The sequence below is a fragment of the Seriola dumerili genome, unplaced genomic scaffold, assembly GCF_002260705.1.
Source record: "Seriola dumerili isolate Sdu_G_001 unplaced genomic scaffold, Sdu_1.0 BDQW01000086.1, whole genome shotgun sequence".
Taxonomy (NCBI): Eukaryota; Metazoa; Chordata; class Actinopteri; order Carangiformes; family Carangidae; genus Seriola; species Seriola dumerili.
In genome coordinates this window covers 115,278-223,103 of record NW_019174341.1, presented here as the reverse complement: position 1 = coordinate 223,103, position 107,826 = coordinate 115,278, and the positions used below count along the sequence as shown (strand labels likewise).

General features: G+C 41.8%; 1 pseudogene; it reads right to left on the bottom strand.

Annotated features, from left to right (window-relative positions):
• Positions 1–23,687: 23,687 nt before the first annotated feature.
• Positions 23,688–84,594, bottom strand: LOC111221331 (annotated as a pseudogene).
• Positions 84,595–107,826: the final 23,232 nt, after the last annotated feature.

Below are 107,826 nucleotides of genomic sequence, written 5' to 3'. Positions count from 1 at the left end.
GGCACGGGCAGACCTCTGTTGGAGTAATTCAAGGCTGCTGGCCCAAAAAAACCTCCTGAACCACCTCGGACATCACTAAACCGGGGAGAAACAACTCCCATCTGATCCCAACTATTTTCATGACACTCACCCACACACTGTCTGTTTGTGAGTTTAGCAGTTTTTTTGTGTAAAGGACATTTCATAATAACTAATTTTACACTCCTGAGACTCGGCCAGACTTGAGAGGTCGTCTTTACACGTGCCATTAACGGTTCCTCGGATGTCTGCCGAGACGCGGCGTCTCTGAGGCTTGAAGTGAACCGCAGAAACCACTCTGCTGCTCTCTTGATTTCCACAGCGACTCAAACGAAATGCAATAACTGCCGCTGACGCGCCAGGGTGGGTTGCCTCTGCTCAAGTGCACTTCGAGCAGGACACGCACGGCAAACTGAATCACGGTTACATTAAATGACTGTCTCGCCGCCGCGCCGCCGAGTCCCTTTAGTCACTAAACATTCTGACAGCGTTCGTGGCTAACAGGAGCAACACTGATGCCTGAGCGAGTCCATCTTAAAATTCATCGCCAGGACTACCACAGACTAAATTTCAATATTTGCAGAGCTAAAAAACAGGCAAAGCACAGCTTGTGCTGCGAGCTGCCTCTGTATATTCTGTTTAAACCACTTATAGTTCTGTCGGAAAGAAAAAGCCTCTGAGTGTGCGCACGGATCGTATAAAAACAGCTGTCAGCGCTGCTCATGAGAAAACACTCTACTTGCTACCTTATCATGAGCATTATCTCTCCCTCACCCGCGAGGATCCCATCCACCGCACGCTCTACAAAAATGCACTGTTGTCTCTACGCACGACGTTGCCATTAAAAGATGCCATCCTCGAACAACAAGCATCTTCACATCTGTCTATGTGTGTGTATATTGGATGTTCCCCCACGCGAGCACACAGTTTGACTCTCTAATCCCGTCACAGTTTTCTCTCCCTTTCCGCAGGACCTGGATTCCAAGGCCCATTACTGGAGCAGCTGAAGGACAGGCACGGGGCAAAATTGCCAATTGCAAGTTTTTTGCAGGAAAGCTCATTTCGGTTGTAAATCGCCAGTGACTGACTTCATTAGAGCCCCGGCGCAGTCATTGTAAAGGGACGTTGACCGCCCGCGTCGCGCTGCAGAACGCCTCTTTTCAAGCCAAATTGAATGAGATGCCAGCTGCCGCGTGCAGCAGCGCACCAAATGGTCCAAGACCGATCTCCATTTCAACTTGGCGTACAGCTTCGCGCTAATGAACAGAAAAAACCAATTTCCACCAAACTTAAAAATTCACTTTGCACTGAGCTAAGTTGCATCTGGCGCGGCTACATTCCCCCCACTGCCGCCCCCGCACCACAGCCCACCCGGCCTCATGCGGGCGCCGTTCACGCCTCCGCCACCACCCTGCACCTTGCCCCGTCCTCTCATCCCACGCCACCACGCCTCGCCGAAGGGCTTGGACCCGCCGGCCGCAGCCCTCCGTACCACTCTGATCACCGCTCTCTCCCCCACACGAGCCCACTCACCACGACCCAAGCCGCCGCCACTTCCTCTCCCGAAGAAACGGCCGATCGGCTCCCGGCCGACTACCTACTGGCGAGAACACTCCCACCACGCGCAGTTCTCCCGCGTCCGCGAGGCCCCCCGCTCGCCCCGCATACGCCGCGACACCACGCGGCGGCGCCTCGCACGCGGCCACCCCCTCCGGCACAAGCACTGTCTGGTCGCACCTGCCCGGCGCACGTCACCCCGTCATAAAAACTCAGGACAGCCGGCTTCAGCCGGCAGCACTTGAGGCCGCTTACTGTGAATTGTCAATAACCATGAATGTAAAAATTTGATTGAAAGCAGCTCAATTTCACAGTGAAGAAAAAATTACTCTGACCAAAGTTCAGACATGAGGGTTTCCCTCTATTTGCGGACAGGACTAAGACTGGCGAGCTGACGGCCCGCGAGCCAGCCCACTCACGCTCAGCGGAATAATGTAGAGCAGGCTCGTCCACTCTTCATTGTTCCTTTTAGTATGACAGAGTCGTATGCTACTGAGGCATAGGACCACAGTTTGCTGAAGGTCTACCGTGTGTGCTGTTGGTGGTTGTGTGGTGTCTGTGAGTGTGAGTATCGGCTGTGTGTTCTTTGATGTGTGCTTGATTTACTGTCCATGCCATGAAAATTGCTCTATGAAGGGCATGTAATGACAACTGTCACTTGCCCTGCGATGCGCAAACAGAACGCTAAGCTACAGCGTCGGATGTTGCGGACCAGTTAGAATGAAGGTCTGAGGACTGAACGCACAAACAGCGCGACCCCCCAGGGGAGCGCGCGCGGGGCGGGCGGCGTCGCCCGCCTCACAAGAGCCCGCCGCGCGCCACTCTAACTCCCAATGGCGCCTCCACCATGTGTCGCCGGTTAATGACCTTCGCGCTCAGGCTCGCTGGGCAAACTTATAAAAATTATGAGCCCACTTCTGCCATGTTTGCTGAGCTTTTACAGGCCTCCTTTCAGCATCGTCGCCCTTATTACTTTAAATACATTTACCAATAAGGCGATAAGTCTCACGATCGCTCCTAACTCAGCTTACACCAACCCCTTGCCTGCGAACCAAACGCCACACTGAAAAGTTGTAACGGTAACCCCGAGAAGAAACGCTGGTGCTTTAGCAGCTCACAAGCAGCCAGTCCTACATTCCCTCACGCCCTGGTTACACATAGCGGCAGTTTTGGCCTGATCTTTAACCCCCGACGATCGGAGGAGGAATACTGCACCCGTTCTTCCAACACGTCCTCCGACCTCGAACAAACCATACAGCGTCAGCTTTCTTTCAACCCTCTGATTCGACCCGACGGAGGTCAGGCACCTCATCGGCGGCAGGCTGTAACCTACCTTGCTGTCTGCCAGTCAGGTTACCTTATCTAATAAACGTACCAGTTCTGGCCTGGTTAAGTTTAGGGAAAAGACCGCTCGATTTTGGGTTTAAATAAATACTCTTCCTCAAACATTACACCGATCTTTGTTGTCAAGGTTACCAATAGTAACAACAGTTGACTTAACTTCCTGCTCAACACGGTCATGGATAACAGAAACAACATGACACTGCCTACTTTCATGTGGAATCCAAACACACCGCCTCTCCCTGTGTCGACACTTCATCCACACCTCGCTCCTGCCTTGCACTCCGTCGGACCTTTGTCTCTTCTTTATACTACGTCACCGCACTCTTTCCCTCTTGCTCCTAGTCATCATTACTACGCGCCACCTAGGATGTCCGGCTCTAGCAACAAAACCGTAATCATTGCGCTCACAATACATCTGCAGCAAAAGACAAACTATGGGCTCACTTTTCTTAAATCAGGGTCGTGTGTGCAGACTGCAAGACGAGTGGGTAACTCTGAGTTGCTCAACACAAATCATATAGACACGCAACCCGAGTGTACGCTGGAAAACTTACACTTCATCAGGCTCTCGTACAAGTCCTCAGCAAACACGACTCCAAATGAATAGCTAAGCTTTCTCTCGCTGTGTCTCTGTTCATTGCAGCTTGCAATTTCAACAGCTCCAGCCAGCATCACAGATCTCCTCAGTTTTGTCAAGAAGACGTCAAGCATGAGAGCCAACACTCTTTACTCTCATTTAAAACTTCATCCGTAAGGTCTGCATGAAATTTAAATGAAAAATTAACGCTCTCTTTTTTATTATTATTACTGCGTTTTAGGAGAACAACGGCACCGAGCCAATTAGGATTCAGAGTAATTTATCCAATTTTTTATCCATACACCGAAACACCACCACAAGTGTCGTAATTACTGTAACGATCGTCATTTTCTTATGTGAACTATAGTATGCGATGTGTGTGTGTTGGCGGGAAGCTTCTTTATTTCATCCAAGACACCTGGTTTTCCCGTCGTCGGAAGATCTATCCCTGGATCAGACACCCAGGCAGATGAGTTTCTGAACCCCTCTGCTCATAGGCATCCTGCCTCGCCTGAAATGGGTTTCTGAAACAACACCAGACAGAGTTAAATGTGTTTTTTTCCTGCAGCTGCGTTTAAGTTTAAAGGAGAGAAAAACAAACCTATAACAAAGTCGTTATTCGGAGGATGAAATGGTTCACTTCCAATCCTTGCCAAAATCCATTTGAAACTTGCACGGTGTCGGATGCTATTCTTCCTTCCAATTTCTTCTTTGGTCAGCAGTACACTGGGTCGCTAACCTAGCCACATGCGCTCTGTCAAGAACAACGTTTTGTTGTGAGTCTTTTTTACTTGATGTTGATTAGATATTCATAGTGGAATAGTGTTAGCATCTGCAATAGCAAAAATCTTGTGCTATAGAAAATAATAGAATATAGTATATTATATTAAGGCATTAAAAGTCATATAAATGTCCAGAATATTAATAACATAAGTGACATAGTATAGTTAGGATAAAAAACACTTATATTATAATAAGCGCAAAAAAGAAATAATTGTATTGATTAGTGAGTCAAAAAAAAGTCACAAAACACGCGTCATAGTATAGTCAAGTCAAAAAAAGTTCATAAAACATGTTGCATATTCAAATAAGTAAAAAAAAAATCACTAAAAACCGTCATAGTAAGTCCACAAAAATGGTCAGAAAATATACATGTTTTACTTAGCCATGAAAAGCCATAAAAAAGGTCATAGTATCAGTTAAGGCATAAAAAAACATTATAGTATAGTGACGGCATAAAACGTTTATGGACAATGTGCATAGTTTATAGTAAAGTCCAAAAAATTCTCCTTTTTAAAAAAGCGAAAAAAACTTTATTAGTAGGAAGGGCATTAAAAAGTCATAAACAACGCTCCATAAGTATAGTAGGCGACAACCCCCACCCCCCCCCGCCCCCCCCCCCCCCCCTCCCAAAAAAAAAAAAACACGTCATAGTATAGAAAGTCAAAAAAAAGTCATAAAACACCTGTTCCATTAGCAATAGGTTAAATCAAAAAAAAATCATAAAAATGTCAATATGATAATGAGGTAAAAAAAACATCATAAAAAAAAGTCATGGGTATATAAGTCAAAAAAAAGTCATAACAAATGTCATAGTAAGTAAAGGGCAAAAAAAAGAGTCATGATAGCTAACGGTAAAAAAATTTTATATTACAGTAAGCCTTAAAAAGTCATAAAAAATGTTATGTATAGTAGGCACAACAGAGTCATTAAAAATTGTCACTATAAGTAGCGGCAAAAAAAAAAGTCAAACAAAAACGTCAGAGTACTAGTAAGTCAAAAAAAGGTCACTAAAAATGTCCATTGATATAGTAAGTCAAAACGAAAAAGTCAAATAAAAAACTGTCCATTAGCTAGTAAGTCAAAAAAAAATCATAAAAATGTTCATATTCATAAAATGCAGTAAAAAAAAAAATCATAAAAAACGTCATTCAGCCGTATTAATAAGTCAAAAAAAGTCATAAAAATTCATATTATAGTAAAGTCAACAACAAACCAGTCATAAAACGTTCATAGAAGTTATTAGCTAAGTCCAAAAACAATAATCCTACTGAAAAATCGTCCCATATCTATTAATGCCACAGTAAAAAAAAAAACTCATAAAACATAAGTGCGCATGCGCTATGACAGTAAGTTCAAAAAAAGTCAATACGAAACAACTCTCCATATGGATATAGTAAGGCCAAAAAAAAAGGTTAAAAAACAGTCGTATGGCGTCTAGTAAGGCAAACATTTTTTTATATTACAGTAAGGCTTAAAAAGTCATAAAAATGTTTATTATAGTAAGGCACAAAGAGTCATAAAAATGTCATACTATAGTAAGGCAAAAAAGTCACAAAAACGTCATAGTATAGTAAGTCAAAAAAAGTCATAAAAATGTCATATTATAATAAGTAAAAAAAAAATCATAAAAACGTCATAGTATAGTAAGTCAAAAAAGTCATGAAAATATCATGTTTTACTTAGCCATGAAAAGCCATAAAAAGGTCATAGTATAGTACGGCATAAAAAAATTACAGTATAGTGAGGCATAAAACGTTATGACAATGTCATAGTATAGTAAGTCAAAAATTTCTTTTTAAAAAAGCGAAAAAAACTTTATTATAGTAAGGCATGAAAAGTCATAAAAAGGTCATAGTATAGTAAGGCAAAAAAAGTAAAAAAAAGTCATGGTCTACTAAGGCAAACATTTTTTTATATTAGAGTAAGGCTTAAAAAGTCATAAAAATGTTTATTATAGTAAGGCACAAAGAGTCATAAAAAAGTCATACAATAGAAAGTCCAAAAAAGTCATAAAAATGTAATATTATAGTTGTTCAAAAAAAGTCATGAAAACGTCATAGTATATTAGGGCAAAAAAACCCCCCAAAAAACGTCATAGTATAGTAAGTCAAATTTTTTTTTAAAAAAAGCAAAAAAACCTTTATTATAGGAAGGCATAAAAAGTCATAAAAAGGTCATAGTATAGTAAGTCAAAAAAAGTCATAAAAATGTAATTGTATAGTAAGGCAAAAAAAAGTAAAAAAAAGTCATAGTATAGTAAGTCAAAAAAAGTCATAAAAATGTCATATTATAGTAAATCAAAGCAAAAGTCACAAAAACGTCATAGTATAGTAAGTCAAAAAATGTCATATTATAATAAGTAAAAAAAAATCATAAAAACGTCATAGTATAGTAAGTCAAAAAAGTCATGAAAATATCATGTTTTACTTAGCAATGAAAAGCCATAAAAAGGTCATAGTATAGTAAGGCATAAAAAAATTACAGTATAGTGAGGCATAAAACGTTATGACAATGTCATAGTATAGTAAGTCAAAAATTTCTTTTTAAAAAAGCGAAAAAAACTTTATTATAGTAAGTCATGAAAAGTCATAAAAATATCATAGTATAGTAAGGCACAAAGAGTCATAAAAATGTCATACTAAAGTAAGGCAAAAAAAAAGTCACAAAAACGTCAAAGTATAGTAAGTCAAAAAAAGTCATATTATAATAAGTCAAAAAAAATCATAAAAACGTCAGAGTATAGTAAGTCAAAAAAAGTCATAAAAATGTCATATTATAGTAAGTCAAAACAAAAGTCATAAAAACGTCATAGTATAGTAAGTCAAAAAAAATCATAAAAATGTCATATTATAATGAGTAAAAAAAAATCATAAAAAAATGTCATGGTATAATAAGTCAAAAAAAGTCATAAAAATGTCATAGTATAGTAAGGCAAAAAAAAGTTAAAAAAAAGTCATGGTCTAGTAAGGCAAACATTTTTTTGTATTAGAGTTAGGCTTAAAAAGTCATGAAAATGTAATATTATAGTTAGTCAAAAAAAGTCATAGAAACGTCATAGTATAGTAGGACAAAAAAAACCCCCAAAAAACGTCATAGTATAGTAAGTCAAATTTTTTTTTAAAAAAAGCAAAAAAACCTTTATTATAGGAAGGCATAAAAAGTCATAAAAAGGTCATAGTATAGTAAGTCAAAACAAAAGTCACAAAAACGTCATAGTATAGTAAGTCAAAAAAGTCATGAAAATATCATGTTTTACTTAGCCATGAAAAGCCATAAAAAGGTCATAGTATAGTAAGGCATAAAAAAATTACAGTATAGTGAGGCATAAAACGTTATGACAATGTCACAGTAAAGTAAGTCAAAAATTTCTTTTTAAAAAAGCGAAAAAAACTTTATTATAGTAAGGCATGAAAAGTCATAAAAATGTCATACTATAATAAGTAAAAAAAAATCATAAAAAAAATTCATGGTATAATAAGTCAAAAAAGTCATAAAAATGTCATAGTATAGTAAGGCAAAAAAAGTAAAAAAAAGTCATGGTCTAGTAAGGCAAACATTTTTTTATATTAGAGTAAGGCTTAAAAAGTCATAAAAATGTTTATTATAGTAAGGCACAAAGAGTCATAAAAAAGACATACAATAGTAAGTCAAAAAAAGTCATAAAAATGTAATATTATAGTTAGTCAAAAAAAGTCATAAAAACGTCAAAGTATAGTAAGTCAAATTTTTAAAAAAAAAAAGCAAAAAAACCTTTATTATAGGAAGTCAAATAAAAAAGTCATAAAAAGGTCATAGTATAGTAAGTCAAAAAAAGTCATAAAAATGTCATAGTATAGTAAGGCAAAAAAAAAGTCATGGTATAGTAAGGCAAAAAAAATTTATATTACAGTAAGGCTTAAAAAGTCATAAAAAATGTTTATTATAATAAGGCACAAAGAGTCATAAAAATGTCATACTAAAGTAAGGCAAAAAAAAAGTCACAAAAACGTCATAGTATAGTAAGTCAAAAAAAGTCATAAAAATGTCATATTATATTAAGTGAAAACAAAAGTCACAAAAATGTCATAGTATAGTAAGACAAAAAAAAGTAAAAAAAAGTCATGGTCTACTAAGGCAAACATTTTTTTATATTAGAGTAAGGCTTAAAAAGTCATGAAAATGTAATATTATAGTTAGTCAAAAAAAGTCATAAAAACGTCATAGTATAGTAGGGCAAAAAAAACCCCCAAAAAACGTCATAGTATAGTAAGTCAAATTTTTTTTTAAAAAAAGCAAAAAAACTTTATTATAGGAAGGCATAAAAAGTCATAAAAATGTCATAGTATAGTAAGTCAAAAAAAGTAAAAAAAATGTCATATTATAGTAAGTCAAAACAAAAGTCACAAAAACATCATAGTATAGTAAGTCAAAAAAAGTCATAAAAATGTCATATTATAATAAGGTAAAAAAAAATCATAAAAACGTCATAGTATAGTAAGTCAAAAAAGTCATGAAAATATCATGTTTTACTTAGCCATGAAAAGCCATAAAAAGGTCATAGTATAGTAAGGCATAAAAAATTATAGTATAGTGAGGCATAAAACGTTATGACAATGTCATAGCATAGTAAATCAAAAAAAGTTTAAAAAAAAAAAGCGAAATAAACTATATTATAGGAATTCATAAGAGTCATAAGTCATAAAAAGGTCACAGTATAGTTATGCAAAAAAAATAGTATTTTATAGTAAGGCATAAAAAGTCACAAAAATGTCATATTATAGTAAGTCAAAAAATTTCAGAAAAATTCATAGTATAGTAAGTCAAAAAAGTCATGAAAAGCTCATAGTATAGTAAAGCATAAAAAAATCATAGTATAGTGAGGCATAAAATAGTAAGTCAAAAAAAGTAAAAAAAAAAAAAGTCATAGTATAGTATGTCATAAAGATGCTATAGTAAAGTAAGGCATTAAAAGTAAAAAAAAAAAAGCGAAAGAAACTATATCATAGGAAGGCATAAAAAGTCATAAAAAGGTCATAGTATAGCAAGGCATAAAAAAATTATAGTATAGTGAGGCATAAAACGTTATGACAATGTCATAGCATAGTAAGTCAGAAAAAGTAAAAAAAAAAAGCGGAAAAAAAGTATATTATAGTAACGCATGAAAAGTCATAAGAACGTCATAGTATATAAAAAAAAGTCATAACGTCATAGTATAGTGAGGAAAAAAAAAGTATATCATAGTAAGGCATAAAAAATCATAAAAAGATTTATTTTATAGTGAGGCATAAAAAGTCATGTAAAACGTCATAGTATAGTAAGTCAAAAGAAAATGTATATTATAGTAAGGAACAAAAAGTCATAAAAAAAAACATCAGTATATATAGTAAGGAAAAAAATATATATTATAGTAAGTCAAAAAAAGTCAGAAAAATGTCATGTTTTACTAAAAAGTCATAAAACGGTCATAGTATAGTAAGGCATAAAAAAATGATAGTATAGTGAGGCATAAAACGTTATGACAATGTCACAAAGTCAAAAAAATAAAAAAAATGAAAAAAAAAAAAGCAAAAAAAACTTTATTATGGGAAGGCATAAAAAGTCATAAAAAGTTCATAGTATAGTTAGGCAAAAAAAAAAGTCATAGTATAGTAAGGCATTAAAAGTCATAAAAACGTCATAGTATAATAAGTCAAAAAAAGTCATTAAAAATGTCATTGTATATATAGTAAGGCAAAAAAATTATATTATAGTAAGGCATAAAAAGTCAGAAAAATGTCATAGTATAGGAGGAAAAAAAAAAAGACAAAAATGTCATATTATAGTAAGTCAAAAAAAAGTCATAAAAACATCATGGTATAGTAAGGCAAAAAAGATTGTAGTATAGTCAAGCATAAAAAACATCATAGAATAGTAAGACAAAAAAAGTCATAAAAACATCATAGTATATTAGGCATAAAAAAGGACTAAAAGCATCCTAATCTAATGGCATAAAAATTTATAAAAATCTCATAGTATATTAAGGCATAAAAAAGGACTAAAAGCGTCCTAATCTAATGGCATAAAAATTTATAAAAATCTCATAGTATATTAAGACATAATAACGTCATAGGATAGTAAGTCAAAAAAAGTCATAAACATGTCATAATAGTAAGGCATAGAAAGTGAAAAAAAATTTCATAGTGTAATAAGGTATAAAAAGTCATAAAAATGTCATAGTAAGTCATAAAAAGTCAACAAAAATGTCATAATAGTAAGGCATAGAAAGCCAAAAAAATGTCATAATACGTCATCATCGTAATCATAAAAACGTCATGTTATAGTTATGTTATAGCATTAAAATCATAGTATAGTAAGAGATATCATTTTATTTAGTTCAATCAGGAGAGATTCATAAGAGGAACAATAAAGCACGAAAATTGAAGCAAAATCAAATTTATTGTGAACAGAAGGAAAAGACTTTGGTGCTTGGCTCAGTATAGTAAGGCAAATGAAATCATGAAAAAAATGACATAGTATAGTAATTCATTACAACATCATAGTATAGTAAGGCATATAAAGTCATAAAAACATCATAGTATAATAAGGCATAAAAAGTCATAAAAATGTCATAGTATAGTAAGGCATATAAGTTATAAAAACAGCATAGTATAGTAGCGCACATAAAGTCACAAAAACATCATAGTATAGTAAGGCATAAAAAACATTATAGTATAGTAAAGGACATTAAGTCATAAAAACACCATAGAATAGTAAGGCATAAAAAGTTCGAAAAACAATCATAGTATAGTAAGGCATGAAAAGTCATAAAAAAATCATAGTATAGTAAGGCAGAAAACATCATAGTATAGTAAGGCATAAAAAACATCATAGTATAGTAAAGCATAAAAAACATCATAGTATAGTAAGGCATAAAAAGTCATAAAAACATCATAGAATAGTAAGGCATGAAAATTCATAAAAAGGTCATAGTATAGTAAATCATAAAATGTCAAAAAATGTTATAGTATAGTAAGGCATAAAAACATCATAGTATTTTAAGGCATATAAAGTCATAAAAACATCATAGTATAGTAATGCATATAAAGTCATGAAAACATCATATATTTTAAGACATATAAAGTCATAAAAAGTCATGAAAACATCATAGAATAGTAAGGCAAAAAAGTCATAAAACATCATAGTATAGTAAGACACAAAAATAGTAAGGCATATAAAGGCATGAAAACATTCTAGTATAGTAAGGCATGTAAAGTCATAAAAACATCATACTATAGTAAGGCATGAAAAGTCATAAAACATCATAAGGCATACAAAGTCATAAAAAGTCATAAAAACATAATAGTATTTTAAGGCATACAAAGTCATAAAAAGTCATAAACCATCATAAGGCATAAAAAGTCATAAAAAGTCATAAAAACATCATAATATAGTAAGGTATAAAAACATCACAGTATAGTAAGGTATATAAAGCCATAAAAACATCATAGTATACTACGGCATAAAAACGTCATAGTATATTAAGTCATAAAAACACCTTAGTATAGTAAGGCATAAAAAGTAATAAAAACATCATAGTATAGTAAAGCACAAAACATCATAGTATAGTAAGACATAAAAACATCATAATATAGTAAGGCATAAAAACATCATACAATAGTAAGGAATGAAATGTCATAAAAATCTCATATTATTGTATGCCATAAAAAGTCATAAAAATTTCATAATATAATAAGCCATGAAAAGCCATAAAAATGTCACAGTATAGTAAGGCATATAAAGTCGTAAAAACATCATAGTATATTAAGTCATAAAAACACCATAGAATAGTAAGGCATAAAAAGTCATAAAAACATCATGGTATAGTAAGGCATAAAAACATTATAGTATATTAAGTCATGAAAACACAATAAAATAGTAAGGCATAAAAAGGCATAAAAACATCATAATATAGTAAGCCATAAAAAGTCATAAAAATATCATAGTATAGTAAAGCACATAAAGTCATTAAAAAAATCATAGTACAGTAAGGCATACAAAGTCCTAAAAACATCATAGTATAGTAAAGCACAAAACATCATAGTATAGTAAGACATAAAAGTCCTAAAAACATCATAGTATAGTAAGGCATAAAACATCATAGTATAGTAAGGCATATAAAGTCATAAAAACATCATAGTATAGTAAGGCTTATAAACATCATAGTATAGTAAGACACAAAAAGTCCTAAAAACATCGTAGTATAGTAATGCATAAAAATATCATAGCATAGTAAGGCATATAAAGTCATCAAAACATCATAGTATAGTAAGGCATAAAAATGGGTTATGGTGATTGCCACTTGACATTGAAAGTGACGGGGCTAGCTGGTTAGCTTGTTAACTTTAGTAGAAGAAAAGACGCAATAGAGACAAGAGTTAACATTGGTGTTGCTTTCCACCTCTGGAGACAGCTGTTGGTGAGTAAAGGAATGAAGTTTGATGCTGAACTCACTTTTCTTCTAGACTGGTGAGTAAATGGCTATTAATGCTAACACTGGTTATGTGGCAATAGCAAAACTTAAAAATAGCTCCTTTTAAGTACATACTGTAGCTCTGATTATCTGAACATTTGGCTTTCAGTGGCTTGCTTGTCCAATGAAATGAAATTAAAATGAAGACAATGTGCTGTTTCTTCTGTTCTCTGACCCTTTCATTATAGATTGTCTCTGATGGCCTTTCTTTGAAAGAATGAATTACCATATTTTACTATATTCTTTTTCTTTTACTACCTGTGATTGATTCTATTGTTAGAGGAATGAGCACCTCTGTGCTTTGAGGACTTGATGTGAAATGAGTAATTACCTTCAGTGGATGGACGAGAGACAGATGGAAATGAGGATGTGGGCCAAGCATGAAAGTCTGTGTTTGTAGAGAGGAGCAGAGAGGGCAAATGTGGGTTGAGAAAATCAGCGTATGGATTGATCATAATCAGCCTGGGGTTGCCTGGGTTACAGAATGTGAAAGGATTCAGCAGATCAATAAAATATATCAGTTATCCAAAATGAATTCAAAACTAGACTTGGAGGAAGAGTAAGGAGGAGTCAGAGGCGATATGAGTCGACAGAAATCCCCTCAGTCACATTTTGAAGAAAATGGGAAAAGTGAATATTGAGTTCCTTGCTAGAGCTGCCATCTTGTACCATTGTTCAACCACCATTATAAATCCATGATAGAAAAAGCACAGAGACCATTTTTCCACCCAGAGTAGTGATCTATCACTTCTGATTTATTTGGCTACATGTGTTGCTGAAGGCATTACATGCCAAATGTATGGGGATTTATAAAGGGCACTCTGGGAAATGTAGGAAATTACCAACTGAAGTAGAAGTGCATGAGGCAGATTTGAGTGTAAATGGGTACACAGACAGTAAATTATACCACTTTATCAGAAAAATACCTCCTGGATTGCGGTGAACGTCACAAAGCGACGATAAATAACAAGGTGAGAGGGTGGGTTTTTCTTTAGGTGTCATCATTCTATCACATAAAAACCCCCCGAGCATTTAGATAAATGACTCAAATTTAGCATTGAGCACACCACATGCCATAAGATGTGACTTTAAACAAGATGAAATGGAATTTAAATGATAGAGGCATCTCAGGGGTGCAGAAAGAAAAGTGTTTCCTTTTCAGCTCTCCGGCTTTCAAGTGAGCACTTCTGTGTGATCTCAGAAACCCGGGCTTCACATCCATCTCGGCTCCACCCGCCCTGTTCAGTTGGGTGAAGAATGCCGCTGCTTTCGTCTGCAGATTGGCCTAATTTAGCAGATATCACTCCACAGTACACTCAGTCTACTCAGAGCCCCCAATCAAATGTGAGAGTCACAATCTCCCCCTCATTTATATAATTTATCCTTTTGAAGAGTTGAATATCTGCTGCATTATAAGTAGGCGAATAATACAAGATCATGTGAACTAAATGCTAGTGTTTGTTGGTACAGCAAAACGTGACTGTGATTTTTTTAGACCTTTAATGTTCATAACATCCCATTGTATTTAAAAGGACAATATATTGGCGACTTTTCTATTTTAAGAGCCTCACCAGTGGTAAGACTCTGAGAGAATATAAAGTTTATTGAGGGTCGATTTTATAGGATTCATAATTTGGTCATACACATCAATGTGACTCATTCACAATGTGCTATGAAAGGTTAATGAAAAACTGCCCATCTGATCACGATACATAAACAGAGTGAGACCAGTCATCCATTTTCTTCTAAAGTCATATGCTCCGTAAATTTCATGGCAATCGCCCCGTTAGATTTTTCTCTTTTCTATTTGCATATAGAAAACATTGTTTTGAAGACGAGCATCAGGTCAACGAAAACATTAGGGGTCGTCCTCAATCAATCAATATCAAATGCAATCTGACCACTAAATGTCTTCTAAACCCAGAGTCTTTCAGTGATCACTGCTGGTGAGACATGTTGACCTGATGTTGACACTAGATGAAATGTCAGGGCGTCTCCTCTGGGGATCGTGCCAAATCTAAGAGCAAAATACCAACGCTACTACCTGAGGGGTTTTGGCGAACTGACACTGCCATCCTTGTGTGTTTTATGACGAGTCACTCGCACAGGAAGATTCTCAAAATAGCTCACACAACTCACTCTCGCTTGTGTTTCTGTGAATGTGGAGTTCTTTCACTTGCTGCTCCCTCCATGTGTCATTGAGAATCCTAAAGGCTGTTTGCTCACACAGCTGCGGTGTCGTCATTCTTTCTCCTGTTTTGTTCTGTTGTCTTCATGAATATCGTGCCGCTCTGCAGAGGAACTGGAAACGGGAACAGGCTTTGATTCTCCCCTGGCTGGCAGATGCTTTCACACGGGATGTCTTCTCCAGGCTTTCTGATTATCTCCGGCGTGGCAGCGGTGGGAGTTTCTGACTTGTTGTTTTTGGCTGCATACAGTACAGTGGTTGTCAGGGGATGCAGTTGGTAGAATGTCAAATCAGTAATATAACATGATAAAACCCAGGCAGGGAATGTACCTCACAGCATGTGACCTCATGTGACCCTGGTCATAATTGTCTCTGGACAATCAGAGAGACACACTAGAAGAAGGTGGCATTTGCTGTTATCCACCAGCCACAGCGGTTCTCATCACTCATTAGGAAGGAATAAAATAAAGGGTAAAACATCAGCATTATTATCTAAACTTGTTCTGATATTTTTAATTGAAATGTTCTCCAAAACACATCTTAATGTGGAGAGGTCAAAGGCTTCTGTCAAAAGTCAGGGGTGGGGGCTCACACAACTCTCGATTCCTGCATTAGCTAAGACAGCGAACACATCCTAGGTGAACAGAGAGAAGGAGGGGTGGCATCAGAGTGGTTTGTTTTGGAGTCTCATGCTATCGTTAGCTTGATTTTCAACCATTAGATACAATTACATCATCAGATTGGCTGTGCTAAAACACAGGATAGGTCAAACCAGGACAAATTCTATTTGTACAGTGCAAAATCAAACATCATAAAATTTGCTTCATGGGGCTTCACAGTCCGCACAGCGTACAACACCCTGTCTAACATCCTTAAAGACGCTCTGATTGGAGGGAGAAGGGACAAAATGGACGTTTAACAAGTTGATTGTCCCACTGTGATACTGAATGAGGAGGAATAAAAAGATTTCACGATTTTCCCGTTGTGAGGCATTTCACCAGTGGGGAACAGATCGGAAAGTGGCAGGTGAGTTAACCACAAAATCACATCGTGATTCATAGTGGGTGAAACCAGTGGAACTGCCCGAGGCCTTCCCGAAGACTCGAGGCCAGAGGTGTCACGCAGGGGTTCGCTTGCTTTCTACACTCGACCCTTCCGGGGTGAAAACTCACCAGAACATTGCGGGGACACTTCCAATTTGTAGGCAACAAATTGACGAAAACAGACGCACCTAAAGCGCCCCAGTTGAAGGCACGGCTCTAGCATTCACGGTTCGCCACTGCATTTTACTGTGGACCACGAAAACAGCCTGTGGTTTTTCAGATTTAGTGTGGATGTCTGAAAGCCTGATCTGACTAACAAGTAACACAACATAAATTATACATTATCTCTTGTAGTGCTGCTCACTGTTCTTGCAGACATGATGCTCACTGTGATAGACCACTGAACTTGAAAAAACACAACTATATTACAGCAGTAAAAAGCTGATTTGTAGCAACTGGACTACAAGAGGCAAAAACACCAGTGAGGACGTTGTTCTGTAAACTCTAGTTTCCAGCTGACATTTTTTACGGCTTTCTCTCCTGTGAAGCGTCGGTGAAGAGCAGCTTGGCTCCTGTAAACGAGCTGCTTTTGGACATGTGCCTGGCGCAGGCAACCTGAACAGAATATATAGCTGGCTGTATAAATCTGTTCAAAGACAGAAGTGACAGCAGCATGTGCGTGTCTCGGAAAAAGCAGCGAGTAACTGACGGCGGTACAATGAGCTGCAGTTTTGCACGTCCTTGTCAAAACGCGCCGTTGATTTCTCTGCGGCTCAAGTCAGCGATTTACTCACCCGGGCTGAATGGGTTTATGTAAATATAACACCAGGTATTTAACTAAGTGACGGAGCCTCAGACGAACTGCGGGGTGGAAAAAAATCATTCGCCTCACAGTTGGAGGGATGATGATAAAAACATGCAGACTGAAGGACAAGCTCTTATGTTGAAGGAGTGAAAACAACATGAAGGATGACAGACATTTAACTTTGACATGATATTGTTAAAACCATGCTACTCCAAGAGGAGACGAGGGATCAGGGATCAGCACAACTTCAGATATAGCTTCATTCATACACACTAATTCAGAATCTGTAGCTTTTAGGTGCCTGTAGCATTAAGCAGTATTTAGTGTAGCAGGCCACATGGTGTATATTAACAAAATGCTTCCCCTGTAGTTCAACTGAAATGACAAAATCATCTGTTTTTTAAAGTCAAACATCTGCATCAAAGTTCATTTCAATCGGGAAAAAATCTCTGGAGAAATATCGCTGTGTTTGATAGCTTAGCTTTGATGGAATGTAAAAATCTATGGGGATAAATATAAAATATATAATACAAAAATAAGTGTTTTGTTAGCAGCTGTATAAATGAGTAAATATCACACAATATAGCATCTAAACTGACCATTCTTGAAATCGGATGCTACATCTCTGGGTGTTCAAAATTCAGGCTGAGCAGCAGCGTAATTAGCTATCCAGCCCACAAACTGGTGTTCGCAGCGTAGCCTATATTTCTCCTGATGAATGTTCTTTCGGTTGCTTGTTCAGCAACCGAGGTCCATGTTTCTTCTCTAGAAGCATGGGAACATGGAAGGAAGAAAGAATTAGCAAGAAGGCTAACCTGTTTTATGCTAAGTTAAACTAACTGATGTGCATATTAGTTCTACATTAATGTATTCAGAAAAGCAATGGTATCCCGAACGGAACTGAAAACCAAGCCTTCATCACACCAAAGACGTATAGTGCAGCATGGGACATGTAATTTACAATCTGATTTCACTGGACTTCAAGATGGTAGGAGGAAGTGTTAAATATCACCACCTCCAAAAAGCTCTGACCTGCCTTTTTTTTCTTAAACAGTGAAGCATGTTAAAGGATTTGACCCGAATACGTCGACCCAGGTCCCCTGTGACCCCGAGCCTGCCGCTGCAACGCTGCCACTGCCGTGATTTTCCATTAGCGAGTGACAGCAGGGCCGTTTATAGCAGCGAAGCCCTGTGGAGAAGCAGGTTAGCTGTAATTATTCAGCTGATAGGTTATGAGCAGAGCAGGCCTGTCACACCTCTCCTGCTTCCCTGGACTGAGCCAATCAGACGCCAGGAGGAGCGTTTGGATATTAGTCACGCTGGCAGCAAGCGTCTCCCCAGAGAGAGAGAGAGAGAGAGAGAGAGAGAGGAGCCTTCATTCTCACCAGGAGTTGTGGTTCATCCGAGGACTCCTTTCAGTTTTATCTCCAACATGCGACTAATACTTCTATTACCCTGGTTAACACACGCGCTAATAATGTGCTTTTCATTCTGACCTATTTCTGTAAACATTTTTTCCAGATGTGAAAGATAAAAGTTGACACTAGAGGAGGGAAATTGTTCTATTTTTCAGGGCAGGATTCAATTAGCATTTTTTTTTTGTTTTGTTTGTTTCAGTTTTTGTCTCCAGTTCACATCTGTCTTTCCATTTCATGCTGCCTGATCATCAAAAGGAGAGAGTGCAATTTGCAGGGTCATAATATGATGGAGGCAAACGTGGAGCTGGAAATGGAATTTAAATGACAGCCGGTCTCTTCCCCTTTTGTAAAACTCTGCATCTGTTTTTAAAGCTCAAGTGGTCAAAGTTGAAGCATGTCTTTTTCAATTGGCACTCACAACGAGGAGCAGAGAGTGAGTGGAAATATTCTGCTTAATCAAAACACGCGCCAGCCTGTCACTTCAACCCAATTTCACTTCAGAGCAGCAAAACCAATTATGATGTCTACCATTATTTTTCTTAAACCTTGAATTAATTGTGTGGAAAAGCCCAGTGCTGTGGATTTCAGCCATCATTAAAGCACATGCAGCCATTCAGATTTCTAAAGCCAGACAAAGAGCCTCAGAGGATGATGGTTTTTCCTTGATGTTTATCTTCATCTTTTCATAAGTGAGCAGTCAATGCAATCTCTGATAATTCTTTACCTTTAAAGAGAGGAAAATACAGATTCTTTATCTGGATTTTTAATTCCACGACTAAACTTACGTGACGTCTTCTCAGTGTGCTGACGATGGACGCCTTTGTCCCTCAACGCAATGCACAAAAGAAATGAAGGAGCTAAAGTAGTGAGACAGCAGTGAGAGAGGTGCAGGAAGGTTTTTCACAATAAAGTACTGAATCTTTGGTGAAAAAAAGACATTTTGAAAACTTGCATAATTGTTAAATCTGCACCAACTCCTCAGTGAACAACTACTTTGACCTCACAAAACACATTTGCAGCCATAACTCACAAATTCATTCACTAATTATGACACAATGTAACTGTCTATAAGGATAAGATGAGGTAATGGCATTTTATATCCAAAGGGTCAAAGGTCAAACTTCACTGTGACGTCACAGTGAAGGAAACCACCACCAGGAGGTGATTCAAGTAAATTCATTTCACTCTCTATGAAACAGGAACTCCACCCAAACCAGACTGATGTTCTGACCTTAACCAAAAGGTCTCTGCCACTGTGAGCTTGAACATGATGAGTACAAACACAACACACGCCGTCTATCAGCAGGAAAAGAGTTGATTTATTTCATTTTTGTGTGTGAATGAATAACTGTCGACAAATGCAGGATTTTCTTCACAGATTCTGGTTAAACAAGTTGAAAACACGACACCGGGGAGAGACCTGGATAAACTCTGGAGGATTCATGTACTAAGTAATGAACAGCTCCAAAATTAACATTATGTTCAAGAAAGTCTTTTTTGTTTTTTCTTCATCTCTCTCCCACGCAGGTGTCTCTTAAACCTTGACATTTCTTTATACGGGTTCAATTGCCCATTTACTTGTACTCGTGGTAGCTGAAATGACTCATCTAATTCACCGCAGCTTCTTTTAGCTGCTCTGTATGCACACCAATGAGCCGAGACATCACGACCTCTCACAGATCAAACGGATAACGTTACTTATCTCGTGGCAACAGCACATGTCAACGTCTCAGATACACTAGGTGGAGAGTGAACAGTCAGTTCACAGAGTCGACGTGTTGGATGCCGGAGAAATGGGCAGGTGGGAAGATGTGAACCACTCCGACAAGAAGCAAATCATTATGGCCAGACAAGCGGGTTGGAGCATCACCCTTAGGCAGAGGCCTGGGGGGGGGCGACTGAGGTCAGCAGTGGTGAGAATCTACCGACAGTGGTCTGAGGAGGGAGACTTCAAAGATCTGCTGCCCACAGAAACCACAGGGCACCTTCTGAGGTCTTGTAGGTCTCAGGGGCCGGTTGCACAAAACACCTTAGGTTTTTCTACTTACATATGACATCCATCCATCCATCCATCCATCCATCCGTTTTCTTCTGCTTATCCGGGGTCAGGTTGCAATGGCAGCAGGCTCAGCGGGTTATTCCAGACTCTCCAGCAGCACTTTCCAGCTGCTCCTGGGGGATCCTGAGACGTTCCCGGGCCAGATGGGATATTCAATCCCTCCAGCGAGTTCTGGGTCTTCCCCCGGGGTCTTTTCCCAGTGAGACGTACCCAGAAATCCTCCAAAGAAAGGAGCCCAGGAGGAATCCTAATCAGATGCCTGAACCACCTCAACTGGCTCCTTTCAACATGAAGGAGCAGCGACTCTACTCCGAGCTCCCTCCGGGTGTCAGAGCTCCTCAGCCGATCTCGAAGCCAAGCCGCCCCACGGAGGAAACTCATCCGACCAACCCACTTAAGTATGAACCTTAAAGTTTAATTTTTCCTTAGCTGAGGGAGTTACTTCAGGGAATGACTGCCAGTCAAATCTGTAATGTAAAATCAATTCCTCATCATTAAAGATGCCCTTTCAGTTCCCCCACACTGCGTCACAGGTACCTTTAGTTTTCTTTTGTTTGGTTGCTAAGGTCTTTTGCAACTGACTTTAAGTGATTCCTTAAGTTTAAGAACAACTTAAGGAGAAAACCTGAAATACTTTAACATTAACAGTTTAAGGAAACCTGATATTCCTTAGCTCTTATGTATTCAGTGTATTCAGACTGATATGAGCAGTCTGGTGATTGGACCTGTTTTATTATTATTATGTTTTCTTCCCTTATTGCAATACAAGACCAAGGTTAGGGTAATGTATGCAGTGGCTTCCACTGTTTGTTTGTTTGACCTTGGTGGCATTAGAGAGCCAATAAGATCCCCAGACTCATACTTGGGTATTGGATTTACCACTCAGGTAGATGACTCACTCTGTCAATAAAAAAAGTGGATGTGGTAAATGAACTTTGGGCTTCGGCAGCTGCTGTCCTTTGTGGGGAAATGTTAAGCTCGCTGTGCAGGTTTCATCTCCAGCCTGAGCAGAGATGATGAGTTTGTGTGACCTCCGTTTTATCAGATTTTCAATAAGATGTCTGTGCTCATATCCAGGTACTGAGTCAAGGACCTGGGTGGTCACATACACAGCACTGGTGTAGCAGAGGCTGCATGATAATTTATATTTATATTTTCTCTACCAGTGACATCCATCCTCAGCTCTGATGACCTCAGCTCAGTTGCAGTTTTAATTGTATTTATTTGTTTATAACTCTTTTAAATGGTCCCTTATTTTACACTTTCCTGTGTTTTATTTTGAAGTTTTGATCCATGAGAAGATATATTTGTGGTTCATCTCAGTGTAGTTTTGTGAGCCAATCAGAAGAGAGGAGGCTCTGAGCCTCTCTTCTGATTGGCTGATTGTTTTCTGAGTGATCCAATAAAAATAAAGCAGATTTCAGGTAAAACACTCAGAGAAACCAAATCCTGCAAGGTTTGGATGGTGGGTCCAGGTGGGCGGGGCTTGGTGACTGCTTTGTTGTGACATCACAAAGTTCCAGAAGTCCTGACGGCTGGTTTTAAGGCTCAGTTTCTGAATACAGGCTGTGTGCATTTCTCTGTGGACTGAGGCTTTGATACTTTCACAGTATTAATATAGAAGCTAGACCTGATCTATAATCACACTACACATGGACACAGACCTTTATATAAAATGAGACCTTTAAAGTTACTTTACATTTCCTTGAGAGAAATGAGAAAATATTATGTAACCTGGGGTCACAGCCAGCAGCCATCATTTAGAGATGTGTGTGTGTGTATGTGTACATATGTAATATGATGCGATGTTAGTGATGTTTGTGCCTGAGGATGATCTGGATAACATTAACATGTGTGAGCAGTACGTTACTTGTAAACTGTCACAGAGCAAAAAATATTTTAAGCTTTAAAAAAAATCTTCTTGGGAAAGAAATAGACACAATTCATGTCATTTTTTTTTTTTTTGCTTTATTACACAGTAGAAAAAATATTTGTACTTTCAAGATGAGTCTGTACAAGATTAAAAAAAAGAGATATTTTTGCAGTACATCTGCACACTGTGCAGGAGTAACTGTTCAACATATGTTTGATGCTTTTTTTCCCCACCAGTTTCCATTGAGGAACGGATTTCAAAAAGTGTTTGGCACCACCGACGAAAAGAAAGAGCAGGCGTGTCCTGTTCTTGGAAGTTGTAAGGCAACAGTAGAAAAGGCGGGGTTAAAAGAGGCCAAAGAAAAGATAATCCATTAAGTCCAGCAGAGTCTGTTTGACAGATTCAAACCAGCCATGAAAGAAAGGAGCATCTTTCCAAATGTTTGTCTTGTAAATTCTTGAGGTCCAGAGTGCAGTTTTATTTTGGTTGGATTTCCACAGGACACTTGGTTTCATTGTGGTTGTCCCAGCCTGCAGAAGGACAGAATACAGACAGTCAATGGAGAACCTTTTTTTTTTTTTTTTTTTTAATTGTCAGATGAGAATAAATCAGCTGTCGGTGGGATTCGTGCTCAGGCGAGCGCGTCTTTCTTTTACCTCCTTCCTCCTCACGAGCTCACGCTGTATGATTGGATTCTGGATGTTCGCTGTGTGTGTGGTCCGACCAGCACTCGGAGCCCTCAGCCGGTGCACTGGATCACCGCTCCGCCACGGGGAATGTTTCTAAAGCAGCATGTTGTTCATTTGTAGCTTCCAGTCTCATCTGGGCAACAGGGGGAAACAGGAGAGATCACCAGCTGGTAGCAGCTCAGACAACGTGCTGTTTGGACCAGACAACAAGCTGAGTTATGGAAGTTTATATAACTCTCTATAGATCTTATGTAAATGATCTTATTCTTCTCATTGTGAACAAATCCCACACAAAGGGAAATGGAGCCCGCTGTAGATACAGTCAAACAGCTGCACTGTAGTTTTCAGCAAACGTTACTCAGAATAAAAGGTGCATTTGTTACGGATTATTATGAGCTGTAGATTAACACCACAAACTCTAAATAAAGATGGTAGACGTAGACTCTGTGACGTCGCCCACTTCCTGTCTCCTGAGTGGGTGTGGCTGTGATTGCTTGTTCATATAAAAACATAACAACACTAGATACAGTCTGAATTTGCGCCGCTGCTGGGTTATCTGATCAACGCAGTACAAGATCATGTTTCCTCTCCAAAAACAGTTAAAAAATATCATTAATAGTATTATTAAGCAAAGGAATACAAGCTTTATATAAGTTTTAATTCATGGTTTCACGTCTAAGTCCCTCTAAACGTCATCAATATTCTAAAACAACGAACAAGAGCAGTTTTGCTCCTCACAAAGTCGGTAAAACCGAGGTTACCGTTGTACTCACCTGATCAGAGGTGACCATTGTTCCATGACCTTTTTTTCTTTGGAAGACGCCTCATCTCGCCGCCCAGTGCCCTCAGTTGGCGCCCTGGTTGAAGTGCTCCAGCACGGTGGCGTTGGTCCTCTCGAACAGCCACTGCTGGCTCGGGGAGGAGGGGTCGCACGTGTTCATGAAGCCCCGCCGCTCGCTCGGGCTGCTGTCGATGCAGCTGTTACTGACGGGGTGATACAGGCTCTTGTCCTGGAGGAAGGGCAGTGAGAAAGAGAAGAGCCTAAGTCAACTGGTTTTTGGGTTAATTGTTTGTCCTTTTGTTTCCCACAGTGCTGCTCTGTGTCATTACTACACAGGGTAAAACTCAATACCTCTATACATGAAAATGTTTTTATCTATCTGGGTCTTCAGTAATGTTCCCTGTGTGTCTCGTCTCTGCCGTTTCATCGCTCTTTGTTCACACTGTGTGGGACATGAGGAAACCTGCTGGAAACCAGTTGCTAAACTGAGTCAGGTCCACAGCCTCTGAGGTTTGTTAAATCAATATGTTTGCTTGTTTCTCGTGAGTCACGCTCATTGCTGCTCACCAAAAGAGACCTTTCTAAGTCACGTGGCGCAGCAGGATGCAGCTCTTCATGAAGTGCTCTTCACTGTGGTTAAAGGTCCTGAGTGTTTTGTTTTGGAAAAAAAAAATTATCTTGAAATAAAGCAAAAAAAAAAGCTGAAATGGTTCAGTAAGGCCCCTCTTTGCTGACGAATAAAGAAACATTAGGTGTCCTTTCTTTGGAATATGATCCGAGACGACCCAGATGCTGCGATCGACCTTATGTCTTTGCAAAAACAGGATGTTTTGTTCTATTCAATATATTGATAAAGCTTCAAAACAATGCTTGAACATTGTGACATCTGACTGTTGTAGATGAAGTGTTTAGCTTTTTTGTTCTTCAGCCTTGACCTTGAAAACGTTTTTCTAAACTATTCATAATGGTGTAAAGAGTGCAGATATCTTTAAGTCTTCAAAAAACAGGAAGCCCGGAACATCTCTTTAAAAGCTCCATATTTTCTTTTTCTTCTTCTGTGTTTTATTTTGAAGTGTTGATCCATAAGAAGATATATTTGTGGTTTTAACAACCAAAAACCATCTCAGTGTAGTTTTACATCTCCTCTCTCAGGCTTCTCTCTGGAGCTCTAGTAACAACAGGTCGGTGAGCCAATCAGAAGAGAGGAGGCTCTGAGCCTCTCTTCTGATTGGCTGACTGTTGTTTGAGTGATCCAATAAAAATAAAGCAGATTTCAGGTAAAAACACTCAGAGAAACCAAATCCTGCAAGGTTTGGATGGTGGGTCCAGGTGGGCGGGGCTTGGTGACTGCTTTGTTGTGACATCACAAAGTTCCAGAAGTCCTGACGGCTGGTTTTAAGGCTCAGTTTCTGAATACAGGCTGTGTGCATTTCTCTGTGGACTGAGGCCTTAAATTTTCTAATTCTATCGTGTACATTGATCACAAACTATGGTTTCTACCATCTTTCATTAACTTGATTTTACACAGCCTCCTGTCTCTGATGAGATTTAGTCACAATAAATCAGGGTTTTGACTTGTGTGTTGTTGTAACACCTTACACAGTCATCTCATACATTTTTGATCCATAACTAGCACAGATTTAAAGCCAAGGGTTGCAAAACAATCTGACTGTCAGACACTGAGATATAAGGCCTAAGGGTGCACCAATTTGTTTAGTAATTTAACACGACTGACATGTTTTTGTACAAACAAAAGCTTGACACTAAAATCACACACACAAACAATCTTCACAGAGTGGCTTTAAAGGAACATGGAGCTGGTGAAGTGTAACTTGTATCTGCTGTTTATGCATCTTTCAATTTTTCCCAACACTTAATTAGATGTTAGCAGATGGCCAGAGTAATGCTGAAATGATTCATTAATTAACGTAACAATGCTTAACTCACCAAAGAAACCTCAACAGAAAAAAACCCCCATTATTTTCTACATGTAGTACAACTCCAAACCCTCAGTCTCCACTGTCCTCAGTACCTTCCTGTAGCGCCACAGCTGGTTCCCCTTCATGCCGTGGCAGTCGTACAGGGTGACGGGGCTGTTGTGGGAGACTGCGTCAAAGCAAACCTTCCTTGTGTGCATGGGGTCGCCCACTCGAATATCTTCCCTCCAACCAAATGTCAACACCTGCAGGGAACACATCTCAGCTGTAACCAACAGTGTAACCTACCAATTTTCTATTAGCTTGTGGGCTTGTTGCAACATCAGAATATTGACATGCATATATTTTGATAACATGCTAACGCGTAGCGCGTGTAGCGTCTGGCGTTGACAGGTAACATTAAGCATCTGAATTCCAAATTAAAACCACGCATAAATTTCCTAATCTACTCGTCCTGCACAACCTAACGCGCATGACTGTGCCACCTGTACGTCGTGGCGACTAACGTCTGGAACACAGTGCAGTATGTAAAGACCCCACGTCTCTGCTGTCTACATCCATGTCTGATGTGCAGTCGTCCAGGCTTTGGAATAAAAAGATAATCATTTCACATCTTGGAATATTAGCTTAAAAAAAAAAAAAATTAGGATTAGCATCTGAAGCTGATGGGAATTTGGTCACTGACTTTAGAAGTATTCTCCCATGAAATGAAGTTTTGAACAAGTGGCCGGGCAGAAGATGAAAAGTGAGAGCATCATTAGAGGCTTTAACAGGACTCATCTTCTCGGGGGCCATAAATATCACTATCAAATTTCACGGCAGTACAAGCAACATTTACTGAAATATTTCTCACTAGGCCACAGTAGCTGGATTCCACTAGAACGGAACTGCTGAACAAAGTGAACTTCTTTGGCTTCCCAGTGACCGGTTCAGAAAAAATAATTAGGACCAATGAGCATCAACCATGCGACATAAACAAATTGTATAACTGTACATGTCAAGTAGCTCTAATCTCTCAGGACAGGAAATGAAAAACCCCATTAGTAAATTTACTGGAGAAAGAATGACCCTCACCTGTCCATGACTCCAGCCCACCTCGCCCCGCCCCTTCACACAGCCCTCCAGGCGGATGGGGCTCCCCGACACAAAGTGTTTGATCTCCATACACATGTCGCTGCCCACGTTTCGTATCTACAAACAAAAACAAAACAAAAACACAAACACATGATCACATGGAGTCAAAATAGAAGAGATCCATTCACTCGTCCCTTCTTAACCGGTGCACTGACCACTGCTCTGACTGTCGCACACAGACGAGCGTACGTTGCTGAGCGCTCTGGGGTGTTCAGCTCGCTGCTCAGTATCCACAGCAGCGCCCAGAGGCTTGGCCCCGGCAGTTTGTGGTTTACAGGAGGAGAAGGGGGAAAAAATGTTGTTATTGCAGACATGTTTCATCACAAGATTCTTGTCTGCTGTTACCACTGGGAATTTTGTTATCACCATCTCCAGCTCGAAGCACGCCCCTCTGCTTTCGACTTGGATACTTCTCAGTGGTATTTCATTTCTTTTTTTTCAGTAGGTCAAAAACACCTGTGTTGAATTGAACATGATGTGCGCCTTGTGTTGGTCATCTTGGTATCCGGTGCACTTTATTGCACCATGCACAGTCCGTGCTGCCTGCAGATCATTCCACACTGTTGCCCTGCCTGTTCCCAGCTTCAGGAACGCTGCTCCATCTGCCTCAGTCGGACTTAGTTAGTTGGGGAAGGAGCCTTTAGGCATTAAAAAAGTTTCCCAGAGAGTAAAAGCTGCTGTAGAAACTGCTGACATTTCCAAACAATAGCTCAACTTTTTTTTATTTTTAACTTTGCTTTCAGCTAAGGGACAATCTTTATTTATTTTTATTTTCCCGCTTTCTTTTAAATAGTTTCTCCTCTTACTTCTGTCTCTGATGTTTTTCTTTTCATCTGAAATAATAAGAAAATAGACGACCTTCCTTTAAATGAACATATTAGTGCTGACAGTGGGTGGGAGTTCATTACATTATTATCAGACGACTTCATTCTCCCACGCACCTGTCAGTCAGGTGTGCATTAGAGCATTAGAAGTACATGTCTGAGATGATGAATCTTGCTGAGCGAATAAATTCAGATTGACTGATGATGTTGTGAAACCAGAGATGTACAACCTTTCAGGATCAATCCCAGCTGTTAATTACAAGTTTTGAGTTCAGCTGGGTCATTGCTGCGCGCCTCCAACCTTACCTGTGATCTGTCAAACCAATCTAACCAATCTCGTCAAAGCGGTTTCGTAACCGTACCTCTCCCCACGCGGCGGCGGGGGGCTCCACCGGCGGGGAGTGTTTGGGCAGATCCCAGGCCACATCGCTCATGAACCACTTGAAGCTCTTGCAGTTGAGCCGGTTCCTCAGCTCCTTCTGCACCGTCATGTCTCCCGCCGACAGGTGGCGGTACTCGGGCCGGCGCTGGTAGATGTACTCGGCGTATTCGTCCATCCACACCTCCGCCACGCGTTTCAGGTTCTGAAATAAAAAATCAAAGACAGTCAAGTGGATGTGTTTCCCTACATAAAAAGTGAAAAAAAAACATCATAGAGAAATCTGGGTCAGGGCTTGTGCCCCGCCCACCACCGCTGGTGAAAACGCAGTGCTGGTTAGCGGAGGAGACGTTTGAGCCTCAGTCAGACGCAGACTCTGAGATTGTTGTGAACAAAATCAGCAGCTAGAAGACGCATCAGAACGGTTAGCATAGTTTTCTGTTTATGTTGTTTGTTAGCTTGTATGTGGCAGACACAGTGTTAGCGGTTGTGCTAATGCTAACTCTCACTCTCTGTCCTGACAAGGTTTCAGGTTTATTTAGCTCCGCCCCCCCAACATCATCTGTGAAACACTTGATTTCCGTCGGCGCCTCAGAGAGTCTGTCCTGACAGCGGCATCCATTTTTTTTTGACTTGGAAAAAAAAAAACCCAACACGACGGCAACAGTTCCTACTTTGCTGCATCTGTGAAAACTTTTTGACAGTCACTTAGAGCCAAATGTATTCAAGCTGAAGTGGAAGAAATGTTAGCAAATAAAGAGGTATAACCCTGGATTTGTGCAGAGAGCAGGCCTGAGTTCATTTTAGTAAATGTTCTTATGTAAATGTTCATCTGCAGGGAGCGGCTGATTCAGGGCCATCAGCATTCCACCGAGGTCCAGTCTAAAGACGGTTGGCCAGAATAAAACAAAAAAAAAGCAAAACAAAAGGCCAGAGCCTTTCAGTTGCATACTGAGCCAAACGGAGCAGAGTTCCAGGCTGCGGCAGGAGCATACATAATGAATGGTGTTCAGCTACACCTCGGATGATTTAGCGCTTTTAGACTATTTCCCTTTCTGTGTAGGTGCTTTGAGGGAACAAAGAAACTTAAGCCCATTCTTCACAGGAGCACCTGCAAAGGCTATAAGTCGCAGATAGTCGACACACCGCGCGCTGCCGACTCTCATCTGGTGGTCTTTTGTTGGCGGATGCTGAGCGGAGTGTAAAGTGCTTCCACACAGGGAGGAGAGAGAGAGGACAGTACTCAGGAGAGGACGGGGGAAAACATTTGTTTCACTGAGCGTGTGTGTTTACGTGTACAGTGCATGTGTTTGCAATGTGTGGTGTTCATGTGTGTGTTTACTCGTGCTCTTGAGCTTAATTAGAAGGTTCATTTATTCCATCTCGTAAGCTGATGTATTCAGTTACGCCTATTTTAGTTCAGTTTCATTGTTTGGTGAAGTTGAGGGACGCAGATGTTGTTTTTACAGTGTGTGTGTGTGTGTGTGTGTGTTTGCGTGAAATGACTTCTCCCGACTCCTGAATATTTCCTGGGCTGAATTACATTTAGTTTCACATCAAGCCATATTTCAGTACAGCACAAAGCCAAATGTGTTGTTTTTGTAAAAACCAAATTGAACTCATTTAAATGCTGAAGAGCCTCGTGTGTGTGTGTGTGTGTGTGTGTGTGTGTGTGTGTGTGTGTGTGTGTGTGTGTGTGTGTGTGTGAACACTGGAGAATACTAATACAATTAAAATCAGTTTTACCGATAAGATGTCACTTTTTGGTTTTTTTTGAGTAGTAGAGTATAATTGGATTTTGCTTCATTTGTTGTTTGTTTAATCAAGAAGAATTACTGATAAGAGCTTTTTTCAAGAGACCAGAAAAAAAGAGGAGTAACTACTAAATGTAAGAGTAACTACAAAATATGAATGGCCTGTTATACGCCGAGCGAGATCGTGTACTGTTGCTGTCAAAGAGCAACATCTGACAATACACAATCAGACATGATGAATGATGAGAATATTATTATGAAGCAGCTCCGCAGCTTTAAACGAGCAGTGTTTTACATTCACACAAAGGAAGGATAAACTTCCAGGGACGTTCTTTAATCTGACCCTGGTTTAAATCATTCAACATGAGCTAATACTGTCTGGGTCAGATTAGTTCTGCTTTCACTATAATACAATCCTCTGTGGTGTCGTGGCTCAGATGTGACGGACACTGAACCCCGGCATCAGACCGTCAGAGAAAATCTGTCACTGATCTGCTGCATTGTATTTCGTCATGAACCGTGGAGGCGCACAGCGTGAAGAATTACCTTCGCCAAGCTGATCCCGCCGGGGACCTTGTAGGGGACGTACTTCCTGTAGATGTGTCCGACCCTGGAGCAAGGGATGTCCTCCATCCGACCACCGCACATCCACACCTACAGAGACACTGTTGTGTTTAGAAGTGTTGTCCATCTTAAAGATTCAAAGACAGAGAAGTGAAGGTAAAGGTAAAGGAAGGTGAAGGGGGGCGGGCTCAGAAGGAAGAGGCATGAAGTACAGAGGGTCTAACAGACTTATAAATCCTGGGAGACTAGAAGGAGAGGGGAGTGAATGCAGAGGGCAATAAAGATGAGATGGCAGAGCGGGGGAGGAGGAAGAAGAGGAGGCACCAAAAAACCAAATGATGATATAACGATAGCCTGACTTCACCTGAGCAGCAGGGAGAGAGAGAGAGAGCTGGGTCAAGCATCTTATCACAGCGTTTAAACTTTGTTGGTATTAGAGAAACACAAGGAGCAAACTGGCAACTACAACAACAACTGCAAAGTGCAAAAGCTTTTCAGGAAAACACAGCATGCAGCGTCTTTGAATGTTTTTTTTGACATTGTAGGACGAGGTTTTAATATGTTTTAAGCAGACTAATGTGCTTGTCTTGAGCAAAAATAAACCTCCCTTTACAGCAATTTGCCACATTTCCTCTCCTTTTAGCTTGTCTATCTCTCCCAACAGAGGCATCCAGCAGTGGCTCCTCGTTTTAATCCTCCAACTATAAGGAATAACAGCTGTGATGATTCTTTTTCTTGGCTGGCAGTGTTGAAAATAAACCGTGAGAAAGAAAGGGAGACGATGAAGAGGACGGAGAAGAAAAGAAAGACTTAGAGACGGCAGGCGAGACGGGGAAAAAAAAAAGGGGGGTTTTGTTTTCAAGACAATAGCAAAATGAAACTTGGGGAAATGAAAAGCTGGATTTAAACATGACAACAAACAAGGGAAGTATGGACACAGAGAGGCGCCGTGCCTCCAAATTGTTTCTACAGAGTGGAGGCCTTTATATGTAAATAGGATTTACGCCGTTCTGAAGGTTGGAGGCGGGCTGAAGCAGAACGTGGACGGAAATGATGGAACATGAAATACGTGTGTTTTACATCTGACTTCATGGAGTTCAACAGAGGAGTCTCCCGCCTGTCCTCCCACCACGGTAACATACACAGCAACATCAATCCCATCCTAATATATGCTTCTTAATGCTAACGCCCACAGTGCAAACCAGATATCTCACAGTAGCATAAGTCCATTCAGCACATTCATGCTCACAGTGGGATGAACTCATTAAGTGCCTTTTTTCTCCAGCTAATATGCTCTTCCATCCAGCGTTGTAATGATGCGGTGTATTAGTCTAGTATTAGTTGTTTATTTTTTCACTCTGAGACACAAATGGTCCCACTTCAATTAAACACGGACTCAGTTTTTGAGTCATTACAGCACTGTGTTCCTGTATTTAACAACATTACACTGACACGCTGGTGGACAACAAAAAAGTCAACATTTCAATCTCTGAAAGCCAATTAGCCTCGACCCTGCAGCGCGAGGTGAAGACGCTAGATGCTAATTATTGTTATGAGGAATTAAACACTGACGCTAATGTTTAATAAAAGCTGCTGCTTACAAGGTCAAGAATGAACCGTCAAGCTCACATCCACACCTCCATCCATCTGTCTGTGATATCCCTGGTTCAGGTTTGGTGGTGACGCATTCTGTCCTAACACTGCGGAGATTTAGAAGTGTGAGAACAAAACCAACAGTTAAATGTTAAGTGAAAGGCCCCACATCCTCTTACGAAACCTGCTTCCAAACGTTTCCAAATGAGATATGTAATCTTTCCAGCATGTTCTGGTTCTACCTCCAACGGGAGGCGCCCAGCAGGCATCCCAACCCGATGCCCGAACCCCCTCAACTGGCTTCCCCCTGTGCTCCTGCCATAACCGGCACGACCCCCGCGTTGTCATCACGGTCACTGCAGCACCACCACAGTCTCTCTGCTCCATCAGAGAAGGAGAAAACCTCCAGTACCAGTACAGATCACATGAGGCTACAGAGCTCAGCTGATGGTGAGAAACTACAGAACAACAGAACTCACTCCGGCTGATGAATAAAACATACTGCTGCAAGACAAAATGCAGAACTGACTTAAAGTGCAACTAAAACTTGAGTTGTCTCTATCGATGTCTGAGAATAAATAAAACATTGGTGCATACAATTCAGTATAACCGGTATTTCAGCGGCTCTGTTCGTGTGTTTGCCTCCACTACATGTATAATAACGACCACCAGTCGATGTAAAGTCAGGGATACAGAAGCTTTAAGGTTTAAGATCTGAATGGACCGACCCTGTGGTTTTTCTAATGTCAGTTTTTGTGCTCAACTTGTTTTGGCTCCTGGTTTTTTCATCCCTCCGATACGACCGATGTATACCTGACCTTAGTTGTCATGGTTACAACCTCCTCTTTATACTTCATCACCGCCCCTTTCCCTTTGCTCCTGTCATCATTACTACAACCACTAGATGTCGCCTAGCAACAAAACGTAACTATGGGTCACAGTAACCGGCCGTGCAGACGACAGTCTCGTACAGATGTCGGTAATAAGCGGCGCGCAAGAAAGTTTAAGTATGAAGTTAGTTTTCTCAGGCCAGAACAGACTGTTGGATGGTGTTGTCATGGAAACACGCATCAGAAAGCCAGCGCATCATCATACTGGGACTATTTTATCAATCACACCGCTGGCTGATATGTGAGGTTTTATCTCTGTAGCTCATCCATCCAAAGCTCTGAATGCCATGAAAAAAGAGAAAGAAAAGAAAAGCCTTTAGAAAAGTTTTCCTCTGCCAACTACTCGCCAGTTAGTGAACTTTTACTCTGAATAACCACTTCTTTTTTTTTTCTCTCTCTTTTTGGCTCCATCCATGGAGGTTTAATTATTTGTGCCCGCAGAGCAGCTCTGTCTCTGAGAACTGTTTGCATAACTGCAACTCCAGTCTGCCGGAGCATTATAAAAGAACCCACCGTCGCTTTTATGCCGCGCGCCGTCGTCTCACTCTGCGTGTAAGGTCATATTTCCTCCACGCTCTGCCAGGCTGGAGGTTCTGACATTATCTCGCTGTGTGAGCCGCGAACGCTCGGTGCTCCCATGCCAGTGTCACCGGGATGGTGCTTTAGATTAGCTGTAACCGCTGAATGAAGCGATTGTGTTTCACATGCGAGCGGGGCCTGGCTGTCTGTGGGAGCAGCAGTTTGGTTGTAAGGATTAGTATGAGAGCCTGTTAATCTTCTCACCTCAGGAGACTGGCTGTCTGCGCTGTATCAGCTAATGGGGATCTTAATAAAAAGGAAACCAAATTGAATATCTGAGGGTATAAAGTAGACTTAAGAGGCACAGCTAGGCATGTGCTGATAGCAAAATTTAATAGTATGATAATCTTGACCAAAATAATAACCTTGGTTTGGGATATTATCTCAGCAATTACTTAAATAAGATGAAAAGCCTCAAAACAGTATTGAAACATAAGAGCTTCTTCGCACCAGGCTCAGCCGCGGGGTCACGGCTGGTCTTAGTCGAGGCCTATCATTCATTTCACGCTGACAGCTTTAAATGTGAGAAATCCTCACCTTTTGTTCATGGCCCAAAAAACCCTGTGTGTGGTTATCCTTTTTGGATTTTGAAGGTTAAGGTGGAATTAAACCTCTGCATCTCAGTGTACGGTGGTGCGGTCACAGGTGTGGGAGATGATTTATGGTTCACCACCACAACACCAGACAGATGTGTCAGATGTTATCAGGCCGTGTGGTGCTTTCATTATCCCGCTCAAGGAAAAATGGCGTTGGAAATGACTTTGCGAGATCTCGAAATATGTCGAGAAAAGACGGTGAACTGACTTTTCCTCCTGAGTGTTTGGTGTTGTCTGCACTGGCGTTGCTAAAAATCTAACGGCAAAGTTTGTCGTTTTCTTCCAAAATGACCCATTAGAGCATTTTCTGAGAAATGTGGCTGGTCATGGTTGAAAGAAGTTTGAAGTTGGGGTGGGATGGGAAAAGTGACTCCAAAAAAAGGCTTGTTCTGTATATTTGATTCAGTTTGTCCATTCACTTCCGTCTTCTTCCAGCTGTGTGACTGATTGTGTCCGGCACAGAGAACATGTGCAAGGAAACGTTTTGCTGAATAAGACGTGAGGAGAAAATGAACACGCCGCTTCCATTTCCTCAAACTGCCCCAACTGTCACCGGCCCTGCTGCTGAACCTGGACATAAACATGAATTACCATGTTTTCAGTTTAAAAACTCATCACTTTTGCCGCGTTAACACCCGGCGTCCTGGTTTCCGAGCCCCTAAAACGGAGACTTTGCGGAACGACGCTGACCCTGTTTTAGTCTGAAGGGGTAAAAACTGAGACCTGGTGAAAGCATCATGGATAACCAATTACAAGCGCTACTGATCTTGTTGCAACTAACCCACCGCAGAGTAAGAGTCTACTTCCTGTTTACCCGCAGACCCGTGACATGCGTGTTAGTATGGACGGAAATTATTTCTGCTGAAACGCTTGTCGTTTTACAATGAGAACATATCACAGTAGTTAAGATGTGCAGGAAAAGCATCAGAACCTTAAAGGGAACGTTAGAAACAAAGCAGTTTGTTCAAAGTCAAAACGAAGACACACTCCTTGTTCTTTTATAACAAATAAAGTCTTGAGAGAACAGATACATAAAACCTTAGATGTGCCTGAGAGGAGAGGAAGATGATGTCATTGCCTGGGGACAAGTGTAATTTCAAAGAGAACATCTTTCATTATGTTTATGACCCTGGTGCAACAGCTGCGGAGTCACAGGACGGAGAGTAAATACTGTAAAAGACAGAAATCTCACGTGTCTCTTGAACCTTCAAAACTGCATGAAATAAAAAATTAGATTTTTTTTTTTTTTTTTTTACCTTGAGATCTCGTTACTGTTCTCCTCCCCAGATCTCCAGCCCCGTGTCGTATCCTCCCAGCTCCCAGAACACTTCCTGTCCCCGGCGAACAGTCCGCCTGCCATCACAGTGACCTGCAGGACACACGGATCGCAGCGCGCAGTCAGGACGATATCACCAGTTACGTACAAAGCGTTGAGTTTTTCCTCAACGCGTCTCGCCTGTCAAAGAAAACCTCTAAACTGATGAAAGACTTTTTCACTTTGTACCAAACTAAATGAGCTCGTCTCTTCATCATAATCCTTGAAATCAAATGCATGAACGAGAAGGAGACGTATGCAGACGGTGACGCACTTTATAAACTTCCTCTCTACAGGAGAAGGTGTTTCATAAGATTAAATATGACGTGTTCAGTGAACTAAGGCTGCAAAACATTTTTACAGGAAGAGAAGTGACGAAGAATCCGATATAAAAATACTTTAAATTGATTTCTGTAACATATATTTGGCGTATACCAAGAGGAACATTTAACACGGGGACACAGGATTAGAACTGAGACTTCTTTTTTTGATGTCTTTAAGAATGAATCAAACTAGAATCACCTCCACCACCACCTTGTTTCCCTCCGAACCAACTGAGCATGTGTGAAACAGAGGTGAGTTGCAGGTATGAGGTATTTATGCACATGTTCTTTCCTGTGACTCTGGCTCTCCACTGCATCCACTGCAAGGAGGAGAGTGCGGCGTTAGTCGACTATTTCTCTCCTGATAATGACGACGCTCTGAACGATGCAGAAGCAATTAACCCACAACACAGCACTGTCTGCTGTGACAGGCTCTGTGCTGCCCAGCGCAGGGCTTGTTAGCTGTTGTGTTGCTGCTGCACACCTGAGGCAGAGAAACTGGGGCAGCAGGTGCAAACACACATACATACACACACACACACACACACACACACACACACACACACTTAGATTTCTTGCGGCGAACTTCCTTCATCAACTGGATCTGATCCTTAACCCCCACCAACTCTCTCCAACTCACGCCTTCCTTTAGCCTCTGAATGTAACACTAATCTTTACAATCAATCAAAACTCAAGTGGATCTTTCTCATCTTTTCATTCCCCAGAGCAATTACGCTCCTGTACAATGGAGAAATATCACAACACACACACTTACACCTGGTTGTCATAGTGACGGGCTTTTCATCAGGTAGAAGTCGGAGGCAGGCAGCCAGCAGGTCGTCTGCTCTGACCAAAGTCGTCTATTAGGAGGATCAATCAAAGGGAAACTGGGCAGCTACTGAAGCGTCGGCAGAGAGAAACGCTCCGGGGCTTCACACGCCACATGAGCGGCGAGCACACATACGAGCCCGTGGTGGTGACGCACAGTGATCACAAAAACATTGCAGGGGTTTGCTCCCATTCAGCCACGAGAGCATCGGAGGGGTCAGTCACTGATGTTGGGCGACAAGGCGTGGTTCACGGTCTGTGTTCCCGCTCATCCCAAAGCTGTTTAGATCCGGGCTCTGTGCAGGGCCAGTCAGGTATGGACCTGACTTTGTGCCTGAGGGCATTTGTCATGTCGAAACAGGAAACAGTCAAACCGCTGTCAAGAATATCATTGACGTTTGACTCCATTGTCCACATACTTTTGGCCACAAACGTAGATTGTAGGAGTCAGAATTCCACACTCAGTCAAACTGTGTCCTCCACCGACTCATGCTGTGTTTGTTTTCCCTGCATAACAACAGCAGCTGCAGACTTATGTCACTGTTTACACTGGATCCTTTGGCCAGTGTTGCTGTGCACTCAGAGGAGCTGCAGAAGAGCTCATAGTCCAATATATAGTCAATTATTGTGATGCACATACACTGGAGGAAACATGGCTGGGTACACAGTCTGTGTAGCCAGCTGTACTGATTAAAATGTAATTAATTTTAACGATAACACAGCCATGAGATGGGTGACTGAGAAACCGTGACTGAAACATGTCTTTTACTGTGAAGCAGCTGCGGTCAGACGATACCAACGTGTTTCATTTGCCTGGATAACACCCCGCTGCTCCAAAAACATTAGTCTAAATTCATATCAGTATGAAGTTGAGCACACAGGATCAGTTTGAACCGTTGTGGGGGAATAGACTTAATTACCGCTGAGACAAAGCGAAGCAGAGGAGTCGACCGAGCTTCCAGCTTGATACATTTCAGCTTCTGTGTGTGTTGTGCTGCTTAAGACAGAAAATATAACTGTCTGCACAGCGCTAATTACTCTCAGAATCATATTATTGTCTGTTGTGCAAATTTCACAATTTAACTGGAAAATAAAACCACAGACTGTAAATACAGATGGGCGTGGCCTCTGTGATGTCACCCACAGGTTTCTGAAGAGCGGTTGTGAGGCTCAGAGTGAGCTGCTCCACCGACGCCATCTTGGTTACGTCGTTTTTAAGACAGGTGACTTATGAAATGTGTTGTGATTCGCTGAAATGCCAGTATCACCGTTAGCTAGAGGTTAAGATTCACCTGATGCAATTCTGTCACTAAAACATTTATTTCTCAGCCTCTGGCGCAGATAGAAACATGAAATAAGAATAAAATGAGAGTTTAAACCTTTGGCTTTCATTGTAAATCATTGGCTTCACTCTAATGCTCATCGACATTTTAAAAAATATAAACAACCCTTAAAAAAAAGTTTAACCGAACTGAGAACATCGACAAATGTGCTGGTTTTTCCAGCCATATACAATTTCCAAGGCAAAGCCCCAATGATTTACAATAAAAATCAAAGGTTTAAGCTCTCAGATGGTTTTTATTTCATGTTACTATCTGCTTCAGAGGCTGAGAAATGAAGGTTTTTAGCAGGTTTTTATCAGGGCGTCTTAGCTCTGGGTTATAAAATGCTGCTGACGTGTCTCGAGCCGACAGTGTGCACATATCGATAAAGAAAGAAAAAAAAAAATCACAAGTGAGAATTATATGCAACCTTCTTTTTGAAGGTGTTCCCACGTCCAGTGCTGTGGGAGAACCACTGGGCACAATGTTTAATTCATGTGTTGACACAGTCTGTACAGTTAGAGGAGCACTGCAGTGAACCAGTGAAGTGGCTGCTCTCGGGGGGGGGGGGGGGGGGGGTTGCATTGCAGCCACTGTCTTGCCTGGTATATGAGCACATGGCTTTCCACCCTACAGGCCTCTGAGAGGTAATGAAACACTGGCTTTGAGTCTGACTGCACCTCCTACACACCAATCTAAGTGAGGTGGTGGTGGTGGTGGTGGGGGGGGGGTATACGGTTGTTAGGGGATGTTGTTCTTTGCCAGACAGACTCCAGTTGGCTTGTTAAGTGTGAGTGAACGGATTGAAGGCCGATCACACACTGCAGGGCAGTTTGTCAGACCGACGGACTGGACTTCTATCTCCCGTCACAACAACAGCAACGTAAACAGGTGGGAACTTGGCCTTCATATTGTAGAGTAATCTACCGAGAACATCCCGGCTCCACAACTATAAATATCCGGGTTAAGCCAGGAATTTGATCCGGTTTTGATGTAGAAACCGGATCAAATTCTTGGCCATGTTGTTCTTTTTACAGATGAGCTGGGCCGAGGGGGAGATGAGGGTAAATTAAAAGCTCCTGGAGGAGACAGAGACACCATCGTTAAACCTCACTGGGCTTTGAAAACCGTCATTTACTTTCAGCCAAAACAAAAATGCTCATATTATGACAATAAGTCGCTCAGCTGTCAGTTCGTGTAAAGCCTACAAAATTTAAATTTGGTATTGGAAAGAAGCAGCAAGGAGAAACTGTCCGTCAACTGCACGGAGTGATAGATTCCATCTTCGTTTAGGTCGGCTGCAGCTTAGGGAAGCAGAAAGTATTCGTCACTCACTCGAAGGGTTCACTGGGGTCGTCCCTCAGCAGCTCCGGCGGGATGGGGATCCGCTTGTAATACATTTCCCAGTCGAACGCTCCTCGCATGGCGTCCCCCGCCTGCGTGTCGTAGCCAAAGTTGTCGTGGTCGATCACGTCAATCATCGGACACACGATGGTCTTCCTGTTCTGGGCGATCCGGTCTGAGAGACAGAGAGAGAGAGAGAGGCAGATGGTCGGTGTTTCAGTCAATTAAAAAGTAGTTTCCCATCACATATTTATTTGTTCACTGTTACAGGTTTTATATGTGTGTTTGTATATTGTATTAGTGTATCCCTCATCCACAGCGGTAAAGGAGGAAGCCAGGAAGAAAGAAAACAATTATATGTGTGTGTGTGTGTGTGTGTGTGTGTGTGTGTGTGTGTGTGTGTGTGTGAGTGTGAGTGTGTGTCTGTGTGCTTTGCCCTTTTCCACTGAGCTCTTGACGCATGTCAGACGCAGATCGACCGTTACTGAGGAAAGGTTGCCAGTCTGTTGACGCGGGGCACTCAGTGAAAAAGAGGTTGACGAGGGATAAGCAACTGATGTAACAGCTCCTGCTGTCATCTCCACTGCTCATCATCCAAAATGTTAGAAATGTGGATTTTTTTTTTTTAGCAGGGTCGGGGAAGATGTTTTGACCTGTGGCACTGATTTCTCCCTCAACACTTCTACAACCACCACAGTGTATAAAGAATAAAAAACAACACGTTTAACAATGAACTGAAACAGCGAGATAAAACTAGACTATTAAATAACACAAGAATGTAATCTGGTGTTTTTATAATAGGATTTATAAAAAAAGGTGCCTGAATAAAGATGTTTTGGTCACATACTGTATATATAGTTAAAGGTCCCATATAGTCTAAAGGTCTGTGTCCATGTGTAGTGTGATTATAGATCAGCTCTAGCTTCTATATTAATACTGTGAAAGTATCAAAGCCTCAGTCCACAGAGAAATGCACACAGCCTGTATTCAGAAACTGAGCCTTAAAACCAGCCGTCAGGACTTCTGGAACTTTGTGATGTCACAACAAAGCAGTCACCAAGCCCCGCCCACCTGGACCCACCATCCAAACCTTGCAGGATTTGGTTTCTCTGAGTGTTTTTACCTGAAATCTGCTGTATTTTTATTGGATCACTCAGAAAACAGTCAGCCAATCAGAAGAGAGGCTCAGAGCCTCCTCTCTTCTGATTGGCTCACCGACCTGTTGTTACTAGAGCTCCAGAGAGAAGCCTGAGAGAGGAGATGTAAAACTACACTGAGATGGTTTTTGGTTTTTAAAACCACAAATATATCTTCTGATGGATCAACACTTAAAAATAAAACACAGGAAATTTGTAACATATGGACCTTTAATATAATAAAGCTTTATATCTGTTAATGTTATTTAATTCCTCACAGGAGGCCAAGGAAACCTGGTTCTTGAGCCACAAATTTTAAACTTTTACAAGGTAACTTGTGCATCATTCAGGTTGAGTACTGCAGGGTCCTGGTCCTTTAAATGTGTGTTTTTCCCCTCCTTTTTGGAATAGCAAATTATAGTTCATTATAGATTGTTATATTGTTGTCGTTTTAATGCTGCACATTATGCAAATTAGCAAGAAAAAAAATGTAATTTTACTAATCATGTGGTCTCAGCCACTGTCTCTCCATTAATATTCAAAGTGCAAGAGCAGACTGTAATAGACAGAGTGAATGCCTGTTCATGTTACTCGCTGGCAGACACGGGTCCTACTTGCACATACTGTGTAAACAGATTGACATTAAGGTAATATGGGTCATAAAGTTTGTTGTGAATAGTTCTGTGGCGCCACGCTGAGAAACAGAGCTCCTAATGGAAAAGGGGTAATTGAGGAAGGGAGTTCAGGGGGTGAGCAAGTCCATCAGCTAGAAAAGGAGGCACTCAGCCTCACGGTAGGGGTTGTGTGTGTGTGTGTGTGTGTGTGTGTGTGTGTGTGTGTGTGTGTGTGTGTGTGTGTGTGTGTGTGTATGTCTATGTGTGACAGTGATTGGTTCTGTGTATGATACAGCAATCTGACAGCAGCAGAAGTAGAGCAGATATCAGTCTCTGGTCTACTTCAATCTGTGAGACAACCATGAGGGTGAGGACATTTTCACAAAGTGAGGACATTTTGGAAAAGAGAGGCAACATTTTTCGGAAAGTGAGGATGTTTCTGAAAGTGGGAACCTTTTTGGAAAATGACGACAATTTTTGAAAAATTTCTCAAAATGTCCAAAAATGTCAGAAAACGTGGCACATTTCTAAAAATGAGTGAGAACATGAACACTTCAGCCATCCTTCATTTTACCATGTGATGATAAAACTCAGCTTTTACAGTCATGTTATGGCTGGAGGATAGGAGATGTATTGCATTAGCACAGACCCTCATAAATATTGACATACAGTATATAAACGTGCGTCTGTGTGTGTGTGTGTGTGTGTGTTTGTGTGTGTTCCTCACCCAGCAGCGGAGGCAGCCAGTTGACGTTGGCCTCACAGTGAGAGTCCAGGAAGGTGATGACTTCTCCTTTAGCCGCGGCGGCTCCCAACAAGCGAGTCCTGATCAGCCCCTCCCTCTTCTTTGTCCTCAAGATGTGAACCTTCGGCATCCGCATCATGTACTCCTCCAGTGGAACCTTAAGGTGCTCTGCACAGAGGAGGGTGTGGGGGGAGAAAGACGCAGGAACACTCAGAATATTGTTTGCAGCTGACATGTTTGACAGTGAGGATGAAACTACAGAGTTGATCCAGAATTCGAGGCTCCTCATTTCTTTCCTGTGTGAACTTGTCCTTTAAATAAACCCGTGCATCTCCAGCACAGAGGTTACATTGCAGTGGTTACTGCAGCACTCTGTCATGCACAGGCAAACAGTCCAGTGTGTACCTTGCCTCTTGCCCACTGCATGCTGGTAAGCGGGACGGGCTCCAGCCCCCCCCTCCCCCTCCCGCACCCCGACACAAGATAAGCGGTTTAGAAAATGGATGGTTGGTTGCTGCAGTAGAAGTGAAGGACACATTCAGGATGGGGGGGGGGGCTTTTCAAACAACTAAAAGTTGCACAGTTCCCTCGATGCCTCTGCATCAGAACTCCCCTTCATACTGACAAAGAAGAAACAAATCACTTTCCTTCAGTTTTCTGCCTGTGGGAGTTTCACATTTTCAACGCAGACATTACAGACAGAACATTAAACCACACAGGCGATGAATTAGTCTGACAAACTGTAAGAGAGGGTTTACTTCACTGATGCAGAACAAATGTCTTCAAATGAAAGAACGAATGGAATTTATCTGGCGTCAGTTCCTGGTCTTTGAGGAGCAAAGAGAAACAAACAGGGTGGATCAAACTAACTTAAACCAAACATACATGCTCTCGCTGTATAATATACATCAACACTTTTCTTTCCTGGATGTTGTTTGCTAGTAGTTGCAACAAATGCCCGCCCTCCCCAGCCACCGCCGACAAATGCTGCAGGCTTCCTTCCAGCCGAAGTGTAACAAGCAAACAAAAGGCTCGAGCACGTCACAGCCCACAGGTTCGTCTGATCAACATCGCCAGGTGGACGGATTTGATTTTGTAGGACGGCTTTGGGACCTGTAATCAAATCCCATCCATCACTGAAATCAAGTCAAATATCTCTATGGGCAGTTACCTCTAGTTCAGCTACCATTAGTCATAGGAGCAGGTGGGTTTAATGGCCTCCCTGAGAAGCTAAGGCTTTGTTTGTTATGTGATTTAAATGAGACTGAAGATTTTCATGGTGTATTGCTCTTCCTCGCTGCTTTGTATAACGATTTAGAGGCTTTTATTCATGCGCCCTTCATCTCTGTTGACATTTGTTTGGATGATTGTGAAAGACTTGAGATGTATTTTTGGAAAGGAGCTTTTTCTACTTTTTTAGAAGAGATATAGTTTTCTGTTTGCAGATGAAAAGCTTCATGCAAGAAGACGTTTTCTGACAAATGTGATAATCGCTACCAATTGATAAGCTTTGCACACAAAAGATCAACCTTCATCCAAACCTCAGGTAGCACGGAGGCGTCTTCAAAAAGAGATGTTTGACAGTAGAGTTGGCTATCTCCGCTCCGTATCACCTACATCATCTCAGTTGTGGAGGATGTTTTTTTTTGGAAAGCATGTCAAAATTTGATTTTTTTTTTTTTTTACACTAATATTTCATTGAGAATAAGAGCACAAGCCCTCGGTGCTTTCACTGGTTTGAACAGAAATCCTTTCCAAAGCAGTCAAACCATGAAATATTACTTTGACAGCTTCTTTACAAAAAGCCACAAAAGACTAAGAGAAGTTGAAATGTTGACCTTTTAACTTCATCCTCTGGAAACTATTTACTTTCATGCCAATGGGCGATCTAACTGAGCCGAGGCCGACTGAGATGAAGAGAGAGAGAACGTGCTCTGAGGAGGTGCATTTTAAAAACATGCAGACAACCTGCAGCTGCAGGAAATATAACTGATGATGGTTCTTTCAGTGTCTGCGCCACAGTACAGCTCCACATCCCCCCAACGTTCATGAGTGAGCGATGACGTTACAGCATTGGTCGGCCAAGTGTTGGGGCTTTTCCCATTGGCTGTTGCTCTTTCAAAATGATTTGGTGCCGACATTTTCTAATACGCCGTCAGAGGGCGTTTCCAGTGCATCCGCAACAATTTTCATTTTCAGACCCGAAAGCAGCTGAAAAAAAAAAACACCCCCCAACAAATGACAAATCCAGTGAGTTTTGGGACAAAACCTTTGCTACTTTCCAAAGAAGAAGAGTCGCCTTGTGAGCCAGATGTATAACTCTCTCTGTATCTACTATTCAGTTGCAGAGGAGCAGCAGTTTGTTACCTAGACAGAAGACAGAAGCTGTGAGACACACAATAAGAAAGATATTCTGCTGCTTCTAACTTCCTCTCTCAGTGACTGTTTAACAAGTAAATACAGCTGGAGTCACGGCGGCGCCGTCATGTATGTGTTTGGAAGTGACTGCTGGTTAACATGTCATCATAATGGGCTGCATTTCAGTCGCTATTTCAAACTCGACAGAAACAGAAAGAGAACAGCTTCATGGGGAATTCAGCTCTATTAGAAGAGTTTGTGATCACAGAGAGGAGGAGACACAAACAGATAAAGGGCAGAAACTGTCATGAATATGCTAATTAGCGCATTATGTCGTCTGGTGACATTTAGCAACTTTTCGAGCAGGCTTCAGCTAACTTCCATTGGAAGTAGTTTTCAACTACGTCCTCAGGTTTGCACACGGTCGAGCCGTGTACTGACCTAGTCTGGTTTATGATATTGTGAGGGAGGGTAAAGAACTGCTGAGCAATGCTAAATGAGCCGGGCCTTCTTGTTTCCATCCGTCCTCACTCCCATCTGTTCTCTCCGTTTCTTCTTTATCTCAACACATTAAGAATAAAAACTCAGTCAGTTTTTCCTCACAGAGAAGCACAAGAGGTGAAGAGCCGGACAGAGGACGCGACAGGAATCATTCTCTCCGACTTCAGCACTGTTATCACTGCTGTTGATAAGTGATGACATGGAAGACAAAGTTTTTGCCACTGTGCTTTTCTCTCAGTTATCCAAGTGTATTTTCTCTTCTCTGGTTGGTTTTACAGTTTAAGGGAAGTTGAGCAGACGAGACATACTGGTTTATTCATCTATTCTCATTCTGCAACAATCTTTATAATAATAATTTTAATAACATTATTAACGTAGCACTTTACAAAACAACACTTACAAATAACAGAAAAACAACTAACACAATTAAATAAAAAACAGTTAAAAGCAGGGCATCCTTCCATCCATCCTCCACATCTGCTTGTGTCATGTGCACAGGAGAGTCACTCAGTCACAGAGGAGGCACATAATACAGACCGACAGCCACTCACCTCACCAGCATGTGCTGTGGGAGAAAAGTGATGCCAGAGGAAAACGCACCTGGTGGGCGGTAAGAAACCGCCTTAGTGGGAGGTGATGGAGATAACCTCTGCACCACCTTGTTACCCACTGTGTCCAGTTCCATTTCATACACTGCTTTTGTTGGGTTTTCTCTCCCTTTACTTCTTAACTTGGCAGGACATACTGTTGAATTCAAGATGAACTAAGTTACTGGCTATTTTCAATATAAAACATGTTCTAGGACACTTAAAGGAGCCATATGTAAGTTCTGCAATTGCTAAATTAGCCAATGTTAGCATTAGCAGCTGATTAGCAGTCTCGGCAAAAGCGTCGGCCATTGTTGTGTTTACAAGACAGAAGATTATGATGCGCCCTCTGAGCAGCTACTTCTTCAGGGCAGACTGGACGCTACAGCTAGCTAGTTAGTTAGCATGCTAACTTCAGTGCAAGAAAAGAAATAATAGAAAAAGAGGCAAAACAAGAAGATTGCCTTCCACCTCTGGAGACAGCTGTTGGTGAGTAAATGAAAAAAAATTTGATGCTGAACTTTCACCGTTTCTTTATACGCCGGTAAGTGAACAGCTGATAATGCTAACATTAGCTTTGTAGCAATAGCAAAACTTTCAAATAGTTTCTTTTAAAATGAAGAAAAAGCTGAAAAGCAAACTGAAATAGTTTGGGTTTCTTGGCTGCAAAAATCTATGTGTGAGTGCACGGAAGAAAGTCTCAGTGTTTGACTTGTAGCTACTTTTTAAAACTATAAAGAGGTCTATAGTTGTTTTTCATAGCTATATATATATATATATCACACTATAGCAAGTGTGATACGTGCTCGACGCTCAATATTCTGGTTCAATTCGACTCTGAGAAAGAGGAAAAATTAGATTTTTGCAAGAAGTAAATGTAATAATCAATGATGCTGTGCAGAGGCACATAGCTGCTGCACTCAGTTCAGATGTTACACACCCCCAGCCTCACTGTCCGCTGTTGGAGCTGGTGCCACTGAAATGAGGCTTTAATACAGCGATCAGTTCAGCGAGTAACCGCACTCTCTCCTCAACCTATAATCCCTCCAAGCTGTGTGTGTTTGTGATGCAGTTTACAGCCATGACACTGTTTTCTTATCTCCTGCTGTCTCTCTCTATATCACTCCATCAAAAGCCCCCCCCCGTCCTTCCATCCCCACTTTTCCAGTGAGCAGTTTTTGTCTCTGGACTACTGAAGGTCAGCCGTATTTACTTTCCATCGCTGTGTTTATTGCGTTGCACAGCAGCTGACCTACACGCTGTAAAGTGTGACATTGCAACAAGGGCAGAAGGTGCTCTGTGAGGTCGGCGTCAGACTGTGAGGAAAAGGCAAAATGTCCTCCGTGTATGCCTCCGCAATAAATCAGCCCATTAAAAACTGACCGCTACGAGGCCGACTCTGGCTCTTTATGAAGGCTCACACTTACATCATCCCACTAATGACAGGAAGCGAGGCGAAATTAATCAACGAACATTTGCCCCATGTGTGAAGAGAACTTGTATGGGGAGAGGTAAGGGGAGAGAGAGATCAGAGTATTTAATTATGATTGGTTAATTTTCCCTGAATAAATTGGAATACAGCTCATACTGTTTACCGAAAGCAAGGAGGCAATTAATCACGCTAATGAGAGCGAGCTGATGTCGGCAAACACATTAGTCTTTATTAGAATGTGAAGCAGAGGAGATTGGAGGGCTGAGGTGTCATGGATGTCGGGGTCATTTCACAGCGAGGAGCGGAGGGAAGAATTACTCACACAACATGGTTGGAGAGAAGAAATCCAGACCATTTATTCAGCACCTGAACTCCCACTATACCATCCATCCCTCTCTCTGTTTGCCTCCCCTCCCCTGCAGCCTGTCACTCACACATTTCTCCTGTGGACGGCGCCGGAGCCGCCCGGACCTCTTTCATCTGCCCACATGGGGCCACACTCAAACATGAATTAGCTGTTAGCACATGAAAGGCCCGGCAGTTGGCCTCAGGCTCTTGTCAAAGTGTCTGTGTGCATTTAAAATGTCATTGATAAAATGTACACGCGTTACGCTCGTCTCACTTCGATGACTAAAACCAACATCTGCCGACTGGAGCGTTTAAAGGGGCAGTTAGTCACTTCTGGTCTTCCTCTACATCCCAAACATCTTAACTGCAATTTGTCCCCTCCTACCAAGTCAGTAATATATCTTCTTTAAAGCAAATGATTGGGCTGAACGAAGACATCATGTGTGTTAAGAATAATTCACACGCTAAACTAAAAATCCGTAGGGGAAAGAAACAACAAAAGAAATGATTCGTCTTCCAAAATGAACCAAATGACTCATAGTCTTTTCTGATCTGCCACCCTTATGGTTACGGGTTGGTTAGGTTCGGGCAACTAGAACTACTTGGTTAAAGTCAAGAAAGATTCCTGGTTAAAGGAACTAATCTAGCTGATGGCTGGAGACAGGAAACAAATCAGGGTCTGGACCTTTGATCTTAGATTAAATTCTTTCTAAAGACTAATTTTGTGCTTTTTTGCATATGTTTGTAAACATGCCTATATTTTTAAATTGTGATTAAAAAATACATAATTCATATTTCCATGTATCGCCCTCTAACAGCCACGTGTGTAAATACATTTTAAATTGATGACCAAAAATTACAGATGGGAACTTTAAATTTTATCAGGCTCCATGTTTCAAACTGTATTAATTGATTTCAATGTGATAAGAGCTGTTGGGGATTACAAGTGGGCTTCCTGCATTAGATGCAGACACACACACACACACACACACACACACAAATACCACCATCAACGTCCTCCCTGATGCCTTTTCTAAAAATTCAATTAGCTTTGAGACACAGTGGATTCAACACGGCCCGCTGAGCTCTGTTTCCAGGGTGGTGGATTAATCCCCAGACGCGCCACATCACCAAAGACCGGAGCTTCTCAGTTATTCCCTCAGCAAAAATATTCCAATGCCCTTGTGAACTCCATTAAACTCAACTGTCAATTTTTTTTTTTTCCTGTGCCAGCTTGAGTTTCTTGCTGCTATCGTTAAATTAGTGATTCTCGAAGGGAGAGCCTGAGCATGTTGTAGGTCAGTGTTTGCTGCACTGACAGGAAGCGCAGCTAGGTTATGACGCCGCATGACAAACCAATGACGTCATACTTTAGCATACTTGCATCTCAGCAGTCCAGTATCACTGCATCGCTGCCGTAGCCGGAGTAAACAAAAGGAGGAAGATGGTTTACGTGGCATACGGCGAAGGTGGTGGAGACTCATTTCCCCACCTCCTCTGCTGTCTGCTGAACACATGTTTTGTCCCACGTACCTGAAAAGTGTCAACCCTCATACCTGAAAACCCTGGAGTTGCTGTCCCTGAACATCTCTTCTACTCTGCCGCCCCAATTACAGCTCTACTGTCAGGTGTAGCATCACATTAGTCTTACTGGTAGATCTTTGCCAAGTGTTAGTGCACATCAGTACTCCGGGGCTCAGACTAGTACGGGGATTATTAAATCCCTGTTGTTTGTTCATTTTCTAAATATAAGCCGTTTCTAAAAGTGCAGATTGATTTAATATGCATGAGCAAAAACTGGGGAAAATAAGAAACAAATACAGTTTATATGGTGTATTATTTATAGATTTCTCTCTTCCTTTACTGTACATACACACTCGCATGCAGCCTGAACCGTCAACCTGAGTGACTTCTCCCATCCTTGTTGTGTTCACTGTCTCAGTTAATGCAGGAATCGGGAGTTTGCTAAACTGTGAGTCAGCAACAGCGGCGTCTTCCAGCAGCTAGCACTCACTTGAGTAGAGTAGACCAGAGACGTGTGCATTTATTGATTGACAGCTGTGAGCTCCCACCCCTGACTTTAGCCTTCTCTGATTGGTTAAAAGTCCAAGCGTTAGAAAAAGAGTTAGATAACAATAAATGTGTAAAGTTAAACCTCCAGCTTTTTCTTCCAGAGCAGCCAGCATCTGCTTTTCAAGCGCTTCTTGAAAGACAAATACTTTATTCATTCCTCCGCTACCCCTCCACAGACATGCAGGTGGCAGATAATGGAGGAAATATCAAACACATTTAAGTTCTCTTGAACACTTGGCATTAAACAGCTGTTGGAACATTTTTCAACACTTGTTTTTGGGTGATACATTCACAAGGAAAAAAGCACGTAGCAGAACACAGCAGCTAAAGTAGGACTGTGATAGTGGTGAGACCCTGAAGGCCAAATCAGACGGAAGGGAATTTGCCAAGTGGCTTTTAAATAAATCCCTAGACTACATTTTCTATGTTATAACTTAATGCTGAAGCCAATTATACATCGGCGGAGCTACAGGAGACGTCATGTACTTTGTCCTCACACAGTAAACGTGACTCATCTGGTCCTCTCCTCTTCAGAAAGACGTTTGAATCGATCAGCTCCCACTGATGGCTCTACATCGCTAAATGGCAACACTCAATTAGCTCCTTTTGTCCTCTGTCGTCTGTCTCCCTCTCAACCTCCCTCTTCATATCACTCTCTCCGTCACACTTCACTGAGCGCCATTACCCCATTATCTCCCTACAGCCTCAGTCACATACACAAACAGAAACACACACTCTCGCGCAATGCCATGAATGAATAAACATGCTGAACTTTGTTCAGGCTTTCTGCATTGCTGCCTCTCCCTCTCCCTCTGCTACTCTCTCTGTCTCTCTCCCTCTCCCTCTCCCTCTCTCTCTCTCTCTCTCTCTCATTGCGCTCGCCTGTCCCACAAATCGTCTCCTATCTCCTCATCAGCACGGCTTCCTCTCCTCACCTCTCCATCATGCAGATGGCGAGGCTGCCGCTGTTGATAAGACTGTTCAAAGTAGCTGCACAGTGCTGACAGCAGCTTTCTCAGGCAGCCAGAGCAACTAAATCATTTATTAAACTGTCCTGAAATTTAATCAGTTCATTAAGTACCAGCGGCCACCATCCAGCCCGAATTTCCAACATGTAAAGTTTCATAATCTATTGGACAGATTGCTGTGAATTTCACTGAGCACGTTTATGCTCCCCAGAGGACGAACCTTTAATATTTTGGATGCTCTACGAGCTTTCCTCCAGCATCCAACTCAGTTCAAATAGCTGATTTTGCACATGACACATCTCATACTCTAACAGATAAGATTGCTCTGAGATTCACTGAAGGCATCCGTGCTCCCCTGAGGATCAACCCTTTACATTTTAGACGTTCCACGATCTTTCTTCAGCATCCAACTCAGTTCGACTTGTTGATTTTGGACATGACACATCTCAGTGTGAAGGTTAAAACTGCTCTGAGATTCACTTGCTTCCCAGAAGATGCACCGTTTGATTCTAATAACCTCTAATACCACTCGGAGGGAACGGGCTTATAAAAGAGTATTCATAAAACACATTCTGAAGCCTCTCATGTATTAAACAAAGATAAATACAGACTCTTGGAGGGAAACATAGTGTGAGCCGAGGCAGAAATCTGACAAACACATTTCACCGCTCAGACTCCATTAGTGTCATTCTTCTCGTATGTTGGATACACAGCGTGGTGTTAAAAACAGAATGGCAGTAACCAGCAACAGCTTCTGTCTCTTTGATGCAGTGGCCATTCTTACAGAAAGCAGCACTGTTTCATTTTATCCTTTTCAATATTTCATTCTGAAAATGTTTTTATTTTTTTTTTTGGAACCACTTAATCCTGACTTTAAGAGAAGAAGGTGCAAAAATGTCTGTGGCTTCATTCCACAAGCAGCTGTGGTTGGCAGCTCGGTGCGCCCACACTGGCAAAGATCAGAATTGTTTTCCATCTGAAGACAATGGTAATCTGTTTTCCCACCAAAATGTGAGACATATTTCTGCACAATTAGCAGCAGACCTCTTACGGTCATCTCCGCGGTGGCTCCAGGCTGGAGGCTGTGCCGACGCCTGCTGGGAGCCGTGCTGTCTGACCGCCAAGCCGCCGCTACATCTAACTGGAAATACATCAAAAGACACTCTGCATAAGAGCAGGCCACTCCTTATCTGAAATGAAGTATTGCAGCCATTTGCTCAACTGATCCCATCGGGGAGCAGGAAGGGGGGAAAGTAATTGGATGATCAATCTGCCAATGGCAGGTTTCCATCACAGAGTAGCTGAGTGTGCCGCCGCGGTCCCACTGGATAAACACAGGCTCTGTTATACTGGCTGTGATTACATGGAACAAGTGGGGTTTTGTTTTAAATAAATATCAGTGTTATTGACAAATACTACAAAAGTATTTGGTATGAGAGCTGAAGAAAACAACAGGCGGCAGAGGGCAAACATAAAGAGTTTTCACCTGCAGTTACTGGTTTTACTGCTGCTGCAAGTCTTTGATCTGAGAACCGTTGCAGTTATAAAGTGGGAGAAGAAGAGTTACCCCCAGCACCTTCAAGGACCCTGTTCAGACCTGCCACTAACATCCGTCTGCGGCGATCCGATCGCAGGTGGACAGCTCCAAGATCGGCAGTTCACACCGGGATTAAAGTTCGATCCATTTGAAGCAGTTAAATATTCTCTCTCTCTCTCTATCTCTCTCATATAAAACGGGGAAGTGAGTGAGATCCAATTACACTCGAGATGCATGTGGAGACACATTTTAACGCTGGCTCTGGTAGTTTATGATTCTGTTATTCTCAGAGAGAAAATAAAGTAAAAACGAAAGTCATATAAAATATTAATAATTGGTGTGAAATGTCATAATTGCCATGTGGTCCTAAAACAACATACCTCTGGCGTGGAGGCATAACAAAAAAAAACAGTGTCCAGAAGTGTGGAGCGTTATTGAAGTTGGAGATTCCTCCAGCTTGTGAACACACCACAGATCTAAAACCAACTGTCAGCTACATAAAGACGGAGAGGCCTGCAGCAGATCAGTAATCAGACGAAAAAATGCAAAGAGCACCAGCGCGATCCCTCAGTACTGTTTATAAAATATGCATGAGTAAAGAAGTGGAAACAGTAAATCAGTGTTATGTATCCAAGCACTTTGCAGTGCTGGTAGGAGGAGAGTTGACACACAGACTTATCGCAGTGTGTTTTTCTGACTGTGAGAATCATCCATAGTTCTCAGAGAACAGCTGTGACTAGATTTAACACAATAACAAACCAGCTACTTGGCAACTTTCAAACCCCAGGGTGACATGGCCAGAGGAGAGGAATGAATAACACCTCTCTCTGCATCATCAGCTCCACAACAAAGACTCCTGATTAAAAAAAAAATTTTAAAAATCTGTGCTGGAGCTGTTAATGTGCCGGTGTGGTCGAACTGGCAGCGTCCCAGGTGTGAAGGTGTGAAGGTGCACGACTCTCCCCATCAGCGACGCCTGGAAACAAGGTTTTGCTGCTGTAAACAATTGTCAACTCGTTCCCGCTAATAAGCTTGGAAGTTTAATTTGGTGCCAGAATCCTGGACGTGATAATATGGTGGTGATATGCCTGAGAAAAAAAAACTACTAATGATGCAATAATGAAACCCTACAGTATCTTACAAACACTATATTTACTCTACATACTGCTAAATAACATCTCTACTGTTGTTTTACCCGCCTTTCCATTTAAGGTGGTTCACACACTGTTAGCTTTAGGCTACTGAGGCGTTTGGTAACGTTTAGGGAAATAATGTTGGTTTTGATTAAGACTATATATATATATTATATATACTATATATATATATATTTTAAAAGCCTAATGTGCTGATTTGATTTCTCCTGAAACATGAAGCCAACACTGAAGAACCAAAAACTGCAGTTCCTTAATGACCAACAGATTATCGCTTCCATCATCTGAGCAATCCCCATAGACTCCCATGTTAAAATGTCTTTAACTTTACAGCAGAAATGCAGGGTAAACCATTCTCCGTGCTGACGTGTGTGAATAGCTTCAAAAGCTGTGAAAATGGAGCATTTTGTATTTGTTTCTATGGATGTTTCACTTGAATGTGAGTCTCAACTGAAATCCACTAAAACGTCTACGAATCCAAGCTGACAACAGCTCGTGTCCAACATGAAGGAGGAAGCTACAGTGAATACATTTCAAGGCTACAGGGGGTGAGTCTCAGGATGAACTATTTGAAGTAGACAGCAGTTGAATAAGGAGCAGAGGTGAAGTTTGAAAGTACTGACAACAGCTGAGGCTGGTGGATCTACGAGAGCTTGGCGATCTGAAGCCAAGAGAAGCTGATGGGTTGGAACATATGAGGCTCCGCCAGGCACATACTGTTAATGCACACACTCTCTCTCTCTCCTCGTCTCACCTCAAACACACACGTCTTCCTCCTCCCTGAAGAAGAAGAAGAAGAAGAAGAAGAAGAAGAAGAAGAAGGAGGAGGCAGCTCTCTGTTCTTTTCTGTTTCTATGTAAGTGGCAAGTTACAGCCTCTCTCTCTCTCCCTCTCTCCCTCTCTCTCTCTCTTTGCTCCGTCTGGCCATAAATCCGTGAAATGACTTGGGCTTCACCAGCGAGTATTCATCGCCCACGCTCGGCCACAAACGCTAAGCTGCCAGACACACATGCAGCCATTCACCCAGTGTGACCATCTTTACACAGCAGGGGGGGGGGGTCTATGGGAATCACACTATTGTCATTATCAGTGTGGCCGAGTGTTGACATAACGATATCACAATAACCCCGCTCCTATACTACTGGACCTGCGCTGATAATGTGCTGATATTGGTGTTATGTTTACGGCATTTAAAGGGCCAGCACTTCCTTACTGGCGACTTCATACGACATTTGATCTAAACAAAGAGTGAGTGGTGATTACTGATATAAAACTCATCATAAGAGGAAAAAGTATAAAGGCCATTAATATTTGCGTGACTGCAAGAGGTTGTTTCCGTCTGTTAGTGCAACCAAAAAGCCGTTAAATGATCTGTGTGATGAGTTTCAGAGCTAACATTCCCCTCTGCTGCTGGTTTCGATGGAATTTGTGCACACCACTCGGGCTGATCCAGAGTAACAACAGTCAGTTAAGACGACGACCAAGGGGCTTCTCTGACTTTTAATAAACCAATTAGCATGTGCTCAGGTCTTTCTCTCTAACCCCGTCTCCCAGAAATTCTGTTTATATACAACCAATTTGCAACAGCAAACATGTCTTGTAGGAAATGTAACTGTGTCCGGATCACGCTTCCTGTTAACATAATGAAGACTACTGCTGTTGACTTGACAAGTCGCAGACTGGATGAAACCGAATGCATCAGTAAGATGAGTTTGTTTTCCGCCGAAATATCTGATCTCGCTGTACAATATCCGCTTTATGTGACTATACATTCCTATGAGGCACTCACAACACTTTAACCTGGTTTAATTCTTATTTTACACTCTCCCTGTGTTTTATTTGTTGTTTTAAGTGTTGATCCATAAGAAAATATATATTTTCTCCCAGTTTGCAAAGTGGATAAATTACTATGATTATTTCCTCCGGACATCAAACTCATGTCAGTTCCAACATGTGTCCAATACTATGTGAAACCATGACCACAGAGCGAGACAGGTGCTAGTTCTTCTGTCTCGGCAACACAGTGGGATTTAGACATAAAACAATTCTAGTGGTTCAGGAAAATCCCTCACATACTGAGGGTTTGAATTCAGATACTTCACAGATTCTAAAGGCTCGTACTGTATACAGCAGAGAAGGGAAATAAATGAGGGGAGAGAAAAGTTGACACAGGGAGATATAAAAGAGCCGTTGTCAGCTCTGATAGCAACACTTGCTCACTTTGTAGCTCTGTGTCACGCTTGAGTGCTGGCTGTAAATCAGAGCTGCCTGCTGGTCAGATGTGGCGGCGGAGAGAGGCTGAGAGAAGCGGAGCGAGAGATAAACTCAGAGGCAGAGGCCAAATGGTGGTGGAGGGTGGTGAGGTGGTCGGGGTCCCTCTCTCCCCTCACACAGGGAGCTGCCCTCAACTGAGACCTGTAATTAGACAAAATATAATTTAAGTGTAAAACAAAAAAAAACCTGCAGAGGAGAATCCGCAGCGTGCGCGGGGGGGGGGGGGGGGGCGGGGGGGGGGGGGGGGGGGGGGGGGGGGGGGGGGGGGGGGGGCTAAACCCTTCCATCTGCCACACGGTGGAAATTAAGAGAATAAAGCGAAAGTGAAGATGCTGCCTCCTGATGTTTCCGCTGTTCTTTCACAGCAGGGGGGTAATTTCATGGACAACTTCCTTTTAGTGGGAAAAACATTTGAGACGAGAGGAGCGTCGTTTCATTTCTGATAGCACCTAATAAGCACAATGAGACCATCTCTGGCTTCACAGTCTACACACACAACCGCAGACAGGGAAACTGAAATGCGAGATAAAGGTGAAGAAAAAAAGATAAATGGAACTTGACAGTCTGCACATTCAGTCCGATTAGTTGTTAATTTCCTTTGTATTACTAATTTTTTGTCTCGCTTGGGGCGACTGTGGCTCAGGAGGTAGAATAGCGGGTCATCCACTAATTGGACGATCGGTTGTTCGCAGTCTGCATTTGAAGTGAACCTCAAATTTGCATCAACGTTTGTGTGAAAGTGTGTGTATGGTAAAAAAAAGGTCCATTGTAAAGCACTTTGATTGTTCAGTGAGACTAGAAAAGCTCTATATGAGTGAAGTCCATCCATTTATCATTTAGTTTTTGGCTCTCATCTACGGTGGCCCGGAGAGCTCAACGCATGCAAACAGAAAAACACAAACAAATTCAGAAAACCTCTTCATCAATTTGACAACAAACGTGCTGCAAGTACTCAACAGAAGAGTTACCAGGGGGAGATTATTCAGAAACCGAGCCTTAAAACCAGCCGTCAGGACTTCTGGAACTTTGTGATGTCACAACAAAGCAGTCACCAAGCCCCGCCCACCTGGACCCACCATCCAAACTTTGCAGGATGTTTTACCTGAAAGCTGCTGTATTTTTATTGTATCACTCAGAAAGATGTAAAACTACACTTAGATGGTTTTTATATCTTCTTATGGATCAACACTTCAAATAAAACACAGAAGAAGAAGAAGAAAATATGGCGCTTTAAAATAGGAGCTTATAACTAGTAGCAGTAACTGGTACTAGAACATTTTTTTGGGCTGTATTCCCACCATGAAGCTGACACTAACTTTTTTTTTTCACGAGTGAATCTTAATCTTTATTGATGATTTTTGAAAGCGAGGAAAAAGTAAACAAATAAGCCATAATAAGACGAGTGGAGACTGGTGCATGTGTTACGTCAGTCTTCCACCTTTTATCTTCAGTCTTACAGAAAATTACCTCTCATCTCGCTGAATGAGCATGTGAGGCAGATATGAAGCGGCACACTGTGAGTCTGAACCACACTTCATAATAAATCACTTTTTTTTCCTCTGCTCCTCTATCAGCCAGTCGCGCCTTCATTTATTATGCAAGGGTTCAAAGCTGAGCATTGATTTGTGCTTTTCCGCACAGAAACTGTCCGGGATTATTCTCTCCAGCGCTGTAACACCAACTCCTCAACCAGAGACCAGAACTGATTGAAGTTCACTTTGTCCGTGTGTCTCTTAAGCCTTAATTACAGCCCAACTCATTTCTTATCAAAGGACAGTGGTGGTGAGAGGGAGTGTCAGAGCAGATGTCCCGCAGAGGTTAAGTCCCACCCCTGCAGCTGTGTAATGTTCTCCCATCCATCCTGACGACAGAGGGCCGGGACCCGTCCCCGGTTCCAGGCTGTTTTCACACAACTGAGTCTGTCTGAATCCTAATGGAAAAGTTTACCTGTAGCTCTGCCTCACACCATTTCCTCTAAGACTTATTCATATACAATAACTTCTTATTAGCTGAAGAGGATCTGGAGGAAATATAATGTTGCTGGATAACAGTTTTTCCCAACGGGCACACAGCTGCCTCCAACATCGTAAGCCATGGATGGTTTGGTCGAATGTAGGCTGTGGCGTCAGGTGATCAAAATTCAGTGTCAGTAGGACGTCCGATGCCGACGTCAGGTTGATGTGGAAGACTGACGACAACTGACGTTAATATTTTCTTTTATAATCTGTTTTTGTTAAGTTACCAAAATCCAACGTCTCACAACAAAAAAAGCCCATGCTACACGCTGCCCACATACATGTGCACAATGACACCTTGATTTTGTTTGGCAATAGAAACAAGGTTCCAAACAAACTCGTCTTAAAATGGCGATTTTCAAAAGGAAAAATATTGACACATCTTGTGTAACTTCAGACATGGAGCTGTTTGTGCTGCACACGGCAAGAAGCGGTGGGAGAGTTTTGCCTCTGGGCTCAGATGGGTGTTAACCTCTAAATGAGTCTCAGGCAATGAAACATCTCATTACCGTGGAGACGAGAGGTAAACACATCCTTCAACGAGGGACGGTGACAAAGAGCACTAATTAACAAGGAATTAAACACTTTCTTAAGAGAGCTGGGGAAGGGAGAGAGAGAAAATGAACACACAAACACACACACACACACACACACACACACACACACACACACACACACACGCTATGCGACAATAGAAGAGAGATGTTTGCAGCAGAAGAGCGGCAGCAGAGAAACACAAACAAAAGGCCACATTTGCTGAACAGAGAGGAGCCACGCTGCAGTGGAAATGTTGTGACTTTTATTTTGAAAGATTATGATTAAACTGTCATCATTCGTGTGGAAAATGGGCAGCCATGATGAAATGACCAATTACTGCAGCCCTCAGCCACCGAGACACAAACAAAGCTTCTGTGTGGCACTTTACAGGTAAATACAGCCCCCCCCCCCTCCCTCCTCTGAGGTTGTAGAAAGGTGCTTCGTTTTATATTCAGCCTTAATCTAACATCTATAGCTTGCAGTTTAAATACTTTTCTTACAAGCTTTGGGAGTTTAGTGCGGCGTCGTGTCAAGTTATCATCAAAGACATTCCTAGTCGTCCACTGATCACTCTGGTTTCCAGCACAGATCTCATATCAGAAACGGAGCTTGCACAGTTTAGCCTGTCTTTGTGCGAGGAGGTCAGAGACAGACGGAGAACTTTGAACAACCCTCTGAGACGAGGAGTTTCTGTTTCAGAAGGATTCAAAAGAGTTCAGACGGCAAGAATTTACAAGCAGCTTTCAGTAATCAGCAACCGAGTCACTGATCGGTGACTTTAATTTAAAGACAGGGAATTCCTCCCTGTGAGTCGCACTGAAGCTCCTGATCTGTACCGTCAGGAATACACAAGTTCCTGTCTTAACAGGAAGTGACTATGAAAAGAAGCCAGGGGTTCAGCAGTGCACGGGGGCAGCTTGTGAAATACAGAAATGAAAATATACAAATAAAGCTAAATTATTATGACAAATTTAGCTTGTATCTGTTCAGACCCATATGCAGATGTATTATATGTACATATGTTGAAATATATTTATATAATTAATAAAAATACATAAGATTTTATATGAAACCTATTAGAAATTAGAACAATTCCCTATATTGACATATACTGTATGTCTAGCCCACACAAACATGTATGTTCATGTATGTATGTGTGTATTATACACAGCTGTTACATGAATATACTGTATATCCAAAAGACTGTCAGTATATGTTGATATTATAAACATGAAAAGAGCTTTTTCCCAATATGAGAAAATAGACGTTTAACATGAATGAGAAATTAATAAAGAAAACATATATAAAGAAATATATATGTAACTTGTTGAAATAAACTAGCATATATACATTAAATATATATTGTTAATGTATAAGCTCACATCATGTTATACTATAGAAAAACTCCTCATAGATACTTTTAATATACTGTATTTACTATGGATATTTAATAGATGTTATAATATATATATATATATATATATGTGATTATAACATATCCCCTTATAGGTGAGACATGGCAGCTACACTTTTGATATAAGAACATCTACTGTATGTCATATATTATATTTCTGTTTTGGCGTGTGTGTGTGTGTGTGTTTGCGTGTGTGTGTGTGCGTGTGTGTGTGTGTGTGTGTGTGTCTGTGTGTGTGTGTGTGTGTGTGTGTTCTCTGTACCTTTGTCACTGAAGTCGTCGACCAGGATGACCTCTGCGATGAGCTGTGGAGGAGAGCGGTTGAGGATGCTGTGAACAGTCCTCAGCAGCGACGACCAGCCCTCGTTATGGAACGGGATGATGATGCTGGTGTTGGGCAGCTTCTCTGAATACAGCTTCTGTTTACAGCTACACACACACACACACACACACACACACACACACATAAATAAAGCTGTTAACAGTGGGATGGTGGACATTTTACAATCCTGTCCTTGTTTTTTCTTTCCCCACTTCTGTTGCAGGAGGGAAGAAAGCATCTCATTCATTCCTCTGGTTCCACACTCGCCTCCTCAGCACATCCTCAGGGCACTCAGGTGACATATGGATTCAGCGCGTGAATGGATGTGTTTGAGCAGGATGGCCGACAGCAGTTCAAATCCAGATGCAATCTTCTTTAAAACTACATTTCAATGCATTTCCTATCATTCGCTTTTCAGTGAAAATTGTGACTGCTCATGTCTCAGAGAGAGAGAGAGAGAGAGAGAAACAATTTCAGGCAGTCCTTTCTGTTTGATTCATACATTCACACATAGATCAATCGTGCAGATTGTTTCCCAGCATGTTGCTCAACACAATGTATGATAATAAAGTAGCAACATGCAAAGCAACATGTTGTTTCCTGCCATGAGAGCAATGGATACAACGGCATGCGCTTCCTGTAGGTCGTCCATGCGAGCTGCTTATCACGACCCCCGAGGAATTTTATTTATCACTTCTTAACATTGTGAGATACGACACTTTGACACTTTCGTCAATTTAAATCTTTGTTTGTATCCTGATGATGAAATGTTTATGGTCTGGATCTCCATCTATCAACATCAAACCTTCTGACAGTCATTGTGGAGACGGACGTATTCTCAGAGTGTGTCTTAACCTTAACTTCCACCATGGTCACTTCCTCATCCGGAGGTCACTGGCCAGGCGGCGTAGAGGGTGGAGGCGGCAAATAACAACCGACCACAAACTCGCCTTCAAACCTTCTAACAAATGTGAGCGACGCCTCTTCTTCCTGAGGAACCTCCGCAAACTCCAGGCCGGCCAATCAGCTCCATTAGCTTTCCACAGGTTGTTGTTGTTAATAGTTTTCCAGCTGCTCTCGCGAGGCGTCGCCACAGCGGATCACCAGCCGTATGTTGGATTTGGCGCAGCTTTCACACCGGCTGCCCCTCCTGACGCAAACCCAGGGATTAGCTGCCAACCTGCTCTACCACCTGAGCCATGCCACCCCTCTCTCTATCTATTAGCTTTCTGCAGGTGCTTCATTGAATCCATCATCACCTTCAACATAACAGCCCGGTGCTTTCACCTTAAATCCTCTCAACAAAACCATCAGAATGAGCAGCAAAATCACTGGACCGGAGCGAGAAGCATGAAGCAGCTAAACAGCAAAACAGACTCAAATCAAAAGGACTACAAATCCTACACACACACACACACACACACACACGCACAACACGACCAACACAGCCACCAGCCTTCAGGCTGCAGGAGAAGTCACTCACACTCAGGACCAAGCAGCCATGTCAAACTTTGTGCCTGCATCCGTCAGAGCTAGCTCTAGCTCGGGGCTTGAGCCGATTCATTTACCGTTTATCTACGGATATTTTTAAGCTGTTTTAAACAGTTTTAAACAGTTTTAAACTTTAAACTGTACTTGTTTGTTCCTGCAAACACAGCTCCTAATGGATAAATTAAGTTATTTTCAATTGATTTGAAACGTAGAATATTTTTCTCGGGATTAATGAATTATCATCTGGGGAGTTTGTTGTAGCTTTGACCTTTTCTACAATTCAAGGACCTTCAGACAGACAGGTCGCTCAATGGAGCTCACGCAGTGATGCCAGTGATACGTTCATCCTAATTTCATCCTAAGTTGCTATTCTAATTTCATTATTTGAAGCACATGCAGCTGTTATCAGCTGCCAACACACGCTCCGATGACGGGCTACAGCGAACGCCTCGCACACGCTCATCACAGCCAGCGGCAGGACCCCTGCAGAGCAGCTAATCATGGGAAGAGACTTACGCTCCCTCACTGACGGAGAGAGAGAGAGAGAGAGAGAGAGAGAGAGAGAGAGAGAGAGAGAGAGAGAGAGAGTAGTGAACTGTGTCAGTCGATCAGTGTCTGTGTTGAACATCAGCCTGCGTGTTATTCATTCAAATATGAACGCAGGGAGACAGGCAGGCCGGGTGATCGACAGGCGGCCGACCAGTGAATCTTAACAAAGCCTGTCCAAGTCCACAGGCGAAGGAGGTGCGTGTGTGTGTGTGTGTGTGTGTGTGTGTGTGTGTGGGGGGGGGGGTAAGTGTGTGCTTCAATTAAATCTCGTCAGCGTGCAGAAATCGAATGTGTCAGTCGCAGGTCTGGGACCAGCTGCCTCGGAGGCACAGACAACACGCCAATCACCAGGAGGCAGCAACATGCCTACAGGGCAGATGAAGTGAGTGGGGGGTAGTGGGGGAGGAATATTGAGGGGGGGGGTTAACAACTGGTTGATGCAGAGAGCAGGTGTGTCCATCTGATTGGACACAGGAGCGTGATGAGTGTCTGGCAGCCGGGCTGCAACACCAGCTCTCAGCAGCATTCGTTCACTTAACACATTTACATGCTAATAATTCAATTACTGCGGCATTAAAGCGAGACTGTGGTTGGAGCAGCTGCCGTGTAGACACTTGATGTTTACATGACAGCTGCCTGTCTGTCGGCCCATAAACATAACTATAACTTCAACGCAGCGGCGGCAGAGAAGAAGAAAACACTCAGATAATCACTTTTCTAACAGTCACATGAGTTTTTGAAGAAAAGAAAAAAAACCCTGACTCAGACAGAAGGTGCAACAGATCAGAAAATATGCTAATGTGAGTCATGTTGGAGGGAAATGACAAGCAGTGTATTCTGTGTGTGTTTGGAGGAATTGTTGTGATGCACACCAGCATTTATTTTCACTGTAATTCCATCCACAAGAAACACGATGACAGAATGTGTGACTATTCTGGTCATGGGTTTCAAACACTCTCTGTATAAAAGCAGGGGGGGGGGACTCTGAATTCCCCACAGGAGTCAATGTGAGCGTGAAGTGTTTGCCCTATATCAGACTAGCCATCAGCAGCTTCCAGTCCTCCAGGACCCCGCCAAAAAAAAAAAAATCTAAAAAGTTTGGACTCGTGAAAATCATGGCACAATAAAAAATGAATGTTAAAAAAAAAACAAAAACTAACATAACACCTTGAATATTTATTTATTAGGCCTTTGTTCTGAAAGGTTCTGTTGAAAAGAAGATGCAGAGTCACTGGAACGATCAGCACTGGAAGACACAGACTCGTATCTGGACTTGCACTCTGATAATGAAGACGTGCCCAAATGGGTACGAGCACATTCCATAGGAAGTGGAAACACACCAGCGTCCCGACCAGGATTCACATCTTCCATCAGTTAGCTTTAAAACAAATGTTAGCTCTGTGTGGTTGAATGTTTGGAGATTTATTCTGAGCACCTGACAGCACAGAAGGGTCGGGGCAAGAGATGGGTAAGGTCAAGCAAGTCCGGCTTTTAAACACAGATAAGAAAGAAGCGGCCCTCCTGGGGAAACTGGCAGAGAAGAAGCATCAAAGCTGCTTTCCACATGAAAGAAGAGGGAGGGTCAAGTGTCAGAGGAAACTTCTTGTCAGGCAAAAAGAGCAGCTGTGATTAAAGGCCTTTTTCACAATGTCATTCTGGGATTGAAAGCGAGCACACGGGTCACGACAGGTTCTGGTTTCTTAGAGAGAAATTCTAAAACTTCAAAATCTTTTCTTTTTTTTTTGGTCACAATTTCCTGAAATTACGTTTCTATAGACGTGACAGGAAGAAGACTTAATGCCTCTTGGCTAAAGTAAAGGAATGAAGTTTGATGCTGAACTCACATTATGCTAATGTTAGCTATGTAGCGATAACAAAACTTCTTTAAATAAACCTTTAAATAAACATTTTATCACGTGACGTCACAGTGTGAATGAAGAGCACTTCCAGTACGTAGAAAGACTCTATACAAGCAGCTTGTTCCGACCCCGTGTTTTACTGACGGGTGACCTTTATTATAATTATGACGGGAACAAAGAGGGAAGTCAGGTGACGTAGAATCAAGAGCGACCAAGTCTATGTCAGGAGGTTCAGGTTCAAGACTTTCACTGGTGCTGTGTGAAGATGGAATCATTGAGTAAGCCAAAGCACGCACGCACACACACACACACGCACACACGCGCACACACACACACACAGGACTCACTTTGCGTGGCGGATGTCAGGGAGGGAGCGGTTCAGGGAGATCCGGTCGCTGACGTAAATGTTGAACCCGTTCTCCCTGTAGGCCTGGTCCACCTGGTCGGTCTCTGACAGAGGGAACGGCTTCCCCTGTTCACCGTTACCTACATCAAACACACACACACACACACACACACACACACACACACACACACACACACACACACACACACACACACACACGTCAGTGCATGACAACATGCAGTACACCCTGGAAAACTACATAGATTTAGTGGAGACTTTTACTTTGAAAAGTACACCAGCATCTCAAAAGTTATATTTCCTACTTCTCCTATGCTTTTCAAAGTAATGCTAGTACATGTTTATGAAAGTAAGGGTTAGTTTGTTGTAATCTATAATGTGTACACTTCACACTCCCTCTGGCTTCACTTTCTCTTGTCTTTCTGTATTTCTTGCTGGGAGCGTTGGCATGTTCTTCGCTCTGTTTATATTTGGTGTGTTTGCTTTATATGTGCTGTGTATGACGCTCAATCAGTTGAATGAGTGTAAATGAATAAAAATATCCAAAGGCAGTCAGTTTAATATCACAGAAGACTGAATAATCACATTTGAGAAGCTGGAACCAGTTTGGGAAAAAAAAACAAAAAACATTGCTTATCAAAATATTTGCCAATAAATTTTCCGTTGATTAATCGGTTCTTTCAATTTCATACCTCCACAATATATCACAAATCAAGTATGTTCCTAATCACTCTCTAACGACCCTTTTTTTCCACACACAAAACTTTCTGAAATCTGAACTCATTCCAGCAGCGCAACAAATTACACAGTGCTGCATGTTTCATTAGCCACTCATCAACGCACTCTACACAAACACACGCACACGCATGCGTGGAGGCTGATCTATAGTCAGAGGAGGGCATCAAATTAAAGCGGGCTGCCTTGTTCCATTAGGCAGAAACGGTGTGTCTATATTCCTGAAGGTAATAACTGTGGAAAATAACTTCTCACTTTAATGCCTCATTTCAAAGATAAACTGTTCTACTTAACGCTCTACTTTTCTGCCCATGTAATAAACTTGTTACGTACTACGTCTTCGGGCAAATGTGATCTGAGAAATATGTTGAAAATTCACTTATTAGATTATTTTTTAATGGAGTCAGATTTTTTTTTGTTGTTGTAATTTTTCTCTTGAAAATTGGATATTCGTGGATCTAATGTTTGTTTTTTCTGCACAACATGCAGTACATTTTACACACAACTGAAAGTAGTGACAGGGAAGATTAAAGTTCATGAAGCCTCATAATTTGGCCCCTTATTTAGGGAATTCTTTCAAACTTAAGAAGGATATTTGCATATTTAGATTTTTTTATTTTTATTGCTTTACGAAAGCCAATATCTTTGCAGCTGTCATACGTATTCCGCTTTTTCAGACTTTATTATAAAGGGAGTCGGTTCAGCGGCAGCACCCACACTCAGTGGAGCGATGCTGTGTTTCCCTGAGTGATCACCCACCTTTCCCTTTTCATGCACACATCGAAACGTCTCTCTATGGCTCCGCTCACTCAAAACGTTCACTTAAAATTTGCAAAATGAAGTGCAAGAATGTTTTTTTTTTTTTTTTTTTGAGCTTTTATTTTTCAGGCATGAGGAAGGACGTCTAAAATCCCTCATTAAAAAAAATACTTTTATTTCACTGCTGGAAGTCTTACAATTCAGGACGGTGTGCATATATTTAAAACTCATAAATGTCATTCACATTAACTGTGAGTACCGCTGAAAGGAAAACTGGGTATTTTTTAAGAAGGTGGAAACAACTGGTGACTCCACAATATGCTGCTGCTGATACATACAGACCTAACATCCTTCCTCATCCTGTTTCATCTCCTCAGGAAGCAAAAGGAACCATTGGTGAAAAAGTAAAAGTGAATGACGGGACAGAACTTTCTTCTATAAATAAAGTCATAATTACAGAACCTGGTATCCCATTAAATCTACTGTATGATCTTTTTAGAGTCTCAATCCACTTGGAGCTCGCTCACAAATTCAGCTAATTTTCCACCTAAGTATCTCTTAATACCGTATAAAAGCCAGTTAAATCTGTTACAATAGCAATAAAAAGGCAAAGGTATGTTTCCCACTCGAGGCCTCAGGCTGAATCAATGCTTATTGTAGAAGATTAGCTGTGTTTAATTATGAACTCAGAACTTTACTCGCAGCATTGATTTACAGTGCTTCTGAGAGAGGGAAATACACTCAGAGGGAATTAAGAAAAGAAAAAAATAGCTCAATTGTAGTGCTGCAGCTGTGTGTGTGTGTGTGTGTGTGTGTGGTCTCGAGCTGAAACAGAGCAGATGTTCTCAGCAAACATGCCTCAGTGAAACAACAGCATGAGCAAAGAGTTCTGGACCCACCGACGCGAGCGGCATCTCTCCTCATCGCTTCGTAGTCGTGCCAGTCTGTCCGCCGCACACCATCAAGTCCCACCTGGGCGACCCTCCTCATCTGGTTCAGCTCCTGCAGGAGCACACAGAGGACACACACACACACACACCATTATGTGGTTGGAGGGTATGGTGTCGGGCTCAGCTGCAGGAGTGGGGGGAGATGTGAGGGGGTGGCTCATGGGAGCAGGGCTAGGTTTCTTATTGGCACAAGTGTTACCTGTTAAACCGACTAACTGTCTCGTGTGAGGCAGCAGCATGTTGGACCTGGACGAAGACACATGCTGGACCCAGGGGACAACAGCTGTCCTCCTCTTGCGAATGTATAATGTATATTTCAGTTTGTTTTTGGAGAAGCTGGATTGTAAACCTGCTGGAGGCACTGGGCAAGAGAGCAGAGGAGCCTACAAAGCTAACGTTAGCATTAACAGCTGTTTACAGACTTGTGCTCCAGGGCACACTGGACACTACAGTGACTCAGTATCGGAAAGTGACGAGACAAGCCACTAGCTGGAGCTAGCTGGTTAGCATGCTAACGTCAGTAGAAGAAAACAAGTGATAGAAATAGAAGCAAAACAACAGTTTAACATCAGCTCTTGGCGAGTAAAGGGATGAAGTTTGATGCCGAACTCATGACGTTTCTTTTATCCCTGTAAGTAAACAGCTGTAAATGCTAACGTTAGCTATGTAGCAATAGCAAAACTTACAAATAGCTCCTTTAAAGAAGCGCGTGAGTGAGGTATTGTTGTCATGACAATAAACATATGAGAGGTTTCCAGGAACAATAGTTTGAAATAGTGAGCAGTGTCAGGTGGTAGTTAAAGAAAGAAAATACCTTGTGGTACTAAATAATACAGACTTGATTCATAATAAGCAATGCAGTTTATTCACAAATAGAACTGCTGCTGTAAGATGCTTGAATAAAAGATAAAACACACACATTTGTAGAAGAAACACAGACTTTATACCCACTTCAGTCCTCCTCCTGGCAGTCGGCCAGAAACCTGCAGGAGTTTCATTTTACTTCCTAAAGTGTGCTGATGACAGCTGCTTCAGACAAAGTAAAGATTCAAAAAAAAATCCTAGAAAATCACATTAAATTTCATTGCCATTACACACACACACACACACACACACACAAACACACACAAACACACACAAACACACACACACACAAACACACACTCATCACCATAAGCCATTATTCTCTACTCAGCATTAAAATGCATAAGCAGCCATTTATGAAATTCTCTCTGCTTTAGAAATGACTTTTAGTGACTCCAGATATTATAGGATCATAGCACAACGGTAAATTAATTGGTTCCATGGGAGGATGCAATTAGTGAAATGTTGTTAATACAAGCGACACGTCTGACTGCAAGGAATACCATTAGCCAGGCTGTTAGCTGATACCACAGTACAGTCAAACAAACCACTGTGGCGAGCGGCGACAGCAGCTGCTCTCTGTTTTACTGTTTGCTTCCAGACGACTTGACATTTCAGAGACGGCCAAGCCAATCAGCCGAGGTGGAAGAGACTGAATAAAACACGACCCGAACAGTGTGTCAGTATTCCATACTACGCTCCCATCGTGTGCAGCACATAGCACATACTGATCCCAACATTAGTCATAGTGAGCACACAACACAACTACACTGTAGCTGCTGAATTTAATTCAACTTCACAACCAGCATCACAAAGTTTCACACAAATAAGTAAATATTTTGTATGATTCTGGACAATGTGTTAATATGTGTTTTGCATATTAAGTTTGGAAGCGCATCATATCACGTAGTCAAGTGCCGCCGCTGTCACCAACAGGAAGCGTTGCGCTGCGGTGCGTCGACCACACGAAGAGCACGACAACAAAATGACATGGATGAGTTACCTGCTGTACGCGTCTATTTTTTGCTAACAATTTAAAAACGTAATAATCTGAGCACTGAGAGCCAATCTCCACAGCGACGGCTCTGCTGGCATTTTCTGTTTTTAATAATAATGTGATTGTGGGTCGCACAGCTCCTTGTATTTCTCCGCCTCAACATCCATCAACACACAGACAGAGACTGTGAGAGGTGAGCAGAGGGAGGTCGAGTTTCTACGGGAGCCAGGAAGTACAAAACAACCTTTTCTCCAGGAAACAAAATGTGTTTTTTCAGCGGCGGCGAGGCTGGAAATAAGACTTCGGCGAGAAGTGTCGCAGGGCGCCGCTGCTGACGTGAGTTGTAGAAAGAAAAATAACAGCGGTGGCTGTTTTGACACACACTCCTTGGCAGCGGTGTGTCTTGGCCTTTTAGACAGACAATGGCTGATTTGATGCACCAGCGCCGGCATTTGAAACAAAGCTTCAATACCACAGTCATTTAACTTTAATTGAGTGCGGGAAAATCAGCATAAAATAATTAGTGGCTAATTATTCTGATTGATGGCGTTCGTGATGTGGTCAATTATGAATGATTAGAGGAGGTCGCTGAACTGAAACAGTCACCAATATCATACTGAACGCTGGAATAAATGATGGGAGGCATCACAGGGATTTATTCAGCCTTGACTTTGATCCTCAAGACAAAAACTAAGATTTCTATCTCTTTTAAAACTGCTTCTCTTTACTGTATTTAAGTACAATGACAGTACAATTATCTTTTTTAGTGTCATTTCTCCTCTCTGTGTCAGTCAAGCCAGGACCTTGACATGCGAGGAGATTCCGTCTGTGTGTTTCCAAATAAAAGGAAGCGACACTGAGCCGGCCCGTTTCCTTTTGATTAAATTTTCAGTACACGTCACCAGGATATTCCACCGAGGCTTTCTGCTCTAACAAGACCTTGAGAAACGAGACAAGGAGACAGAAAAACTTTCTGCAATCGGAGTCTCTGTGAGCATTTTGGTGTGACTTTGCTTAGGTGTTGTTTTTCTACAGAAAGACATACAAGAAAACTGGAAATATTCCTCTCTTCTATCCTCTCCCTCTCCCTCTCTCTTTCAAACACACAGGGGAATTAACTCCCAGAAAAGCTGTCGTAATCATTCAACACTAATATGCAGGAGATGGAACTGGACACCACATTAACCCAGCATTTTAGCAGAACTTCCATTTCCTCCCCGCCGTAGATGCACATTCATTTTAATTCGGTTCATTTTCCTTTGAACAGAATTCTGTTCAGTTCAGTTTGGTTTCACTGTCACTCTGCGTTACACCAGCGCACAGCTAAGAAGGAGCAGCTCCTCTGTTCCGGTCACAGCAGCATCCAAAATAGAGTCGATGAGCATCCGCAACCTTAACGGCGTGTTTGTCACTGTTACCACGGCGACAAAGGTCCAGCACACCTCCTGCTGGTACACTCCTTAGAGGGAGGGTGAATATTGTTTGCCAACATTTGAACCATATAAAAAGCCAGAGATACGGTGATCACTTTGTATCCAGCAGCTTGTTTTTACTGCGTTAGATATCCGTCACATTAAAGGGGCTGTACGTAAGTTTTAAGAGCTTCAGCCATCGTTGTTTTTACAATACAAGGGGTTATTATATGTATTCTGAGCAGCGCCCCCCCCTCAGGGCAGACTGGATGCTACACTGACTCGGTATCGGAAAGTGACGTGACAGGCCGGCCAGCTGGGGCTAGCTGGTTAGCATGCTAACTTCAGCAGAAGATGTTAGCATGCTAACCATACCAAGTAAAAGAATGACGTTAGATGCTGAATTTGCGATTTGTTGATACTAACGTTAGCTATGCAGCAATAGCAAAAAAAAAAAAAAAACCTACATACAGCTCCTTTAAATAAATTCCAATCATTAATAAAAACGCCTCTTCCCCAAAGTTGGGCAGCATCTGACATCCAGTCAACCCAGGTTGGGAGGAAAGTCACTAAGCTGTGATGTACATCGTCACCGTACATACAACATACAGAACACCCACCGACAAGCTATTGTTCAGAAGATACGAGCAAACTTTTAGAAACCTAATCATCATCTCTCTTATGTCTCACAGAGCTTCACCTGCTGCCGCTTCACTAAATAACACCCCCAGGGTGGCCTGACCTCATCTCATTCACCCCAACACTTGAAAAAGATCCAATTCAACTGCCAAGGCGGGTGGTGCACGAGTGAATCCACACTGCTGAGGACCTGTATTGTGTGTTATCAAACATCGCCAATACCCACCTCATAAAAGCCAGTGTAAGTGGCATTCACATTGTACAAAAGAAGAAGAAGAAAAAAAAAACCTCTTTGTGATGCTTCGTCTGCCTCCCTGCTGTGTGCTCTGCTGCTTCCTTCCTAACGGCCATCATCACAAGGACGAGGCATCCCGCTGCCACAAACAAATTTCTGCTCTGGGCACTTTTCTACTCAATCAGTATTCAAGGTGCAGCATAGAGTAGTTAATAGGGCATCACAGGAGCTACACCACCAGCCACGCAGCCCATGTTTTATCTCCATCAACTGTTCAATCATTAATTACAAAGCACAGTGTGTGATAAGTGACAGGCTGTAATGGAAATTCATATTTTATTGAGCAAAACATTCAGAGAGACAGAGGGAGAGAGAGAGAGGAAGATATGGAAGTGGCCAATTTCACCTGCATGAGTGATCACTAATTAACTTTCATGTAGCCTTTTAATGGTCCATTCATCAATTCATCTAATGTTTGCTGCTTACAAAGTGTCTGTCCCCAGGTAGGAATAAACATTATGAGTTCTACTTTGAAGACCTTTTATGGATTTGTGTGTGTGTGTGTGTGTGTGTGTGTGTGCGTGCTCCAAGTACAAGTTTAAAGTACAAAGTACAACAGGTCGCCTCAGGATTAAACCCACAACTTCAAAACATCTGAATGTTCTTGTTCTCCTTTTCATTTGGCCTCCATTACCTGCCGAAGGTGGTCCCAACTTTTCCTTTGGACGGATTCCGAAAGACAGAGTCAAAAGCTCATGAAGAAGAGTTAAACCGTCCTAAAGTAAATAGCTCAGCGTATTAGAGGACTTTTCGGGAGTTCAGAAGTTCAACTTGGTAACAAGGACTGGTAAGTTTTGAAGTTCAACACTCACAGTAAAGACTCGAAAGTGTCTGACCAACTCGTTCAGGGTGTTGGGTGATTTTCTTTGTGGGTTGTGGGTTCAATCCATGGGGAACTTAATGTCCGACTTCAAAAAGGACAGATACAAAAGGTCTAATCAACACTGCTCAAATGGTCTTAATCAACAGCCTGAAGGAGTCAGAGGACTGTTCAGAGGTCAAGGATTCAGTTATTGTGATGCTCATTAAACTGACACACAAGTGTGTCTGGTCAAATAGCTCATGATCACCATATTGACACCCAAAGACTTAAAGACTGCTGGGAAGGTGGATTTGAGCTTTACGTGGCTCCGTGAATTTTGAAGTCCCAACACCCAAAATTAATGCATGTGTGTGTGTGTGTGTGTGTGTGTGTGTGTGTGTGTGTGTGTGTGTGTGTGTGTGTTAAAAAAAAAAAAAGCAACCGATTGTGAAAACTCTTAAAAGGAACTTGTTTTGACTCTTTCAGCACCACGGACAGAGACAGAGGATTCTCACAGTGCAGTCGACTCTTTGCTTACCCCCTCACCCAAATACTGACCATCCAATCACAGCTTAGCAACTGTAACTATGCACAGGAGGCACGTCTTGAAACAGCTAAATACATCATTATGTCGGGTTACAGGTTACAATACAAAGAGGACAGTTCAGGAGTTAAACATCCACTATGAAATACAAGGACAGCTTCTTATTTTCATCTACTCTTTATGAGGACGGTGACTTTTTCCTGTATGCAGCCATCGGTGAATTATCTTAACTAGCTTAATTAGCTTAACTGACAATCTAGATAATGCTGATAAAATTGGCCAGCAACAGTTGCCGTTTCAGCTGAGAAGCTGCTTCTAATTACATCTGGAAAAAAGAGCCATTGTGAAAAACTACAAAGAATTTTGAGCAGTTAATTTGCCACTGTTATCAATGCAAATTGGATATGTGCCATTATAACATGGAAGTCTTGAAGGAAGGAAGAGCTTAGCGACAGCCATCTGCATCCCAGCTCCTCAGAGGTTTTTACTTTTTACTCATTATTGTTCTATTACTTCTTGGTCTTGAAATATCTGCTAACTATTGTCTGCCATCTCCCACTGTTTTCTGAAAATGTCTTACACGTCGCACCTGACCAGACTTGAAAAGGTCTTGAACAGCACAAAGAAAAAAGAAAATAAAACACACAATGAAAGAAAAGACCGCCGTGAATAGAAATGCCACGCTAACCTCTGAGGCATCACCTTTTTCTGCAAAGAGTTACGTCACCATGCTTTGTGGCGGTGGCTTTATTCTTCAGTGGATGCATTATTGAACAAGAGAGAAAAAAGTTTCTCCTGCGGAATAAGTGACATCGAAATCCGAACAAAATACCAGTGACCTCTGAACTTTTTTTTTTTTTTTTTTTTTACAGCTCAGTGAAAAACTTTGCAGAGAAAAAGTGAAACCCAAGAGTTAAGACAGATTTTTATTAGACGAGGCGATTGGTGCCACCCGGCCTCCAGATGCTTTGTGTGTTTGTCTGTAGGTCTCTACTGAATCAATAGTCCCAGGCTCTTCTGCTGTACGACTGCAGCGAGGAGAATCCTCCAGAGAACGATTTACTATTAATATTTAAACTAATGTTGAGAGTGTTTCCTGGTAAAAAACAAAAAGCATTAAATCACAACACTGTACAAAATCTGTATCTTTATATGAAGGAAGGAATATTAAGATAAACCCTGAAGAGATCTTAGGTCTTCGGACATTTGGTTATTGCACATTTGTGTGTGTCGTCCTCTGTCATCACTGATGTAACTCTCGAAACAAAGAAAGAAAGAAAGAAAGGTTCAAATGTTCGAGTTGATGTGGCTAAGTTTTGTGGTACCTTTGATGTCAGCTGGTGGCTCAAAAATCAACCAATTGTTGGTGCCATTGTTGCTTTCTTATTTCTAGCACTCGCTCTTGAACAGACGATCATTTTCAGCCGCCTTCAGATCTGTTGTGCACAACAAAGAGGAGGAGTGAACACGGAGAGACAGAGGAGTACTATTGGACTGCCTTTGTTTGGCATGGAAGAAAAGCTGGTATTACCAGCAGAGCAGTAAATCTGATAAGAACAGAGCTCCCCATTCATTCTCCGAGGAGGATGAATCAGACCACCTTGGGTCAATACTTCCTTTTTCTGTTTCCTCTCCTCCTGCTGAGAGTCGACAGTTGCTGAGAGAGGAGAGGAATCTTCCCTGTTCTTCTTTTTTTCTTCCCTTTCCTGTTCTGTCAGATCAGAGGCAGATCTACCTCGACCCCCAGAGACACAATTACCTTTCCTGTTCTGCCTCACCCTCTGCTCCTCCTCCTCCACCTTCAGCCACTTCACAGACATGTGAATCTGTGCTGGTGGCTCCTTCCCTCCCTCTCTCCCTCTCTCCCTCCCTCCCTCGTCCAAGAATGCAAAACTTTAGCGTACACTAACTGACCTACTCCTGCCGCCATGAGACGCCAGGACAGAGAGAGATGAATAAGTCATATGATTGATCCACACGTGATAATACTGCTATCAGCCTCAATGCTGCGCAGAGAGGGAACTCAAGCTGCATTCACTGATTTTTATTCATGGTTTTTTTTGGCAACTAAGGAGCAGAACTCCACAAAAAGCTCTCAGACATACAGCCCCGACAGAACACGTTCCAGGTCTGTTTTTTTCCCTTTTAAACCAAAAACAGAAACAAAGAAAAACATGTTTTTAATGCCAGAATTTAAAAAAACTTCAAATTGTAAGTAACAGTTCTGGTGTTTACAAATTCCTTTTTTTTTTTTCCCTTGTTGAATTGAAAAATTAAGAAAGATAGTCAGGTGGCATGGAAGTAAAGGTAAATATTTCAAAATACAAGCCAAGCCTTGTGCAGGCACAGACAGCTAGATAAAGGAAAATGAAAATATGAATTTGCGAACACCAGAATTCGACCATTTGATGTTCTTGTTTTTCATTTTGACAACAAAAACAAAAAAAAAGACGACTAATTCTTTTAAGGTAACATGGCAGCAAAAATATCTTTCTACTAACACATCCGACAGACACGGAGCAGCGTCGTCATCCCACTGAAGCTGCGAGAGACACAATCTAAAAAGACAGGAGGTGTCAGTTTTACCTTTGTGCTGCGTCAGGGAAGCTGTGAAACAGCATGTACAAAACTCTCCTACAGGCCGAGCAGCCGCATGCAAATCCCTCCAGGCGTCCCCTCTCCATCCTGTCTGAGCCAGACACGGGCTCCAGGCAGAGGACCTCCGGGCGGAGGCCCCTGCAGAGAGTCACTTCAAACCCCCCTCAAAGAGGAGCTCTGCGAGGCCGCGGCACAGTCCATTATCTCCCAAAAGGAGTCATTATCCAGAGTCCTGCTGAGACGGAGAGAGCAGCCAGAGGACCAGAAAGAGGCCAGGACTCGTGGAGTCCTCCGCCTCCTGTGGTCTCGGGCTTTCTGCCCCAGATATTGATGGATTGTGGTATGAACATCTTACAAAATGTGTAGCTCACCTGCTGTTTTCATGAGATAGGCAGAGAGGACGGTTACAGACAGGCCCTCTCTCCTTTTTCATTTTAGCTATTAAATCAAAGTAAAGACGAGGAAGAAGAAGAAGAAGAAGAAGAAGAAGAGGGACATGAAAAGATTGTGATGGAATCGGGGGTGTTCACATGCAGTGTTGTTTTATTTGTTTGTTTGTGTATGTTTTTTTTTCTAACTGCACTAAGAGAAATGTAAAAGCTCAAAGTGTTTTAAAAGGGGCTGGATGTTTTAGCAGAGCTCCACACAAAAATCCTGTTTTGAATTTCTGGATGAATAAACAAGCGACTAAAACATGAATAAATTGTCAAATTTGACAATTCCCAGACCATGTTCTCCGCCACTGTAACCACCTCATACATGTTACTTTAGTTACAGATCGACTTCTTCCTCAGTCCAAACAAAGAAATCTCTGCTCTTATTTTTTGCCATTGCCGTTCCCCATTCGTAGTATTTTCTGGAACTAAGCAACTGCAGAGAACACAGTCTGCTTCCTGTTTCCATCGGCGCCCAGTGTTTGTGAACAATCATGTGATATGTTTTCAGGCGTGTTAGTACGGACGGAGATTATTTCTGATACAGAGCTAAAACGCTCGTCTGGACAGAGTTTGTTTTAAGATGAAAATGTATTAGTGTGGATGTAGCCTTACTTCCTGTCAGGGGAGCTCGTCATGCTGGAGAATACAATGGTATTTTGGACAATAGTGCACTCACAACTTTGAGGCAACAGACTGAGCCTTTCCTGATTCAACAAGACTGCACTTTACCTTGTGTGCAGATCAAGGTCCATGAAGAAATGGATGAACTGGATTGCCGACGGTGAGCCAGACCTTACCGCTCTGCATTGGGAACCAAACTCACTGATGCTTTTTGTGTTTCAAAAAGCACAAATCTCTGCAGCCAGGACTGAAACCAGGAGAGTGGAGGCTGTGCAGAGCAGCAGACAACACACCCATGGTTTTCAAATGGCATGTTCCAGTGTAGAGCTTCTGTATCAACATATTTTTTGACAATAGTCTCTCTCTTAGTCTCTCTCTCTCTCTCTCTCTCTCTGCACACACAGTGAGCAAACAAACTAACAAGGAAGCACACACTCAGAGGAACACACTAACTGGACAGACACTTTCAGTACGAGCACAAATAAAAAATAATAAAAAGACCTCACTAACACAAACTAAGTAGGGCAAACTGCACAACTGCACACAACCGCACCTCCAGCTAAAAGCAATCCTGCTATCACCCGGCTACAGCCGACTGAGTCTCCCAAACAGCTGAGGGATATTAATAATGTTGGTGGATACAGCCGGGAAACATGCAGATATCGCAACTTAAACTCATATTACTCCTCCTGAACACTTCGGTACATATGCACACACTCCTGCTAAAAGAGAGCTTGTTTTGTTTTTTAAAAGCCTGTTAAGTATTGAAAATGAGGCTGACAAAAATGCTTCAAAGCCTCCCCTCCTTCCCTTTGTAATCACAATGAAACGCTGATCAAACTCAGTGCTGCAGGGTTCTTTCAGTCCTCTTTTTTTTTTTTTTTTTTTTTTGCTTGTTGTTGTCAAGGTTCTCTGAAGTGTTTCAGGTGCAGTCACAGCAAACTCCAACCCTCTTTAATTTGAAAAAGGGGCCGAGATGCACTTACTGCAATTACTGTCATGAATTGATCCTGACAAGTCGATGCGATTGAGCAAAAACTCCCGTGTGCAACCAAGTCCGCATTCATGTGTACAGGAACCGTCTGAACTACTTTCTGCCAAAAGGAAAGTACGGTGGCCCAGAGAGAGGATAAAACACACACACACACACACACACACACACACACACACACACACACACACACACACACACACACTCTTCATCAATTTGACAACACACGAGCTGCAAACACTCACGACACAATGGAAGTTTAGTGTCCCCTGGAAACAACTCTGTGTCTGTGTGTATTTGGTTGTGTATGTGGTTGTGTTGTGTGTATTTGGTTGTGTATGTGGTTGTGTTGTGTGTATTTGGTTGTGTATGTGGTTGTGTTGTGTGTATTTGGTTGTGTATGTGGTTGTGTTGTGTGTATTTGGTTGTGTATGTGGTTGTGTTGTGTGTATTTGCAGCTCAAATTGATGAAGATGTTTTTTGAAGTTGTTTGTATTTCGTACATTTGCATGTGTTGTCTGAGGTTACAGTGTTTTGAGCTCTCAGGGCCGCCGTGGAAATAGTCCCCACATGAAACCTGTCAACACTGAGATCTGTGGATTGCTCAGAGAAAGCAGGATGTTGTGTCGGTAAAACAGACACACATTGCTGCAGAGTTTCAGAAATGCAATCACTACTTTGAAGGACACACACTGGATTCAATTCACCTCCACTGTATTGAGGATATGGTCGAGGAGTGTATCTCAAACACCTCTGCACATAGAACCAAAAATACCTACGAGGCCAGAGGTCAGGGTCGGTCTACGTTAGAAAACATTATTTTTGTATTTGGTTGAACAAACAGAAAAGAAGCTTTTTAAGGATCTTGCACAGCGTTTTGACACAACTACAAATTTCCAGCAACAAGCGTGTCGTGATGGACCTGCTGCGGATATCAGTGTTAATTTACAGCTGTGTTGGAGCTGAAGCCTCCGCTGGCTCCGGTCCAAACCCATCTGAGCTGTTCAAATAAGCTCCTTATTATCATGTGTGAGGGAGAGGAAATCAAGGAATAACGGCACAGAAATGCTGCACGATGGCCATTAAGTGCTGCAGACTTGTGGTTCCACCAGAACCCAGAGCAGCTTCCCGTCTCATCCCAGCTACAGGCAGAGCCGGCAGGCCTGTGCCCGACTCACTGCTCTCCACAGACAGACACTGAGCTTTTAGATGAAGCTGAGAAAATAGGGATCATTCAGCCTCCATGTCGGGGGAAAAATAGCATTTTCACCTCTATGTGAATAAAATGCAGTCCTGCTGGTACAGAGGTAACGCTAAAAACAAAACAAAACAAGATTTTCAGTGCGGTAAAAGAAGGAGAGACACTTGAACCCCTGAGATGAAGGAGCTGCCAGTGTTCACCACACAAGACCAACTATAATTCAATATTTCAGTAAATCTGGGAGTGTGCTGTTCTGCATGAATTAAACTGTATTAAACTTTAATGTGAGTTGATCTGTGAACTGGACAAAATTCATTCTTGACCTTGGAAACAGCAAAACAAGGTCAGTTTATTAGCTCTTCAGGAGCTTTCAGTCATGTCAGATGAGCTTCATCAGCATCAGCGTTTTTCTTCATACTGTTTTCAGGTTGTCCGTCCGTACGTCTCATTCTCGTGGACACGATATCTCAGTAACGTCTTGACGGAACTTCTTCAAATTTGGCACAAATGTTCACTAGGACTCAAGGATGAACTGATTAGATTTTGGTGGCCAGAGGTCAAAGGTCACGGTGACCTCACAAAACTTGCTTTTGGCCTTGTGAACACGATATCTCGAGAACTCTTTAAATTTGGCACAAACGTTGAGCTGGACTCGTGAACCAAGTGGTTAGACGTTGGTGGTGACTTCACACAGCAACTATTTCAGAAAATGTCAGAAAAATGTTTAATATTTTATACGACTCTGGATAAACAGGGACGCAACCAGAAACTGGTCTGTGTAGCGGGGGCAGACAACCAGCAGGCGCTGATTCTAGGTTTTTTAATATAATTTTGCACAGTTTATCACAAACTGCTATTATCCATTTGTACACAACATACTTTTGTATAATTACAGCTTCTTATCTGCTGTCTTTCATGGGACTGTTTGTCTTTAATGCACCCTGACGTTAAATGCTCAAAAGCCTCCATTTCATAAAAGTGGGAATATTTCAGCTTAATGTGTTCTGATGCGTCGCTGTAGTGAAAAGGCTTATTAGGCAAATAAGCAGCTTCGAGGACGATCATTTATAAATCATCATTTCTAGCTTTTTTTTTTTTTTTTTTTTATAAATCAAGGAAACAAACTCAGCAGGTCAACTGATGAAAAAAAACACCAGGTGAGATGTGAATGATCAGGTTATTCTCTCATCAAAAGAATCATCAAACACATTTATTAAAAGACTGACCCTGTGTCTGTTAGAGTCAAGTTATAAAATATGAAAGCATAAAAGTGAAAAGCATCACTCATGGTGATGTCATCACCAATAAAACAACAGCTTTAGTTTGTTATTAGTTGTTTATGTTTTCCTGACAAGCAGAGAGTGTCATTTCTATTCTATCTAAGCAGCAGAGGTGGAAGCAGCGTGACTCTGTCCCTCAGCAAAACCTCGGAAAGAGGTCGGGGTTGATGGTTGGGTGAGATTCAGGTGCTGTCTTTTGGTTTCTTGTAACCATGACGATAACATTTTTCTAACCTTTACCAAGTGTAGCAGTTTGCTAAAACTGAACCACAGAGGCAGAAGATCAGAAAACAGCTGTTTTGTGATTTAGATACGAGGATCTTCTGCTTTTGAAAATTTAAAAATTACTCACTTTATTTTATTGTATCTATTGTATTTTTATATATATATATATATATATATAGTATTATTAAATAATATTTGTATTTTATTTAATCATTTTATACTATTTTCTTTTAATTTTCTTGTTTGATTTGTGCTTTTCTGTGAAGCATTTTGACAAATTAATCGTTTTAAATAACAAAATTAACTAGATACCATATTGGGATCATGTCAGACCCATCTTCAAGCTCAGCTTTCACTTTAATCTCAACTACAACAACTTTAATTTCAACTACACACCTGTAACGTTTTGTGTATCTTGCAGGTTGAGATGCTTTCATGTCAACAAAATGTGTCCACAGACACACAGTCATATAAACACCTGCCAAAGCCTTCAAAACCACCTCTGTGGTTGTTCCTGACACAGTAGGACCACATTGTGCCATGGTGACACACACACACACACACACACACACACACACACACACACACACACACACGAGATGGAAACAACAGCAGCAGCCACACTGTCATGGCTGGTAATGATTTAGACATACATGGACACGCACCAGAATCTGCAGTGTGGCGTTATGATGACACAGATTCACGCCTGAGTCAATGATGAAGGCCACAAACCGAATCTGTGTCTTTGTCTCAGAGCGACAGTCACATGACCGGCAGCAGCAGCGATGGCAGCCCTGCAGTCCTCTCTCTCTCCCTCTGTGTGAATGTCTCTCTGTCAGCAGGATTCAGACTACAGATGGGTGACTTGTCTCCGCTTGTTGCTTCTGAGCTTGGCTCCGTTCAACATGGGGCTACTAAAGGACAGATGTGGCTTTCACCTCCTCCCCTGACCCTCCTCCCAGCGCCCTCCATGATGTACACGCGGCCGTCTGAAACAGCCTTGCTCTGCTCTGCTGGGCCTGAGTCACGCTGTGTTGTGCTGAGACAGGTGGCTCCTTCCCTCGACTACAGCGATCAATTCTCAATATGGTTAAGAGGAGCAAATCAATTGGTTTAACACAAAGAACTGTCAGTGTGCTGCTGAAAGACATTTAGCCACACTGGTGTGCACACACCGTGCAAGTTACCCCAAGGCCATTTTATTTTTAAGTAAAGCAGCGAAGCCAGCGTTTTGCTTCTTCACTTTGTGCCCTGTTTCACAGCAGAATGTCAAATTTGATCAAAATTTACAGTCTAAGAATAAAATGGACACTCAGCTCTGAGTCACACAGGAAACAGGAAGTGACTGGACTGAAACCTTCATTTTACACTTTGGACACAACTTGATCTCTGGCCGACAGACTACAGCGGAACAATATGATTTCAAATCGATATCACAATTATTACAAACCCGCTAATCAGTCGCTCAGTTGCTTGAACCATGAACTCTTCATATTTGACAACTTGATCGTGTTCCAAGTGATAAAACAAAAGCAACTTTTTTCCACCGGTCAAAAAACCCCCCAGTCTCTCACCTGGTAGAGCACAAGCCACCAACGTTTAGTCCTGACCCGCCAGTCCGACCTGTGGCCCCGTGCTGCATGTCACCCCCTCTCTCCCTGTGGCCGTCACAGCAGAGGCAAACAATGCTCAAAACTACAAGTTAAAAACCACACACCCAGAAAAAATGACACCCAAACACCCAGGTGAACACAATCATTTTCACCCCTTTCCCATCTTTCAGAGCTCAGTCACTGTAAACACACCTGTCACCTGTCCAGCACGGTGCTGCTGATCCCTCAAACACTGTGGCTATTGTCGCATTTTAAATTCCTGCTAACTGGTGGTGTTACCTTCTGTCGCTTTCCGTGTTACATTCACTGCGACGGATCCCAGTCAGGAGGCGAGGCTGGAGTCCGCGCCATTGTTTCCAGACTACAACGTTAGCCCGGAGTTCTCAAAGTAAAACGTCATTTAATTTCAAAAAAGTCTCCATGTCAGAGGCTCAAAAACCCCGGTGTCGTGTGAACGCCAGGTGTGCACGTGGTAAAACTAAAACATATTCTTGTGGGTGTAGCCCGAGGCTCAGCGTTTGCGCTCGCGCCGTCCTTCGCTTTGAGTGGACGGGCCGGAAACACGTGACTAAACACAAGGTAGCGTATTTTTTTTTTTTTTTTTAAAGGGGACAGTTCATGGGGAAAGTTTTAACCAGATTATGCAACAGGAGCGAGGTTGAGTCAGTGAGAGGTTCTCAGAACACCTGGCTTCATATCACAGATTGGGGCGTGTGACCAGAGGTGCAACAGTTTCAACAGTCAGAGCTTTTCATCATTCATCCTCCTATCCTCACCCTTGGGGAAAAGGCCTAAGAGGAGCAGAGGAATCCTGGCCAACATCCCTCCAACATGTCTGTGCTTGTGTTTGTTTGGTGATTGGTCTGATCTGATGGGGCAGTAAAAAGAAATACTGCAAACTGCAAATCTCTGCACTACAAATGTGGTTGTGATAAAGTGCCACCAAATAAATGCAAACAAGGACTCTGAAGCCTCCTCGTCCTCCTCCCTGGGTAAATAAAGTAAAGAAAAAACAATATGTGCGAATGTTATTCATTTATATTCTATTTCATCTAACACATCAGTGCGAGGGAGATTGTGCATGAATGAGGCTGCAGCTCATAGTGTTTGTGTTTAATCTGCTCTGATCTTATTTTGATGGTTTAAACACTGTGTCTTCTACAAGCAAAACAGACAGAACCCAACGAGGGGAAGAAAATATCTGCTACAAACGTCTCTAACAAGACTTATGTGGGAAAAAAGAGGCTGAATGGGATTAGAGTATTGATTTTTATCTACTTCAGTGAAGCCATAACAGCCCACAGGGAACACTCACACCCAGAAAACACAGTCACAAATATTGTTCCTTACTTCTTCCCTCATTTGTCCTTTTGTTCCATTTGTCTTTCACTAATCAAAGTTTACAAGGAAGGAAGAGAACAGAAAGATGAACGTTTGTCCCACTGCTGTTCCCCCGAGACACCCCTCAGTCGCCACATGATGCTGACATGATGACATGTTAGTGTCTAGTGGGAGTAAAATACCAGTTTCCTGCTTCACCACATCATTCAGGTCTTATGACTCAGAGTTTTCTACAAGCTCCAACAAATAAAAAACAATCACAGAATCCGCATGTCAGCCAAAACCTGCTGCTCACGCTAATTAAATGCTAAATCAATAGGTGTAGTGTTATATTGATCATGTAGGAGATTTGAGATCCCTCAATAAAAGCAGCCATGCAGAATTGTCACATAAAATGGGCAAAAGACAATCCTTTTTATTATACATCCATCCAGCCATCAAACTGACTGTATTAGCTCATCAGACTAGATTATATTTACTAACATAATGAGCATTTGTTAAATTATGTATCTGGTAAATTGATAAGTGATACTGATAGATAGATAGATTATTACATTATACACTTATTACATTACATTATTGCACTGTTTTATGGTGTTTAGACTCTCGCAGCTCCTGGTCAAGGTTCAGGACAGATCCTGATCTGGTTTATTAGAGTCCACAGTGAATTCAGACACAATACGTTTATTTACATTTACCCAGAACCACCACGTTCCCCCTGACCTTAACCAAAGTGTTTCCGTTGCCTAAACCACAGACAAACTGTGGATGTGAAAACCCGGTCTCTGGTGTGACAGTCGTCTGCTTTGTACAACCACCATCCAGTGCTTCAGTCATTAAAAAAATGTTGCATCTGAACATAATCCATCCAACGATTACGACTTTGAACACCTGCGCATGAAGTACATGTCTAAAAACCATGAATAAAGCCTAATTTCACTGCTCTAATTTCACGTTTACATAGTTTTCACTTTATTTCTTGGAGTCTTTAGGAGCATAGAACCAGTTTAATCAGAATAAATATGATCACTGTTCCAAACCAACTCAGTAATGAAGATACATTAAATTAGCCTTTAAGTTGTTGAAATCTTGAGGGATATTAAGGGGAATCTATGCGAAGTGTTCTCTCAGGATGATATCAAATGAAGCGGAGGGTTACTGTACAGCAGCAATCTATTTTAATTTTATACAGAATATAACATTGTGCCATGAAGGGATTCTTAGGGATGAATGACTGGGGGCCCTCATTTTGGAAAATGGAAAAAAAAAGTCGATTGAAAGGCTAAAACTAATTATAGAAGTTACTGATTTTCAGAGCGATGGTGCGACTGTTTCCCGCAGAACAAACATAAATAGGTGAATCTGACAGTTTTCATCTGAAAATGCAAAACTGCTCAGATACTCAGATACACAAATCCTGATACAGTGAATCTGAGCAGAATAAATACTAGTCAAAAAAAGACCTGCTTTGTACCATCTATTAAACTGGCAGGTTCATCAGTCAGACTTATATTATATTGTAATAAATTCTAATCACTTGCTCTCATCTTCTAGGAGGAATTTCATGATCTGGAACCTTCATCTTCATCTCAACCTGCTGCTGTTTGTCACATCTGTGACGGTGGATCATTGAATGTAATTGCCACACATATATTTTCGCTGCCTGGTAATGCATGAATTTTCACTCGACTCATACTAAATGACCTGCCTTTACTAGTGGTAGTTTTACCTCAGTGCTGTAGAATCAGTATTTATATTTAATCCCTCAGACAAATTGAAATGTTTATCATTCTGAGCTCATTCAAAGTGGAAAAGTGGCTGTTTCATGCTGTGATTGTGAATCACATTTGGAGTTCAGGGTGGCTTTATCCTCACACGTTCAGCATGAACAAGATACCTGACGACAGCTTGGTGTGATGTCATTGATCTACTAGATGTGAAGATCTAAAGCACTCACTGTAAATACCAGCAACAAAGACACAAAGCACTTCATGACTATTTGAAGTAGACTGGTTAGTTAGTTGTAAAAGCCAATTCTAGTTTTAATTAATCAACAATAGATGTCAATAAATTAATTAAAATGTCAAAATGCCAAACTATTTGCTGGTTGCAGCTTCTTCAGGGGGAATTTTTGGACCTTTACCCTGTTTTATGTAGTTTTTAGTTAATCAGACAAAATAACCTATGGTGGCTGTTTCTCAACATTCTTGACATTTCATTCACTAAAATGAAGATTATGCAGATAACCAGTGGCAGCCTCAGTTGTTCCCCATGGCAACAGCTACAAACCAGATGCTGAAGGGCTGCACCATCATGATCACTGAGTGAAACTGTCTAAAGTACAGACAATCAGGAATGATGTTGCCAGATACATCACATCCAAGGCAAACAAAGCGAACAGCACAGATGACTTTACAGGAGATGATCTGACGCAGAACTTCTTACCACTCAGTGTCTCTACAGCCTCTTACTGCTGGAAATATGAAATATAAAAAACTGCATCATACACCAATTAACCCAGTAAAACATTAAACTAAGTGGACAGTATTTTCAGGCTTCATCGCTGCTGGTTAACAAAACCAAGAAGCCTCTCTTGCTCAGTCCTGGCGCTCTCCGTGGTGCTGAACCTGGGCAGCGCTCAAAGTACTAAGGCGCTCTCCATGGTCCTGACGCTGCAGCCGGTACAGTAGATACAGTCGGCGTGTGGAAGAGTCTGCCTTTGTTTCAGACGGTCAAGTACTGAGCAGAATCTATCAAAGCTCTACTCCACCTCAGGAGTCCCTTGACTTGAAGAGTGAGGAAAAATACGCAGCATGGCTACGTTTTCTTAAGACCCCCTGAAGGTCCTTACCTGTATCGGGTGAATGCCGCCCGGACCGTCCACTGTGTCGGGCGAGTTGTCGAACACTCGGTCCCTGTACAAAGACCACAGCCCGACGTTTGGGAGGAAAAGGAGAGCGGCTATGAGCAGCCCGGCGAACTGCAGCAGCCTCTTCTCTTTCCGCCTCATCTCTCCCCGGGAAAGAACAGCAGCGTGTGGAAGCAGCGGCGGTGGGGAAACTGGCGAGTCCAGACTCCCTGCTTCTTCCAAGCGGAGACAACTTTCACTCTGACTGGTGGGAGGGAGGGAGGGAGGTAGGGAGGGGGGTAGGGGGGACGGACTGCTTTCAAGCTAGTTGGAATATCCAAACATACGTGACGTCCGGCCACGACTTTCAAAATAAGATCGCTTAGACTCACACGTTACTTTGACTATTCTCAGGTACAAAAAAAACCTCTATTATTTACATAATGGGACAGTATGGATGCGAATTTATGACACTTTCACTGTAGATTCCAGATTCACAATGAAAGACATTCTCATGAAACACATGTGGGCTAAAATGTGCAAAATGTGCTCAACATCAGGCTTTTTCTTTTCTTTGCAGTGTTGCATTTAAGTTTAATTGCACAATTTGAAATCAAATGAATCCCTGTGATTGAGGGTTTTTTTATTGCCTGCATGTGTTAATTGTTCCTAAATGCTGCAGAATGAGAGTTTAGCTTTAATCCATCAAATTATACACTGTGAACACACTGTGAACACACTCTTCCCACGGTGTGTGTGATTAAGCTGTGGGATGTCACAGAAAAGATTTCTGCCTTACAATTTGGAAGGAGCCATACTGTGTCAGTCCAGGTTCTGCAAACCTGCCATTCTGTAGCAATTTCTCTCTTTTTTGGCTCCGATATGAGACTGATGTTCCCTTGTGGTCTTGTCTTTACATATTGCATTTTATTGGCCACAAGACACCGAGAAAGCTTCTGCAATGAAACATACTTTAAACTATTCAGTGTTTACCTGCTAGAGTGTCACTCCATACTTAATGTATGTAAAGGATTTACATTGATCTGCACATACACCTCATGTTCACCGTCTCCTGCAAGTGACAGAATTGGTGCTTTTGTTTTGAAGGGACAAACATCTATCCTCTTATTGTTTTCTGATCGTCTCTACAGCAGCTTGATGCAGCTCATTATTTTGAAAGAAGACTTGGCGGGAGAATAGAGTGGATCCAGGGAAGTAAACATTCAGGCTCTAGACAGTGGCGATCCTAGGGTCTGTGGGGGCCCAGGCAAAGAAGACAGACCCCCCACCCCCTACCCCCACAATCTCATGCAGTTTTTTCTCAATGCTATTCATTCAGACAGATGCTCCACAGATGCTTGACTCCAGAATCTGAACGAGAGCTTTTGTTAAATATTATTCCAATTGAAGTGTTGGATTGGAGGCAGGGCAGGTGTCTGCTGCACAGAGAGCTCAGTGGGCCCCCTCCCTCCTTCCACAAGCACAAATACTGGAAAAAAAACTAAACACAAGCATCTGCAGTGGTTATTACGGTCATAAGCAAAGAAACAATCTCAATAATGCATTATACTGTAGGTGCTTTAACCTGAACAACCTGAAATCTCAGCACATCAGCCCCATTTTCTCCACATCACGTTTACATGAGCATGAGAAAAGGCTTCAATATTGATTGAGACACAAAAATATGTCAATAATCTGCCAAGCTATTCATTCAGTCGAGAATTCTTCCCTAATAACAAAATCCTTCCAGTTTGAAAAAGCTACATTTTAATTATAGTTTTCCTGAGGGCCCTCCACGTGTTGGGGCCCTGGATCGTTGGCTCCACTATTACCACCTGCTATGATGATGCTATTCTCTGCTTCACTGTGGAGAGCTTAAATTACAGGGTTTTCAATGTAATTAAGAGGCACTTGAGTGAGGAGTATGCTAACACTAGTGTTTTATATGGTCCTGTTTGTGTTAAATATAAGCTACACTCCTCAGTAAATCACAGTATTTTTCTAAAGCATTAAATATTCATGACTCAAAAAGCTACATAAATGTCAAAAAACCACACTGTAAATGATAATGTATCAAGAGATTAACACTCAGATAATCTGCTTTGAATGAAAACAGTATGTTTATATTAGATTTTTACATCGACTGGGGAAATATGTTTTCAGAGCCTTTAATGTTTCTTCTCTGTTACAACATGTGACTAATTTGACCATCAGTTCTATTGGTTATGATATTTTACTCATTAAGTCAGATGTTGGGTGCAACATAGACCGTTCCATTACCTTCTTTGGATTGTTTATTTTTAATCCAATAATTTGCATAGCATCTACAATATGCCAAATGAGTTGTATCAAATGTGTTTATTGTCAAATGGGATTTTTCTATTTGCTTTCGAATTATTACAGAAAACAAGGAGGTGCAGAAATGTGAAGCTCTGTAGCTCTGGTGAACACTCAATGAGCATTTTCTACATTTGAAAGTTTGCAGACGGTGACTGATGAAGAGGAGGTGTGAAGACAGGTGTGTCTGAATGAAAGGGAAAATAAAAACTTCATGAATATAATTCAGAAGTCGAACAGGTTCAGTATTCAGTGTTGAACTGAATATGAAGCTTGTTGTTTTAATGTCATTTTATCATTCATTTAGCATTACTGCCACCTAGTGGACAGCAGTGTGGCGCAGTACGTCGAGTCCCAGATTGATTTCTTTATGTAAAGTTATGTTTTGCTTTAATTAGTGCTGATTACTTTATACTGTATATTTTTTTTATTGATATGTTCACTTGTGGCTTCATGTAGTATTTGTCCAAAGTGTACCATCAAAAGAGAGCCTTACATTTACTCACGGTCAAACTATCTTGTACATGCAGTGGCGAGCCTAGACTCGGGGGGGCCAGAGAAGCCTATCAAAGTACATTGAAGAAAGAGAGGTTGGGTGGGGCAACAGCAGTGCACTGTATAGTGTCTTTATGGGAGGTATAAGGGGTTTATAATTGTCATTGCAAAATGTGCCAATATGAGGGGCTCCTTTGGTGGTCCCTTCTCCCCTTGGGGTGGGGGTGGGGGTGGGGGGGGGGGGCCCAAGCATTTGCCTGATTTGCCTCTCCCGGGTGCGCCTCTGTATCCATGTATATTGTTTTTTCATGTTTGTGTTTCCCTTGTTCCTTGAGTCTTGTGTGACGCCTCTCTGCTTATTTGACCCGGCGGAGCAGATTTTATGGCTCAGTTCATCGAGACAGAATGACGGCTCAGTAATTGCTTATCAGGGAAGTCACGGCCCGGCCCGTTCTGAATGAGCTCTGCTAATGGCTTTCAGCGCAGAGGAGGCGATCAGCGGTCCACCATCAGATGATAATAATACTGGTATTTCCTCTGCTTTATGCGCTATGAATTACCTTGATTTTTCTCCAACCTCTTTCAAATCCACACTGAGGCAGTGACACGAGCAGGAGGAGTTATAAATCGTAAATCCCCACCACATTCAGGGGTTGCAGGGTTTATCCATAATTCATGCAGGAAGACGCTGAACAGATTGAATTGTCACAACTAAGGCTGGTACAGATGGAGAGAACGAGAGAGGAATAAGCTTGTCTCTCTCTCTCTCTCTCTCTCTCTCTGAGCGTCCAGAGCAGGAATAGAAAGAGCAGGATTAACAGGGAGAGAGACTCAATCACACCCTGGGTTCAAGTCCACTCTGTTAAACAATGTGGCTAATCTTCAGTTAACCCTGCTCTGTCTGTGCCTGCCTGTCACATACAAGGGTTAGAGGAGATTAGGATGATGCTTGACTGGTTGGGAAATTAGGATTAGTTCATTGTGTGTGTCAGAGGTTAGAGAGAAAAAAAAGGCAAATCCGCTGCCATTTGTAACAATGATTAATCATGGAGCAGTTTAAGGTCAAGTAGAGGAGGTCAGCATTTTCTTTTTCTAGAAGTGGAAGTCAGACTGTGCAACAAAGTGAGTGAAAATGACTTTTACAAAATATAAATCCATCCATTATCCTCGCAGGGTTGCGGGGGGGTAATCCCATCTGACATTGAGCGAGAGGCAGGTTCACCCTGGACGGGTCGCCAGTCTATGACAGGGCTGACGCAGAGAGACAAACAACCATTCGCACCTACAGGCAATTCAGAGTCACAAATTAACCAGCATGTGTTTGGACTGTGGGAGGAAGCCGGAGTTCCTGGAGAGAACCGACGCAGGTTCGAACCCAGAACCTTCTTGTGGTGAAGAAGCAAAAGTGAATGTGTAAACTCTCACCTTTGAACTGAGCGAGCAGCACCAGACGGCAGAGAAACGCCAGAAAGACGTTGGATTTGATTGTTGGGTCTCGAGATAACGCTATATACACTGTATAAATAAAACCAATCAATTAACTAAATAAATAATCTGTTTATTGATCAGTGAAAGTAACTATTGCAGCCCTAAAAGCAGTAATAGTTTTCATTAGACTTTTTTGTTGGATGTTTGCAGTTACACTAAGCAACATATTTCTTTGGTAAACATGTTTTATATGACTTGTTTCTATGATAATTGTCCATGTACTGTAAATCCATACAGCGCTGTATCAGGCATTTCTGAGCAGTTAAAACCCCGTGAGGTCCTGATGTGTGGGGCTCAGGAACACTATCTGAGTTTTAAAGAAAACATTAGAATAAATAGAATATGTATAATACTGGAAAATGACGGGCATGATTTCAGATTAAAAAAAACAAAACAACACTGAGTCAGCAGGACGTGCTACAGGTTCATATTTACTTGAAGCTGAGGATTTGTGCATGTCTTCCAGCACATATTGTTATGTTTTAATGAAAGTCAGTGACACTATTATTCAAATGCAGTATTACCATTGGTGGTAAGCTGGGGAAAAAAATGTATTAAATCACTAATATTGCTGACATAGCTGGAAAAAACTCCTTTTCTGCCTTTGCTTACTTTCAGCTGGCGATAAAGAGGCTGGAGAAATACTCCATACACTATTTATGTGTGAAAGTGCCCTTTCTTAATGCCATGAAAGGTCAAGAAGTGGTAATTCACCAGAGGAATTATCACTGCACATGGCAAGACTGAGCGAAATAATATCAGGCATGACTGGTGTGCTGAGTGGGGGAGTGGAACTGAAGCAGAATTGTTTTATGGTTCCACTTCACTCTTATCAGCTGATGCTTTCTATATAATTGCTCCGCTTTTCTGGCTAAATTCTGTGGCACAGCAATCTATCATGTGGGTAAACACAGGAGGCTCTAGGAGAGAAGGAGCCATAAAACCTGTACCTGCTGCGAACAGACGACTTTGTGTGAAGCTGCTTTTATGTTCATATTTATTCTGGACTGGTTCAAGGTCGTTTTAAAAAGTAGCCTCTGGATTTATTGTGCTGCCATATCTGGAATCTGTTCGACAAGAGGAGCAACTCATTTACACTGAGGTTGAAAATGAAACGTATGACTGACAGATTAGAAAAGACAGTGATGCTATTATTTGATATGTTTGTAATTAGCCATGCAAGAGGTGCAATTGTTTTACTTTTCCTCTAGTGACTTCACAAGGTTGACATTTTTTAGTTCTGAGTTTAATGTCTCAACAAGTATTTCATGGTTTGACATTTGCCGTGAAATTTTGTGGACGCATTAAAGGTCCCATATTTTCCTCTTCTTTCCTCCTCAGAGGAGAGGAGGCTCTGAGCCTCTCTTCTGATTGGCTGACTGTTTTCTGATTGATCCAATAAAAATATAGCAGATTTCAGGTAAAAACACTCAGAGAAACCAAATCCTGCAAAGTTGGATGGTGGGTCCAGGTGGGCGGGGCATGAGGTAAAATTTTTATTCAGTACTTTTAGTTTATGACCAAATTCCTGCACAGCACATGCTAATTAGCAAATGTTAGCATGCTAAACATGCTAAACTAACATGATAAACACAGTGACCGTTACTTGCTTATCATCCGTATGTTAGCATTGTGAGTATGTTAACTCATGCCTAGATCACAGAGCTTATTGGTTATTATTCATCACTGTGGTGCAGTCACTGTTGTTTTGTTATTTTATCTATTTTACTGAGGACATTATTAGACAAAGCAGGTTCCACAATCATGTCAAATACAACACGATCAGTCTTGGAACACACTGAATGTCACAGATTAACATCATATTTGTCACTTGAATTAATTCAATTATTCATTTTATGCACAAAAACTCTTCCAGCTGGACTTTGTTATGAACACAGCGTCGCTCTGTTTGGTGGTGTGCAGCAGCCAAGTCAAACATTCTCCATGCAGGGATCCTTCTGTGTTGACTATAATGGAGCCTGCTCTCTTTGTGTATAAATTAATTATGCACCATCAGTATTCCCTCGGACTCGTGGTGTAACTGGCACAGAAAGAAAGATTAGGCAGTTACAATCCCAGAGCTGTTCCTGGACCAGTGCCCTCTGTAAATCTGTCTCCTTTGGTTCTTTCCACATCCCTTACATTATATCAGCTCTCTGTCTATTTCTTTATTCATGCTGAAAGCGTTGGCTGTAGTTTTGCTACACTATGACCACCTGGCAGCTAGTGTCTGTGACATTTCCAGAGTAACTTCTCTTGTTGCCTACAGGAACCTGTCTGGGACACCTGTGGGACAGTAGATGACCCCCCCCCCCCCCCGGCACATCATCCCAGTTTAACGTCTGCTGTGGCCGTTCTCAGACGTTGTCGCCTCTTGTTGGTTTTTGTTGCTCTCTGTTGTGTCAGCTCTGACCCCCGGGCACTTCATGATGTGCTCAACTCTCCGCTGAGAAATTGCCAACCTCCGGTTTTTTGCAGACTTCTTATTTATTTGTGTGTGTGTGTGTCTCAAAAGTCAGAGTCAGGCTAACTCTTTCTACAGAGCAAGAACAAGGGACAAAGAAACAGACACAGATTGGTCGAGATACATTTCAGCTCGTGATTACAACCAATCACAAACATCCATGAGCTCTACATACACATGTCTGCTACTTGTGTATTTGTCCCAAGACACATGAAACCTAAAGTTACATAAAACCAAAAACCATGTGCAGCTCTTGACGCCTGAAGACGTCAAACCTGGAGAACGGTGGTGTTTTGTTTCACAGGATATAAGCTTATGACTGAATGAGGCAACTGATGATTTTACTTCCACAGTTTGGTTTATTAAAAATAATAAACCATTTAATCCTCAATTTAAATCTTCTAGGAATATTAGGAGAAAAATATCAAGCTAATCCTCGCCTCATACGATCATTATCCTGAGATAGCAAGCTTGAAATCTGTCTATCTCTGAAATCAGCCATATCTAGGCATCTGATTTGTGATGGTCAGTAACCACAGCTATAGTCAGCTTCAAAAACTGTCCTCCTTTGTGTTGTAGTGTTTGAATTTTGTCTCACGCTCCCCGCAGTGATAAGAGCTTCAGCGCAGCAGCCATCAAACAGGTGCTTCTCTTACAGTCGTGTCTTCACTTAAACATCTTTGCAATTGTATGTTCTCGGTGATACTAAGAGCTTTTCCCTGCTTTTACCTCTCTATTACAGGCGCCAGTCATGGTGTGAGTGTCACCTCTGACAGCAGCGGACCTTGACTCTTTTGTGAGTGTCTTCATCTGCCGCCATTATGGACAAAAGCCAAATTATCTGGATCAAACAACATGGTTCTTCCGCCACTTTGCAGCTCTGTTTCTCTCTGCTGTTTACTCTAAATGCTGATCCACCTTCAGCCATCCATCCCCCATTTTGGAAATAATAACCTCACAGAAAAAAACAGACCTAATCCTTTCTCCGTTTGTCCGTCTCCATCCCCTCTGTCTGTCTCCTCCTGATGCTTCATCAACCACCCTAAGTGGCGATCATACCCAGCCAGCCGAATAATGTTCATTTCCTCGCAGCCCACCTTCATAAAGCTCTGCTCCGTTCAGTAAACAGAGCCGGCCCATCCACTTTCCTTCTCATTTTCTACCTTATTTTCTCCCCACTGCTACCTTTAATACCTTCATCAGCCTCTACACAAACAGCAGCCTTAATGAGTTCAGCAGATGGTGCCGCCAACATGTCTGTTTGAGCGCCGTGCATTTCCCTAAGAAGGAGAGATGAAAGCTGTAATAATTGTTTACAGCTAGCTGACCTTCAAGGACAATAAATGCTGCAGATAAAGGAGCGTGCAGATGGTTTCCAACATTTCATCCTGCGGATAAGAAATTAAACCAACTATTTTCCAAAATGTGGCGGACGTTTGAAGATTGTCTGTTTGCCGAGCCCCGCCCCGCCTAGTTACTGTTGCTCCCCGGACACATGCAGCAGTTTCCTGTGATGAACGTGGCAGATTCACCACTCCAAATCTGTAGTTATTTCTGAACCAATGGGTCCTTCATTGTCAGATTTGCCAGGTGACATTTGCTGGGGTATTTTATCAGCTGTGTCTAAGTAGCTAATTAAGCTAATGCTAGCTCCACAGGTTGGTAGACAAATGCTGACTTTTTTAATGTTGACAGCTGACGAGGGGCCGGTTTCACAAAGATAAGGTTTGACTGTGGCTTGTATCTAAAAGACTTGAAAGACTGCACACAAAGCTGAGGAATTCTGGGTAAATTTAAACTTTTTTCTAGGTAAACTAGAATCACCCTCCACCACTCAGACAGGTTGCATCCCTGTTTATCCAGAGTCACAGAAAATATGAACCATTAGTGTGAAGTTTTGTCACAATTGCTGCGTGAAATCTTGAGTCTTAATGGCTAAAAAGTGTTTTATGAGGTGACACTGACCTTTGACCTTTGACCTTAAATAACGTGTTTTGCCAGGATTACTGGAGCAATTGCTAAGCTATGAGTGATCAGTTGCTGTTCAGTGGAGGAGTTTAGCAAACAGTCAGTCCATGAGTCGCCTTCGTCAATGATTTTCTTGTGATCATGAGTCGTAACCTGAGACATACCCATGTGTTCCCGCTATTAAAATATGTAAACACCAGTCTGGAGGCTTTGTAACTCCAGGCAGGAAGTAGGGACAGTGCAGTGAGTTATGGAGAGGGCAACAGAGCGGACTGGGGGAATAAAAAAGATGAAGAATAAGATCATACAGCTGCGCTCCGGTGCCTTCTTGCTCCAGCACTCCGACAAGCACCTCGACTTTGCAATCAAGTAGACATACTAGATATTTCAAGTCAGAGAAGAATGGAGTGCTTTACAGGTTCAGCTTCTATCTGTTATCCATGAAAGTCAAATAATGCAGGACCTCATCCAAGACCCAGGACGCCTCTGGGGCAAAATGCTGGAACAGGATTTATATTTTCATCCAGCTAATTCTTAAAGGGCCAGTGTGTCGGATTAAACGGGGTCTATTTCATATTCATAATTATGTTTTCATTAGTGTTAATCACATGAAAATAATCATTGTGTACGTTGGTTTAGAATGAGACCTTCAAATCTATTTTATCAGCTATATTTCAGATTGTGTTTTTTTCCGTGATACACAGTGAATGATGTGAGTTTCCGTCTGTCGCTGCCTGGCAGACTGTGTCACAATCATCTCGCACCACACGTCAGTCAGAATTAACCACCATCTTCATTATGTCTTTTTTGATGATGCGATGGTGATAATTGGTCATGTGACCCATGTATTGAGTGAACCTGAAGAAGCCACAGGTGAAACACCTTGTTTGCTCTCAATGAAAGTCACAGTGGAGTCATCCCAGTGCGCCGTGTTGTTCCCGTGACCGATCAGCACCTGCTCGTTAACACTGGCTGTGCGTACGGCCGTTTCGGTTCACTGTTAAACGACGTGTCATCCAGTTTGTTTAGCGACGCCAATATTCCAATAACACGTGTTTGGATGAGGCGTCTGGAGCCGTGTTCATTTATGATTAACACCGTGTTACTCCGTTTACACAGAATGTACGTTTGCTTCAGTAAAGATCACGATGGTGCACAGCCGCTGGAGGAAGGAAGAACATTATTAAATCTTTAATTATCACCACCTGTAGCTGCAGGTGAGGAGGGGAAGCGAGAGAACCCACTGTGGATAGAGAAAGGTCAAACTCAAAGTCTTCCTCCTGCAGAGAATCTGCGCTCCTTAATTATACAACTGATTTCCGCCGAGGAAGTTTCTCACACCGTCACGCTTTCAACAAGATTTCCAACTTCATTTCAAAATAATGATTCGTGTTGCAGGTGTTTGCTGTGTGGTTATGTTTGCTCTCCAGCTGTTGGTGTTTTTGACAAAGTGACTTGGACGTTGGGCATTCAGTCAGCTTTTATATGACAGGCAGTTGAGCACATGATGTGAACCCCCCTTCTCCCCCCAAGCGACTGTAACTGACAGCAACGAGCTCAGAGAGGCCCAGAGAGAGAGAGAGAGAGAGAGAGACAAACAGATTAAATGACACGATGACATGTTTAGAAAGAAAGAGAAATATGAGCCTCAGCTGTCTGAATCTGCTGCTGCTGCTTCCAACATTTAAACTGGTGAAAGAGACCGATGGCTGATATTCAGAACCAATATGCCAAAACAAAACTACTGCTACATACGGGCGTTTCTATTATTCTGTCCACCCTATTTATATCAATGAAGACAGGCAAGGTAACAGAAACACCTGCCACCTGTGCAATACAATACAGCTCAACATCTCCACACACGACATCCTCAGAGTGATCACACAGCTGAATCAACAACTCTCTGCAACAAGTTTAATAAAAACATGATAAGCCTCATGAAGGAGGATGTGCTGTTATTAGACTGTGTCAGTTACAGCTGGCTGTTCCTAATAAACTGACAACTGAGTGTTTATTAGTAATTATCAGTTGTGTGCAGAGGCTGCAAAGAGCCTGACTGGAATTAATTGGAGCCGTCCTCCTCAGGGAGCTGATTCCCCCAAAGATGCATGAATAGTTTTATCATATATTATCATTATTATTATTATTATTGTTATTATTAAAAAGTAATGTTAGAAATTGCTGAACATTGCATCAGATAATGGACCAGACTGATAACTGGTCGATCCCTACATTTTCTGATGCGTGGTTAGTTTGAGTGTAACGGTTTATCACATACCTCGGTTTTAAATTCAGGTTTCGGTGCCGTGAAAAAAAGGAGACATTTTATTTTCATTTATTATGAATTTAACTTGCAAATTTAAACACATTTCTTAAAAAAAACACGTACCTAAGTCATTTAGATATCAATGATGTTGCTCCAATCTCCTAACAAGACATAAAAATAAAGATCCATTAAAGTGCAGCATGTTGAAGATTATTAACACATTCACTCTATTCAAAGTTTGCCCCATGTATTATTTTACTTTGGGAAGAATTCCACACCATTTCTTCTTTTCCTTGTGACGGAGGGAACGACTCTCACAGCAGCTGCTGACGAGAGGCTTCTTCTGCCTTTAAGAAGCTTCACATCCTCGTCTCCATGAAAGCACATTAAGCGGAGATATGAACCACTCAGGCGCGCGGAAATGTGGTCAAAATGAATTCGTAAATGAGGGATTTTTCCCCCCATTCCATCTCCTTCTTTTTTTGCCTTTATTTCCCCAGTGATTCTTTCTCCATGAGAGCAGAGCAAAGAGATCGTTTCCATATTGATTGGCAGAGAGAAATATTCAGATTGCCGCTTTAACAACTTATTCCAGTGAAATAGGCTGAAACGATTGAACAGGTTTATGCAATGCATTCTGCAGATGCAACAATCCTCTCTTCGACAGATCCCATCGGTGGAGGCTTTTTTTCACAGCGGCCTCTGTGTGTAATTTTATATATTTAGCTTTATATGTAAATGTGAATGCAATCTAAAATATTTTTGCGACACGTAACAGAAATGAACAATCTGCCTTCTTAAAGAAAGTGGAAGCCTTAAAGCCACACTGGGCTGTAAAAAGCAATGTGGTGGATGATGAATGAAACATGGAGAGATAACTTACACATCTTTACCAGTCGAGGGGCAAAAAAAGTGTTAAAGTTTGGAGCTCGCATGTGAAACAATGTGCGCCTGATGGCTTTGTGTCTGCAGGATGTGTACAGTTTCACTCTGTATTCACACAGTATTAACTTTGTAAAGTGCTGCTGTGTTTACAGTCCCCCCCCACCCCCACCCCCCACCATGCCGCTGAAAAATCCATTAATGAAGCTTCTTCCTGTTGCAGGTTTATACTAACAACATATGAGCCAGCAGGAAGAAATGAGCCTACGATTACCTTTAAACATAAATCAGCCGTTACAAATGAGGCCCTTATGGATTCATGTACCTTCCTCCAGCTCCCCCCTCCTCCCCCTCCCCTCACCCACCCCCATTCATTACACATTAGAGAAGAAAACCTCTGCTGTATCAATAGACTTGGCTCAGACTGATCAGCAGTCGACGTATTGATAACACGGTAGATTATTGGAGTTGATTAATGAGCTGCTCGTACACAATGTGTCTTCAGTCCTAAGTCACCACATACATTACACAGAGTAGTGATGCCGGTTTGGCCTCGGGCTCAGCTGTATTGACAGTGCGGACAATGGAGCTTTCAACCGTCAACCCACACTGTATCAATGCATCTGACTGCGAGTGGGCAGAAATCGAGTCATTGATAATACATTAGACCGCCGGACGATTCAGCTTCTGTCCCATCCATTCAGAGCAGTCCGTGTTTTGACAGGACTGCACCGGCTTCACCCGTGGATCCGAGCCAACATATTCACGTCCTCTCAGTATTTACCAGGAGGATGTGGGAGTAAAGTCAGCTCAGCTCAGACGTCTGTTACCTGCCATCCTGACCTGTCAGGGGGTGTGTCAACACGGGCGTGAACATCTGAAGGTCTTAAAGTTCTGCTTCAGACATCTTTCAAACTCTGTAGAAATCCTCTGCTGTGATTCATATTTAGTTGAACATGTTTTTCACGTATAAAAACTGCGTCTGAAGCTCATCTCCTCTTACTTCCTGGTTGAGAAAATCTGGATCAGGCCTTGAGCCCCGCCCACCACCTGCTGGCTCCAGGTGGACAGGTGAAAGAGCAGAGAGCATCAAGATGGTGAGAGGAGGAAACATCAGAGAGACTCAGAGACACAGACACAGATGAGGAGTCTGTTGAGACCAGGCGGTTAGCGTAGTTAGCATCTATTATTTGTTTATGTAGTTTGTTAGCTTGTTACTTGCAGCGGCTGACACAGTGTTAGCGGTTGTGCTAATGCTAAACTCCCTGTACTTGTTATTTTACTTTGAAATGCTCCATGTGAGATGAATAAAACTGTAAAATAATGTTTTCGTTTAATAAACAATCTGAATGATGAACAACAGAAGCTGTAATTCATTCTAACGCGGCGTCAGAATGACACCACGGCCAGGACTGGGTCCCATGCTGGATTTCCAGCACGCTGGGCATGAACTGACAGAGGAAGTGACTTCTGACCGAGACATGAAGAGCGCTGCATCACTTTGAATGAACAATGTGGAGCTGCTCAGAATGACAGAGGGGCCAACCATAGAAGGCGCTCGACTTCCAACAGCTGTGGCGCCTTCAGTAAAATGCAAAAAGAAACCTTTGATGGAGGAGGAGAGTGTCAGAGCTGCAGATTTCTGAACTGTGCATGGAATCAGGATTCTGTGGTGGAAGTGTACCGTCTGACTCTGTGTGCTCTCTCACACTGACTCTGTTTTCATTACCGTTGGATTTTGTTTGTGCTCTCCTCACAGATTTGTCACCAAACTGTATTTACACCCCAGTCTGTCTAACTCCTGTGTGTCTGTCCGCCTCCTCCGCCGGCCGCTTGTGCCAGTTTCCTGACAATCAGTGTGTGCACTAATGCTGTCCCAGTGCATGTTAGTCTCTGTGTACATTTTTAAAACCGCATGTGTGTGTTTGTCACACAGTGTGTAATCTGGCCAGGTCCTGCAAGAGTGCAGGTGCTGCTGTCTGCACTCTATCTGTGTGCTTAGTACTGCATATGTGTGTGTGTGTGTGTGTGTGTGTAACCTGGCCGGGCTCTGTGTTGCGATAAAGGGCCAGCTGCCACCTCAGCTCTCTGCCATATGGAGCCAGACCAGGGCTGCTCCTGGATGGAGAGATTAGAGAATAAATGAGTGATAACTGTGAGGCAGAGCGGGCTCTGAGAGACGAATCACAACCTGCAGCCACTGAACAGAGAAATAAGTCAAAGTGGAGGGGGTAACTGACAGACAGTGACTGGGTTAGTGTTGCATCAGAAAAAAACTGCATTGTCAGTATGTAATGCATTGATATGGAGGCTGTAAATAACAAGCTTCTCTCCAGAGCCATGGATTTATGCAAATGTCTATTTGATACATTTAAGACTGCAACATGTCGAACACTCAACGCAATATTGTCTAATTGCTTTTGATGTTAGCATGGTATGCTAACATGAAGAACAGGCCAGGAGAAGTGGTTCACTCTGTGTGTTCACGGCTGCCTGACCGAACAGTCTGAAGCTGTTTAAAATGGCTGAGTAAAGACGAATACAACCAGCAGCTGTTAGCACCTACAGTGAGAGATCGCTGGCCTCACTAACATTTTCATGTGCTGACAAATTCAAACAGAAAGGTCTTAATAACATGAGAACATGACACATCAGTGAGTAGGTGCATGAGCCAGACACATCCTCCCTGTGTTCACTAAACCAACGTCACCGCAGCTTTGATGGTGTGTTCAGGATACAGACACCGTCAGGCTCAAATAAAAATACATGTTGAAGTTAACAGGACTTAAAAAAGCTAGAATCACCGCCTCATAGTTTTATCCCTCCGCCACTCAAACTAGTTCCAGGTTACATCTGTTTATCCAGAGTCATAAAGTTGCTGTGTGATGGACGGACAACCCAAAAACAATATGGCCGTCACCGGCGTGGAGACATTAAAACACTTTACCCAAGAAGAATTCAATTAAATGACGCAATGGGATGATATTTAAATCTTTGTAAGTGCAGTGACATTTCTAAAAAGCTTCTTATGTACTCAACATTTTATGTTGAAAACACAGTGGCCTCTCAAACACCATTTGAAAGCAGGAAAATTCACCTTTTGTTTGTTCTTTTTTCTACGCCTGCCTGATATAGACATAGTTTCACCAACGTCCTTCACATAGCAGATCTTATGAATGCCTGAGAGACTGAAATGTTCATGTTCCCTCTGGTAACTGTAGGAAAGTCTGGACGATCTCATTGGTCTGATTATATTCTCCTGAGGAAGATTGTTGTTGTGGATGCTTCAGCTAACAACTGTCCTTTCCGTTTGTTATCTCCGTGGACGTCGTCACACTGACAGTCTGGGACAACAGACTCCTCCATTTCAAATTCTACACATATCAGTTTGAACTATTTCTCTTTCATGAGGTCATCCTATAACATATCCTGGTACAGAAAGGTCAGCAGTGTCTTGTTGACGGGGGGAGGGGGGTGGGGGGGCATGATTCTCGTTGCTATGGACACTCTAAACTGATATAAATACATATTCTAGCCCCATGCAGGTCTCTGCTTTTCACTGCAGTGAAAGAGATGAGCAGCCAGTCACAGAGAGAAGACTGGAGCTTTTTTTTATTGGGTTTATTGAGTCTCAGATCTTCCACATGTGCTGAACATTGAGTCAGGAGGTGCAGGGACAAGGACGATGCACACAACCGGAGACATTTCTTTTCTGAATCTAGGGTCAGTGTCTGTGAGAGCTGCTATTCTTCTTCTGTCTGTTTTCATTTCAATAACTGAGCTCATATTAGTTCTTCTGGACATTTTCTTATAGAAAATTTTATGACATGATGCACCTGGAGACTCACTGGTGGTGAAATGAATAAAGCAGAGTTTGTCTGTCTCGTGGACACGACATCTCAGTGACGTGAATTCAATAGGACTCTAACTAATTAGATTTCACAAAACCCTTTTTAGCCATAACTCGAGACTTCACACAACAGTTGTGACAAAATTTCACACAAATGGTTGATATTTTATATGATATATATTCATGAAACCATGAGCAGGTAATTCTAGTTTAAACAGACGCTTACGTTGTAAAGATATTTGGGATCAAAAGTCAGTTTGTCAGCGTTATCTGTCCCCCAGGTAACAGTTGCATGACGACACTTCCCCATCCCTCGCTTCTACAACAAGGCTTAAATGGTTCAGGTAACATTTGCACCCAGATGCAGACCCCAGGCTCAGCTGGAGTGTTGGCAAGGTATTTATTAGGAAAATGTTTGAAGGGCGGTGAAGGGTGAAGGTGGAGGCAGGCTGGCTGTTTGGGGGAGGCGGGGAGGTGGTGTCCGGCTGAAGACAGAGGTTGTAGTCTGGCAGTTCTGCTCTGGCTCACTGAGGAGCAGAGGATCAGGTTAGCAAGGAGCACGAGGGAAAACACAAGAGATACAACTCTCGACAATCTGGCCAGGAGTGAAGGGTGAACCGGAGGTGCTTGGAGATGAGTAGATTGTCGTCAGGTGTGTAGGAACGCCCATCACACACATGCACACACGGGGAGGAGGAGACACAAGGGCAAAAGAAGTAACTCGCGGTCAGAGCTGTGACAGAAAGCAGCAGAACCTGGACCTGGACCTGAGCTGAGCTGAGCCTGAGCCTGAACCTGGACCTGAGCCTGAACCTGAGCTGAGCCTGAGCGTGAACCAGAACCTGAACCTGAACCTGAACCTGAACCTGGACCTGGACCTGGACCTGAGCCTGAACCTGGACCTGAGCCTGAGCCTGAGCCTGAGCCTGAGCCTGAGCCTGAACCTGGACCTGAACCTGAACCTGAGCCTGGACCTGGACCTGAGCCTGAACCTGGACCTGAGCCTGAGCCTGAAGCCTGAGTCTGAGCTGTGTTTTAGCCACAGATTTTAAATAGTTAAAAAAAGTGTACAGTTCAATTAAATAAGTGTGCCATAAAGAAGAACTAATGTGTCTCTGCTCAGTGGTTATCAAATCTACTTTATGACATCTGAGAGAAGGTCCAATCGCCTCTGAGGGTCAAGCAGTAGTTCTGCTGTAGTTCTGCAAGCTTGCAGTAAAAACATGGGACTTTGGCAGAGCAAAGAATCTGTCCAAGAATTTATTATTCTTTTTTTTTTCTTTCTTTTTTGCCTGTAAATGTTACGAGCTGGTGGATTCTGTTTTTCAAGTTTTATGTTTTAGGTCGAGCATCGAGCTACAGACTCGCTGGCAAGTATTTGGCCGAGCTGCGGCGGTTTACAGCCAAGAGAAAGATTTGTTTGCGTGGGACAAAAAAACATTTTTCTTGTTTTATTGTTTCATTTTTTGCAATATAGCAAGGGCAGCACATTACGCCAGAGAGCATTACTGTAATTGGACCATCACAGAGAGATGTATGAGTGGGCGTGTGTGTCTATTGGTCACGGCTATAATGAAATGGACATATCTTTTCAGAGTCAGTGTTTAAGTGGCTGCTACTTTTCTGGCCTCTGTTAGACGCCATGTAAAATCGGATCACTTAACTGATGGACACAAAAGCGACGCACTGCTGAGCATTCGGTTCATTCCCTTTGATTGGTGAATCCACACACAGCTGCCAGAGGGAGCTTGTTGCACTTTGTTTCCCACTGATGAAACTCAACTGTTAATTTGAAGAGTTTGCTTTGAGTTTTCTGTTATGTGAGATATAAAAATGAGCTCTGTTGTGATTCGGTATGTGCTCTGGGGAAGGTCTCGTTGTAGGTTTCAAATTTCTTTTACCTGTTTTTCAACATTTCGTTTGTCTAAAAATAAAAAAATATTTTTCCAGCACAGAGATTGAAGTAATTTTAGATAAGCAAATAAAGCAACACATCCTGTTGACCACAACTGTTCTTGTTTGTTTTTGTATATTAAAGGTCCTACGTGTCGAAATTTTATTTTTTTATTTTATGTTTCAGATTATTCTGTTGGTATAAAATCTTCTCTCCATAGAATAAATGAAGAGCTCTACCCGAGTCACTTTATGTCAACATGCTAATGTGCAATTAAAAGATTTTTTACAATGAATGAAGACCTTAAGAGTAATTTTTAGTGACGAGCCACTCTGAATATTTAAGAATATTTATATGGTTTTAGAAGCTGGAGAAGAACCTGCTTTTCTTTTGCTTTTTTTTTTGTATATTAAAGGTCTTATGTGTTAAAATGTTATTTTATTATTTTGTTTCTAATTGTTCTTTTGGCATAAATTCTTGTTCCCATAAAAAGAAAATTGATAAACACATAGCAGCTTTAATACGGATGATTGCAAACATACAATTTAGCCTTTAAACTTCAGGGAGATATAATCTGATTTAAACAATAAATTCAAATTGTTAAAAGTCTATTTTAACACAGAACTCAACAGGCCAAAATCATCATTTGTCCTCATCATCATTCACTGCAGGCTGATTTATCCATCTGACATTTAGTATGTATTATTGCACTGAATGAGGGCGGCAGATTTACTGTCACTGTGAAGAGGAGCAATGATTTCAGTGACTGATATAAACGGGTTGTAACAATTGTACTAACTTGCCCTTTAATGCACATTAACTGACTGACAACAGAACCGTTGAATTCTGATGAGATGAAACATACATATGCATTAAGTGCCTTTAGTAGTAAAAATCACAGGCTTTTTACTTAATTTGAATGAATCCCCTGCTTGATATTTCCATCTGCTTTCTAATGGTCTTTTAATTTCTAAGATAATCAAAAGTCTACGGGAGGTAAACTGTCACCGAAACAAACCGAGGCTTTAGTTCCCCTTCTCCTCATTATGCCCCGAACAATAATTCATCGCAATGGAGCGTGTGACAAAATATGCATGTGATTCCCATGCATGAGACCTCTTCTTCTGAATTCTGATGCAAAAGTACAGCTAAGCTTTCTCTCTCTGCCAGATGTAGACATTAGCAGTGTCATATATTTGGGCACAAAACACTTGAACTGATTTAGACGTTTTCAATGGAATGGATTCAATTCGTCCGCCAAACAGATTCAGGTCCTTGGGAGAAGCACTCCATTTATTTTAACATTACAACACATTATTACGGACCCGGAGGGTGACCTTAATTCCACAATCATTCCCATTTGCAATTCAGAGATAAAACTCCATGCCTCGCCACAGAGAAGATACAGAATGACCTTCATTACTCAGCAAACCTATTTAGAAACTAGAAAAAAAAACCCTTCCCTCTCACACTAAAACCCATCAGAGCTCTGCTGATTTAGCTCGATTCTTTTAAAACAGTGCCAGGCTCGGTTCAGCACCGACAGAACGACCTTCACTTCTCATTCAAACTCTGCACAGAGAGAGAGAGAGAAGGAGAGAGAGAGAGAGAGAAATCCTACTACTTTTAAAAAAGAACAACGATCCAATCAGAGCAAAACAGAACAGAAAGTCATTCCCTCGTGGGGTGTAACCTCTTTCCAAAATGTCGTGCATGCATCTTTCATGCCGTGTTAGACCCGACAGTATGTGGCAGAGATTAGGTCCGCTGCCTCTGTACAATGACTGCAGTTGGTGAATATGTATGAGCGTATGCCAGACTGAGCATGTAGCCTATATATATATATATATACGTGTGTGTGTCTGTCAGGGTTAGTAATTAACTTTGCACGTCCTCTGACGTTTAGAAACATTTATTCAGGATTTTAACGGCACTTCTGAACGAACATTTGCAAATTAAACACTTAAACAACAATTCTTTTTTTTTTTTTAGTATGTTTTTTGGGGCTTTTTTTTATGCCTTTATTTGATAGTACAGCAGAGAGACAGGAAATGGGGAGGCAGAGAGAGAGGGAATGACATGCAGCAAAGGACTGTAGCCTCTACACATGGGGCGTCTGCTTCGACCACTACGCCACACGACGCCCCAACAATTCTTTTTTTTATGTTGCTGGTGCAGTGTTTGGTTTATTTTTCTCTGCTGCTGAACATTATGTTTATTATCTATGTATTATCTGTTCGACAATTAATAACAGGCTGCTTCCTGAATATTTCTGGCACATTTCATAAAGTTGACGAGCTTTTGAGAATTTGCCCAGCACCCGACAGTAACTGCTTATAAAAGATATTTCTCCTCTTCTTGAACTTTCAACGAGTCCACGATCTACCTCTTTTTAAACTTTTTAAACTTGTGTCTGCCCTCAATCTTTAATTCATGCTGATGTGGTGAGATGAGTCTTCTGAAAGGTTGAGGTTTAAGGTGAGAGAAAGAGTGCACGGTGAGGGATGGTGCAGTTTCCTTTCCTCACCGACCTCACTTCCTGTCCTTTCCTCATCACTGATTGGCTCCTGTTTTCACCCTTACCCTTATTATTCAGACATACGAGACTACTTTGATTTCAACCAGTATTGTATTGGCTACAATAATAAACACTGTACCGACAGCAGCGTACCTACCTTCGTCTCCATTGTTACTATAGAAACGGTCATGGCTTCCTTAGGCTTAGCCACAAAAACTACTCGGTTGGGCTTAGGGCAAGATCGTGGTTACTTTGTTGTCATGGTTACAACACAAACTGCTACTTCCACATGGGAATCGAACACACCGCCACCTCCTCTTCCTCCTCCTCCTGACGTGGACTCAGTCTCTCTTTAAACTACGTCACCGACACGTTTCCCCTTCGCTCCTGTCGTCATTTATGACTTGAGGGAGGAACTAATGCCTTTTTCTTTTGTTTGTACAGCACATTAATATCTGCATGAAACAGACAGTTGTGATAGTGTTTGAATTGGTTTCTGTGTAGTGGTTGTATATTCAGAAACATAATGATATCTCTACTCGCTATAAGCTTCCTGATGCTGCAGTCTAACCGAACATTGTTCATTTCCTTCACTTGTTCATTTAATGTTTGACTGGGTTTTTACACCAGTTGTAGATTTTCTCATGTTTAAAGTGAAGTAACTGCCGCTGTTCCACATTTTCACGTAAGTAAAAGTTATTTAATAATGGGATGAAAAACCAGAGAAAAGGAGACTTTTTCTTCTTCTTCTTTTTCCAACGAGATATTCTTGTCTTGATTCTGATGGGAAGGTGAAGAAGAGGCCATCTTAGTAGGCCAGGTCTATTTTGGGTCATGGGAAATGGTGAGAACAATGTTTCTCCAATTTTTCATCTGACTAACAGATGGAGAGGGGGAGAGGGGGAGGTGGAGAGAGGGGGAGAGGGGGAGGACGTGGAGGCAGAGGGGGGCTGGAAAGAAGAGAAATAGAGGGCACTGGAGCTCATCCAGCGTGTATCACACTCGGCAGCAAAGAGCTGGTTACGGAGGTTTTTTCTAATCTCTTTTAAAGGCAGGGAGGTGTGGGGGGGAAGGGGAGGCGTGGGGGTGGGGTGGGGGGGGGCGGGGGAGAGACGAGAGAAACAAGTCATCACACCGTGGAAATGTAGAGAGACCTTCACAGTCACCTTCAAATCTGCATTCATATAGAAACAATTGAGTTGTTTTCAAGAGGGTGGAAAGGCTTCAGTACGATCCCATCATCATCATCATCATCATCATCATCATCATCATCATCATCATCATCATCATCATCATCATCATCATGTGTGAAAGTAAAAATTAAAAAGAAAACAACTATTAAGCTCAAGTGAATGTTTCAGTTCTTCAACTTTTCAAAGCCAGAGATTTAAGAATCGTTAGAAAGTCGTGACGATGTGGGTTTTAAAGAAGGAGACGTTTTTTAGAAGTTGAATTGAGCATTGAATGGAAGGATAAGTGTTCGCTTGCAGGGATGAGAGAATTATCCACAGGTTTGCAGTTCTCCAGAGTTTTTAAGTCTCATGTCCAGGAGCTCATTGTTCCGGTTTTGCATCCACTGTGTGAAACCTGCCCGGCAACAACCAGCAGAGAGACACATTATCCAGAGCACTGAGAGATCGCAAAACAAGACAAGTGAAGACAAGTGTCAGGACAGACAACCCTGTGGTATTTAATAAGTGTGTGTGTGTGTGTGTGTGTGTGTGTGTGTGTGTGTGTGTGTGTGTGTGTGTGTGTGTGTGTGTGTGTGTGTGTGTGTGTGTGTGAGTGAGTGTAACAGATACGTATCAGTTATTGGTGGTGGAGAGAAGGAGAGAAAAGACATAAAGAAGAGATATTGATAATAAGGATAATAGTAATGGGAATGTTTATTATAATAATAATGCTTTTTTTTCGTTTGTGTGAAATTGATCAATTATAAACAAATATACAAACTCTGTTTCCTAGAAAATAAATCAATAAATCATTCAATTATTTTCTGATGAACATTTGTGTCACCTAAGTTGTTGTGACTGAGCTGCAGCATCGCACTTGACACACACTTGAGACTTGACATACTCCAGTTAGTAAAGCAACATGGAAGTTGACAGCACGTCTCCTAGCAACACCGGCTCTCAATTGTCAGTCAGTTGTTACCAAGGGAACCGCCCATCCAGACACCAAAGGTTAAAACAAAGTTTTCCCACAAATACAGTAAAAATACAGTCTGAGCGCAGCAGCTGCAGGATCGCCACGTTTCCATTTCCTCACAGGAAAAAGTGAGAACAACTCAGAAGAGTTTTCTCACTCATGTGATTTGATGTAAAAAAATTTAAAGTGTCCCCATTAAGTGTAAATAATAATAAAACTAATGTAAAACAAAAGAATAAGGGAAATATAATTTGTCAAAATGCTGCATTAAAAATGGAAAAGGATTCATTTGTGAGGGGACGATAGAAGAAATCATGGGAAAAAGAAAAGGTAGGGAGTGAGGAAGAAAGACAGGAAGACAAGGAGGGTGCATGAGCGAGAGAAACAGGAAGAGGAGAAGAAGAAGAGAGACAGGAAGTTAGGAGAAGAAGAAAGAGGAGCCGGGCCGCCGTGAGAAACATGTGTTCAGCTGCAGCAGTGAACGTTTCATTTTGATCATTTAGATTCCTGTTTACTCGGTGGTGAAGGTTACTCCTTGTCTTACTATAGGACGCACATGTGCGTCAGTCATCTTCCATTTTTAGCTCTGATGCCGTCGTTGACGGATCCGACTCTTGTGTTTCCACAGGAGAGAAATCAGAGGATAATGAAATGTTTTTTGGGTGGCTGTGTTTGCGGGCGGCGTGGTTATTTTTCTGATGGATGTCATCTCGTTACAGACGTACTCTGTCAATTATTTCTGTGCGGTTAAGCAGCGGAGAGTTCTACAGGTTTCATCCCAATTTTCTGCAGTTATTATTTTTCTACCTGCGGAGCTAATTCACCGTCTGCAGTCAGACGCAACTTTAATACTGACGGAGGCCTGAAGCCGCTCTGCTGTTCACGGTGCTTTGGCATTATAGTTACTCGCTGTATTAGAAACATTAGAGTATAATATGGTGTTTTACAATAAATACATCATGTCAACAACGCTTCAAAACTAAATATGGTTTGTCGCTGTCTTCCAAAATGACTCATATTTTATGATCTGACATCCACACGACAACGTTGTCAGTATCTTCTAAAACCATTACAACAATCATTT